General features: G+C 41.3%; 2 protein-coding genes and 4 long non-coding RNA genes across 15 annotated transcripts; 5 read left to right on the top strand and 1 right to left on the bottom strand.

The window, feature by feature from the left end:
• The first annotated feature begins 21,917 nt into the window (after positions 1-21,917).
• On the top strand, positions 21,918-34,065 carry LOC131401635 (uncharacterized). Of its 8 annotated transcripts, XR_009217820.1 has the most exons (10): positions 21,918-22,091; positions 22,773-22,844; positions 23,753-23,848; positions 24,434-24,520; positions 24,801-24,940; positions 26,206-26,309; positions 29,329-29,420; positions 33,457-33,578; positions 33,680-33,746; positions 33,906-34,065. It is a non-coding gene; the product is annotated as an uncharacterized LOC131401635 (long non-coding RNA). The 8 variants fall into 8 exon arrangements; XR_009217813.1 differs by having other exon boundaries at positions 24,434-24,940; XR_009217818.1 differs by having other exon boundaries at positions 24,434-24,934.
• Positions 34,066-36,445: 2,380 nt separating this feature from the next.
• On the top strand, positions 36,446-84,318 carry LOC131401641 (uncharacterized). The gene is made up of 6 exons (XR_009217824.1): positions 36,446-36,460; positions 37,809-38,132; positions 80,091-80,218; positions 80,301-80,410; positions 82,363-82,474; positions 84,216-84,318. It is a non-coding gene; the product is annotated as an uncharacterized LOC131401641 (long non-coding RNA).
• LOC131401637 (adhesion G protein-coupled receptor E1-like) lies at positions 60,703-73,809 on the bottom strand. 2 transcript variants are annotated; one of them, XR_009217821.1, is made up of 4 exons: positions 73,751-73,809; positions 64,088-64,256; positions 63,863-63,967; positions 60,703-60,906 (listed from the first exon to the last, which is right to left on the bottom strand). XR_009217821.1 is itself a non-coding variant. In XM_058536894.1 (3 exons), the coding sequence occupies exons 1-3, from the start codon at positions 64,427-64,429 to the stop codon at positions 60,901-60,903; spliced, it is 453 nt and encodes a 150-aa protein (XP_058392877.1). In that variant the 5' UTR covers positions 64,430-64,531; the 3' UTR covers positions 60,703-60,900. The 2 variants fall into 2 exon arrangements, 1 of the variants encoding a protein (XP_058392877.1); XM_058536894.1 differs by lacking the exon at positions 73,751-73,809 and having other exon boundaries at positions 64,088-64,531.
• Positions 84,319-84,370: 52 nt separating the features above from the next.
• Positions 84,371-87,350, top strand: LOC131401640 (uncharacterized). 2 transcript variants are annotated; one of them, XR_009217823.1, is made up of 4 exons: positions 84,371-84,440; positions 85,214-85,286; positions 85,396-85,446; positions 87,314-87,350. It is a non-coding gene; the product is annotated as an uncharacterized LOC131401640 (long non-coding RNA). The 2 variants fall into 2 exon arrangements; XR_009217822.1 differs by lacking the exon at positions 87,314-87,350 and adding an exon at positions 85,981-86,036.
• A 4,719-nt stretch (positions 87,351-92,069) lies between these two features.
• LOC131401636 (5'-3' exoribonuclease 2-like) lies at positions 92,070-104,040 on the top strand. Its single transcript, XM_058536893.1, has 8 exons — positions 92,070-92,104; positions 93,550-93,681; positions 98,204-98,322; positions 100,619-100,754; positions 102,264-102,371; positions 102,463-102,552; positions 103,448-103,520; positions 103,999-104,040. Exons 1-8 carry the CDS (start codon positions 92,099-92,101, stop codon positions 104,019-104,021), a joined length of 687 nt encoding a protein of 228 aa, XP_058392876.1. The 5' UTR covers positions 92,070-92,098; the 3' UTR covers positions 104,022-104,040.
• Positions 104,041-128,559: 24,519 nt separating this feature from the next.
• On the top strand, positions 128,560-129,197 carry LOC131401642 (uncharacterized). Its single transcript, XR_009217825.1, has 2 exons — positions 128,560-128,682; positions 128,843-129,197. It is a non-coding gene; the product is annotated as an uncharacterized LOC131401642 (long non-coding RNA).
• The last annotated feature ends 14,982 nt before the right edge of the window (positions 129,198-144,179 follow it).

Consider the following 144,179-nt stretch of genomic DNA (forward strand, 5'->3'; position numbering starts at 1 on the left):
ACTGTATTAAATTTTTTCATCTACCAACAGTATCTGACAGTGTCAATAACCCCACATTTCTCTGTTTATGTATAAAGCTTTAGGAATCGCTCAAATCCCATTGATAAGAGACAGGAAGTCTCCTCTGGATTATCCACTGATTGGATTATCCATTCCCTACATAAAAGGGGAATCAGAGGCAGAACTCACTGCATTTTCCAGCAATCCACAGGCTGTCTGCACATCAGGAGTGGGGTCAGCAGGACAACTCTGCAGCCATGGAGGAACCTGCATCAGCCTATTTTACAAGCCAGCCTATTCTGGTGAGTGTGGAATCCATACGGACAGCAAGAGTGTCCATTTGTACATTTGGTCCTTCTGTGAAACCTCTTTAAGTGAGCAGGCAGTAGCTGTTAAAACAAGAAGATACCTTATTGAAAGTTGTTTCCCAGGTGTCAATGTTTGTTAAGTAATGTTCAAGGTATTGTACTTATTTGTATAGAGAGCTTTCTTGGGATAATAGGCCAGACCTTTGTTTTGTTTTGTTTTTACCCAACAACATCACTGGGAAGTGGAAGTAGTATTCGGCTCTGCACTGTTTACATTGTTCCCTTCTCTGGAAAAATTTTTACCCACAATGTGATTGGTCTTTTTTAAAAAATATTCAGTTCTGTGCTCAAATATCACCTCATCAGTTAGTCCTTCCCTAACCTCTTCATCATCAATAATTGTAGGTGGGCCGGGCCCGCGGTGTAGGGGTTAAGTTCGCGCACTCTGCTGCTGGTGGCATGGGTTTGGATCCCGGGCGCGCACCAAGGCCCCACTTGCCAGGCCATGCTGTGGCGGCGTCCCATATAAAGTTGAGGAAGATGGGCACAGATGACGGCACAGGGCTAGTCTTCCTCAGCAAAAAAAAAAAAAAAAAAGAGAGAGAGAGAAGGATTGGCATGGATGTTAGCCCAGGGCTGATCTTCCTCACAAAAAAATAAATTAATAAAATAATTGTAGATAATTTCCTTCCCCTTTATCCCTCCTTACCGTTCTTCCTCCATCTCTCCCTCTGTCTCTCTATCTCTGCGTAGCCCTTACTGTTTATCACAGGATCTAATTATACCTAACACTCTATTAGACATTCATTAGTCTCTTTATTAACTCATTCCTCTCACCAAGATTAAAATAAACAGAGGCAGTCATGTTTTTAAGTTAAATTCTGGATCATGGGTTTTAGTACATAACTTGGCTTATAATAGGTGCTCTATAAATGGGAGGATCAAATAATTTTCCCTCCAAACTGGGACATGTTGGAGAATGAAAGGGATCGTATTAATAATTATGGTAGGACAATAGGAATGAAGTGAGATTTATGACTTCACTTTTAAAAAGGATCTGAAGACAGAAATGAGTGATTGTAAAGGAAAGGTGCACTGATTAGGTTTACATTTCAAATAGATTATTGTGACTAGAGTTTTATAATGGATTACAGAGAGAAAGGATTTGCAATCGTAGTGATAATTTATTGCAGTATATCACAAAAGAGATTATATGCTTGTATAATTGTAGTTGAGGGAATTTGTTTGAAAACTTTAGAAAGTATCTTTTGGAGTTTGAATAATTTCTTTCGATAAATATATTGAGCGTCTTCTAAGGGCAAAGCAATGAGTGAATATGGCAGTGTAACACATTACAGTCCACATTAGTCTTCAGTTCATGGAGTATCCAATTTAGTGAGAAAAACACTATGAGAGAAATAGATGATAATACACATACAATTAAAAAATTTAAAAATTAACACAGAGAAAATGTGACATTAATTTTGATGGCTGGATCAGGAAAGGTCACTCTGTGAAAATGTATTTTGTAGGAATCTGAAAGGTGCTCAGGAATTATTCAAAAGGGGAGAATATTTAGCTGGATTTAGGAGGGTGGATGGATGGTTCATTGATGTACGAGTGTTGGGTGGCAGGGTGTCCAGAATGACGCTCAGGTGTAGACAGGATATTAGCACCAACAAGTGAGATTAGGGGACCCTGAGATATGGGTGATTATTTGGAGTACTGGTTGGATCAACTTGGTACCTGCTCATTGCAAGCTGGTCATCGAGTTATCACTGATGTGGTGAGTGGGCAGATGGGTATTTGGGTCTCAGGGTTCAAGCCAGATCTGTCTGATTCTATGGGCATTTCGAGTTCATTAATGGTATGTGAAGCCAGGGAAATTGATGGGCTGGCCTAGAAGAGGGTGTGGATGTGTAACAAATGTGAGAGCAGGATTGACTTCTAAGAAGCATCAATTGTGTTAAGTCAGATGGTGGAGCCCAGATTAACAGGGAGGAGTAGGAGGAGAGAGGAAGAGTCAGGGGAGGAAAAATGGTTACTTACAGTGGATAGAACTATGTGATGGGAATATGGCGTGTGTGAGCTATTTACGTATGTACAGGAGAATATTTGAGTGAAGATGGGACATGGGTGTGCAAGTGAAGTGAGCATCAAATTGTTGAGAGGAACGTGATTTCATTAGAGATGAGGCACTAAATTACTATGCTCTGGGCACACAAGCATCTAAAAATAGTCCTTTCTGTCCGTGACTCATATCAGTTTGCCGTCCCAGAATCTAGTTCTCAGTGTGTGGTGCCTGTGCCAGCAGCATCAGCATCATGCGGGAACACTTAGAAGTGCAAATTCTTGGCCATCCGCAGGCCTACTTGGGTTGAGGTCCAGCAATCTGTGTTTTAACAATCCTCCAGATGATTGTGATGCACAGGGCAGTTTGAGAGATATTTCTCCAGGATACAGGAGGGTGGAAGATCCAAATGAGGTGCGAAAATTCTCCATGACTGGCAGTCTGCATCCCACATTTTATTCAAATTTCACATTTCATTTTGTTTTCAAAGGGAAAGCACAAAAGAAATATGATTCCCCAGACTGCAGAGAAGAAAAGACAGGTCCATTTAGCCAAGACCAAGTGGAGACATCGGGAAAGGTCTACACTTCCTATAAGACTCACCAGCTGCATTTTCAAGAGGCCAGTTACAAGGATAACTTCCCACCCTGGCAATGAGGTCAGGTACAGTCAACGGGAGCAGACCTTGCAGAAGCCCCAGCAAGTCTGGGCATACAGGAGACTGCAGGGACTCCAGGCCTGCAGCAGTGAAGGAAAACTTTTAAGTACTTTTGATATCACAAATACCTTAAATATAATTGCACCAGGTGGTCCAGGTGAATCCCTGGGCTGTGCTGGTGCTGGGTCTCTAAACCCCAGCCTCAAGCCAACGTCCACACAGTCTTCAGACTGGGCAGAGGCGATCCCAGGAGTGGGTCTCGGTCTCCCCCACCCACTCTACAGACAGCCCGTAACTTATGGAGACATCCGCAGACAGAGTCAGAAAGTGAAAAAAGCAAGGGAGAGACTGGCTGAGGCCCTGAGGGCAGACAGTTTTGCCAGGGAGGTAGAGAGAGCAAGGAGCCAAGAATGATGTTCTGAGACCTGATGGAAAATAGGAGAAGGTCATGCTGAAGAAGCCAAGAAGTGTGGCCCTGGGGAAGTGGTTCCCCATGAACAGCCCCCAGTTTCACTCACCTCGTTTAATGTCACTCTCTCTTCTTGCTCTGGACTGTGATGCTTTGTCATTTTATAATTGTACTTTATTAAACTCTTTTGAGAGACATAAATGTGAAGAGTAGACTGTTGTGTGGGTGAGAGATCGTGTTTCATGTGACAGGAAAGAAGATCTTTACTTGTCCTGGTTTACTGCAATTTCTGCTTACCATGATTTTTATTCACTTCTATATTAAAGGTAATTTGGCCTAAGGGATCATTTAGTGTTTTTAGTTATATTTGTTTAGAATACTTGTACTCAGGAAAAGATGATACCTATTGTAAAGAGCTTATTTTTTAACGTTAAATTAATTTGATTCCATAAAAGTCTTACTTTACTAAGCTTGATTTTATATCTCATTCTAACATAAGTTCTATCCTTTTTTTTCCCAAATGCTAACCCAAATATAAGACATTTTTATATAATTTAAGTAGTCCTTAGACTACCTGTTACAGCCTTATCTGTTACCTAAAATTACCTCGGTGATTTTTTAAAATAGAGTTCACCTTAGATTCCTAACAAGGACAATGCTGTCTGGGAGCATTTAGCGCTGAGAGATTCTTGGCAGCAGGCTTGCTGCCTTCGCCTTGACACTAGGTCCTGAGTCAACGAAGCTTGTCCACCTGCCCACAGAGTCGGGCACGTCGTAATTATTCAACAAATATGTGATGAACAATATTTGGTGGAAAAAAGGGTCAAGTTACAGAAGTGAGATGGTAGGACTCTTACTGGGTCAGGAGGGAAAAGGACTGATGTGGTTTTGGAAGGATCTGGGATTTTCTGGACTTTCTTGAAGAACTTTGATAGAGCAGTCTTAGCAGTCATGGGCAAGGAAGCCTATTTCAGAGGGTCAAAGAGTGACTGAGAAACAGAAGGGCAGAGAGGGAGTGGAGGTGCACAGCTGTGCCTTGTGCCTCCTGACAATGGCCTCTGGATTTAGCACAGTGATGGCTCCCTCCCAGAGCCCACAGCTTGGTGTGGGGCTGACTCCTCACTAGGACTAGGGTGTTCTAATTCCTCAGTGTGAGCTACTCTGCATATTCCAAACCCCCCGATGTCCTGGGACAGGGGGTGTCAAATGGCCCTCTCTGACCCTACAGGATCCAGGCACAGGACCCTTTATGGGACAGGAAGAGGATCCGGGTATACACGGGGTTCTTACCTGCCAGACCTGGAGTTATGGGGAGTGGAGCTGAGTGAGGTCACAGCGTAGGAGCCGCTGACAGGGTCTGAGTCCACCTGGGAGGAGAACAGAGTAAGAGTGGCTGAGGGGGATGGTCAGGACAAGATGTGCCCCCTCATTTGTATGCTGCATCTCTGTGCTTGGTCACAATCTACTACTCCTCAAGTCTCATTACCAAGAGCTGATTTCTTCCCTCATTGCATCTTTTCTTCCCTCGCACATTCTGTTAAATTGCTTTAGGTTAACATCAGTTGGGTTTTTGCTCCCATACCTTTAAATTGTTCCTGACGATTTCATAGATGTAGACCATGATTTCAGTGAGTTACATTGAAAAATGAAGGTGTTCACATGTGATAATTGCAGACCTGAGAAATTTAAATGATGGCATCGGGCGTGGTCCATGATCTTCAGGACATCCATATAAGCCACGTGATAATCAGAATTTTTAAGACAAGGTACTATTAGGTTTTGATGGTTTGAATGAGAACAAAGGGGAGCCCTACAATTGCTTCAGAGTTTATCAACAGCAGAGAATCCTCCCTCACCTCTTCCAGCTCCTGGGGGTTCCTGCTTCCCTGTCTGGTGGCAGCAGATCTCCAATCTCTGCCTACGTCTTTCACGTGATCTTCTTCCCTCCACGTCTCTGGGTCCTCTCCTCTTCTTATAAAGACACCAGTCATTGAATTGAGGGCCCACCCTAAATCCAGGATGAGTTCATCTGCGGATCTTTAATCACATCTGCAAAGACCCTGTTTCCAAATAAGGTCACATTCTAAGGTTCCGGGTGAACTTGAATCTTTGGGAGACGTTATTCAACCGACTACATCACCTACCCTCAAGTTGAGGTTGGGAGCTGGCTCAGGCAGATCTGAATATTAACAGTATTAGAGGAGTTGTTTTCACCAACAATATTGGAGTTGTTTTCCTCAAAAGTACTTGATTCAATGTAATAAACTTAAAAATCATAATTATTTGAAATCGTGATGGTGATTCTTAAATCATATGGAAGAGAAGGTTTACAAAATGAAAGAAGAATTTTTGAGAACCAACCACCAAACAAAATAAACAAGATTGAGAAAAAGGACAAAGTGACATATCAAAACATTTCCCTAGTTCCCTTAAGAAAATCGGCAAATTAACGTACTCACAGAACCAGTCTCTCCACTGAAGCAACCATTCAGTTGAACAAAACTTGACAGAATCAAGTGTTTCAGAAATAGGAAATATAATAAAAAACTTACAGCATCCAGAGGAGTGATTAATGAAGGAAAATGGGGCTGAATTTGGGTAAGAAAGCACTGTGGTGTTTTTGGTTAATGCCTACCCGCTGACATTCTCTGGTACAGCAGAGGTCGTGAGGATGGGAGCCAGAATCCTTGCACGGCTCCCTCATGCCAGCAGACAAATACTAACCTGCTTCTTCAAATAGGGTGATTCTGTGACTGGGTGGTAGTGATCTGTCTTTTGGGTCCCTGAGGGACCAGCACAGACGTTGACAGGTATTTCTCCCTCTCAGGGTGGAGGGACTTTCCAAGTGGTGTCATTGTCTGATGAAAGACTTAAAGATCTATGCTACTGGTAGATGCCTGGGCCAATGGCTGGGGGAGGAGACAGACATAAAAATCTGGAAAGGAGGTATCTGAGGAGGAAGTTTTTTGGGGAATGAAAGGTTAGAAGGGCCACCGCATCTACCAGGGGAGCTGGAGTGCAATGTGCATGCCCAGGATTGGACGTGTGCTCAGACAAGACCTGAGAAGACCTGGGCTTGCATCTCTGGCAGATTTGTGGGCTCCATGCAGGTAGGGGGTGAAGTCTAAGGTAGAGCTACAGGGGACCAGCTGCAAACACTGGAGAAATTTTAATTTTTTCTTTTTTTAAAATGTGTTCTTTTGGATACTTGCATTTAAAGACATCTCTGTCAGTTCACTTGCTGATTGTTAAGATAACTGAAAAGAGATTTCAGTGACCACACACATCAAAAAACATAGTCTTTGTAAAAATAGTTTGAAGAGTCACTAAACAAAAGGATGATTGCAGCTCATAAAAAGCCACAACAGCAAAACCTGGAGAGCGAGGAGAATCTGATTCTCACAACAACAACATTGTAATACGGAAAATGTCCAGTTACCACTACAAAATTACAAATTATATGAAGCTACAGGAAAGTATAGCTGGTTCATATGGAATAGAAGGAAATTGACAGAAGTTTTTCCTGAGGAAGCCCAGGCATCAGACTCATGAGACAAGGACTTTAAAACAACTCTCTTATATATGCTCAAAGGGCTAATGGAAAGTAGGGATAAAGGACCAAGGAAAATAAAGAGAATGATGTCTCAATTCAGAGAGAATATCAGTAAAGAGATAGAAATAGTAAAAAGAACCAAATAGAAATAATTGAGTATTACCCCTGCACTTCTCCCACCTCCAACCTTAAACAACCACGAATTTACTTGCCTGTATTTGACATTCCATGTAAATCGAATCATATAATAAGTGGTCTTCTTTGACTAGATGCTTTCACTTCGCAGGTCTTCAAGGTGCATCCATGGTCTAGCACGTGTCCTTCATATCTTTATGGCTGAAGAACATATAATGTACAGAAACACGGATCACATTGTGTTTATACATTCATCAGATGATGGATATTTGGGTTGCTCTGGTCCAGCTTTTGCTGGTCCCACTCTCACCTTCAGTGGCCCAACATCAATGTCTCCCATCACCCTTCGTATTCACTGCCATCCAGTCAGCTCAGCTCTGCTTAGGCACCAGGTCTTGTCAATGTAAACACTGGTGGAGCCCATAACAAGGGCCCTAAAAGGCAGAGGTTGGGACAGGTAGTGGCCACCTCGCTGAAGACTGCCAAGTCCAACACATGCTTTTTGGCTGCTGCAACTTTAACATAAATAATTAGAGTGGAAATTCCCAAGGTTGCTGACATAAGTGGTCTCCAGGGGTTCCTCTTAAAAAACTTAAAGTAGGGCCTCCTAGTAGAATTTGTCATCCTTCTTGGTTTCTCAGCCACTGAACCCCTATCCTATGTTTGAGGGCTTCCCTCACTTTATGATCCTGGGGGGAGATAACACCAGCTTCCAGATTTAACAGCAGAAAGTGCCAGACACGTCCAATTGTAGCCTCCCCACTGTAGCCAGGGCACAGTTCTGTGGATCAGACGCACCCACGCAGACTCTGACCCAGGAGAGGGACCTACGCTCTGATGACGATGGATTTGGACAGCAGCTAATAGAAGCGGCCTCAGCCAGGCTCCAGCCCATTCCTGTCCTCCCAGAGGCTCCCTGAGCGATCACTCTAACAATCGTGTTGCACACAATCAAGAGCCCTGAATGAGAGCTTGGCATTTGTGTTGGAAGTGGGGAGACGGTCAGGAGGGGCCCACAGTTCGCATTCCAGTCTCCGTCTAGGATGGGGGCCTCTTCCCAGACCCCTGGTCATCCGGCGTGGTCACTGCCCCCCAGCGGCTTCCCCACGGGCTGGGTCCGCGGGCTCAGCGCGGGTCAGAGGCTGCACCCCCGGGGTCAGTCCCTGCAGCGGACACCGGCGCCAGACTCCACGCGGCCAACACGTCCGGAGGATGCAGCCGCGGGGACACGCGCGTCCTCGTCGTGGGCGGAGGACACGCCGCTGTCCGGCCACAGCGCCCCGCGCCGTGGGCAGCGGCGGGGCCGGGGGAGCGGGGAGGAGGGCAGCGGGGACCGCGTCCACGACCCTCCGGGGGGGCGCTCGGGGCGGCTCGTGCGCGTGGAAGGCTCCGGACTTTACATCCAGGGCCCCATGCAGCGCGGTCCCCTTCATCGTCGCCGGCCTCGCCTCCGCTTCCTTCTGAGGCGCCAACCTCCTGTTCTCGCTTCACCGCCCACGACCTGTCAGCCCTTCCCCGCGGCCCGGGGCTCGGCTGTCTCCGCCGCCTCTCGCCGCTTTTCGGCTGGGCTCGGCTCCTCTAACCAGGCGTCGGGCCCTTCCGCCTGGTCTCCGCTGTGTCCTCACATCTTCAGCTCTTTCCGTTTATCTTCGTCTCTCTCCGCCTGGTTTCGGCTCCCTCCGCCTGTCCCCGCCGCTCCTCGGCTCAGTGGTTCGGGTTCGTCTCTCTCCGGCTGGTTTCGGCTTTCTCCGATTTCACTGCCACAGTTCGGCTCTTTCCGTCTCTCCCCGCCAAGTCCCGGGCTTCGCTGGTTGTTCAAGTTCACCCCCTCTTCACTGTGCTGTCGGAGTGTCACTTTCTCTACATCCTAATAGATCAACATATTAAACAAACAGTAAGTGTTCCTAATCTGATAAATAAAAACAAGAATCTTGGTGTTTTACTTATTTTTCCTTTGGTGGGCGAAGTTGAGAATCATCTCTTATACTGAGAGCATTCTCTATTTTCTGTGAACTGTTCTTCGCCATTTGTCCATTTCTCCAACGGATTCTTGGTCTTTTTTGGTTGGTAGGAGTTCCTTAATATTAAAAAACTAGCTTTTTGTGATGAGTTGCCAACATCCTCCTCTTTTCCTTTTTTTGTCTTTGCCTCTAGTTGTTGCTGCCATGCAGATTTTTTGAAAGGAAATCAAAGTGTTAATTTCGGTTCTTGTTTTGTTATAGTTTTAAAAGACCATCTCTTCTCTGAGATTATATATAAAATATTTATCCTTTGGTTTTTTATAGGACTTTCACAGCTTTAATCTGTACCTTTAAATCTATGATAATCCCTATTCCACAGAACAACTGGGGGTTCCAACATGATTTTTTTGTTAACAATTCGTTTTTTCTTTCCTGCCTTAGCACACCACCTGCACCCACTTTATTAGGAAAAATGTTCAGGCAGGGAGATAATTTGAAAGAGTTTTGCAGTGAACAGTCACGTTATGGACAGAATTCTGTCCCCTCAACAGTCATGTGTTGAAGCCCAAATCCCTAGTACCTCTTATTGTAACTTTATTTGGAGTTTGTGACTTAAAAGAAAGTAACTGAGATAAAATAGGGCCATTAGGGTGGACCCTAATCCAATTTGATCAGTGTCCTTATAAGATGAGATTAGGACACACAGACCAAGAGACGCCAGGGGCACGCATGCACAGAGGGATGACAACGTGAAGAGGCAGCTAGACGATGGTAATCTGGAAGCCAGGGAGAGAGGACTCAGGGGAAACCAATCCTGCAGGCACCTTGATCTTGGACTTCCAGCCTCCAGAATTATGAGAAAGTAAATTTCTGCTGTTTAAGCCACCCTGTCTGTGGTACTTTACTACGGCAGCCCTAATGAAGACAGTCCACCACCTAGATTCCATCAGTTACAATTTACTATGTTTACTTTGCCACCTCCATCCATTTATCACCCAAGAATCCATCTCTGTTTAATGCATTTTGAAGTACGTTGCAAACAACAGTAGACTTCACTCCTAAACATGTTAGCATACATAGTCATTAAAGTTCAAAATTTGGCTGAGGCTGGAAGATCTTCCCAGGTGGCTCACTGAATGGTGAGCACTTGGTGCTGGCAAGTTGGTTCCTCTCCGCGTGGACCTCTCCACAGGGCTACTGGAGCATCCTCATGGCATGGTGGATGGCTTCCCCTAGAGAGGGAGCAATCTAAGAGACCAAGGAGGCAGCTTCAGTGTGATTTATGATGTAGCCTCAGATGTCAGACACTGTCATTTCTGCAGCGCTGTATTGACCACTTGGGTTCATGACAATTCACGGCTAATCGAATGTAGGAGGGGGTTGCACAGGGCATAAACACAGGTGGAAGATACCATTGGTGGCTATCTTGGCTGCTAGCCTACACACCCCCCTTTCCTCCAGGCCGCCTCTCCTCATAAGCCCAGAATTCCTTTTCTTCTGCTCCTGCTCACCCCTGAGAACCTGGTTTGATTGGAGCTGTTTGGGGCCTCTGGAATTCATGGCTGTGTTTGGGACAACATGGAAGGTCTCATCTTTCCCTTTACTCTTACTCCTCTCCCCTCTCTATCCTTCTCAGCCTCTCCCCCAGCTCCAGCCTTTCTTGGCTCCTAGTGACTCTTTTAGCAGTAGAGGTCATTCTGAAGGTCAGCAGGATGTGCAACAGATAAGAGGGGTTTGGTGAAGCAGGAAATGTTGGGGGAAAGTTTGCGTCCTGGGCTCCTGTCACCTTCTGTAGAAGGGGAGCTTGGGGGTTGTTGGTGGCTTGTCAGGACAACTGCTATGTTCCTTATTCTGAGACTGGGTCCTCAACATTCCCCAGGGCAGGGGATTTTAGGTTGAACGGGGCTCTATCTATCCACTACAGTTGGGGACAGAGACATCTACACAGCAAGAGGAAGCTGACGAGTTGCCAGCTGGGGCTCAGAATGTTCCTTGTGTTTGGGATTAGGGAGGATTCCCCACAGGGGCAGTCGTCTCCTGTTGGGAGGGACTTGAGGGACTTGCGTTGTGGTCTCCTCTCATTTGTGTTGAGTACTGCTTGCTGATGCTTCTATAGACTCTTATCTTTTGATAATGGGAAGAGAGGGAGTTTTCTGAGGATCTGTTTGACACTTACGCTGGAGAACCTGGCGTGTTGCCTAGTGAAACCCTGGTCATTGCTTTTCTGGGGGGAGACTGGGTTACTCATTGCTGGGGATACTCATATCTAGTCTTAGTAGTCAGGAGGCGAGCTGGGCTTTGTGTTGGGTGAAAATGGTGTGGTATTGGTTGGGGCTCCTTTCTTCTTGGTGTATAGGGGGTTGTAAGTTGGTTTTTGGGGTTTCCAACATCTCTAATCTTGCAGGAATATGGGGGAGCACTTCCTGAAGCTTCCATGATTTGATGGAGCCCTCATTATTTTGGGGATAACTGGGAGGCATGAGACTGAGGTTCCTGTTGTATCTGGTGCTTGGAGACTGGAGGACCACTGCTTGTACGGGGATCCCACCTTTCAAGTGTTGGGGTGACAGGGAGGGGTCACTTCATGGAGGGCCATTGTCTCTAATTCAGGGAGAGGATTGGGTTAATTGCATGAGATTCCATGTATCTTTAGTCAGGGGGCTCTGGAGGGGTCTTTATAGAGCTCCTTTTTTCTAGTGTTGGGGGAGATTGGAAGTCTCACTTTCTGGGTCTGCCCTTGTCTGTATTGTTGGCATAGACTGGGTGGGTCACTGGGCTGGGGCTTCCCATTGTCTAGTGTTGAGGAGCAGCTAAGGGTGTTACTCATGGGACTGCTGTCATTTCTAGAATTAGAAGTGACTAGGGGGTGCTTGCTGGAGTCCCATAATTTCTAGTTTTGGGGGAATGGAGGTCTTGATGCTCAGACCCCAGCATTTGTGTTTGTGGATGACAGTTGTGATCTGAGGTCTGGTTGCCTCTAGTTTTGGAAGGAACTGGTGATGTCTCTCTAGGGCTTCTGTCACATCTGCTGTTGGATGCAGATTGTGAGCACCATTTGCTGGGGCTCCATAATCTCTAGTCTTGCGGGGTGGAGTGAAGATTTCCTTGGAGGTGCTTCCATCATCGCTATTTTTCGGGTATCAGTTCAACATGTTTTTAAAAGCATTATATTTTGAAAATGTTTCAACTTACATAAAAGATGTAAAAGTATACAGGGTTGTTTTATTCAGTCAATATTCATTATATTTACGTACATTTTCTTTCCTGCTGATGATCATTCCTAACAGTATGTGTCTTTGTGTGGAATTCTTTTCCTTCAGCCTGAAAATTCTCTTTAGAGTTTCTTGAATTTCAGTTCTGCTGCTGTTTAATTGTTCTAGCTTGTTTTTTTTAAACCCCATTTGAAAAATATCTTTAATTTGTCTGCATTTTTGAAGAATATTTTTCTTAAGTCAGAGAATTTTAAATTGGCAGCTTTTTCTCCCCTCCCATTCAACCCTTATCTGTCAGATGTCATTCATGTCTTCTGCTTCCAAAGTTTCTTTTGAAAAGTTTCCAGACTTACTATTGCTCTTTTGAAAGAAACATGTCCTTTTTCTTTGGTTGCTGTAAAGATTTCTAGTTTGTCTTTCATTTTCTACAATTGTCCATGTTTCTTTCCTTTTATTCATAGTTGTTTTGAAGTCCTTGTCTGCTAACTCCAGTATCTGGATTGTCTCTGGGTCTGCTTCTACTGATTTATATATACATAATTGAGAGCATTTTCCTGCTGCTCTGCATGTCTATTAAGCTTTTATTGTGTGCTGGATCTTGTGAACAATACCTCGTAGAAGGTCTTAATCATGTTGCCTTCCTCTAAAGATTAGGTTTGTAGTACGAATGGATCACCCTGAGCCTCTGAAGGCTAGGTTTTAGACCCTAAAAGGACATATATATTTCAGTTTTGCACTGACTCCCAAGATGTAGTCCTTACTCTTAGTGTGTGGCACTGACTCTCAGGCTGTGACATTTCTAGGGTCATAATTGAAAGCTAGGACTTGTTTTTCTTTTATCAAGGTCGTTCCACTCCAGATGAATCCAAAAGCCAACCTCCCACTCCTGGCATGTGTGATCTCCGAAATTTCTGCACAATATTCCGTTTTCAGTGGCTTTTCTCTTCTAAGTCTCCTAGATTCATTCCCTGCACGTGCACAAGTTAGGTGTTATTCAAGGACCTGAAGGGGGATTTTTAGTCAGATTTTGGGGGTTTCCTTTTGTGAATCTTTATTTTACACTAGAATATCCTTCAGAGATATTTCATGGTCAGGTTGTATTTCCTCTACCGTAGCCCTGGAATCCAGTAGTCCTCAAGAGAGCCCTGGTTCCTTCCTTTTTCTTTAGAATAGTATCTTAGTAACCAATTTCTGGGTGGTTGATAGGTATTCTCATTATTACTGGTGTGTCGTTCTTCTAGGCCTTCTGAGCTGTCAGGCCTTGGAAAGATATGAATCTATACTGTCCTCTACATACACACATTAACTATCTGTGTCTCTATCTATCTATCTATGTATCTATCTATCTATCCATCCATCCGTGAAAAGCATGAATTGATAATGGTAGCTCTTATTCCAATCCAATGCCTCAGTTGGATTGGAATAAGAGCCAGCCTTCTCTCTTTTCTTGTTTATAACATCTTTCTTTGACTGTGATACACTGGCTCTCATCATCTACAATATGTTTACTTAGTTGTTCATGTCTAGTGTATGCATAAATTAGTTTCAGAATTGCTAACCAATACCCTTCTGAGAAACATTTTTTATGAACTAGGATTTCTGATCAGTTCTTTTGATCCAGGCTTACAGGATCTGGTAAAACATAAGTTTCCAAAGTAATTTTGGTTTCCTTTTCATAACCTTCATTGTGGCTATGTTATTCATTTGCAATACATTTAGATTCATTTGTTATAGCTTGTTTTCCATTTTATGTTCCCTTCACTACCTGGTGGATTGATTTTTTTAACCTACAGTAATATCCACTCTGGGATGTACTGTTCTATGGGTCTTGGCAAATGCATAGAGTTGTGTATCCATCAACACAGTCATGATCTAACATGATACACACATGAACAGTCTTGATAGGACAATTCCATCACTCCCAAATTCCTTTGTGCTGTCCCTTTGTAGTCATCCCCCTCTCTTACTCTTTGCCCCGGAAACCATTGATTTCTTGTCCTTCCCTACAGTTTTGCCTTTCCCCAAATGGCATACAATGGAATCTACAATAAATGGCTTTTCATCTCTGGCTTCTTTCACTTAGGAAAATGAATCTGATTTTAGTGGAGGCATATGTTACACATAGCACAATGCATAGATCTTAGGTGTAGAACTGAATGCATTTTGACAAATGCATACACCTATGTAACCTATACTCCTGTCAAGATATAGAACATTCTCCTCACCCCATAAAGTTCCTCCATGTCCCTTCTCAGTCAATCCTTGCTCCTGCTTCACAATCTGAGGTTAGATGCAACCACTGTTCTGATTACTTTTCCTACCACAGATTATTTTTTGACTGTTCTTGGAGTTCATACAAATAGAATCATACAATATTTACTCTTTTTTGTGTGTGGCTCATTTTGCTCAGTATAATCCTGCCATGGATTTTAATTAATTCACAATAAAAGATGAAATATATAATGTTTCCTATATACTGGGTGTCTCATAAATGTTTTACATATATTAGCTGATTGAATCCTTCATACAAGTCTGTGAAGTAGTCAATCTCATTGTTCTCATTATACAGATGAAGAAACTTTGGCATAAAAAGTTTGTTACTTGCTTGAGGTAACCATCTCTAAAGAAGAGAACTGAGATTAGGCAGAAGACATTGAACTGTGATAAGTTAAAAACGGAGACCACAGTTGATCCCAATGGGAGCACTGGAGCTGAGGTGGCCCTTCTGGGGTCTCTCAAATTGAGGCAAAGGAATTGGGCCTTTGTATCCGCCCCCCTCTCCCCATGAACCGGTGATTGGAAGTGGGCTGCTATTGGGAGTGGTCACAATCTTAGGTGTGGCACTTTCCTTTGGCCCAAGGAAATCCCCAGAGAGGTTGGCAGTATGAGCCCTTAGAAGAATTTCTGCAGCTACAAGAGCGAGTGACTTAGTCCTGAAATAAGAATCTAGAAAATATACCACTGCCTCCATTATGGTCCACCACTTATGCCACTCAGATGCACTTGCTTCTTACAGTCAGTGCACTAGGATTCTGGTTGGTCTTCTTGACCGGGGAAACTTAGAACAGGAAGATCAGTGGGACAAATTACAGACAGCTCTTGACTGCACCTTTTATTCATGCTACAATTGATACTTACAATCCCACTTCTCCTACTGTCCCATTTAGATTCCCCTCACCCTTGACAAGCACTTCTGGTGGTCTGGGTGGCTTACCTGGAGAGAGGATCCAGTTCCTCATCCCTGAGTCATCTGAACACCTGATCACCACACCCTTCACAGGATACAGCTGCTACACTTAATTGTTGGGGAAAGAATATCAAAAGACAGCCCAATGGATTACTTGAAGGCCAAATGTCTTCTTTGCCCTCACTGTATAACAGAAGCCCCTTGTCCTCTGGATGAGTTACTTGTGCCAGAGGCCATAGTGACTTCTTTCATTCTGTTTGCCTCATAAGCAGTAGTAAAGTTCAATGGGACTCTGACTTGGTCTCCTGGTAGAAGTGTCCACCTCTGGGAACCAGGACCTGTTGGTTAATTATTGTTTGCAATTCTTCCCAAGAACCCCATAACCCATCTTACATGAAGAACACCTGCAATGGCAACTATTTTAGACTACACATGGGAGTATCAATGCTTGGATTGCACCTAAGACAGGACAGTAGCTGATGGGATTCCTGGGCAGGGATATGAACTTTCCACCCAGGTGATTGACAAGAGTACATTCTCAGGCAAAAAAGGGCTGCACAGTTCAGAATATCTTCCATTTGCCCCAGTAGATCCACCTTCTCTATCTTGCTTCACCCAGGAAGGTTAGTGAAGATGAACTACGTCAGCGGGCTTTCTTGCCTTATGGCTTTTGGCTGGGTTTGGTCAATGGGGAGCCTAGACATGAAATCAGAAGGATGAAAGAGAGTGACATCTAGTCCTGGCAATTTCTTGCAGGAGAACCTGGGGCTGGATTCTACCCCTGACCTCCTTTCAGCTCCTGGAATGCATTTCCCTCATCTCTTGTTTCTAGAATTCGATAATTTTTCACTATCCTTACCCCTTCAGGCTTAGGGGTTTTGGTAGAGCCCTGCACTTACCATCTCACTGGGTACCAACCACCTTTTGTGGTGTTCTTACATCCTGTCTGCAACTCCGAGAAGCCCCTTTATGAAAACTCTACTTGAATCATCCTAGTCTCAGTGTGTCCTCTGTTTCCTGCTGAGACTCCAACTGATATGCCAACTCATTGATAGCATAAGGAAAAGACCTAATAGTGAACCATAAAACCCAACAACATCAGGACCGACCAAGTCTCTGACCACATCACCTTCTACCCCTCCCTCACTGTCTCCAACTTGATCTACTCCAGTCACACTAGCCTCTGTCTTCCAGACCTTTGCATGAATATATTGCTTTAGTCACACAAATTCGTATGACTCACTATCCCAACTTGTTATGCTATCTGTTCAAGTGCTCCTTAACTAAGAGTTTATCTCTTCCTATTCTATGTAAATTAGCAAGATCTCAATCCCTCTTAACTATCTTAAAATGCTTTCTACATTTTCTATATGACACTTATAATAACATGTTTTCTTGATTTTTCTATAGTCTGTCCTTCCCCTATTAGAACCTAAGTGCTCCAATGGCAAAAGTGGAGTTTCATTCATTGCTACAGACACCAGTGTCTCCAAAAGTGCTTGGCATATAGAATGTACTCAAGGAATATGCTGGTGGTTAAGAGTGTCTACTGTCTGGGCTCAAATTCAGGCTCTACCATTTTCTAGCCAAAGAGCTCAGGCAAGTAACATGCCAGTTTTCTCACATCTGAAGTCGGAATCATACTAATGCACACTTCTTAAGTTTATATTTAATACTCTGTAAGTTAATATTCATAAAGTGTTTAGAAGCGTGCCTGGTCTATCAGAAGAAATGTTTGATCATTTATTAATGTAGTGAAATACTTCGCTATGAAAAAATAAGACCCCTTCATGAAAAGGAACAATTCACAAGAAAAGACCTAATCCTGTATATACTTATTTACATTACACCCAAATATATAACGAAAAAATGACAGAATAACAAATAAGAATCTGTTTCTCTATAACCGTAGTAGAAGACTTCAGTACACCTCTATCACTAGATAAGTTTGAGAAAATAATCTGAATGTAATACTATATTCAAAAACAAAATTAGCTTGAGTTCATGAGAAAGTAGTGTCCTAAGGCTAGAGCAGTCAGCCGGGTCAAATGATGCTGCGTGGTGAAGTAAAAAAAAAAGTAAAAAATGACCACTGGATTGGGCCTCGTAGAAGCTGCTGATGTTCTTGACGAGAACAGATTGAGTGACATACGTGGACAGACCTGATTGAAGTGGGTTGAAAAGAATGGGAATTGAGGAAGAGGAATATTTGAATACTAACAACCCTTGCAAATGTTTGCCTTGAAGATTAGCAGAGAAATGGCAAAAGAGTTGTTGAGAGAGACTTTGGGTTTAGGAGAGACAGACTTTAAATGGAATGTACTGGAACATGTAGTAACTAAGTGCTGGAGTCCTAGCACAGCACATAGGTCTAAGGAAGAGGTTAGGTGTAAATATATGTGAATTTAGACTTCATTTCGTGGGAAACTGATATGAACTGGATAATGGATATCCATTTCCTGAACTGTGCATGAGACCAGTTCTTCAGACATTGGTCAAATAGACCTAAGGGTGAGGTTGGCGATATAGACTGTAAGTACCATTGAGGCTTACCCAAGGCATGATCAATGACCTCATCCTTGGGTATCACAGGAATCATGCTGGGCTGGTTTTGCCGATTGCAATACCAGCCCTTTCTGATGTTGTGTTTTGATGGATGCAACACCACTCAGTCAATTGCAAGAAACAGAATGTTTGCCTGGGAAAGAAAAAATCCAATCTCGGGATGGGGTAGTTCCCAGAGCCTTGCTGACCCCCATCCCTGATGACATCTCTGCCACCTTCAGTGGAAGATGTTGCCCAAACGTATTTTTCACCTTTGTATTTACCAGGGCACAGCGTGCCAGGTGCAGAGCCCCAGGGCAGGGAGGACCCCAGAGCTCCTTACTGAGAGCAGTGAGCAGTTAGGCCTGGACTGGGGGAGTGACAGGAAGAGGACACCGGAAGCAACTCTGACCCACAGTGACATTGAGGGAAGATCTGAGCCAGTATATATTGCTCTTGGAAATGCCCTAGTTCTGATTAATAACAAATTTTCTTTCCATGGTCTTGAATGGCAGAGCACTTTTAGACACGTGTACCATGCACAGGAGTAAAATTTCCCTGCAGAAGGCTGCACTGCAGGTCTCTTTCCATCTCTGCTCCCTCAGTCACCACTGACTAGAGGCCTTGCCTCAAACTGTTGAGTCAGCTGAGATGTTCTTTCTGCTTCTTCTGCCTCTCCTTGGGAAATGTCCACATTCCATGTGCCTGATGAGTTATTCGAGCGGCTTTGATTACATAAGGCCCAGTGTCTACAAGGAAGGTGACTTGGTGGTCAGTGGGATTTCCCCCTTCTATACATTGACCCAGGATTCAGAAATGCAATGGAAATTTCTTTGTGACTCGTCCAAGCAAAGATGTCACATTTTACGTGTAAGTTCCTGTGTGTGTGTGTGAATCCCTCTGACAGTTATGAAAGTTGAATATAAAAGCTGTGTTGAGATTCTCCCGTAAACTATGAATCATCAGCTCCTTTCTTTTCCTTCAATAATTATTTGTGGCTTCCTTTCTTTTTCCCTTCTGGAATATTTTCCTTCCAAACAGAAGACAGAAATAAGCATCTTTTATTTTCCCCTGCCTTGGAATAATCTCCATTAGTGATTATTTTCTGAAAGCCTAAAGGATGCAAATTGTAGGGAAAAAAACACCAAGATCCTACTGCAGTGATCCACAAGCCATCCTGCTCCTGACCCATATTGTGGGAGGGGAGGGAATCTTTGGGCAAACCATACCTTGGCTAGAAGTTAGTACTAAGAGAAAGTCTCATCATAATGTATAGATTATTCAAAAATGAACTATTTATTGAGATGATATTTATTTTTCTTCAAAATGCATTTACTCAGTATCCTTTATGGTCTAAAATAATGTGGTGTATTCTCTGAAAAAGATGTGTTTTTTTCCAGTTTTATTGAGATATTATTGACGTTCACCACTGTATAAATTTAAGGTGTACTGCATAATGGTTTGACTTATATATTTGGTAAAATGATTACCACAATAAATTTAGTTAGCATCTATCATCTCATATAAATATAATAAAACAGAAAAAGCGAAAAAAGAAAAGAATATTTTTTTCCTCTTGATGAGAACTCAGGATTTAGTATCTTAACATTCATATGTATCATACAGCGGTGTTAACTATAGTCGTGTTGTACATTTGATCCCTAGTACTGGATCAAAGATCAAGTGTTTAACATATATATACATATATATATATAAAATGGAATTTTCTAGATCTTTTTATTAATTGCTAGCCTAATGATACTGTGGTCAGAGAATGCATTGTGTATAATTTCAATGTTCAAAGGCTTACTTGATGGCCCAGTGTCTGGTCAAATGTATGTATATTCTTTGGGGTTCATAATATACCAGCGTTATTTACATTTATATGTAAATATCTGTTAAGCTTAAGTCTTCCATAACTTTGCATATTTTTTTTGTCTTTAATTTGACCATTTCTAAGAGGATATGTTAAATCTCCAAATCTGGTTGTTCATATATGTACTTATGCACATGGGTCTATAAATAATAGCTTTTTTTCACTTTGGGGGGATATATATAATGACTGTTAGTACTCGATCTTCTCTTCCTTTCACCACATATGGTCACCACATATGTCACATATGACATATGGTCACCACCTTTGATATTTCACATGCTTTTTGCTTTCAACTTGGATTGTATCAGATATTAACAAGGATACCCATGCTTTCTTTTGGTTCATATTTAAATGGAATATCATTTCTACCTATTTTAACCTCTTCTGTGTTTTGCTTCAAGTATTGGAAAGCATGTAGTTGGGTCCTGTGGTAGGTGAAATGTGCCCCCAAAGGTGACCAATTCCTAATCCTTCGAATCTGTGAATATGTTACCTCACATAGAAAGGAGACTTTGCAAGTGTGAAGAAGTCAAGGATCTTGAGATGAGGAGATAATCCTGAATTATCTGGATGGGTCCAATATAATCACAAAGGTCCTTACAAGTGAAAGAATAAGTCAAGAAAGTCAGAGTCAGAGAAGGAGTTATGACAATGGAAACAGAGATTGAAGTGATATGAGGCTGTTACCTAGGAATGTGAGCAGCCTCTAGAAGCTAGAAAATGCAAGGAAATGGACTCTTCTCTAGAGCCTCCAGAAGGAATGCATTCCTGCTGACACCTGTATTTTAGCCAGTGAGACTCATTTTAGATTTCTCTCCTCCCAAAGTATAAGATAATAAATTTTGTGTTATTTTAGGCCTCTAAATCTGTGGTAGTTTCTCAGAGTAGCAATAGGAAATGAATACAAGTCTTATTTGTAATCCAATCTGAGTGTTTCTGTGTGACTCAGAATTACAGCATCCCAACATTTTGGTTTTTAAAGCTGTATTCACCAATGAAAATAATATTTTAATGTTAGAGCACCAAAAGCCTATGTTCTGCTGTGCAATCTTCTGGAATTGCATGTTGTACCTCGTCAATTAAATTGTTTGAAAATTAACGTTGGACTGAACTTAGATGTGTAAGAGAGGAATCAACCCAAAGATAAGCTGTAAAGCTCACTGCTTATGATGGTTTTCTAATCTGTAAAGAAATAGATGAAAAGCTGCAAGTTTACACTGCTCCTCGGACTCTGAATTGTTTTTACTCTTTTAGAAAAACATAGAGTCATAAATTGCTTCTTCCTCTTTATTTTCTCCCTAAGACTATCTCCTTATTTATTATGGTGCAATTTCCCTGCTTCTGGTAGTATGTGTTTCCTAAGTCTGTGAGGCAGGCAGTTTTAGAAAGGTATATTGCAAAAGTTTTGATGATACCATTCTATATTCGACTTGCCCTTCCTTCAAGTTTTTCTTATGCACTTCCCTGTCCTACCTAGTTTCTTTAATGGATTATAAACTTTTGCTTCATCTCACTATACCTGCACATGCCCATGACCAACCTCATGTTGGTGCCACTGTGTGAAATAGTGTTTGACTTGTAAACAAATATGCAAATGGATTCTTTCCCCTTAAGCATCCTTTGTGCCTCTTCTTTCCACTAATTCATTTTAGGATATTGATCTATCTCTTTTGAGTCCAGAGTTGTAGGGCTTGATCTTCCAAGGCTTTGGGAACATCTTGTGCGTGTGCTCCAGGTTCCAAAGTCATGAAGAGACAGCCATTGCTCTGGAATGAACAATTTGCTTAAGTCAAAATGCCACCCTTTACTCTTTTTTTTCCCCACTTGAGTTATGCCTGAAGTGCATGACTTGATCTTTATTTTTAATACTATGGCCTTGGTACAGGTTGAACTTCAAAAACTATCGTTATGTCCTGGTCTTTGTTTTTGCCATCGAGGAGATCAACAGGAGCCCCCAGCGGCTGCCCAACCTGTCTCTGGGTTTCCATGTCTACACTTCCTTCCACAGTGATGTCAGCACCTTGGTGAGCACCCTGAGGTGGTTATCGGGATGGGGTCAGATGATCCCTAATTACACCTGCCAGGCACAGAACAAGAATGTGGCTGTCACTGCAGGAACCACACCAGCATTCTCTGCCCACATTGGGACACTGTTGGAGCTCTACAAAATACCACAGGTATGAGCATGGTGGAGGGATGGATCTGGAGGGACTGAAGTTTTCCTCCTTGGTGATATTCTGTGGCCACTCATGTGGAAAAGAAGAAAGTGGTTTTGCATGTCTCCCTAATAGGAAAAAACCTACCACAGATAGTTCTTGAAATGGTGGATTCATTATTTTGGCGTGTGAATCTGAGAGAGGGATGAAGTAGCCAGAGGCTAGCATCACTGTCTAAAGCAGACCACAGGAGCTTCTGGAAGTGTGGTTGCCCAAATTCTCTCAAAGGAGTGGAAGCTAGATATTCTGAAATAATCATACCCTAGTTATTTATCGAATAGTTAATAAAATTTTATATGTAAACATGTACTTAAAACCACTTTACACTCTTCAAATGCTTTACAAATAGTCACAAATTTAATCCTAATATAAGACAATGAATAGGTAACGTTATTATGGGAATTTTTAGAGATATAGAAACTAAGATGGATAGAGGTTATTTAACCTTCTCAAGTGCGTTAAGCTAGTCACATTAGAGTCAGGATTTGAACCCAGGCAGTCTGGCTTCAAAGCCAAGCTTCCCCTCAATCACTTCTACCATCAGATAATATTGCTTCATACTCACAGTGTTAGCACCAAGAATGTAAGTTTAGCTAACTGATCATATGAATTTTGTTGAAATTCTGTTGATTTTTCTTCCAGAGAACTCAATATGGAACACTTTTTCTCTTTTGATTCAGACAACCTATGGAGATTTTGATCCTGTACTGAAAGGTAAGGACTAGTTTTCCTCTCTCTATCAGATAGCTCACAAGGACACATCTCTAGTCTTCAGAATGGTCTCATTGTTGACACATTTTGGCTGGACCTGGGTAGGAATCTTAGTATCAGTTGATAAAAAAGGTGAGCAGTTCCTCTGGGAACTTAGAAGAGAGATGACTATGAACGGTGCCTGCCTGTGACTAAGATACCTGTGAGCAAGAGGACGTACACGTCAAAAGATTGGACATGCATAGCCAGAAGCACAGACTCATCAGCCAACGTGTTTATCATTTATGGTGACACAAGTAGATTAATAAATGTGAGCATTGCAGGAAACCATTATTTAACCACTCAGAAGGTGTGGATCACTACACCACAGTGGGATGCTTCTTTTATTCCACGTCACCACTTTTTCGATACCTACCATGGGAGTCTTTCCTTTGCACACCAGAACTTTGAGATATCTGGATTTAAACACTCTCTATGGACAGTTAGCCCCTCTAAATACCAAGAAGACTTTTTCTTTACCAAATGATGCCTTAAACATTTCAACTGCTCATTTGCAGGAACTGAATGTGGAAATTTTTGGAGTGTCCATTCAATGCCTCCCTGGAGTCTCTGCCAAAGGAAACATTAGACACGACTCTGTCTGGATCCAGCTACTACATCTATGATGCTGTGGATGTGGTGGCCTGAGCCCTCCATGAAATACTTTTTATAAAAGCAGAACAGGGGTCCATAATGGATGCAGGCCAGCTCATGTTTTTCCCTTAGCAGGTAAAATTCTCCCTTAAATAGGATTCTCATTATTGTTCTTTTAGGATCCGAGAGTTATTTTATTTGGATATCGAATTGTGATTGTCACATTGTCACAGATCAGCAGTGACTTGTGCATAATGAATTACTGTTCTTTCTTACAGGTTGCAAGTAAACCTCTAATGATTGTAGGGTCTAATTAGCAACAGTGTCAACTCTTTTAACTAGAAATAATTGATTAAAAACTTTCACTGTGAGAGGTAAGTGTTCAAGAGAAAACAATGACAATTCATCCCAGGGAATTAAAAAATTCAGGGATTTCCAAAATCTAGTTCTGGCCCTATCCCTTGATATCTTAAATGCTTCGGGGGAAAGGACAATTTATTTGAACTTCCTGCATTTTTCTAGAAAGGCTACTGATAGCTAAATAAATATTTCCCCATTGAAATTTAAAATGACTTTTGGAAGCAAGGAGTTTGATCCCCTTTTTACAGATCAGAACTCCAATACTATGAAATATATTTTAATTCCCCAAGTCCTTATCAATTCTATTTAGATGAATTTGTACATGAACCTAGACTTTTATAAATCCAAAACCTATGAATAATGTGTCATGAAACTCTTGCTTTCAGGTATGAGGAAGTGAATGTCATGTCAGATCTAAATACACACATTTGTTGTGAATATATATTTGTTCATGTATATATACAACCATATATATAGTTATGTATTATACAAATATCAGTTGTACATTTATATAGAAATTATATCAATTAATGCGTGAAGATTCTGTACTAGGAGCTTTCATCTCTTCTCTCTCATTTAATAAAATATTTTGTTCAAAGGTAGGAAGAAGCAGGCTGTCTTTCTTTGTCTCTTCTTGAGCTCGAGGAAACTCCCTAGCACCCCTAAAGCAAACCTCATTGCTCAAGGTGCAGCTCAGGTTTAGCCCCACAGCACTCCCTGGACGTGGAATCTTCAGGAATGGTTTAAACCTCACCATGTGCTCTCTGAGGGCAGACAAGAATGCCTGCTTCCTTAAGCGTGCAGAATAGTAAACACTCCCCAAATTGAACTTATTCAGAGGATGACTAATATAGAGGGGAAAAAATCTAATTGCTGGGCAACTCAGTATCCCCACCAGTTCGAATCTGGGTTTTCTGCCTTCAATTTCCATGCTCATTTCATTTCCCAATTATGTCTCCCTTTTAGCTCCACCCATTCCTAAGAAACACCCAATTTAAAAAAAGCACTGGAGCTCACGTGTCACTGGATGAGAAAAGAAACTCTGTGTCACAGCATGTAATTCTGAACTATATGATTTTCCTAAAGGTCTTGGACTTCAGGTGAAAGTAAGGGAGTTTGTTCCCCAGGAACCACGTGGTCAAGGTTTCATCATACATGAGGAGCTGATAGACTGGGCCATGGGATTCAAAAAGGTTGCAGACAAGTCAATCTTGGATTAATCATCTACATCACAAGATAGAGAGCATATATGAAAATAATGGTGAAATCATTTAACTCATAACAAAATTCTCATTTGTTGATATAATTTTTCTTACTGTCCAAGAGATATTGAAAGGACACTTGTAATTAAAGAGATATTCCGGAATTTTGAAATGCTTTATACATTACAGCAGGACAGTGAGGCTACCAATTTAATAGGATGAGCTGATAAAAAATTGATTGAATTCCCATTTAAGCTGAAAAAGTGTCAATCTCACGTGCTTGCAAATTTATTGCTCTGCATACATTGTGCCCTGAAGATATAACAGATGCTGATGACCTAGACTTTTGATGATTTAAAGATACAATTCAAATTGTCTTTTGCCATACGCTTTTCTTCCAGAAAACAAATTTTATTCTCTTTAACGAAAATCAAAAGAATTGACATTGAGGGGTTTTTTTAATATTTCAATATTTTATTAATTTTCCTTATATTTCCATCTCTTCATCCCAACTTTATACATTCTTGTAGAAAAATTCACCATCAGAAAAAAAGATTCTTTTGGCTCCCAAGGAACTGCATTCTTCCTCTTCTTCAGATTTCCCTTTAGAACTCAGTCTTGTAAGCCATCCCTCAAGATGCTATATTATATCATTCAAGCCTGTCCCTGTGTCTTTGGTGTATAATCTACCTGACATTAAATACATTACTAAATAAATTCAATAATTACAATTTGTACTAATCAAACAATTCTCATATAAATGCATTGTATGAATTAAAATATTATTTTTTATTAAGGTAAAATCTGCTTATAGTTCAAAAAAGTAATCCTGGAATACCATATTCAGAATCACATTTGTTATTGCCAGATGCCCCATTCCATAAAACAAACAAGTGTCCTAGTCATTGAGATGGAAAATTTTTTAAATCAGTACGTATTTTCGTGTTGGGAACTCTTTTCTGCAGATTGACCTTGATTTTATTTTGCTTTCTCTGGGTGCATCAATCATGTCAAATCTTATAGGTGATCTCTAAGATAAGTTTTGAGGTAATTTAAACAATATTATCAATTATTCAATATTATTAAATAAAAAAATATTATCCAATTATATAGTATTGTTCAGTATCATCAATAATTCTCTTCTTTCAAACTCCCCACTCTGGGTGTAGGACGTTCTGTCAGCCAGGATTCAGGAACATCCCTCAGGAAGAGAGAGCTACCTGCTGCTTTGTCTGTGTATTGTGCCCAGAGAGAGAAATATGTAATCAGACAGGTATGAACTGGCAAAATTACACAATCACTTTCTCTCACCTCTTCTTTGTCTCCAAATAAAATGTAAAAGATCTGAGAGTAACCAATAGCATCACATTTCTTCATTATTTTCTATTATTTCATTCACTCATTCAATACATTCATTTAGGAAATCAATACATCGTTTCCATGTTGGGAGTTACCTTGATCTGGCTTCCTTATACTCACATTGTTAGGTTCTGCTGAAGCAGCTCTTCTCAAGGGAATACAACCCTTAAACCACATGATGTGTTAGGCAAACACTTAGAGATTCCGTAGCACCGTATACTCATCTTGATCACAGAATAACACACATGGAATTACGATGGAAGTAAGCGTGGGTGTCTTTAGCACATGCCTCCTATTCATATCTTTACACCCAAGGTGGCGAGCACTATGCCTTACACATAGTAGGTGTGCAAAAACCAGAACTAAAGATTCAATAAATGAATGGACATATTATATTATTATTACTCTAGTAGAAGACATAAACAATGAACTGAGCATGCAAACTTGATAAGATAAAGGCTCTGCTTTCCAAGAAATCATAGTGAGGTACATGTGAAAAAGAATAGCAGGGCAATTTGAAAAGTGCCAAAATAAAGGTAGTTAGAGGTTAGCAGAGTCAACAAGAGTAGATAGTGTTACTTGGATAAATCAGATAATTCTTCATGGAAAGCTTATGTTTGAGTTGAGCTTTTAAAAATATGGGGGGATTTTTCAGTTAAAGATGAAGAGGGCCTCTTGGCAATAGATGTTTGAGCAACAAAAGTTATGCAAGATTAATAAGTTCTGGAGACCTACCATCCAACATGGGCCGATAGTTCACAATACTGTACTGTAGACTTAAAAATTTACTAGGAGGGTAGATTTATGTTAAGTATTCCTACCTCAAAAGAAAAAAAGTATTTTAAAAAAGGAAGTTAAATAAAAAAATTAAAGAGGACAGGAGGAAACATTTGGGGGTGATGAATAGGTTAGGGACTTGAGTAGTGATGGTTTCACGGGTGTATATTATCTCCGAACACATTAAGTTGTATACATTAAATATGTACAGCTTTTTGTATGTCAGTCATACCTCAATAAAGTTTTTTAAAAATGTTTTCATGTGGCATATTCAGACATTCAGAATATGACTAATATGACTGGAATGAGATGATAAAAGACTGATCATGGATGATGATGGAATAGGTAAATAATGAAAAAAAATCCCATCATATTTAAAGTACAATATTCCAGTCTTACCAAACAAAACAGCAAACAATTCATATATACTTATTACCAAAGTTGTCTCTACATTGCTAAATGTTCTGTCCAGTAAGATAATTCATGAAATAACATATTACAGAAATAATAATGGGCTGGAGGAGAGAGCATGTTTACAAATTATGTTTGTTGTTAGAATGCATCTGGCCATAAATTAAAAAGAAAAAAATCTAAAAGTGTCTTTTAAAAATTATTTATTAGATTCCATAAAAAAGACCAGAGTAATTTACTACGATGATTCTTTGTGCCAGAAAAAATAAAAGCACAATTGTTGCATTATAAAGATGGAGAAGGAAATAGGTTTCATTCCATTTGTTATTTACTTGATGAATGATGTCATAGATATCACTTTTTACAAAAAAATAGTGAAAGAATTAAAAAAAAGGCCATGATAGAATGACTCCAGGTTTAGGGAAAGGAATGAAGAAAAGCTATTCAACATCCAGCTACCTGTACAGTCTAGGGGTGCACGGAAAGCATCGCCTCCAGCCCCGCCCCTGGAGCTGATTTCCTCCCACTGTGAAGTCGGCCAGACTTATTCCAGCCCCACCCCCGCCTCTTCCCGCCCCTGGAACTGGTCTCCGCGGACAACCTCCTGGCCTGGTTCCGCCCGCAGCCTGGTCCCGGCTCATTGCCCCGCCCGCACCCTTGTCCCCCCCACCCCCGGGCCTGGTGTCACTCACACCCTTGTCCCCGCCCACAGCCCGCCCCTAGAACTGGTTCCCGCCCCTAGATTCCGTCCCTGTCCCTGGTGCTGACCCAGCCCGCGTCCCAGCTTCGCACTCACTCTAGACACGGGAGACCTCCCCCGAGGCTGGGGTGCGCGGCCCCGCCCCACCCGCCGCCTCAACCCGGAGCCCCCAAACGTCCGTCCTCCCCGAACGCCCGCCCGAGACCGGAAGCGGAAGCGCGGGCGGCGCCGTGGATGGAGCGGGAGGTCTGCGCGGTGTGTCCAGTCTTCTCGGCGCGGACGGGATTCCCGTGGACCTTCGGCCGAAGGGGCGACGCGCGGTAAGCGGCGGGCGGTCCCGGCTCCGGTCGCGGTCCAGGGAGGGGCCTGGGCCGCGGGCAGCCCCGTCACGGCCCGGCGTCCCTCCGTCCCCCCGGAGCCCCGTGTACCCCGGGCTGTTCATCAGGGCGCCCGAGGCTGCTGTTCCTCCCGGCTCCGGGCGCCGCCGGCCCCTCCTCAGAGTCCCCGTCACCGTCCTCCGTGTGATTTTGTCCCCAGGGGGCTTATCCGCGTCTGGAGGCGGTGTTTGGGTTGTTACAAATGGGGGCGCTCCTGGCATCTAGAGGGGGAGGCAGGGATGCTGCTCAGCGTCCTCCAGGGCCCAGGACGGCCCGACAGAGAATCATCCGGCCCCAGATGTCAATGGTGCGGAGGTTGGGAGACCTGCTCCAGGGCCTGAAAATCTCCCGAGCCCTGAATGAAGTGTGGGAATTGTTTCCCAGTCAGCGAGCCACTTACAGGGGCCATAAATGACAAGCTTGTTTAAAGGGTCCGGAGTCACCAAAGTGAGTTGAGCGAGTCAAGTGCACACAGCATGGAGCTGCTTCTCCCATCTTGGGGAGCAGGTGGCTGGACAGGAATCGGGAAAATCCAGTCTCAGCCAATAGTTACAGTTAAATCAGTAAATACGAAAAAGAAAAGTAAGTGGGGTGGGCTTTCCTTCCATCACCTGTATTACTCCCTGTAAAAGGCCTCAAAAGCAGTCTTTGCTTTTTTTTTCCGTTAGAAAAGAAAAGTGTCTGTGGGGCTCAAGTTTGAGTTGAAACCAGGCTCAGGGTCCACCTGTCCTCGCTGATCCGTGGATTTCTGTGTGACCAGGTGAGTACCCTGTGGACCTGGTACCAACAGGTTCCAGCAGCCTCCGCTGTGCAGAAGACCTGCCAGTGGGCTTTCCTGGGCTCAGGTTGTCAGCACAAGGACTCACTGAGAGTGAGGGTATCATGAGAAAAATTATTTATGTTTGATGGATTATATTCAAGGGAAAGATGGTAAGGTGTGTGAGGCTCTGTGTGTGTAAATAATTCAGAAAATACACTTATTTGCAAAGAAGAACACATTAAACAAATATATGTAAATAAGTGTAAATATGTGTAACAGTAAAGAAATATAGACTTACCTGCATTCCGAATTCTCAAAAGTCAGGATTTCATCTATAAATATAAATATATAAATGTTTTACGTGTATATGTAGTATTACAAGACATCTCATTAAATATTAGCAGGGATGCTCAGCAGCATTCCTCAGGCCTATTCAATTTGACTTCTAAAGACCTATAAATGCTCCACAAAGATTCAAAATCTTACAGACACCTGGAGAAAAATATGATTTGAACTTCTTTATGTTAGTAACAGAAATGTAAAGTTAAATTGACCAGCAGCCGGATTTATTTTCAGCATATTGTTGTTTATGAGATTTCAAATCATTTGGAGGAATATTAAGCAACACCTTTTAGATAGAAGGGTAGGGCACTAGTCTCCAAGAAGATTGTCCTCTCCACCTCACATTCTAAAGGGAATTAACTTTGCTTCTTGAATCCTTTCTGAAATAACAGTCTGGTGATTCACGTTGAAGACAATCTTGTTAAGTAATTTTATATATAATTGTTGGCCTCTCCTAATTGTGTGTGTATGTCTGTGTGCCTTTTTCATTCTAGCATTCCTGGGACGTTCTTGAGGGAATGTGTGCTTGTCATGCAGTAGATATTCTTTGAGTGCACAATTTATGGTGACCCACCATCCTCATTTATTCAGAACAGAGGGGTTTTCCAGGACACAGGACATTTAGCGTTCAAACCAGGATGGTTCCTCATCTGATGAGCCAGGCTCTGGGCCAGATGCGTGGGGACCTGGAGAACCAAACAGACCTTGTCCCACCTCCATGGGATTTATATTCTGTTAGGGAATTTGGATTTTAGACAGTTAATGATGAGAGTGATGTGGGAGTTTGGCACAAGGGGACTAAACCGGAGGGGGCAGGGAAGCCCTCTTGAGAAGGACTGATATTTAGCTTGAGAGCTGGAGTTGGGACTGGATTTAGGTGGTTGGAGGGTTAGACTGGAGTGAGGGTGTGGGAGTGTGTTCAAGAGAGCGTTTCAGGCAGAGGGACCCGCATGAGGACACCCCTGAAGCAGAGAGCCTGGTGTGTCCATGACCTGAAAGAGGGATGGCTGAGCCGAGTCAACACAGGGGGAGGGGTGTGAGCCAGACCAGCGAGGGGAACAGGCTGGACCAGGTCAGGCGTGACTTTGGACTCTGTTCTAAGACCAGTGGGAAGACAGTGGAGAGGTGCGAGCAGATGGGTGATGTGATTGGCGTTTGGTCTAAGCATGTGGGTTAAAATGGACTTCATGGTTAAGAATGTAGACTTAAGAGGCAGATAGGAGGTGTTGGGAAGAAGGTTACGAATAAGGTGATTGTTCCCTAGGCCTGGATGATGGCTGTGGAGTAGGAAAGAAGTAGAAAGAAAAGACCTTGGAGTGTAGAACCGCGAGAAGGTAACGGTACTTTCTTGCCTGGATGTGTCAGATGGCACAGGGCAGTGACTGTGCTCCTTGCTGCTGTCCGTGCAGACCTGCAGGCGCCCCCTCACCCAGGTCTGTGTGTTCACCCCACTTAGCCACTCACAGGCCTCCCTCCACATCTTAAAGGAAGTCAGGCCTTACTTGTGAGGGGGTTGTCTCAGACGGGAGACACCGAGGAGAGCCCCTCCAGGCATCAGAGCAGCCCCTTCAGCCTCTCCCTCAGGCTCCTCCCCCTCCACTCTCTCGCTTTCCACCCTCAGAAGGACCCCTGCTCAATATTCCACGTCCCCATGTTCTTCCTCCCTCAGGCTTGAGAAGGGTGGGCAGCCAGTGGGGTGGACATTGTCTGTACCTTCCACTCTGACCCCCGCAGGTCCTGGGCTGGACAGAGAGCAACTCTACTGGGAGCTGAGCCATGAGAGCCAGGGCGTCCCCCACCTGGGCTCCTTCATCCTGGATGGGGACAGCCTCTACGTCAGTGTTGAGGGGCTGGGCTACAGCCGTGCTCTCTGTCCCTATCATAGTTCTGTGTTGCCTCCATTGCTCTAAAGTGAGCTGTGATCCATCTCTGTCTCCTTCTGGTCGGGGTGCAGTCTTCTGGGGTGATGACTGGGGCCAGCCACCTTCCATCTCATTTCCTCCCCCCTGAACACCCCTCCACTCTTCCCCTCTGCTTTTCCCTAAGCTTTCCCACAAAGGTCCCTACATCCTCCCTCTCCCTTAATCCTTTATGTTCACCCCAACTCTTGCTCAGCTCCTCTCACCTTCTCTCCACAGCTGACACCTATGGACCTGTGGCCCTGACTACTACCAGTCAGTATTCCTGGCCCTCATCTCCTGGATTCCATCCCCATTTGGGGTTGGGGAGCAGTGGTTCTCCTGCACCCACTGTCCTTGGTGAGAGAAGGACCTGGAAGGGCCCTAACTCATCCCTTCTCTCTCTCCCATGTTCTGGTGGAGAGTTCCAGCCAAGGGTGAGAAAGCCTTAGTGACAGACGTGTTCTCCACCACATTCTGACCCCACGTGGTTTTCACTTTAATTCTCCTAAAGCCCCGCCCTTGGTCCTCCTTTTCCAGGTGTCTCATCCATGTGTCCAGTGTTCTGCCCGTCCATGTGTCTCTCCTCCGAGTTCAGTCTCTCTTGTTCACCTATCTCACTCTCTTGGGCTCCTCTCATCCACAGGCTTGCTCATCCCTCTACTCACACAGTCACCCCTCCCCTCACTCATTTATGCTTCACCTGTGAATGGTGGTCCTGGGACAGCCACTGCTGGAGCCCGGGTGAGCCTGGGGGCTCCTCCCACTCTGTCCCTCCCTGAGACAGCCCTCGCCACAGCTCCCGAGCCGGCCACCACGTCCCTGCATACTTGATCATCAACTGTGCCACCAGAAGCCACCACAGGTGTCTGTGGGCCCCTTTTCCTTCCCAAGAGAAGCTCTCCAGCCCCACTCCTCCACCAGCCAGTTGTGATCCAGGAGCTGGGCAGCCACAGTGTGAGATTCTGGTTTTGAGGAAATGGTGCTGATCACAAAGATTATACCAATGATTCAGTCTGAGGCCAGCCCTCAGAGAGCCCCTAGCCTCGTGAAATTAACACACCAATATAACACTGTGTGGGAGGTTTCGGGAAGAGGCACTGGCATAGTTTGCAGAGGAAGAGCTTGCTAGAGAAAGTTGCACCTGAATAGAGTCTTTAAGAATGAGCAGGAGAGACCCAGGCAGGTAGAGGATGAAGAGTTTTTCTGGCAGAGAGGATTCCGTGAGCAAAGGCTTGCGCCAGAAACAACATGCCGAATGGGGAGAATTGAAACGAATTTGGGTTGCGTGAAGCATGAAGTTTAACCCGCGGTACATGGATAAAATGAGACTGAAAGGTCAGCAGGAGCCAGATTGAGTAGAGCCTTGAGTGCCAGGTCAAGAAGGTTGAACTAGACACTGAAGGCCATAGGGAGCCACGGGTGGTACTAGAGCAGTGGTGGTCCTAGTGAGGTATTCATTTCAGAAAGATTCTTCTAGTGGTCAATGTAGAACATCCTTTAGACAGAGCATCCAGTGAGCCTGCTGGGGTGTTGGTCCGGGTGAAGGAAGTTAAGACCTGAGCTGGGACAGGGATGGAGAGGGAGTGTGTGTGAGGACCAGTGTGCAACTGGAATTTGTGTTACTGGGAGGGAGGAGGAGCTGAGCAGATATGCTGGTTCTGACTTGGGTGACCACACGGGTGGGTGGTGGTGCCCCTGGGAGAGAAGACGCCAGATGATAATGAGTGCAGGACTCTGGTGTGGTCTCAGGCCAGCTCTCAGTGATGGCCATCGCTCTCCCTCTCGTCTTGCAGCTTTGGGACACAACCTGAAGACCCTCACAGTCACCTTCCCCATCTCCACCCTCCAGTATTCATCAGACAGGAGCAATGGCTCAGCCACGTTCCACTCCACTGAGAGGGTCCTGCAGAGCCTGGTGAGACCCTGGTCCCAGCAGCTCCTGGTGGGTTAAATCCCACCCAGCCCCTCCCCCAATCCCTGTCCCTCCTGCTCCTCCTCCTCCTCCTTCCTCCCCAGCTGGATCCTTGTTCAAGAAGAGCAGCCTGGGCCTCTTCTCCTTGAGTTGCAGACTGGTCTCCCTCAGGTGAGACCCTCCCCTCAGTATTTGCCCCTAATGACTACTTTTGTTACCACCCCTCTCTCAGTCTCCCCTCTGACCTCCCATTTCCTCCTTCCTGTTCTGGCCCCCACCCCAGAGGTTTCAGGACCTCTCTCTAGATTCCCCATGTACCTCTCTCCCCAGGCCTGTGAAGGATGGGGGAGCCACCTGTGTGGACGCTGTCTGCACCCACCACCGTGACCTCGTGGGCCACCATGCCTCTGTGCTGGGAGCTGAGAGTCTCCACGTGTCTGCTCTTCCTCTCGGTGGCTCCAGGCTCTGCACCCTGGAGTTTATGCATGCAGAGAGAATACCAGCTGCATTACCGCAGCATCAGCTGGAACCACAGCAACCCGAAGCCCACATCCTCGGAGTACACCGCCCTGCTGAGGGTCACCCAGGACCAGGTGGGGTCTCCCCTGTCCCGTCTCTCCTTTCCCTGAAGGCACCCTCATTCCTCTGCCTGACTTACATCTGTTACATGGTTGTTTCAATCCTTCACATTCCCTGCGTGTCTGGGTTCTCTCAGTTTCCAGAGGTGATGTCCTAGCTGCCTTCCCCATTTCTCACGTGGGTAAACTGAAGCTCAGAAAGGGGAGTATTGTGTCTAAGGTCACACAATGAGTTAGGGGCAGAGCCAGGATTTGAAGTCAGGTCTCCCTTGCCCCAAAGTCTGTGATCTTTCACTGGCTCCAGTGGGGCCCCGCATCCCCAGGAGACCTCCATCTCTCCCACTCTCCCTCGCGTTTGTTCTAGGTCACCAAGCTCTACAGAGGCAGCCAGCTGTGAGACATATTCCACTCCTGCCTGGTCACCGACTTGATGTAGGTTGAGGAGATTGGAAGCATTGGCTGAGCTGGTGACTGATGGCTCTGAGCTCCCGTGACACATCCTTGATCTGGAAGTCACTGACATGGTGCCCATTCTCCCCCACATCCCTATCAGCTAATCTTACCATCTCCTTCCATAGGTTTTTCGGGAGTTGAGAAAAGCATTAACATTTGGGGCCACCAACCTCCAGCATCATCCTCCTCCTCCACTTCTGGAGACTTTCAACAAATATCAGCAGTCTAACTGTACTCTCCACTAGTGGAGCCGCTAACCACATGGGGCAATTTAAATTTTTTATACACCTGGTGGGATACGATTCACATATTGTGTGTGTGTGGGGGCTGTATTTTTTAGGTTTTTCTATATACAATATCTTCTCCTCTGCAAAACAAATAGTTTTACCTCTTCTGTTCCAATCTGGGTTTCTTTTATTCCTTTTTCTTGCCTAATTGCCCTCATTAGAAACTCTAGTACCTGTGATTAACATATCAGATGAGGGAAGACATCATGGCCTTGTCCCTGGTCTTAGGGGGAAATTTTCAGTCTTTCAGCATTGAATATGGTGTTAGCTGTGGGTTTTTCATTGAAGCTATTTATAGGTTGGGAAAGTTTTTTCTATTCCTAATTTGTTGAGTATTTTCTTTTTTAGACATGAAGGGCGTTGTATTTTGTGAAATTCTTTTCTATGTATATGGTCGAGATTATGTGGTATTGGCCGTTATTCTATTAATATGGTGTATTACATAATCAGTTTTCAGATATTTCAGATATCTCACTAGAGGTGAGAGATTCAGACGTTCTCAAGTCTTTCCTGGGCGTGCCACACGCCTGAGCCCTTGTGGCCTTCCAGATGCCCACAAATACACTGGAGCTTTTCAAAGCCCCCTGTGGACATCTCATTCCCCCAATTTTTCTTCTAAGTTGTTGGCTCACCTCTTGCCTGCCTCTCCTGGTGTCACTCCCTCAGGCAACTACAATAGAAAACAATTAGCGCTGATTGTTTTTAGCAAGTGCCTTGGGGACAGACTTTCCATCCTGGGCAAGCTCTGACTCAAGTAACGACAAGCCCTGAACATGGGGCGTTTTCGGGGAGCTGCCAGGCAGGTCAGCTAGTTGCAGTTGGGTGGGGATGGGTCTTTTCAGAGCTCCACACCCATTATGGCTGCTGTGCTGCTGGTTGTCTCAGCCACCATGGTGCTGAGACTGACGGTTTTCAAAGTTATGGAGGATGTTGTGAGAGCAGGATGGGAATAGTGCAAGTTATAATGCCACGAAGTTTGCTGCCTGTATCAAGATTCCACCGTGTGTCTTCACTAAACCCTCCTCAGATTCTTACAAGCCTTTGATTAATTTCTAGACTTCTGAAAAGTTGATTTCGACCATTTTTACCAGTGTTCTCATTGTTTGTATGCATTTGCAGAAGTCCTTACTCCAAAGTTTCAAAAATGTTCTCCCTATGGTTATTTATTTATAAATTAATTACTTGAAATGAAATTACATGAAAAATTCGGTTCCTCACTCACATGCACTAGCCACATTTTAAGTGCTCAATAACAACATGGGGCTAATAATGAGTGTATTTGGTAGTGCAGACAAATGTTTACATTATTGCAGAAAGTTCTCTTGAACAGGACCCAGAAGCAGGGAATCTAGAATCAGGGTAGAATTCTAGACACCCTTGTTCATATTTGTGCCCTTCCAGGTCTGTCCCCCACAGTAACCACACTGGAGTGGACTCCCTGTGTACCTTGCCGCTTTGGCACAGAGACTGGACAGAGTTGCCATCTATGAGGAATTCCTGCGGCTGAGCCAGAATGGTACCCAGCTGCAGAACTTGACCCTGGACAGGAAGAGTGTCCTTGGGGATGGTAAGGCTCCCTGGTCATTGGGAAAGGAAGTGAGGCCTTTCTGGGGACTCTGGATGCCTGGAGCTGAGAGAGTATTGAACTTTCTCAGGCTGGCAGGAGGTGGCATAGTCCCCCAGTCTTTACCCACCCTTGAGAGAGAGAAAAGGACACCAGTGTAATGTAGGAGGCCCTCACCTTCTCCTAGACAGTCTGTGACCTCATACTAGTCACCTCCCCTCTCTGGACTTTTGTTTCCTTATCTCTGCACTGAGAGCCACTGGCCGGATGGTCAGTGAGGGCCTCCAGCTGTGTGTGAAGCAGACTTACATGTTTGGGCGTCATGTGGTTTCTGATCCACAGGCTATAGTTTGCCAAGTCCCGCTCTAGATGAGCACCAATGCACTAGAACTTTCTGCAGTGGTGGAATGTTCTATATCTGTGCTGAACAGTGCATAGCCGCATGTGGCTGTTGAGTGCTCGAAGGATGGTATTGGGACTGGTCTTTATTGTTACTGAGTTTTAATGTTACTGAGGTACCAGAATTTTTATTTGATTTAACTAAAATTAATTTTAATTCAAAAAGAGACTTGTTGCTGCTCCATATCAGACAGCACACCTGTAAGAGGTTGTCTGGATAGAGGTACAAGAAGGGGGACATGCACCCTCCCACCAAGCCCACTGGGTGCTGTGTGTCCTACCCTCCTGGAGTTTATGTTGTAGCTGGCAATAACAAGAATAGAGAATTGAAACTTATCAATTAACTGATGTGAACAAACTCATACTTGCAGGCGGAAATCAGAGAAGACTTCCTGCAGGATATTACATTGTAGGTTAATCCTAGAAAATGAATATTAAGCAAATAGATAAAGGAGAAGGGGATGAATGTGTTTCTAGACAGGGAAGAACACTTTTGAGTGGGAATTTACAAATTTAGAGAGATCCCATAGGCTTGCCAACTGTGATGACCCATTCTCCCCCTAGCTATCATAAGAAAGTCCAGCTCAAATTCAGTCCTCTGTGCCCAGAGGTATGAATTTGATTTAATTTATTAAACTTTTGTTCTGTGATAATGGCCTTGGATTTTGTAGGAATGTGTGCTCACGTTTTAGAGATGGAAACTAAAATGGGGTGAAACATGATGATGTCTACTTGACTTTAATATTTCATTGAAAACATGGGATGAATCAAGGTTGGCAAGTGTTAATAATTTATACATTGATAAAATGTTGTTTTAATTGGATGGAATATACATGGTTAAATTAGATGATGGATGTTTATGAGACTGTTCCCTTTATTTTTCTGGGTCTAAAAGTTCTATTAAAAAGAGTGAACCACACTCACATGCACTCTCCATTTGATTCACTTCCAGAATATTCTCCCAACAGAGAGGACACCTTGACTGAGAAGCCTGGTAAACCTGCAGGAAACCCCAGCCCATGGTAGGGGGTGAGTATCTTGATGCTGTGCCTCATCGAAGAGAACCATGCACACAGGGTCTTGGATTATGAGGAAAGTTGGCCAAGCCTTGTCAAGGACGGTTGAGGCACAGTGGGGTCAGCAGGAGCCCTGGGGCAATGACAGGAGGTGGCTCACCCCACCACTTGTCTCCCCAGACCACCCCTTCTGCGCCCTCATCCTCATCTGCTTGGCGGGCCTCCTGGTGCTCATCACAGGCCTGATCTGCTGTCTCCTGGTAAGGCATGACGTGTTGCTTGTCTTCTTACTATTGGGTTGTAAGAGCTCTTTATATATTATAAATACACGTCCTTTTCTAGGGATATGTTTTGCAGATGTTTTCTCCCAGTCTGTGTGTGGCTCGCCTTCTCCTTCACAACATGAGTCATTGGGTAAATGAAAGTGACAGTCATCATGAGATTCCACCACACTTGAGAATGGCTAAAATTAAAAAGACTGATTATAGCAAGTGTTGTTGAAGATGTCAAGTCACTGAAACTCTCATCGAGTGCTGGTGAAAAATAGCTTGAATGCATATTTAATAATTACATACGTCTACACAGCAATTCCTCCCCTAGGAATCCATCCAAGGGAAATAAACCCGTATGTCTATACACAGATTTGTACACACATGTTGATAACAACCTATTTATAGTATACAAAAATGGAAAACAACCCAAATGTCCATCTACTGGTGAACGGATACACAAAGTGTGGTATTTCCCCACAGTGGAATACTATATAACCATAAAAAAGAATGAATTATTTTTTTCTTTTTTAATTATTTTATTGAAATTATAAAGGGTTTTAACATTGTGTAATTTTGGGTGTTCATTATTATTTGTGAATTTCTGTATAGACTGCATGGTGCTCACCAACAGTAGTCTAACTTTCATCCATCACCATGCATATGTGCCCCTTTAACTCTTTCACTCAACCCCCAACCCCCATCCCCTCTGGTAACCACTAATCTGTTCTCTTTATCCCTGTGTATGTTTATCTTCTACATATGAGTGAAATAATGCATATTTGTCTTTGTCTGGCTTATTTCGTTTAACATCTTACCCTCCAGGTCCATCCAGGTTGTTGCAAACAGGACGATCTTGTCTTTTGTTTCTGGCTGAGTAGTATTCCATTGTATATAACACATACCACATCTTCTTTATCCATTCATCTGTAGCAGGGCACTTGGGTTGCTTCCATGTCTTGGCTATTGTGAATAATGCCTCAGTGAACACAGGGCTGCATAAATCTCTTTGAATTGTTGATTTCAATTTCTTTCGATAAATACCCAGTAGTGGGATAGCTGAAAAGTATGGTGTTTCTATTTTTAATTTTTTGAGAAATCTCCAAACTGTTTTCCCTGGTGGCTGCACCAGTTTGCATTCCCACCAGCAGTGTGTGAGGGTGCCCTTTTCTCCTTATCCTCTCCAACATTTGTTATTTTTTGTCTTGGGAATTATAGCCATTCTGACAGGTGTAAAGTGATCTCTCATTGTAGTTTTGATTTGAATATCCCTAATAATTAGTGATGTTATACATCTTTTCATGTGTCTGTTGGCCTTCTGTATATCTTCTTTGGAAAAATGTCTGTTCATATCCTCTGCCCATTTTTAGATTGGATTGTCTGTTTGTTTGTTGTTGGGTTGTATGAGTTGTTTATATATTTTGGAGATTAATCTCTTGTCAGATATGTGATTTGCAAATATTTTCTCCCAGTTGGTGGGTTTTCTTTTCCTTTTTTTTTTTTTTTGTGAGGAAGATCAGCCCTGAGCTAACATCCGTCCTAATCCTCCTCTTTTTTTCTGATGAATACCGGCTCTGAGCTAACATCTATTGCCAATCCCCCTCCTTTTTTTCCCCCAAAGTCCTAGTTGATGGGTGTATGTCGTAATTGCAGATCCTTCTAGTTGCTGTATGTGGGACGCAGCCTCAGCATGGCCGGACAAGCAGTGCATCTATGCGCGTCCAGGATCCGAACCTGGGCCGCCAATAGCGGAGCGCGCACACTTAACCACTAAGCCATGGGGCCGGTCCTGTCTTTTCGTTTTGTCATCGTTTCCTTTGCCTTGCAGAAGCCTTTTAGTCTCATGTAGTCCCATTTGTATATTTTTTCTTTTCTTTCCCTGGCCTGAGTAGACATGGTATTGGGAAGGGTGCTGCTAAGACCGATGTCAAAGACTGTACTGCGTATATTTTCTTCTAGGAGTTTTATGGTTTCAAGTGTTAGATTCAAGTCTTTTATCCATTTCGAGTTAATTTTTGTGTATGGTGGAAGATAACGATCTACTTTCATTCTTTTGCATGTGGCTGTCCAGTTTTCCCAACAGCATTTATTGAAGAGACTTTCCTTTCTTCATTGTATGATCTTGGCTCCTTCGTCAGAGATTAACTGACCACAGATGTGTGGGTTTCTTTCTGGGCTTTCAGTTCTGTTCCATTGATCTATGAGTCTGCTTGTGTGCCAGTACCATGCCATTTTGATTACTATAGCTATGTAATATATTTTCAAGTTAGGATTGTGATGCCTCCAGCTTTGTTCTTTCTTCTCAGGATTGCTTTGGCTGTTCGAGGTCTTTTGTTATTCCATATATATTTTAGGATTCTGTGTTCTATTTCTATGAAGAAGGTCCTTGGGATTCTGATTGGGATTGCATTGAATCTGTAGATTACTTTAGGTAATATGGACATTTTAACTGTGTTTATTCTTCCAATCCATGTGCATGGAATATCTTCCCATTACTTCAGGTCATCATTGATTTCTTTCAATAATGTCTTCTAGTTTTCATTGTATAGGTCTTTAACCTCTTTGGTTAAATTTATCCCTAGACACTTTTTTCTTTTTGTTGCAATTGTAAATGGGATTGTATTCTTGAGTTCTCTTTCTGTTAGTTCATTATTAGAGTATAGAATTGCAACTGATTTGGTAAGTTGATTTTGTACGCTGCAACTTTGCTGTAGTTGTTGATTATTTCTAATAGTTTTCTGATGGATTCTTTAGGGTTTTCTATATTTACAATCATGTCATCTGCAAACAGCAAGAGTTTCATTTCTTCCTTTCCAATTTGGATTCCTTTTCTTTCTTTTTCCGGCCTAATTGCTCTGGCCAAAACATCCAGTACTATGTTGAATGGGAGTGGCGATAATGGGCACATTTGTCTTCTTCCTGTTCTCAGAGGAGTGGCTTTAAGTTTTTCACCATTAAGTATGATGTTGGCTGTGGGTTTGTGATATATGGCCTTTATTGTGTTGAGGTACTTTCCTTCTATACCCATTTTATTGAGAGTTATTATCATAAATGGATGTTGGATCTTGTCAAATCCTTTCTCTGCATCTGTGGAGAGGATCATGTGACTTTTATTCCTCATTTTGTAAATGTGGTGCATCACATTGATTGATTTGCGGATGTTTAACCATCCCGGCATCCCTGGTATAAATTCCACTTGATCATGGTATATGATCCTTTTAATATATTGCTGTGTTCGATTTGCTGATATTTAGTTGAGAATTTGTGCATCTGTGTTCATCAGTGATATTGGCCTGTAATATTCCTTCTTTGTGCTATCCTTATCTGCTTTTGCTGTCAGGGTGATGTTAGCCTCATAGAATGAATTAGGAAGTGTTCCATCTTCTTCAACTGTTTAGAATAGTTTGAGAAGCATGGGTATTAAATCTTGTTTGAATATTTGGTAGAATTCTCCAGAGAAGCCATCTGGTCCTGGACTTTTGTTTTTTGGGAGGTTTTTGATGAGCATTTTGATCTCTTTACTTGTGATTGGTCTGTTCATTTACTCTATTTCTTCTTGATTCAGCTTTGGGAGGTTGTAGGAATCTAAGAATTTATCTATTTCTTTTAGGTTATCCTATTTGGTGGCATGTAAGTTGTTCAGTGTATTCTCTGATTGTCCTTTTGATTTCTGTGATATCTGTTGTAATTTCTCCTCTTTCATTTCTAATTTTTTGTCTTTTAGCCTTCTCTCTTTTTTTCTTAGTGAGTCTGGCTAAGGGTCTGTCAATTTTGTTTCAGTCTTCTCAAAGAACCAGCTCTTTGTTTCATTGATCCTTTCTACTGTTTTTTTAGTCTCTATTTCATTTATTTCTGCTCTAATTTTTATTATTTCCCTCATTCTGCTGACTTTGGGCTTCATTTGTTCTTCATTTTCTGGTTCTATTAGGTGTAGTTTAAGGTTACTTATTTGGCATTTTTCTTGTTTGTTGAGTTGCGTTTGTATTGCTATGAATTTCCTTCTTAGAACTGCATCCCATAAGAGTTGTTTTGTTGTCGTTTCATTGTCATTTGTCTTCAGGTATTTTTTGATTTCTCCTTTGATTTGTTCATTGATCCAATGGTTCTTCAGTCGTGTTGTCTTTAGTCTCCACATATTTGTGACTACCCCATCCCTTTTCTTGTAGTTGATTTCTAGTGTCATAGCATTCTGGTCAGAAAAGAAGCATGATATGATTTCCATCTTAAATTTATTCAGGCTTACCTTGTTTCACAACATATGGTCTATCTTTGAGAATGTTCCATGTGCACTTAAGAAGAATGTGTATTCTGCTGTTTTGGGAGGGTATGCTCTACATATATCGATTAAGTTCATCTGATCATATGTTTCATTTAATTCCACTATTTACTTGTTGCCTTTCTCTGCATGATCTATCCATGGATGTAAGTGGGGTGGTCAGGTCCCCTGCTATTATTGTGTTGCTGTTAATTTTTCCCTTTAGGTCTATTAATAGTTGCTTTATATTCCTTTGTGCTACTGTGTTAGGTGCATATATCTTTATAAGTATTATGTCCTCTTGGTGGAAAGTCCCCTTTATCATTATATACTGCCACTCTTTGTCTCTCATAGTCTTTTTTATCTTGAAGTCTGCTTTGTCTGATATAAGTATGGCAACACCTACTTTCTTTTATTTGCCATTTGCTTGGAGTATTGTCTCTCATCCCTTCATTCTGAGCCTGTTTGTTTTTAGAGCTGAGATGTGTTTCCTGGAGGCAGCATATTGTTGGGTCTTGTTTTCTAATCCACCCCACCACTCTTTGTCTGTTCCTTGGAGAATTCAATCGATTTACATTTAGAGTGATTATTGATACATGAGTGCTTAATCCCACCTAATCTATATTTCCATTATTCCTCTTCCTTTGTGTTTCTGACTACCATTTCATTTTGGGGTTTTTCTGTGGATGTTTCTCTTTTTTTATGATATATGGCTCTGCTCTGATTTTTTGTTTGCTGGTTACTGTGAGGTTTGTATGAAGATTTCATAGATGAGATAGTCCATCTTCTGATAGCCTCTTATCTCCATTAATCTAAGCAGGTTCCATCCCTTTCCTCTTCTCCTTCTGAGTTATTGTTGTCACAAGTTATTCATTTTTGTGTTGTGCGTTTGTGACTAACTTGAAGTGTTTATAGTTACTTTTTTTTTTTTTTTTTTGTGAGGAGATCAGCCCTGAGCTAACATCCGCCAATCCTCCTCTTTTTTTTGCTGAGGAAGACGGCCCTGGGCTAACATCGGTGCCCATCTTCCTCCACTTTATATGGGACGCCGCCACAGCATGGCTTACCAAGCAGTGCGTCGGTGCGCGCCCGGGATCCGAACCAGCGAACCCCGGGCCGCCGCAGCGGAGCGCGCGCACTTAACCGCTTGCGCCACCGGGCCGGCCCCTATAGTTACTTTTGATGCTTTCCTTCCCTTCTTCTTTTAAGTTATAATTAAGTATTTTCTACCCTGTTGTGAAACAGAGCTGTAGCTTTTTGATTTTGTCTGTCTATTTATCTCTTTGCTCGAAGATTTGTAGACATTTGCCTTCTTTTTGTTTCAGGTATGAGGGCGTTCTTGATCATTGCTTGTATGGGAGATCTAGTGGTGATGAACTCCCTCAGCCTTTGTTTATCTGGGAAAACTTTTATTTCTCCATTGTATCATAAGGATCGTTTCACTGGATAGAGTATTCTTGGCTGAAAGTTTTTGTCTTTCAGTATTTTTAATATATCATTCCATTCTTTCCTTGCCTGTAAAGTTTCTGCCAAGAAATATGCTGAAAGCCTGATAGGGGTTCCTTTCTAGGTTATTTTCTTCTGTCTTACTGCCCTTAATATTTTTTCTTTGTCATTGGCTTTTGCCATTTTTACTATTATATGCCTTGGAGAAGGTCTTTTAGCATTGATGTAATTAGGCGTTCTGTTGGCTTCATGTATTTATAACTCCGGTTCTTGCCCAGGTTTGGGAAGTTCTCAGATCTTATTTCTTTGAACAAGCTCTCTGCTCCTTTCTCCCTCTTTTCTCCCTCTGGAACACCTATAATTCTTAGGTTGCTTTTATAATTGAGTCATATATTTCTCCAAGAATTCCTTCATTTTTTAAAAATCTGAGTTCTTTCTCCTCGGCCACTGGAAGCATTTCTATATTTCTATCCTCTAAATCACTAATTCTTTCATCCATAATATCAGCTCTATTTTTTAAAGATTCTAGATTCTTTTTTATCTCATTAATTATGTTCTTCATATCCAGAATTTCTGCTTGTTTTTTTTTTAATAGTTTCAGTCTCTTTGATGAAGTATTCCTTTTCCTCATTAATTTTATTCCTGAGTTCATTGAACTGTCTGAACATTCTTGTAACTTGGTGAGTTTCTTCATGACAGTTATTTTGAATTCTCTGTCATTTAGATTGTAAATTTCTGTGACTTCAAGGTTGGTTTCTGGAGATTTGTCATTTCCTTCTGCTCTGAATTGTTACTGTAGTTTCTTATGGTGTTTGATGAACTAATCTTTTGCCTGAGTATTTGTGGTAGTATCAGGTCGCAGATTCCACCTGCTACTGCTGTGGGGGAAGCATGAGCTGTGTTTCTGATCCCACCCCATATGCTGGACGTTGTGTGGGTACAGTGGGTGTTCCAACCCTGTGGAAAAGCATTCACACTGGGCTCAGAGCTCCCGCCACACGGAGGCAAGTACCCAGTTGTGAGAGCGCAGCACTACTATGGGTGTTTGTGCATCTGGGAAAGCATCTGCATGTGCACGTATATCTGCTGCTGCCTTTTCTCATGCTCATGGCAGCCTCTGTGCTTGGTGGGTGGGGCTTCTTCACGGGTCTGAGCATTGGCCGATCATTGGGACTCCAGTGGCACGGTGGGCTCTCCAGCCATCCAGGAAAGCATTCATGTGCGGGTCCAGGGCTGCCGCCAACCCCTCCCAGTGTTGCACCAAGGCACATTCCTACTTTTGGGGATGCAGCAGTACTATTGGCTCTCACGCCAACCTGGGAAGCGCTCGGGCGTGTGCACAGTGCTGCCAGGGAAGGGTTGGGGATAGGAATGACTTCATAGTACGTGCAATGACAAGCATGAATCTCAAAATAATAATGCTGAGTGAAAGAAGACAGTAAAAAATGAGTAGTATATGATCCCATTTATAAAAATTCTTGGAAAATACAGGAAAATCTATAGGGACATACACCGGAACACTGGTTGCCTGGGAATGAGAATGTGTTTGCAAACGGCAGGGAAGGAGGAATTAAAATGAGCATGAGGAAATTTGGGGAGGATGGGCATTTCTTTTCTTGATTGTGGTGATGGTTCAATAAGTTATAATCAAAATATATCAAATTGTTCACTTTAAATGTATGCAGTTTACTGTATGTTGTTAATACCTCAATTAAGCTAGAACATGCAGGGGAAAGAGAGGGAGAGAGACCCAAAAGAGGGAAAATGGAAGGAAAAGAAGGACTCAGGGTGAAAATTAAGTGGACAAAAGGAAGAGGGAGACACAGGAGGCATCGGGTCTCTGTGGCTTTGGCATCTCCTTCCCCTGGAGTCTCCCATACTGGGCAGCTGACTGGACCATTCTGATGCGCTCTCCTCACCTCACAAGTCACTTGTCTGCCGGCGGAAGAAGGAGGGCAACTATGAGGTCCAGTGTCAATGCCTGGGCTATTACCTGCCTCCTGGCGACCTACGGAAGCTGCGATGACTAGATCTGACTAGATCTGAGGTCCCTTTTTCATAGCTGGGGTCCAGAGAAGCTTGGCTGGAACAGAACGAAACCACATTGGACAGACACAGGCTCCAAGCCTTTCTAGACTTGGGCCCTGAATGGCTCACAGGGGACTAAGCTGAAAGGTTTCAACTTCCTTAAGTCCTGAAAGTGACTGTAACTTCTGTCCTGTGGTGTCACACCAGTTCATCCCTCAGGGACACCAGAATTGGTGAAACCAGCACAGACATTGCCATCATGTAAAATCGAATCCCCACTTCATTGCAAGGTTTCCCTTCTTAGGAAACTTTGCAACATCCCTCCCCTTGACTCTGTGCAGCCATCACACCCCTCTCGGTTCCTCCATATTCCTCCCCCACTGAAGCACTGGCAGTCTCACGTTCCCCTTTTCTGCTTCATTCTCTGAAGCTCAGATTCACCAGGACTTCCAGATCAATCTCCCTCGATGTCTCCTCTCCCCATTCATGGGTCCTCCATGACGGGAAACAGGCCAAGATGAGAGGAGTGGGTGAGACATGACTCTGCAGTCACCTTGGGCCTTGGGAGTTAAAATGACTAGGTGTCTGGAGACCCTGAATCCCAGAGTAACACCAAGGCTCTGGGAATAGAGTATCTGCTCTGGATGTAAAAGTGAATAAAACTCGGGGCGGGGGGAATCTGAGGGAAAAGAAAGAGTCTTTTTTCATCTTTCTCTGTACAGAGTCCAACTAGCCTCACAGCAGAGGCTCCCCAACAAGCAGCCCAGAGCATCCCAGGCATGAGGCAGGCTGTGCTGTTCTGCAGTGGGTCTGTGGGAACAGATTACATTATCTGTACACACTGTGCAGACGACCACAGCTGAAGACACCCAAGGGCTGAGAATTAAAGTCACAGTCATGACACTCTCTCAGACTTCTTGTGTGTGAGCTTCACATTCTCAATCTTAAGCTGTGATTCTCTGAGAATGCACACTCTGAAGATTCTAATGATTAATAATATTAATATATTATTATTATACATTGCATACATCATACATTATACACTGCACATTATAATTATAAATTAATGTATAATTATTATTATACATTAATATATTATGATATATTACATTATTATAATAATATGATAATGATTAATAATAGTTATCATTATTGACTTTAATTTCTGCTAAGCAACATGACTGGCAAGCTCTGCGTGTATTATCTCAGTTACAGTCACCATTTTTAGGGTTTTATTCCCATTTTAAGCTAAAGATATGGAGGCTCAGAAATATTAAGTAACTTGACAAAGAAGGAAAAAAATTACACCAAAGCTAAATTAAACACCTATTCAAACTATGTGTCAAAGAAAGAAAGACGTTATCGGACCTACAAACAGACTCAAAGTTGACCTCCCACAGGCCTGCAGTGAAAGAACCAGTAACGAATGTGCATCAGGAAGAAGAAATGTGAACCCAGGAAAACAAAACAGGAGTCATGAGGAAAGGAAAAAACAGTCTGTCTAATTTAGTATTAGTTTTAAAACAAGACATTAAAAACACATTCGAACCAAAATTCCAGATGATTACCACATGGAAGAATAGAGGAGAGAAGATTTAGCTAAAAAATAACTTATTTTTTAAGGAAGATATAAATACTAAGATACTCTATTATTGTTTAACACATTGCTCTCAGAAACTGATAAATCTGTGGGACAAAAGTAAGTAATGATAAAGAGGATTTGAAGAGTGCAACATACTCAACCAGGCAAATAGACAAATCCCAACACACTGGCTGATTTTGAGACTTGTGATGCTGAAAACGGTCATTCTCCTGACAGCATGATACGGCAATGGGACATCAATTTTCATGAATCAAATTTCCAACGCATACAAATCTAAAAGAAGGGAAAATCCAGTATTTCATTATATGCAACTGTGATTCAACATGCAACAAATACCAGAAAAATAGAGACCCAGAAGTAGGTGTCTTTTTTGAGAAGACAGATATAACAGCTCTTTAGTGAAATATTATGTTGGAATCTATTGGAATATTACACAAAAAGGACAATCCATTTGGCCTAGGTAGGTTTTCTCTGTGACTGTGAGGGCAGACCTCTAAAGAATTCCCTGACTGTGATACCGCTCTGTTGATCTTAAAATACAAATGCATAACACTCAGGAAAGGAAAATGAGAGAACAAAATGAGAAGGAAAGATCTCCTTTCTCTCCTCACCTGAAACCCAATCTCTCACCTCAGAAAGATCACTGTCTGTATCTTCTCTGTCATGCAAAGGAATCAAAGAAAAGAAAACTATTGGTATATATTAAAGTTTCAAGAGCTCAAAGGAAGAAGACATCAGGACCCCTGCAGAGGCATTAATGTAGTGTGAGCTCCATGTCATCTGCCCCGTCTTGTCTTTTCTTCATCGTGTTTGTCGGGACGTCCTTCTTGGCCCCTCACTCTCCCTGCCTCGCTAGCGAGTCTGTCTGCATCAGTGCTACCACCAGTCTCTCTCTTGCCATCTTCACTTTCCCTTCCTGTTTCCTGATATCCTCCTCAGTCACCAGAAGTTGTTTGCAAAGGAGCTGTAGGATGTACAGACCAGCTCCTGGGATCGTCTCTGCTGAATCTGAAGACCAGGCAGGGATGGGCATGGGACTGGAGTTCAGACCACCTGTGAGCACACCTGGCAGGGATGCACCTGTGCAACTAGGTGCAAGATTCAGCAGGGCTTTGGCAAGGTCCAAAGGGCTTAACAGGTTTCCTTTACTCTGCTGGCCTGGAGACCTTGCAGTCTCTTCTGCCAGCAGAGTTGTTGGGGCTGCTCCAAGGTTTCCTCCCATTGATGGCATCTGATGTCATTGCCAGGATAGGATGTGATTCTAGTAACTGGCCTCTTGAATATGTAACTGGACATCCTCAAAGGGATGGAGATGCTCAAACCAGGCTTTGGTTTGTATTGGTTTCCACAGTCATGTCGCTTCCTCTGTGATGATTTGACCATCATACTTCTTTTCCTCTTACCCTATAAAAATAAATTGTGAATGTGAATCAGAGTGATAAAATGAAGCCTGCCTTCCCAGGACAATTATGTCAGATGCCTTGTGCTTCTACCCTCCCACCCTCCCTGTGGGGATTAATCTGACCTGTGTCCTGTGACATCATCAAAGAGATTTGGGTCAAGAACAGAGAGCTCAAGGTCAAAACTCAGGACTACGGCAGGTCATTTCTTCTCCCCCATGTTGTTAGACACTTATGAGTATGACTTTATTCTCTTTTTGTCCTTGTCACTCTCAACAACAAAATCCCTGGTGCTCCCTGTCAGGACACACGGTCCCCAGTCTTTTTCTAAATCCCAAATCGTACCATTCTTCTGTACTATATGATTATTCATTTGATTAACCCATTGACCAGTTGGTGTTCATAGCTCCATTAGAGCTTAAATCAGTAGTGAAATTATCATCCACCCCACTCCTAGTGACTCTTATTTCACAACTGTGAACATTAAATCTCAGTACAGAGAAGGTAGGTCTAAAAAAACTCAACTTATAAATGGAGATTGTACTGTAAGTGGGAAATACACACTGGATTTATGAAACACAGGAAAAAAATGTAAACTCTCTCATTATTAAGTTTTGTATAGACTGCACCCACATTGATGATCTCTTGGTTATAGTGGGTTAAATATACTATTAAAATTAGTTTCACCTGTTTGCTTTCATTTTTTTAAAATGTGGCTACTAGAAAAAAATTAAATTCTATAATATAGAATGCTTAATGTTACTATTGGACAGTGCTGAGGAAGCCATCAGTGAAAATAAAGTCCAGAGAAAGTGGTTAGGGAAATTTTTTCCCTAGAAAAGGAGTCTACACTGGCCCACACTGCAAGATGCAATAAAAACTGTCATACACACACACACACACACACACACACACACACACTGACAGAATGAAACAAACCTCTTCCTAGCGTCCCACCACTTCTCACATGGCATGAGGTTGCACTCCTACTGAGTCCTAAGTGGACTAATCTCAAGAAAGAAGGCAAAAGTCAAGGTAATTTACCAGTTAGGGAGATCTAAAACCAGAGATTAAAGCTCAAGATATGTGGTGAATTTCCTGTCGTGGCTTCTGTTATTAATCCAATACATTAGGGAGACTTTTCCAAGGAGGGTTGTTTTAAAACTCACTTTTTCTTTACTATGTAAAAATAGACAGGCTATGTAAAGAATAATTACTCTAGCCAATCAATGAAAAGGAGATGATAGAACACGAATACCCTTATTATAAGTCACTACTGGATTAGAGAGACAGGGAACAGCTGACATTGGGTTAATTTGGCCTAAATTAGGCTGATTCTGATTTCATGACTGTCATATTGATTGTATTATGCTAGAACCTATGAAACTTCCCAGCCCCCCTACTATTTAACCACCAAGGCCCACCACCCTGACCAGTCCTTGCTGACACATCCCCTGCCTCCATCCCTTCTGACAACACCTGGAGGTTTTTCCCCGAATCCCACTATGTCCTTGTGCTCTTCTACCTGCCTCAGGGCCAGGGAATCATTTTCTCCAAGCCTCAGGCTCTGCGTGTGCCCAGCTCTGGGGATGTCACTTCTCCCTCGAGTGAAGACAAGGATCAGAGCGCAGACCCTGTGAGCTGAAGCACTTCGACAAAGACTGGGGTTGCTGACGGAAAAGAACCTTTAGTGGGCATGGTTACCAGGGTCCAAGAAGCCCCAGTGATTCCTCCAGGGAATATGATGCAGGACAGAGCAGGAATGTCTGCGGGTGGTTCGGCTGGGGAATGCCTGTAGGGTGACATAGGTGACATTGGTAATGCATTTGCCAATGTTGTTCACTCATTTATTCATCGTATGTCATGGAGTGCTTTCTACATACATCCAGGCAACAGTCTCACCCTCTGGGGCTCACAGGCAGTGTCAGAAGAATTTCTAAATTTTATTTCTAATATATAGGTACAGCACTGGCAATACACTAGGTGTTCCAAGCATTTTTCAAACATGAACTCCTTTAATACTCTCCATAAACCTACAAAGTAGGTATGCTGATCATTATTGCCAACTGAGTGATGAAGAAACTGAGGGACCAATCAGGTAAATAACTCGGTCAATACAAATATCTAGGAAGGGATTGAGCTGGAATTTGGATGTGAGGAGTTAGCTCCATAGTCTGTGCTCTTAACCATGACATTTACTCTCTAAAGACTTCACATCATGAAAAAATTTGATCAGTTATCCATTTTCTTGGTGCATTGAGAAGCCACACTATTTTATCTGTGTCTAAAAAATAGAATACCTGCGTAGAAACTACTGCACATACACACTCAAATTACATCTACCAATGTCCCCAGTCCCTGAAAATTAATACAGAGAGCATTTCAGAATGTTTCTTGCCCAAGTTGGGAGGATTCTGAGGAAATCTTAGTGTTACTGTAAGAAGCTGAGGACAGGCTGGGAGTGGGTCTCAGTGGAAAGGTGTCCTCAGGAATCACCATTGAATGACAACATTGATGGGAGAGTCTCAGCAGTGACTGAATTCAGGATCTGGTGGTATTTTAACCTGGTACTTATGTTCTGGCTGTGGGTTTATGGTGATGCAGCACAGGGAGAGGGGATGGTTCACTGTGTTCTTGGGGAAACCAGACCCATGAAAGAGAGGGAATGTTGGTTTCCTTAAACAATGGACTCGTGGTGGGAAAAATTCGGCCTGGAACAGACAGTCGTGTTCCTGGTATAAACAGAAGGAGTTGCCTCTGCTTCAGCCAAAGCAGACAGCCCTTCCTCATGCACTCATTTTATCTCAATGGGAGGAAGGAGGAGGAAAAAAATTCAATGGGGTGTGGCTGCCTCTCAAATTTTAACAAGTTTATAACAATTCACTTTGGGCAACTGGGAAAGAATCTGCTCTCCATCCCTCTCTACCCTGCTCTGTGCACTCTTAGGTTGTCCTGTATGGATTGTATTATCAGTCCACTCTTGTGCTCTTTCTTCCAAATGAGTTTGAATATGGTAGCTGTGGAAGGAGAGAAGAGGGCTAGAGAAGAGAGAGATGAAGAAACTCCCCCTTCCCTGCAGAGACTGCACATTTGGGCAGTGGTTCAATTCTTCTGTCACAGGCTAAGCCCCTTTCCAGGTTCCTGTAACTGCTCCATCCCCTTGGATCAAAGGGTATCTCCTTTAATCCAAGGAATGATAAGCGATCCCTCATATTGCTACTCCCAGGGTGTCCCACCATCCTCTGTTGGTTTCTCTTAGCCCTGCTGTGATGTTGTGATTTATAATAAAAAATATATATTTGGTCTTCATCCTGTTTCTGGCACAAAGATCCTAAGACCCTTGGAATTTCCTGAGCAATAGGAGCCATGGGAGCATCTTTTGTTGTATTTGGTCTCTCCTCCTCAGTTCCTGAGCCATAAAGGTGAAATGGGTGACCTGTTATTCATAACAAGCCCCATTCCAGCATAAGTGGGTTTATGCTAATGAGGTGACTTTTGGAGAGCACCTAAGGGGGGCTGGTTGCCAGTGGAGCCAGCCAAGAGATTAGAGATTTGGAATTTTCAGTCCCACCCCCTGATATCCAGGGAGGGGAGAGGGGATGGAGATTGAGTTCAATCACCAATGGCAAATAATTTAATCAATCCAATCAATCAATGCTTATGCAAGGAAGCCTCTAGAAAAATACAAAAAGGTGGGTTCGGAGAGCTTCCAGGTTGGTGAAGACCTGGAAATTTGGGAAGAGTGGCACACCTGGAGAGGGCATGGAAGCTCCAAGCCCCGTCTCCGTACCTTGCCCTATGCATCTCTTCCATCTGGCTGTTCCTGAGTTACATCCTTTCATAATAAACCAGTAATCTAGTAAGTAAAATGTTTCTCTGAGTTCCATGAGCCACCCTAGCAAATCAATGGGACTTGAGGAGGCGGTCATGGGAACCTCCAATCTATAGCCGGTCAGTCAGAAGCACAAGTGACAATCTAGGCTTTCGACTGGCTTCTGAAGTAGGAGGGGAGGCAGTCTTGTGGGACTGAGCCATTAACCTATGGGATCTGATGCTATCTCTGGGTAGATAGTGTCACAATTGAGATGCATTGTAGAACACACAGATGGTGTCAGAGAATTGCTTGAATGTGTGGGGAAACCCCCCCACCTCATGCTGTGGCATTGGATTCAGAACCTGTTCTACCTGCTCACACTTATATAAATAGTATCTTCATTAAACCCTCTTCATTTAATCCGTTTGACTGGGCAGCCGCTTCTCGACAAGTTGCCAACTAACATACACCCTGGCACTATACGGGCTCTACTCATTCTAACCAGAAGCCAAATCTTTCTTATTCACTGTCACAGAAGAGGAAGCCACATTTCAAGAAAAGAAGGAAACGTCACCCTTTGCCAATATATGAGCTTGAAGCACAAAACACAAAAGCCACTTCCTCCTTTGCCTATCGTTTGAACACAATTATTTCTCAGCAAACTTCCCACGCCTTGAAGCAGTGATATTTGGTTAGGAGGATTGCTGGAAATAAGGTGAAGGTGTTCTGCCCTGCAAAGAACAGGACACAAGTATCAAGTAGAGCCCAGTATTTCTGCCCCATCAGAACGGCAGCCTAGACTTGATGCCAAAGTGGTCCTGGTTAGTGGCTCATACAAACGTTCTTTCTCACCCGGCTCACTGGAAATCAACTGAATCTTGCCCTTAGAATATACTGTCACTTTTGTTTCAAACAAACCTCTCATGCCAAGTGTGCTTGGTACCTGAGAGGCTTTAAAACATGGCCCCACAGGGTGATGGTTGCACAACATTTTGTGTGTTCTAAAAGCCACTGGATATTAATTTAAAATGGCTAAAATGGTGAATTTTATGTTATGTGACTTTTATTAAAAAATAAATAAATTACTGGTCCCATACAGGTTTAAACAGGGAACCTAGTTAATCAGTTTGGGTTTTGGCAAAATCATATCCGTTACCCAGGGATTTTGATGAACATTATTTTTCATAAAATCCAGACAACATTGGCTTTTTTTTTTTTTTTTATTTCTGTGGTGATCATGCAAAATGCTAGTGGGGAGAGCACGACATGATGTAATTCATACAAAAAGTATGGATGTTAATTGTGCAAATGTCCTAACTGAAGCTTTCTAAATTTTCTTTTTATTCTATGTGGAAATAAAATCACAGGATAGGCTGAAGATGTTTAGGAACTGCATGTAATGCTATTGAGAAAATATCAGAATGGACAAGGATAAGAAATTGTAATTGATAAGATTTGGTGAACCACATCTTGGAGCTGTGGTCTTCATTCAAGGGACAGACAGCTCATGGTGACTCACAGGGAAGGAGCTAAGAGAATAAATACTCTGACCTCTCTCTCCTCCATTTTTCTGATATCCTGTTGGTGTTTCCCACTGGCCAAAACCAACTGAAAGGCAGAGGTCAAGAAAGTCCATTGTCATACTCCAAAGGTGTCAGCATTCCAGCATCCAACTGGATGGATTTGGAGGGGTCAGTGGAAGATATCCAGCTCACTTTAATATCTATTTACTTGTTTATTGGGTCTCCCCCCACCATTAGAATGTAAGTTCCATGAAAGGAAAGACGATGTATGTCTTGTTTAGTATCACAGCCCCAGTTTCTAGACAATAGATACTTCACAAATATTCACAGGATGAATAAATGACATCGGGACGATTCCTTAACATCTCGAAGCCTCCTGGGTTTCTCCTCTGTTTGTCACAGGGTGTTTGGGCTGGACAAGAGGTAGAATTTAGATGCTTCTGGCAAACGATTGAGATACACCCTTATAACGCCTCCAAAACACCTACCTGCATGAGTCGATATGCATGGAGGTTTTGAGAAGATTCCACTGGAAGGAAAAGAGAGAGAAGACAGAAGGGTGGAGAATGTCCATGTGTCCAGCAGACCTAAGTGGCTATTTGGTGGCCCCTTAAGTGAAGGGATAGAATGAGAGATGGTGCCATGGTGTTTATGAGTCAGAAGTGATTCCATGCCCAAGGGCAGCTGCTTTCAAGCTCGGGAGACAATGGCAGCCCCAAGCTGGGGAGAGAACCTGCTTCTTCCGGCACAGGTCAGGATGACTCTCGGCACTCTGTGGGCTTGACCTGGCCACAAGCAAATATCGCTGTGCTGAGCTGGGCAGAAACTTGGGGAAGGCATATGAGGGACTTTGACAAGGATGTCAGAGAAGAGGAAGATGGGGAGCAGAGACCAGATGCTACTTCAGCAAAACCCACAAACTCCCAAAGAGGGATTTTTATGAGAAATAGGGAAGAGGAAGGAAGACAGTCTGAGATCCCATGGTCAAAAGCTAGCCAGGCAAATTGAGCCAGCCCATATCTGTAGCACTGGCAGACGCAGCTTGAGAGTTTCAAAATGCACATAAAGTGGATACTTTTATTAAAGCTGGGAATTACCCATGAAGTAGGGTCACAGAAGTGGGACGTAACAAAGATTAAATATCGATAATAAAGCGATGTAATGTTCAGGGAGTAATGGCAAGTACTATTGGGTGTTGTACATTATAGGATTTCAAATAGAAGGTATGCCCCCTCCCAAGATAAGAATTAGGAATGTCACTTTCTGACACTTTTCATATTTTTTAAAGATGGAAGTACTTTATTAGAGGTATATTTGGAAATATAAAAACCATTGCATTCTAGACTCAATAAAGCCAAATGGTAACAGTAAATAATCTTTAAGATCTTTAGTAAGAGGAAGGTTTTACTGGAAGGCCTAAGATGTTTGCAGCATCACTTGAAACAAGTTGTTTTAATGCAGTTCGAAATCTCATTCCAATGAGCTTCAAGCAAGTATCTGAATTATTGATACAACTGACTTTTTCATATTTGGTGGTCACAAGGATGGGGCGAAATAGTCAATATTGTTGGTGGCTCTCCCTAGTCCCCTTTTTGGGCCAGCTGTCCCCTTCTCCAGAAAATTGGCCTCAGCCAAAGGGGAGTTGTTATACATCTTCCCACCACCATGGGGGCAGCACGCAGCCAATAATTAACTGACACAGGGACAAAACAGGCTGCTCCCTGTGCCTCAAAATGGGACCAACGCTGAGGTACAATTCATGCTCCAGAGCTCACAGTGAGGTCAGGCTGCAAGTAGCTTCCAGCTGAGACCACAGCCTTGCTCCACTCCTTCTTCTTCCCGTACTTTCTCTCTTCTCAGAGCACTCCCTCAATAAATCATGGGCACCAAAATCCCTGTCGCAGGCTCTGCTTTTAGGGAAGCTGACCTAAGTTGGTTATTGTCGTTTTAGAAATAGCAGTGTTCGTAACGGAATTAGCACAGACTTATTGTTATTGGAAACTTAAACAAAAGGGTCTTGGGCCGGCCCTGTGGCTTAGTGGTTAAGTGCTCGTGCTCTGCTGCTGGCGGCCAGGGTTCGGATCCCAGGCGCGCACCGCTTTCTCCAGCCATACTGAGGCCACGCCCCACATACAGCAACTAGAAGGATGTGCAGCTATGACATACAACTATCCATTGGTGCTGTGGGGGAAAAATAAATAAATAGATAAAATTAAGGTATATTAAGAAAAAAGGGTCTTTGGGTGACTCTGCAAGAGCATGACATTATCTGTAAAATCAAGGGGTGTCCTTCAGGGGGCAGAATAGAGAACAGTGTCCTGTTGCTGTGTGGTAGATTGACACACTCTTTCCTTGATGCATTCATTAAATAAACATTATTGATCCAATCCGTGAACCTAATCTTCTGTTGGGTCATAAGCGTGCAGAGATAAATGACAAGGAACTCATAGGATAGCGGGGCACAAAAACACATGAGCATCTGATTATAATCCAGCATGCTGAGTATCACAAATAAAAGATTGATAACTTTAGGCACAACAGAACAGAAATGTTAAGGCAGGGAGGCAACTAGATGACTTAGAACTGAGGATGGAAAGATTTTCTATGAGTAGAGCTTAAGTAAACTTCAAATTACTATATTTCTAATGATTTACTTTTGGACAGTTTGTGAAAGTTTGATAGATTTGTGCAGTTACTAATGTTTTTCTTCAACCAGACATTAAGGAAGACATATAAGCTTCCTCTCATTGATAACCTACCACTAATTTTAAAAGCATTTAACTAGAAGAGTGCTTAAAATTTAGCTCAAAGATGTTCATTACGGTATAGTTTATAGTACTAAAAAGTTGGAAATGATGCAAAAACAGGCTAAATACATTAGGACACATGTATACCGTGCAGCTCTCGAGAAAAAACTGAAGTTCTAAGAGGTTCGATGAGTTGAAAAGATGTTCACAATATGACAAGTGGGAAAAATAAAGGTTTTAAAATAACATGGGCATACTTGTTCTGTGTCACCCTGAGGATAACTTTCTGTGTAGCCATGAGATATCTGGCACTATGTTATGGTTTTCTCTTTCCATGTAGGTGGGTGTGACTAATACAGCATTATTAATACTCAAGTGTTTTTAAGCAAGGGGTGCCAAGGATGTTGTCCCACTTCCTGAAAAACCAGTATGAATCTGCCCCCCATAAATCATGACCAGGGCCCGCCCCAGTGGCCTAGTGGTTAAGTTTGGCGTGCTCTGTTTCGGTGGCCTTGGTTTGGTTCCCAGGTGCAGACCTACACCACTCGTCTGTCAGTGGTCATGCTGTGGTGGCAGCTCACATACAAAACAAGGAAGATTGGCAGCAGTTGCTAGCTCAGGGAGAATCTTCCTCAGTAAATCAAAAGATCACGATCAGGGCCAGCACTGGGGGGAGGGGAGGGAAGCACTCGTCTCAGGCACGAAATTTAAGTGTGCATCAAAAAAAATCAAGATAAATACCATGTAAATGCAATTTTTAAAAATATCAAAATCAATGCAAGAAAAATCCATGATAAGCAAAATATCCAAATCCAAGATCTGACAGTGCTATGCTGGGCTCATAATGGAACCTGATACAAAAGGAAAAATGTGAGCCCCTACATATACTTTTTCAATGTACTTTTAATGGTTAATTTTTTTCTAGAAATTGATTTTGAAAAATTATTGATGAGTTTTCTTCCATTAAAATCAAGAAAGTCAAATTTTAATAAATTCTGGTTTGGGGAAAAATAAAATATTTAAATTTAAAATAATATTTTGTGTTCTAATATCCTTGCTTTTCAATTTTTTAATTTTTTTTCAATGATGTTTAATGGTTTAGGAGGGAAAAGTACATTTTAGGTGGTCAATAAATATTTCTTGAATGAATGGATCTGTCTTTTTTTGGACACCATAAATTATTTGGATTATAAGAGGACGGAGTTATTTCACTTTATATTTATGGGATTTGAGAACCATTCAGTTTTTATTCTAAGTGTCTTTTCTGTCTCTAGTGGAGGCATATGAGGCCATGGGGGTAAAGGAACGTACCAAGCATAGCTTGATGTTTATATTAAGAAAGATCCTTATTTTGGAGGTTACAGCTTTCACTTACCTTAGAAACATAGACTTCCTTAACACGATTGTATTTTAAACCAACATGTAACACTGTAATAGAGATAGACAATGCCTTGTGCAAGTCTTCTGTCAGAAAGAACTTTATTCAAGCATTATAGATTTATAGATCTTGATAGCTAAGAGGAAATATAGATGCAAATCCTCCTCTTTGTATATTCCAAAGTGTTGCAATCAAATGCAAAATGTTGACAATCCATTGGCTGCTGTATCAGTTAGCAATTGCCACAAATAACACTTCATAACAAACCACTCCTGAAACTCAGTGCCCTAAAATAATGATACCTGATTGTTGCTCCTGAGTTGATGGGTTGGGTGGGCAGGTCTGCTGATCTTGACTTGGCTCACTGATGTGACTGCAGTCAGCTACAAGTTGGTTAGGTGGCTGATTAAGGACAGCCTCAGCTGATGTAAAGGGATGACTTAACTCTCCTCCATATGTTTCTCACATCCCTCCAGCGGGTTAGACTGGGCACGTTCTTATGGCGGAGGCAGGGGTGCAAGAGTGAGCAAGACAAATCATGCAAAGGGCAAGAAGGGATGCACACCCAATTTTGAAACCTCTGAGTCGTGCTTGCTAACATTCCGTTGGCCAAATAAACTCTCAAGACCAAGCCAGAGTCAGAGAAGGAAGGGTTACAAAGTTACAGGGAAGGGATGTGGAGGCATGGAAACCATTCTTGAAGGCATTGATGCAATTAACCTACCACAATTGGCAATGGGTAAAAATCATGCCTTCAATATCCCTTAGAATTGTCACCTCTATATTGAACCCTCTGGACAAGCCAAACATCGAAGACCAACCTATCATAAATGAACTCTTGTTTGTAAACAGATGTCAGCCCCTCTCCCAAATTGTGGCTGCCACAAATAACAAAGACTGAGCCTCCATCAATCAAGTTTAATGTTGTGATCAAATTGTTCAACACAGCATCATTACCGAGCGAACTGAATCCTAAATGATAAGTTGACTCAAAGTAAATAGCCTTTTCTCTGTATCCCCAAACTAAGAATTCCTAGGGTCAAAGAAAGAGAAGGAGAAGGACTAGTGGCCTGGAAGAGGAGCTCTCTGGTCAAGAGTTCAAAGCCCAGCTCAGCCCGCTGCAGCTGTGTAATGATGGGAAAGTTACTTAACCTCTCTGAGCCTCAGTTTGCTCATCTTCAAAATGGAGAGTAACCATTCATTCACGCTTTCATTCAAAATATTTATGAAAAATCCACTGACTATACTTCCCTGCACTTATGGAGCTCAGAATCTAATTGGAGACACTCAGGAAGAAAAGAAATTATAATACAGAGCTAGAAAGCATGAAGCCTTAGAGGACACGCAGAGGTGACATCTAATCCTACTTGAAGAGATCTAAAGAGTGCTTCCTGGTGGAAGTGACGACTAAGCTGAGACTCAAAGAGAGGGCAAAAATTAGCCCAATTTTGAGGAAAGGTGTCCTAGGAAGAGAGAATGGCAGATGCAAAGTCCTAAAGCCAAGAATATGTTTTCCTTTCTAGTTTTAAAAACAAGCTCTGGCATAAGCATGGAAAACAGAAGAATATTCTAGAGCATTCACTCACGCACAACACAAATCCCCTGGGGATCTCATTAAACCACAGGTTCTGGTTCAGCAGAACTGGAGTGGGGCCTGAGATCCTGTTTATCCAACAAAGGGATGCTGATGCTTCTGGTCCACGGACCACACTTTGAGGAGGCAGGCTGGAGAGTGGCCATGGAAGGGAGGACATGTACATTTTAAATTTTCCTTCTTCTCTCCTTGCCACTCAACACTTTATGGGAGACGAAGAGCAAGGCAGGGTGATGATAACTTTGTGAGCAGTGCGAATCCTAGCCAAGTCACAAAACAGTTCCTGGAAGGAAAGGAGACGTTGGTTCCCGGAAAGTTTCCAGGAAACCAAAATATTTCCCAAGGCTTTGTCATCAAGTCCTTCAACTCTCTGTGAAACGCTGGAATTCTGCTCCATTGACACTCCTGCTTACCAACATAACTCTTTTAAGTGTTTGTGCCAAAGTAGCCTATACGTCAGTGAGCTTTGTTTATCCCCTGGGGCTCTCGTTACAGTTTTACTGGCCATTTCTTTAAAGGCAGGGGGAGTCTTTGTTAAAGGGTAAGCCAGTCGGTCAGAAGACAAGCCATTTCCTGAAGCCGTTTCCATACTCTGTGACAGGTGCTGGAGAGGCAGGCTTGCAGCCACACGCCAAAGAACTTAGGAGAAAACAAAACGGTAGCCAGATGTTCTTGGTCATGCCATTGCACTAGGATCTATTATTTCCTCAAAACTCTGGAAATTCAAAGGGTTGCAGAACATAGAAGGTAAAATCTTAATCTGGAACAGAAAGTCTTGTTTCTCACCAGCGCATGGAACGTGGGAAGAACGCCCCACCCATCAGTGCTCTGAATCACCCAGAGAGTCCTGGGGCTGGTGAGATCTGCAATTCCACATTAAGCCATGAAGAGAAGATTTCAGCGTCAGCTCCTGCCGGCACCTGCTGTCCTCAAATGTTGCTTCATAGCGTATTTGAAAGCAAGAAAGAGCTTTAACCCTGTGAGAGAGAAATCAGAACTGGAATCAGTACCAAGATTAGTACAAACATGATCCCAGGGGTCATATCTATAGGGGCATGGGTCTTATAAATACAGAGAGAGAGAAATATGGCAACACAGACTAGAAGGATAAACCTTAAAATGTTAACAGTGATTATCTCTAGCATGGCAGGCACTGCAGGCAAACTCAAAAGCCATTCTTAACCTCTTCACCACTGATAGCTCTCGTTCTAGAAGCTAGAAAGCCAAATACTTGTTTTGTCAAATTCTTTTGTAACTAGGAGTGGTCATGTGATGCAGTTCTGACCAATTAGATGAAAGGGAAATCTGCTGAGGGGTTTCTGGGAAAAGCTTCTGTTTCCTGTTAAAGGGAGAGGCATGAAAGGAGAGGCTGCTGCTTCTGCCCCATCCCTCTTCTTCCTGCCTTGAACATGGTCGTGATGTCTGGAGCTATGGCACCCACCTTGCAACCATAAAAAACATTTTGATGAAAAGCCAACATGCTGCTAGTGGATTGGAAAACTGGGAAGATCCTAAATCCTTTATAATACCACTGAGCAATAGAACCAATACCAGCAACACCTAACTCTGGGCTTCTATTCTTGCAAAAAAATAATTCCCTATTTAATTAAGCCACTGGATCTTAGTTACTTGAGCTTGGAATATGTCAGTGAAAAAATAAGACATTCTAGTGTGAGATGGAAGACCATAAATAAATAAGGAAGTTATAGCATGTTAGGAAGTGGCAAGCGCTATGAAAAGAAAATCAGGATTAGAGGCAGGAGAAGCATGAATGTCAGGGTAGGAGAAAAGGAGGCAGTACGAAATCGAGTTGCCAGAGGAAATACTATTGATAACAAATGATTGGAACAAAGATTTGAAGGAGGTGAGGGAGTTGGCCATGTGGGTATCAGGACAAGAACATTCAAGGCAGAGTGAGCATCCAGGTCAAGATTCCTAAAGAGCAAGTGAGCTTGACGTGTCTGAAGAATCCTGAGCAGGCCAGCATGGGTGGAGCAGAGGGAAGTGAGATTAACAGAAGATGAGGTCAAGGAGGAAAAGAGGGTCAGATCGTACAGGGCCTTGTGGGCCATCAGGAGGACTTTGGCTTTTACTGAGTAAGGTGGGAGCCATAGAGGGTTGTAGGCAGAGAAGGGATGTGACCTGACTCAGGAGTTCACAGGCGCCCTCTGGCTGCTGCAAGGAGAACAGACCAAAGGTGGGGCAGGGAAAAGGCAAGAGGGGAAGCAGAAAGACCCTTTATGAGGCTATTTCCATAATCCTGGCTACAGACAATAGGACTTGGAACAGAATAGAAGCAACAAAGGAACAGACAGGCGATCAGATTCTGGATACATTCTGAGGAAGGGTCAACAGGATTTGCTGATGGATCAGAGATGGAGGGTAAGAAGAAAGGCAGAGTCAAGGATAACTCCATGGCCTTGTGCTGAGCAATAGAAGGATAGGGAACCCTCCATGGATATGAGAGGTGGGGGATCAGAAGCTCAGATTGGAACATGTTATATTTGTGACATCTGTTAGACATCTCAGTGGGGGCACTTGGTAGGTGGTTGGTTATATGAGTGTAGAATTCAGGAGAAGGAGCTGGACTGCACATTGTTTAATATTTTGGGGTCATTGCTAATAAATGGTGTTTATGGCTGTGAGACTGGATGAGATCTATGGTGTAGAGAAAAATGAGTACTTCCATGGAAAATGATGTATTGTCAGAGCACACATCTCCAGGCTGTCCAATTCTGATCTATGTGGGAGATATTTTACAATTCTGTAAATTTTAAATAACTGACAGAGATGCAAAATAATTCCATGGAAAAAACAGTTTTGCGTCCATTTGCACATTCATTTCAATATTCCTGAAATTATATATATGTATTATAATTCATAGGTATTATAATGCATATATATGTAATACATATATAACATATAGGTATATGAAATTTTATATGTATTTTATAATATTAATAATTATACGTATAATTATATAATATATAATTAAACATTATATTATATATATTATGTATATATAATTATGAATGAGGGAGCCAGGCAGATGTTATAACTGGGTCAAAAGAGAACAGCAAAGAACAGACATATACATGTATTATGTAATATATATTATGTATTATGTATACATTGTATATATTATATGTGTATTATGTATTATGTATACATGATATACATTGGATAAATTGCATATATATTATGCAATATATAATATATATCATGTATACACTGTATGCATATTATATGTATATTATGTATTATGTATACGTTGTATACATTATATGTGTTTTATGTATTATGTATACGTTGTATACATTATGTGTATGATGTATTATGTATACGTTGTATACATTGCATATATTATATATTATATACATATATGTCTGTTCTTTGTGTTCTCTTTTGAGCCAGTTATAACATCTGCCTGGTTCTTTCACTGATTGATGAGTGGAATAAAATCCAAAAATTAATGTATGCTCATTTTATATCTGTATGAGTCACGATTTTATCTTTTTTTTCTTGCTTGAGGAAAATTCACGCTGAGCTAACATCTGTTGCCAGTCTTCCTCTATTTTGTATGTGGGGCACTGCAGCAGCATGGTCACTGACGAGTGGTGTGGGTCTGCAGCTGGGAGCCAAACCTGGGCCACCAAAGCGGAGCACACCAAACTTAACCACTAGGCCATGGGGCCAGCCCCCATGAGTTTATCTTTTTTAGATCACACAGCTCCTAAGAGGCAGAGCTGGGATTTAACCCTAGGCAGCCTGGCTCCTGAACCTCCACTCTTAAACCCCACCCTCCATCAAATGAGCTAATGTACATGGACGCACTTAACTCACAGTAGACACTCAACACATGGTGGTGTTGGGATTGCTAAGAAGCAAGTATTCTGTTTGACCAGAACCTTCATAAAACACACAGTCTCTCACCGTTTTGGAAGTGAAGGCAAAGGATGTCAGTATGACCCCTGATGTCTGGGACTGGGATCCGGGTGTGGTCTTCCTGGTAATCCATCTTCTGTAATCTTCCCGTACCTGGAGATGGAGACACATCACGGGGAGATGAATCACTCCCAGATGCAGGGAAGTATGCTGGCACAGGCATGTCCCCTGGAAGGAGGGGCATCAGGGACAGCGAGGGCAGCAGCTACATACCCGGCGGTTGAGCAGACAGTGAATGAGGAAGATGAAGGCCCCCTGCAGGCTGTTGATGATGGTGAACAGGTAGGCCATGATACCAGCCAAGGGTCCAATCTGGAAAATGCCCAACACCCGGGAGCTCCCCAAGATGAAGAGCTGGGCAAATGCCTTGAATGTCAATAACCTGGAGGAGAAGGTTTGCAGAGGATAAGGTTCTGGGAGGTGGCTGTTGTCCTCATGGGACACACTCCCAGGAATGGTCTGAGGCTGCCACCATGTGACCCACCACCTAGATGGAAATAAACGTGGGGTGGAGCCTCCAAGCCTAGGTGTAGGGAAATCGAATCCTATAGGCATTTAAAAGGCTATTGGCCTACAGATACACATCGGCACAAAGATGTGTGGACACATGTATTTAATGCAATATTTTCATTAGTAATGAAAGGCTAGAAGGACCCATGTGTCCAAGATTTTAGAACACGTTAAATGAACAATGAAGCCATACAATGAAATACCATGAAGCCTTTTTTTTACTGAGGTAAAACTCACATAACATAAAGTTCACCATTTTAACCATTTAAAGTACGATTCAGTGGTATTTAGCACATTCACAGTGTTGTACAAACATCACCACTATCCAGTTCCCAGACACATTTATCACCCCAAAAAGAATCCCCGTACCTATTAAGCAGTCATCCCCCATTTCCTTCTCCCCCAATTAGAAACAACTCAAATGTCCATCAACAGATGACTGGATAAACAAAACGTGGTCCATCCATATAGCAGAATATTACTCAGCCATGAAAAGGAGTGAAGCACTGACACACGCTACAACATGGATGAACCTTGAAAACATGATGCTTAGTGAGAGAAGCCAGTCACAAAAGTCCACATAGCATATGATTCCATTTATATGAAATGTCCAGAATGGGCAAATCCATAGAGACAGAAATCAGATTATACAACTGTTTTTTAAAATGAGATGAGAGTGACAATATACTATAGTGGGTAAGGCTCTGGGTCAGACTGCCTGTGTTTAAATTCTGATCCATTCACTAACTTTGCGGCCTTAGTAGGTTACTTAACATCACTGTGCCTCAGTTTCCTCACTTTGAGATAAGGATGACAACACAATGCCTACCCTATAAGCTTGTTCTACCAATTAATGAGATAGCATTAGACCTAAAGGTGCTTAGAACAATGTCTGGCACAAAATAAACATTTTTGTTAGTTGTTTTTAACCTTAAGTACTGATATGAAATAAGCTACCTATTATGTGGAAAAAACCAAGCGCAGAATGATATGTACAGTGTCCTGTCATTTATGTAATAGAAGATGGATGTGTAAGTATAGAATATTCTGGAAGGAAGCTCAATTCAGGTGATAATGGTTGCTTGAGGTGGGAGAGATCTGGGGACCTGAGGAGTCAGGGAAGAGAGAAGGAATTAGTTTTCAGGTGTTTCCTTTTTTAATGCTTAATTATTCTTGCCATGGCATACATTAACTTTATTCTAACTTTTTGCACTAATTTTTAAAAAGTAATTTTTAGAAAAAAATATTTAAGATGGATGAAGGATTGGACTCTGACGGGAAAACAAACAAGGGACCATCATTAGGTTACTGACAATAAAACCTAGACAATGTCTGGTTTGGGTGGGTTCTTAAAATGAACATTAGTTGAATGGTGAAATTAAGAAACACAGATGCTCTATAAGAATACGAAAAAGTCCCACCTCTGTATGATAGAATAATATATATGAAGGTAAAATAACGAGATAGTGTATTTCATCTATTAAATCAGCAAAACAACAAAAATGATAAACCCTAATGCTGGCAAGGCTGGAGGTAAACAAGCACTCTTGTGAATGGAAATAACTTTTCTGGAAAACGATTTGCAATATACACTAAAAGTGTTACAATCCAACCTACCCTTTGAGTCAGGCAATTTCATGCCTAGTGTTATGATTAAATAACCACAGATGTGGAAGAAAATTTACCTACAAGGATGTTCAAGACAATACTGTTTATAATAGCAAAAAAAAAAGTCAGAAATAACTTAAATGTCCATAAATGAGGGATGATTTAAGTAAACTGTGCTGGCTCCTTACGCTGAACAGTTATAGAAAAAAAGGATAGTTGACAAATTTCTAATCAAACAAGAAAAATTTTATGACGTGTTATTAGAAGAGTATTATTTAATTTTCAAATATTTGGGGGATTTTCCAGACTTTTTTCTGTTATTGATTTCTAATTTAGTTCCCCTGTCAGAGAACATGCTTTGCATAATTTGAATCTTTTAAAAGCTTATCTGATTTGTTGTATGTCCCAGGATATGGTCTTGGTAAATGTTTCATTTTGACTTTAAAAAGATATATGTGCTGCTGTTATTGGGTGGAGTGTTCTATAAATGTTATCACGTTTGTTGATAGGATATGAAAGACTTGAACAACATTTACTGATTTTCTGTCTCCTTGTTCTGTCAATTATTGGTAGGGGTGTGGAAGTCTCCTATTATAATTTTTTGGATTTGTCTGTTTCTTCTTTTAGTTCCATTGTTTTTTGCTCCTTGCATTTTGAAGCTCTTTTATTAGGTACATAAATGCTTAGGATTGTTATGTCTTCTTGATGAATGGACTCCTTTATCATTATAAAGTGGTCCTCTTTATCCCTGGTAATATTCTTTGCTCTGAAGTCTACTTTGTCCCATATTAATGTAGCCAGATCTTTTGACTAGTGCTAGCATGCTCTATTTCCATCCTTTTACTTTTAGCCTGTTTGTGTCTTTACATTTAAAGTGTTTGTTTTTGTAGGCAACATACACTTGGGTCTTGCTTTTTTATAGTTTGATGATCTCTGCCCTTTTTTTTTATTGTGGCAAAATATACGCAACATAAAAATTGCCATTTTAACCATTATAAGGTTTAGAATTCAGTGACATTAAGTACATTTACAATATTGTGAAACCATTGTGACTCATTTCTGTAACTTTTTCATCATCCTAAACAGAAACTCTATACCCATTACACAATAATTCCCCCTTCTGCCTTCTCCCCTACCTTCTGTCTTATGAATTTGCCTATTCTAGGTACCTAAGATGAGTGGAATCATATAGTATTTGGCATTTTGTGTCTGGCTTATTTCACTTAGCATGTTTTCTAGTTTCATCCATGTTTAGCATATATCAGAGTTTCATTCATCTTTAAGGTTGACTAATATCCCATTGTATGTGTTTATCACATTTTGTTTGGACACTTGGGTTATTTTTACCTTTTGACTATTGTGAATAATGCTGCTGCGATCATTGGTGGACCAGTATCTGTATGCCACATCAATGGTTTGGGTGTATACCTGTGAGTGATTCCTGCTTTCATTTCTTTGGGTATATACCTATGAGTGGAATTGCTACATCATATGGTAATTCCATGTTTACCTTTTTGAGGAACTGCCACACTGTTTTCACAATCTCTGCCTTGTAATTGGGGCATTTAGAACATTTACGTTGAATGTGATTATTGATATGGTTAGATTTAAATCTGTCATCTTACTGTTTGTTTTCTGTCTCATCTGTTTTTTGTTTCCGTTCTCCATTTCTTCTTCTTTTGGTTTAAGTATTTTTTATGATCTCGTTTTATCTCTTTTTTTAGCCTTTTAACTATTAATTCATTCAACCATCAATTTCTTCACTTTGTGTCCTTGGCTCATGCAGTCCTCCATTCGTTAGCTTTCTGATCTTGGGAAAATGACTTAAACTCTCCTAAACTCGAAAGAACTGGAGCTTCTTGCATTACACCACACTGCTCCCTACCATCTCTATCCTCTGGTCATTTCTGTATGAGAGCTGAAATAAGGCAGAGTGTCACCTTGTTTGACCTCAACTGGAACGTGTGTGTTGATAGACTGAAATTTTTCACTGCTCTGCTCATGTTTGCAAATGACCATGAGAATGCTGCAAATACTGATTTGGGATTCCAAAAAACTTTTAGTGAGTAGGTGAATTCACAAATATGGAACTTGTAAATAATGAAGATCAGCTATATATGTACCACATAGGGTGGTTGTGTGGGTTAAATCAATTAATACAAGTTAAGTTCTTCAAACAGTGCCTTAACACAGACTCATTTGATGTTTCAGAAATTTATTTGGTAAGTTTGTTTTTAGTAGTTTGTATGTCCAGGTATAAGTGAGGATATTTTTATGTCTAATTTTTGGTGACATTGCATAGTGTAGAATTGTGCTCTTTTCATGTGGTGAAATCCAGGTTTCCTACCCTGCTTTTTTCCTGTCACTCGTCTACTTCATTTAGTCCTTTTTTTTTTTGCAAACATGCAGGCATGGCTTTAAGGGCAGGAAGGATTAATGATGAACAAAAGCGATGTTGCTCCCTGACCCTACATTCTGCTTTCTTCACTATGATGGTTTTTTTTTGGAGCTGGCTGCTACATTTTTTAGGCAGCTTTATTGAGATATGATTCACATACCATACAATTCACCCATTTAAAGTTTATAATTCAGTGGGTTTTTTTAATATAGTCACAGATGTGTGTAACCATCACCACAGTAAATTTTAGAATATTTTCATCACCTCAAAAAGAAGCCTGAACCCTTCAGCTACCATCCCTTTATCCCCTGACCCTGTTTACCCCATCCCTAAGCAACCACTAAGCTACTTTTTTGTCTCTATAGATTTCCCTATTCTGACTTTCCTATGAATAGAATCATATAGTATATGGTTTTTTTTTTTGGCTGGCTTCTTTCACTTAGCATTATATTTTCAAGGTACATTTATGTTGTAGCATATGTCAGTATCTCATTCTTCTTTATGACCAAATAATGTTTCATTGTGTGGATATACCACTTTTGTTTATCTGTTTGTGTGTCAGTGGACATTTGGGTTGTTTCCACCTTTTGACTATTATGAGTGATGCTGTTACATTCATGTACAAGTTTCTGTGTGGACATGTTTCCATTTGTTGGATATATACCTAGGAGTAGAATTGCTGGGTTACATGGTAGCTCTATGTTTAATTATTTGAGAAACTGCCAGACTATTTTCCAAAGTGGCTGCAACATTTTACATTCCTGTAGCAGTGTTTGAGGGTTCCAGTTTCTCCACATTCTCACTAACACTTGTTATCTAACTTGTTAATTTTAGCCATTGTAGTGGGTATGAAGTGGTATCTTATTGTGGTTTTGATTTGCGTTTCCCTTATGACTAATGATACTGAGCATCTTTTCATGTGCTTATTGGCCATTTGTATATCTTCTTTGGAGAAATATCTGTTCAGATTCTTTGCCTATTTTTAAATTGGGTTGTCTTTTTATTACTGAATTGTAAGAAGTTTTTTTGGGGGGAGGAGGTGGGGAAGATCAGCCCTGAGCTAACTTCTGTTGCCAATCCTTCTCTTCTTGCTGAGGAAGATTGGCCCTGGGCTAACATCCGTGCCCGTCTTCCTCTACTTTATATGGACGCAGCCACAGCATGACTTGAGACGCGGTACTTTGGTCTGTGCCTGGGATCAGAACCCATGAACCCTGGGCCGCCAAAGTGGAGCGCGCGAACTTAGCCACTACACCACTGGGCTGGCCCCAAGAGCTTTTTAATATATGTTCCGAATACAAGGTCCTTATTAGATATATGATTTCCAGATATTATTTCCCATTCTAGATTGTCTTTCCACTTTCTTGATAGTGTCTTTTGAAGCATAAAAGTTCTTAATTGTGATGATGAAGTTTAACTTATTTATTCATTTATTTAGTTGCTTCTGCTTTTGGTGTCAGATCTAAGAGTCCATTGCCAAATACAAGGTCATGAAGATTTATGCCTGTGTGTTCTTATAAGTGTTTTATAGTTTTAGCTCTTCAATTGAAGTGTATGATCCATTTTGAGTAAACTTTTGCTTATGGGATAAGGTTAGGGTCTAACTTCATTCTTTTGCATGTAGCTATTCAATTGTCACAGCACCATTGGCACCCTTGTGAAAAATCAGTTGACCATAGGTGTATAGGTTTATTTCTGGTCTTTCAGTTCTGTTCCATTGATCTGTATGTTTGTCCTTGTACCAGTACCACACTGTCTTGACAACTGTTGCTTTGTAGTAACTTTTGCAGTTGGGAAGTATGAGTCTTACACTATTTATTCTTCTTTTTCAGAATTGTTTTGTTAGTTGTAGCTTGTTGCCTTAGAATTCCGTATGAATTTAGAATCAACTTCAGAGTATAAGTTTTGCATTTATTTGGTTAATTTATTCCTGGTTTTGGATACTATTGTGAATGGAATTGTTTTCTTAATTTTACTTTTGGGTTTTTCAATGCAAATGTATAGAAATTCAGTTGGGTTTTGTATATTGATCTTGTATCCTGCAACCTTGCTGAACTCATTTATTACTTCTAATAGTTTTTTGGTAGACTCCTTAGGATTTTCTATATACAGGATCACTTTATGCAAATAGAGATAGTTTTACCTCCTCCTTTCCGATATAGATGCCTTTTATTTCTTTTTCTTGCCTAATTGCCCTGGTTAGAACCTCCGCTACAATTTAGAATAGAAATGGCAAGAGTGGAAATCTTTGTCTTGTTCCTAATCTTAAAGGGAAACCATCCAGTATGTCACCATTAAGTATGATGTTAACTGGAGATTTTTTGTAGATGCCCTTTATATTGAGGAACTTCCCTTCTGTTCCTAGATTATTGAGTTTTTTTTTAAATCATGAAAGCGTGTTGGATTTTGTCAAATGCTTTTTCCTACATCTGCTGAGATGGTCTTATGATTTTTTGTTTTTCATTCTATTTGTCTGATGTATTACATTAATTATTTTTGGATGTTAAACCAACTTTGCATCCCTAGGATAAATCCCACTTGGTCATGGTGTATAATTCTTTTTATATATTGCTAGATTCAGTTTGCTAGTATTTTGTTGAGGACTTTTACATCCATGTTCGTAAGAGATATTAGTCTGTAGTTTTGGTTTCTTTCTTCTTTTTTTTTTTTTGGTGAGGAAGATTAGCCCTGAGCTAACATCCGTTGCCAATCTTCCTCTCCTTGCCGAGGAAGATTGGCCCTGGGGTAACATCCGTGCCCATCTTCCTCTATTTATTTTTTTTCATATGGGACACCGCCATAGCATGGCTTGACAAGCGGTACATCAGTCCATACCCGGGATCCAAACGTGTGAACCCTGGGCCGCCACAGTGGAGCGTGCAAACTTAATCTCTACGCCACCAGGCTGGCCCCTGTAGTTTTGCTTTCTTGTGACATCTTTGTCTGATTTTGGTATCGGGGTAATATTAGTCCCATAAAATGTGTTGGAAAGTGTTTCTTCCTCTTTTTTTTTTTTTTTTTTTTGGAAGAATTGGTGTTAATTCTTCCTTGAGTGTTTGGTAGATTTCAGCGGTGAAACCATTTAGGCCTGGGCTTTTCTTTGTGCATAGTTTGTGGATTACTAATTCAATCTCTTCACTTATTATAGGTTTATTCAGATTATCTTGAGTCATTTTTGTAGTTTGTGTTTTTCTAGTCATTTGTGTATTTCATCTAAGTTATCTAATTTGTGTACTATTATTCATAGTATTTGTTTATAATCCTTTTTGTTTCTGTAAGGTTGGTAATCTTGTCCTCTCTTTTTTTTTTTCTTCCAGTTTTGTCTTTTTTTTTATTGATGTTTTAATAGTTTTTAACATTGTGAAATTTTGGGTTGTACGTTTTTGTTTGTCCATCACCATATATATGTCTCCCTTCACCCCTTGTGCCCACCCCCCACCCCCATTGCCCCTGGTAACCACAATACAGTTTTCTCTGTCCATGTGTTGGTTTATATTCCACATATGAGTGAGATCATACAGTGTTTGTCTTTCTCTTTCTGGCTTCCTTCATTTAACATAATACCCTCCAGGCCCATCCATGTTGTTGCAAATGGGACGATTTTGTCTTTTTTATGGCTGAGTAGTATTCCATTGTATATATATACCACCTTTTCTTGATCCAGTCATCAGTCGAGGGACACTTAGGTTGCTTCCACTTCTTGGCTATGGTGAATAATGCTGCAATGAACATAGGGGTGCATAAGGCCCTTTGGATTGTTGATTTCAGGTTCGTTGGATAGATTCCCAGTAGTGGGATAGCTGGATCATAGGGCATCTCTATTTTTAATTCTTTGAGGAATCTCCATACCGTTTTCCATAGAGGCTGCACCAGTTGGCATTCCCACCAGCTGTGTATGAGGGTTCCTGTTTCTCCACATCCTCTCCAGTGTTTGTTGTTTTTTGGCTTGGTGATTATAGCCATCCTAACGGGCGTGAGGTGATATCTTAGTGTTGTTTTCTCTCTTTTGTTTTTGATTCAAGTAATTTGAATCTTCTCTCTTTTTCTTGGTCAGACTGGACAGAGGTTTGTCAATTGTGTTGATCTCTTCAAAGAACCAGCGTTTTCTGATTTCCCTTTAGATTTCTTCTTTGACTCATTGGTTATTCATGAATGTGTTGTTTAATTCCCACATATTTATGAATTTGCCAAATTTATTCCTACTATTGATTTCTAATTTTATTTTATTATGGTTGGAGAACATACTTTGTATTATTTTTATGCTTTTAAATTTATTGGGGTTTGTTCTATAGCCCAACATTTGATCTGTTCTGGAGTATGTTCCCTATGTACTTGAGAATGTATCTTCTGTTGTTGGATGGAGTGCTCTGTAGAAGTCTGTTAGATCTGGTTGGTTTGTAGTGTTGTTCAAGTCGTCTATTTCCGTGTTGATCTTCTGTCTAATTGTTCTATACATTATTGAAAGTGGGGTATTGAAGTCTCCAACTATTGTTGAATTGTCTGTTTTCATTTCTATTAAAAGGTTCATGTATTTCAATGCTCCATTAATAGATGCATATATGTTTTTAATTGTTATGTCTTGAACTATTGACCATTTCATCATTATAAAATGTCACTCTCTCTAGTATTCTTGTTTTAAAGTCTATTTTGTCTGATGTTAGTGCAGCCACTCCAGCTTTCTTGTGGTTGCTGTTTGCATGATATTCTTCCCCATCCATTTACTTTCAGTGTTTTTGTCTCTGTGACTCTCGTGTGTCTCCTGTAGACAACATATAGTTGGATCGTGTTTTTTTTAAATCCCATCTAACAATCTTTCCCTTTTGATTGTTCAATCTATTCATATTTAATGTTACTGATATAGTTGGATTTACATCTGCCATTTTAGTTTTTGTTTTCTATATGTATTTTCTAATGTAGCATTTTAATTTCATTAGTGATCTGTTTTTTAGTTTTTTTTTTTTTTGGAATTTTTTTAAGTCATTGCTCTGGGGTTTACTATACACGTCTCATCAGCTTTAGATCTGTACTAGCTGAGTTTGGGTAATATGCAGAACCTGTACTGCTATGCAGCTTGATTCCCATTTTCCCTTTTTTTTGGTATTGTTGTTATATGTATTATATCTGTTAATGTTACAAACTCAACATTGCATTGTTATAATTATCATTTTACCATCTGCAGTCATTTCCTTAGCTCATTGCAACTTTGCTTCCATCCACCTCCTTTTGGGCTGTTATAGGACATATATTACACTTATATTAAATTGTGCATTTGAAGCCATGATACGTTGTGTGATATTATTTTATACAATTGGTTTTTAAATCAGTTAAGAATAGAAAGGATAAAAAATATGTATAATTACCTTTACTGGGGTCACTTGTTTTCAGCCTGAAGAACTTTCTTTAGTATTTCTTGTAAATCAGGTCTACTAGCAATGAATTCTCTCTCAATTTTTGTTTATCTGGCAAAGTCTTTATTTTTTCTTCATTTTTGAACAGTACCTTTCCTGAATATAGAATTCTTAGTTAACAGTTTTTTCCTTCAGCACTTTCTATGTGCTATCCCACTGCCTTCTGGCCTCCTTTGTTTCTCCTGGAAGCCAGCTGTCAGTCTTATTGGGTTTCCTTGTAAGTGACTCATCATTTTTCCTCTTGATTCTTTTAAACATTTTTCTCCTTGTCTTTTACCTCCAGCATTTTTTACTCTGATGTGTCTGTTTGTGGGTCTCTTTGTGTTTATCTTACTTGGAGTTCTTAGAGCTTCCTGCATGTGTAAGTTATTGTTTTTTAATAAATTTGGTAAGTGTGGGGTTATTATTTCCTTGAATATTTTTTCTGCTCCTTTCTCTCCTCTCTTTTCAGTACTCCAGTTCTGTGTATGTTCGTGCATTTAATTGGTCCCGTATTTCTATCAGGCTCTGTTTATTTTTCTTCATTCTTATTTCTCTCTGCTCTTCACCTTGCATAAATTCTATTAATGTATCTAAGTTTGCTAATTCTTTCGCCAATTCAAATGTACTTTCAAGCCCCTCTAGTTGAATTTTTGATTTCAGTTATTGTAGTTTTCAACTCCAGAATTTCCACTTGTTTCTTTTTTGTAATTTTTATCTTTGTTGATATTCTCTATTTGATATAAATTGTCATCATAACTTCTTTTACTTCTTTAACGTACATCTCTTTAGTTCTATGAACATACTTATAATAGCTGCTTTAAACTCTGTTCTGTTAAATCTAACATCTGGATGCTCTCACAGGCAGTTTCTGTTGCCTGCCTTTTACCCAGTGTGTGGGTCATACTTTTCTGTTTTTCTACATGCCTGGTAGTTTTTTGCTGTAAATAAGACATTTTAGATAACATATTGTAGCAACTCTGGGTATTGGCCCCCCACCCCCAGACTCTTTCAGGGCTTGTTACTGTTATTTGTTTATATACCAGCTGGATTATTTTAGTGAGATGTATTTCTTCCTCACTGTGTTAGATCTCTGATATTGCTTCTCTGGGTGGTGCAGTTTGGGGCATGCCCAGAGCCACCCTAGGATGACAGGTACAGGTAGGACTCTCTCCCACTCTTGCCCTCATTACACCCAGCAGTTAACCTCCACTAATTGTGGCCCATTGCTGTGTTGTTCTCAGCAGTGCCCTGGGGCATGAATTCCTCTACAGACTAATCCAGTCAAATAGTGGCTCCTGCCGGGGATTAGTTTCTGAGGTTAATGTTTGGTACTTGTCCGAACCCCAAGAGGGCTCTTCCCAGCTGTCTCATTCCCTGGTTCTCTCCTACAAACTAGCTGGCCTATAGTCTGGGCTGTATCTTCATTAGATCCAGGATTCTCTTCCCACTTGCTTTTCACCACAACTTGCACTGTTCTTGGGAGTGTCTTTAGGTTGAAACTTTTCCATGCTCTGTTGTATTGTCAATGCTGAATTTTCTTAGGTTTTTGTGACTAGATTGCTGTCTTCCTCTAGGACTGTTTCCAAGGGCTTTAAATGGTGTTATTTTAAAAAAAATTCACTAGTTTCCCCGAGAAGCAGGTGAGCAGAGCTACTCACACTGTCATGCTGGAAGTCGATCTCTCCAGTGTTATCTTGTGTCTTAGAGAGCGAGGATCAATTTCACACGTTTTACATGTTTTGTGTCCTCTGTAGCACTGGCTGTAGTCCTTGATGCACGTTATAAATGTTCAATAAATTCATGTTGAATCTAGTGAAATTATAATCAGTCAGTCTAACATACTGGTTAAGATCCCAGCTCTGATTCATACTGCTGGGTCCCTTGGCAGTAGTGTGACTTTGGAGAAGCCACTTAACCCCTCTCAGCATTTGTGTTCTCATTTATAAGTGGGCTACTCTGTACCTCACAGGGTTCTTGTGAGGAGAGAGGGGAATAATCCATGAGTAGAATCCCTTAGAACAGTGCCTATCACATTTTAAGTGCTTTGTAAATGTGAGTGATAATTAATAGTCCTTGTTGACTAACACGGTATAAAAATGAGGACCTAAGATACATACTACTTGAAAAAATACTAATCTCTAAAAATGTTAAAATTTTCTATTTGGCAACTGTATCGGAATTTATGGCCTGAATTTTTAACCAAAATACTGCAATTTGAAATTTTCCTTAGCCTTTTGACCATTTCTCCCCAAAATATCACCCATGTTCTGCAGTTCTTGAGTTCCAAGCTGCTTTAAGGGAAATCTAAAACCAAATGCTGTAGTTTGGCATCTGACTTCCAGTAGTGAGAACTCAGTGTTACAGTGGAACCTCAGGCGTGATTCAGGATTTTCTAATGCTGCTGTTAAATACTGTGCAGGCTCACACAAAAATGCGTACGCTTAGCTGTCACTGACAGGAGTGGCTTCAGCTTTACGTTTGAGGAGCCGGAAGCCTTATTATAAGATTGGAAGAGTAAGGTGGTGGGAAACTCATTTTGGGGGTTTATTTCAAAACCTGTGGAGTGTATTTTTATACAGACTCACTATTTGCATGTTTGTACCATCTTTAATTCTTTAAGTATCTTCTTTTTTTTTTAAACAGTTTTATTTATTTATTTTTTTGTGAGGAAGGTCAGCCCTGAGCTGACATCCGTGCTAATCCTCCTGTTTTTGCTGAGGAAGACCGGCTCTGAGCTAACATCTATTGCCAATCCTCCTCCTTTTTTTTTTTTTCCCCAAAGCCCCAGTAGATAGTTGTATGTCATAGTTGTACATCCTTCTAGTTGCTGTATGTGGGACGTGGCCTCAGCGTGGCCGGAGAAGCGGTGCGTTGGTGCTCGCCCGGGATCCGAACCCGGGCCGCCGGTAGTGGAGCGCGCGCACTTAACCGCTGAGCCATGGGGCCGGCCCTTAAATATCTTCTTTATCTTGATTCCTTGGCATCTTTGTGTACAAATAGGATAATTTCCCAACTGCCTATTAGGGATAAATAGATCCCTCCCTTTTTCCGTGAAGTGGAGGAGAAGTGGGATTGCTGCTTGGCGGAACTGCTGGACGGCCAGCCCTCTGGGCAGATGTGCGCCCTGTTGCTCTGGGGAACTGCTAGAGAGCCAGCGTACTGCGCTGCTTTTCCTGCTCAAGCGCCCGTGTTTTCTGGGAATCCTGTCTCCAGTTGCCTGCTGCACGTGGGGCCTGAGGGGGTGAGAGGAGAGTGCAGGGGTTGACCCACCTGGCTCTTCCTGCTGCTGGTGGTGATGGATCATCCAGAGACTATCCCTTGAGCCCCCTGTCTGGGCCTGGAGCCTTCTTGTGTTCTCCCACTGCTCGGCTGCCGAACTCCTCTCTGCCTGTTTTAGGCTGTGTGCTCCATCTTGTCAGATCTAGTTTTCCACATTTCAGGCATCCCTCATGGTTTCTCAGCCGCAGAGGGTTCTTCTGGTATTCCAGTACAGTTATGCAGTTGTGATTATTTGTTTGTTTTTAGTCTTTCATGTGGTCTTGGAGTAAAAAGGGAAGGCTGCAGTGTGTGCTCAGTTTATCATCTGGTAAATCCAAGAGATAGTGAAAAGTTCTTTGAAATGAATTGTTTTTAGGGTTCAGAGTGGCTCTCCTTTTAGCTGCCCTTTGATTGAGGATCTCTTTAATGCAGCAGGAGACACGTTGGCTTGTGTTTGGCAAGGCTCTTGAGGAGTGAGTTCCTTTGGTGAGCATCAAAATCTTCTCTTGAAGAAAGAAACTCTAAGTTTACGTAATTAATGTGTTGACTATATCTACAGTAACTCCTGAGAGGAAAGTATGTTCAGTTTTCTTATTGGGAATGCCTGGAGCTCTTTTCTCAAAGTTAGGACCTCCCCATGCACCCTTCCCCGTGCTATACTTTCTAGGGAGTGGAAGTAGAAATTCTCATGTAGCTATACGCAACATCCGTTGAAGAGCTACAGTATGCCTAGTGGTGTGCTAGGCGCTAGGGCCGAGGTTAGCAAGCCAGTGTACAGTTTTTGTAAATAAAGTTTTACTGAAACACAGCCATACCCATTCATGTCTGTATTCTTTATGGTTGCTTTCACTCTACAAAGGCAGATATGAGTTGTTGCAACTAAGGTCATATGGCCAACAAGTCTAAAATACTAACTATGTGGCTTCCTGGGGAGCATAAATAAAGTGGGTGTGGATTCTCCTGAGTCTGGTGTCTATTTGGTGCAGGAGAGAGGAAAATGTGGACTTTGGAGTGTAGAGGTTAGTTGGATAGGCAGAGAGCCTCCTGCCTTCATAGAATTTGTTTTGTTATGTTTGGGGGTCATCAGATTATCTTTTTCAATAGACCCCCCAAAAATTGACCTCCTGTTTTCCTTACCAGTTATCCCATTCACTGCTTCTGATTGAACCCCTCTTTCCTGATTCATAGCACGGAGTATGGAACACTGTCTGATAGCTTCTTCCCTATTCTGCCCTTAAATCTCTTTTGATATCCTTTTTTCCCAATTGTAAATCCAAACTGAAGCTCAATCTCATTCCTTTCCCTCTCTCTCAAAGATAACCACTGTCCTGAAATTGGTGTTTATCATTCCTTTGCTTTTCTAATTTTGCTTTCATTGCATATGTATTCATCCCTGAACAATACCTAATATTGTTTTATCTGTTTGATAACTTTGAATAAGTGGTATACTGTATGTATTCTTCTGCAGCTTGCTTTTTTGTCTTAGCAATATATTTGTGACCATCCAGCTCTATTTCTTTGAATCTCACTTCTATTTGATATTCTACTATATGGACATATCACAGTTTATTAATGCATTCTTTGGGCTCTTTTTTTTCCTAATTAAGTTGACCGTTTATTTATCTATTTTTAATAGCTTTATTGAGATATAATTTATATACCATAAAGTTCACCCATTTAAAGCGTACAATTCAGTGGTTTTTAGTATATATACAGAGTTGTACAACAATCACTATTATCTAATTTTAGGACATTTACATCACTCCCAAAAGAAATGTTGTACCCACTTGTGGTTACTTCCTATCTCCCTTCCACTTCCTCTACCCTCAGATTAAAGCTAATCTATTTCTGTCTCTATTGGTTTGTTTATTCTGGATCATATAAATGGAATCTTTTGTGGTCTTTCATGACTGGCTTTCACTTAGAATGTTTTTGAGGTTCATCCATGATATAGCATGTACATAGTGGGCTTTTAAATTGTTCACAGTTTTTTGCTGTTACAAATGATGCTTTGCATGTGTTGGGGAACTATTATTTTTTAAGTGACTTTTACTATTAGTAACAGTAAAAACCTATCTCATATTCTTATCATCTGCTGAAGCTCTGGGAGAAAAAGACAAAGGTAATGTTTATCACAGAAGTATAATTGAGTGCCTCCAGGAGTGAGTAAGGCACAGTCCTTACCTTTTGAAGAGTGCACAGTGTAGCTGGGTTAGAATGACAAATTAATTATAAAACCATGGAAGTGCTACAAGTGAATAAGCAAAATTGTGTGGAAATGCAGAAGGAAGAGCAATTAATTTCTTAGGAGATGAGTACAAAGCGTTATAAAATGAACGACATTTGATCTGAGTCTGACCCTGGAAAATTACTAAGATTTCAGGAAGTGGGTGTTGATAGAGAGGAAGCAGTGTGCAAAGACATTGAGAGATGAGAGCGTTTTCCAGGAACTTAGACGAGATGGGGTGGACCTGAACAATATCGTGGTGGGACAGGAGACTAGGATGGGTCCAGGCTCATTGGTTTACACCCGCTATGGGAATCACTGGGAGAATCAGGCAAGATTAAGATGCAGCCACATTTGTATTTTAGGAAAAAAAACTCTGGCAGCATAGAGGGTAGGCTGGAGACAGGAGAGTCTAGAGGTGGGCAGTCCATACGAAGACTGTTCCAGTCTTGTAGGTGAGAGCTGATGCCCTGATGTGGTTAGTGTTTTTCATGTTAAATTGACAGGACTTATTGGAATGGGTGGTAAGGGAAAAGAATTCTAAGATGACTCCCCTGGTCTCTCGCTTGGACAACTGAATGATTTGGAAATTTGATAACTATCCCCCACATAGAGAAGATTAACTTGTGTTGGAAACTGTCTACTTTCTACAAATGAAATATCTACTTCAGTTTGCTTTAAGGAATAAGATAACTTATAATTTAAAGATTGCTTAAAGTGTTTTATTTCCAATTCAGAAATGAAACACAGGTACTTACTGAGCCTAGGTTATATCAGTTTCAGACTTGAACAATCAAACTACTATTAATTCTCATTTCCTCATAGCCAAAAGAATGCAATGGTGTCAAGATTCCTGTTGATGCCAGTAAACCTAATCCAAATGACGTGGAGTTTGGTAATCTGTATTTGGATATGAATGGAATCATCCATCCCCGTACTCATCCTGAAGACAAGTATGTAACCTGTTTTTGTCACTGACATCACCAGTTACAGAGGAGTACTATATTATATTACATTGTGTGCTTATCATTATAGACCAGCACCAAAAAACGAAGATAAAATGATGGTTGCAATTTTTGAATACATTGACAGACTTCAATATAGTAAGACCAAGACGACTTCTCTACATGGCAATAGATGGAGTGGTAAGTGCTAAAATAATTAACTTAGAGTCCTCCGTTTTTGTTTTTGCTGTGTTCCCAGTGTCTAGAATGAAAGTCAGCTAAATAAAGAAAAATGTTGAGTGTGGTAAATTTGAGAAAGCAAGCCTCATCCTTCAGTCATGCATTCAAACACTTTTTATGCCTGTTTTGTACCAAGTACTGTGAAATGCTGGGGATGTTGGTGACTGCCCTTGCTTTTGAAGGGCTTACCAGTAAAGGGACAGAGACTTAGATAAATGAGTGAGGTTAGTTATTTATGGACTTTATAGGCACTAGATAACACATGCAGCATGTTGAGGGAAGAAGGTGTCAGTGCTACTAAGAGAGTTGGAAGATAGAGAGGAGGTGACTTTTGTCCCATTTCTTGAAGGATAAAGAATAATTGGAGATTGGTGGGCAGTAGAAGGGGATGGGTGGGACAGATATGGGGAGGGAGGACCTTATGGGCTTCTCAAATGTGGCAGGTAAACACACTCTCCATGCCTATGATCACACTGACATATTTCGGCAACTGTAGGAGTTTTAGATTGGAAAGGGAAGTAGAGTGATGACTTGAAGAAGGCCTCACCTGCCACACTCAGGAGTTTGGATTTTATCCTATAGGCAGTGATTAGTCATCACAGGACCTTCAGAGGGGAATAACTTACTGACCTATGGTAATAATATCAAGTAGCTTAGGTTATAATTGATTAGCAAACTATATACCAGGGTTCAAGGAAAATTAAGGTAAATCATAAGCCTAAATTTATTTAGCCATATGCAAATAGATTCTCTTTTTCTTTTAGATTTTGCAATTGTAGTAGCTAATGGAATGATTTTGAAAATCCAGAAAACTTTGGGTCCAAGAAGATTAACTTTTCTGTGAGGTTCTCTTTACTCAAAGAAAAATCTTAGCTACCTGATAACTTGTTAAGTTGTAGTTAAAGTGGAGTAAAGAATAAAGGGAACAGGAATATGTCTTATTTGGAGCATATTCCAATTCACATTAGCTAAGTTTCTTGAAGAAAATTTTTAACTTTACTGCAGTATGCCCTTACTGCTAGATCAAGTATAAAATATGTACATATTTGTGTGCGTTGTGTACGTGCTCATGTCTGTAACATTTTTTTTGTTACAATATAAATGTAGATCATAGAACTTGATGCTTGAAAGAATTAGATTAGGTGGTCTCATTTTACAGAAAAGGGAACTGTTTAAAAGAGAATATAAAAGAACTTATTTTTTGTAGACAGGATACTTCAGAGTCCCTTCCAACCCCAAAACTCAGTTCAGTAACTTCAGAACCTTACAGTCCAGTTCACTTCATTCAGGTTTATCCAGTGATTTAAATTTCACTTGGTTAGAGTGATTTAAAAGTACTTTTGGTAAAAACCTTGTTCCCTGTCTCCTGCTGTGCTTGTAGAGACAGAGTGGTGATTATGAAGCTTATTGTGGGAAGTACAAAATGGAAGTGCCTTGGGGTCCTACAGATCAAGTAGTTTTCTTTTGCTTTTATAGGGCATTGTGCATCTCATTTGGAGACCGTCCTTCCTCTTAGGCAAGGACAGAAGGAAGCTCTTCCTGATCCTGGTTCTGTAGTCATTGTCTGCTGGCTGAGTCTTTGAGTCAAGTGAGCTTTCTTCTTGGGTGCTTTGAAGCACCATAACCCAGTGGAATTGGCATTAGGTCGTGGGGCCTGCATTGTTAAGTGCTGTGGCTTCATAGGATGTTTGTCCATTTGATATGTCACTCACTGAGCTCAGCTTTTAGGTTCTTGGTCCAAATTTAAGTCCTCAGGATCTCCTGTCTGTCGTGAAAGGATTATTAGACATATTACTTACCTTTTCCATTTTAGTGTACTAGTTTTATAAAAACAACTGATTCAAAATAATGTGCAGATTTAGTTGCAAATATTCTGAATAATATTATGTGAATATGAAATACATGTTTTTCAGGCACCACGTGCTAAAATGAACCAGCAGCGTTCGAGGAGGTTCAGAGCATCAAAGGAAGGAATGGAAGCAGCAGTAGAGAAGCAGCGAGTCAGGGAAGAAATACTGGCAAAAGGTAAAGAAAATGAATCTTGAAGGTGGACTTTTTATAAGATGTATGCAGAAGGGGGAGGGGCGGCAACTTTTTCTTACAAATAGATAAGGTTTTAATTTACTTAGGATCCCAGAATATGCAAGGAAAATTTATGTTCACTGTTGAGGAAAAGTTGTTAATGGAATTCTTCACTATTTGTTTCCAAATTCTGTAGTAAAAGAGAAACTTGGGAATACAAGGAGGCAGTTCTGGTAGGGAGAGCAGATTGTCAGTCCCTCTCAGGACAAGTGCAGCTCTTCTGCTAACTTTTATGTATCTGTAAAATAGAAATATTTTAAGTGCTTCTTACTTCTTTTTTTCTAATGGGGGCTATTAGAAAGCTACCATTCTGTAAACATTTTCCTCAAATCAGTCTTGGTAGCTTGCCTATTGCTTCCTCTTAGAACTCAGAGGTCTACATGAGGAGGCCTGGGATGATGTGACCCATATTCCAGGCTTTCACCAAGTCACACACATTGTCAGTCTAGATTGATGTAGCAGGAACCGAGGCAGTGAGGTACCCAGGGTTCTCTCAGTTTTGAGGAGGGGAGGGGTGGGATGTGGCCATTTTTGCAATTCTTCAAAGCCTTGAAATTCCTGATGGGCACATAGGTAGGAGTTGGCTAAAGCTCAGAGAGGAGAAAGGTCAAGAGGTCTTCATGCCCACTCTGACTGGTTCTTTCCCAGGACACCTGTGTGTGAGGTGGGGTGTGGTTGTAGCAGAGTGATTTGTTTGGTGTTTTGTTACATAGGGCAATATGACAGACCAGGAAAGCCACAATTTATTGGCTCAGGATATTACACTGGGAAGTTGAAAAAAGATACCATAGTGTAGTCAGGTCAAACCTGCAATTATGATACATTCTATGTTATTTTAATTTGCTAGAAGTATGCGAGTATATAGTTACTTTTAGCTGTAGGTTATACTAATACTCTAAAACCTGTTTGTATCTATAACAGATTGTCTTTGATTTTAAAGATGTCTTCTTTCTTGAACATGTTATGAAATATGTTTGTGTCTTGAGAAAAAGCTAATCAGTGATACAGAGGGAAAAATAGGATTTTTGTATCCCTCTAGCTGATATTTTTATTTCTTATCATTTATTTCTTATCATAAGCTGTGATAAATTCAGCATTTTAATTTGTTTTTCTTGTTTTTTTATAATTTTTATTTATTTATTTTTTCCCCCCAAAGCCCCAGTAGATAGTTGTATGTCATAGATGCACATCCTTCTGGTTGCTGTACGTGGGACGCAGCCTCAGCATGGCCGGAGAAGCGGTGCCTCGGTGCGCGCCCGGGATCCGAACCCGGGCCGCCAGTAGCGGAGCGCGCGCACTTAACCGCTAAGCCACGAGGCTGGCCCTAATTTTGTTTTTCTAAGGCACCTTTATTTTAAGAACTGGTATCAAATTAGAATCCCTAACCCGTGTGTGTATTCTGCTGCAGAGGGCCTTAGGAAGAACATCATAATTTTTATATTTTTATATAACAGTATAGTATCTTTTGTGTACTATATATTGTTTGACACTTATGTTAAAGCTTTATTTAAATTTGAGGAGAGGAATCTTATTTTCTTCCCAGAAAGGGGAACATTGTTCCTCAAGTGACAATACTTCTCATTTTTTTGTATTTGAACTTACTGTGTTTGTTGTTTGGGCTTAATATTGAGTAGTTTACCTCACTTTTTATGGGGATAACAAAACATTGCCTCTTTTTCTCTAGGTGGCTTTCTTCCTCCAGAAGAAATAAAAGAAAGATTTGACAGCAACTGTATTACACCAGTAAGTAGTCTCAGACTTTGCTGGCTATTGCTAACTCTTAAATGATAGCTTAATTTATTTCCTTCTATCAACTTAGGGAACCAGGTTCATGGACAATCTTGCTGAATGCCTTCGCTATTACATAGCTGATCGTTTAAATAATGATCCTGGGTGGAAAAATTTGACAGTAAGTTTCACATTTTGGTACTTCAAAAAGATGAAGGTGATATTTGAGTCTATACTTTGATATGACTGATGCTATTTTTTTCTTTTTTCCCCCCTGTGAAATCCTAGTTGACTGTCAGAGGAAAGGAGAAGCTGCCAGGGTTATTAGAAATGGGGTGTCTTGCATGATCCAGTTTTAGACAGTCGAATTTTCTCTCCATGCCAATTTTTTGTCCTCTTACCGTCACTATGAAGCCATAAAACGGTACTCATGATTTTAAAAATATCTATTTATGTATGAAAGTAATTTTTAAATGAACATTTCTATTTGAAATCAAAATATAGCAAAGTTAAAGTCGTGGGTCTGCCTTTAAAGAATCACGGTGTTCTCCTAAGTATTTAAGTAAAATTTAAACAAACTCTTGTGTGATTTTAGGGTCATAAGCTTATTTCCCTGTTATTAGGTATGGGAAATTGTGTTTACTGCGTGTCTTTTATTGATTGCTCCCAGGGTTTGTGTGCTTCAGTGCTGTGTCCTTAGGTAGCAGTGAGAATGGTAGAGACTTGTGACTGGTCGGTTTTGCTAATGGCTAAGTTTAACCCAGACATTTGATTTTCTATTCCATGCAGTAAGTAAATAGTTTTGGTGTTTAATACACACACACCTTATTAAGAAAAATTTCCAATTAATAACATCTTAATAGAATTATCCCAGTTTATTTTAAGATACTCAGTTCTGTTGATTTTTGTCCTAGAAAATTGGAGAGGAGCTGAAAGTGTTAAAAACTTTTATAGGTTATTTTATCTGATGCTAGTGCTCCTGGTGAAGGAGAACATAAAATTATGGATTACATTAGAAGACAAAGAGGTAAAAATCACTTATGAATATCTGATTGACAAGCCATTATATAGAAAATGGTAAAATGTGATATTCCTCTGGTATAAATATAATAAATATATGTTTCCTCCTCCTTTAGCTCAGCCTAACCATGACCCAAACACTCATCATTGCTTATGTGGAGCAGATGGTAAGTTTCTTCTTTGGAATTTGAGTCTCTTGGATTAAACCATAGCAAGTTGATGAGTTGGTGTATAGTAATGAATTATTCATGATTGCCTGGAAATTCTAAAGTGCCTTGCTGATTTTATGTTTGAGAGGAAATTAGTACTGAGTTATTTAATCTGTGATTAATGTTTACCTATCTTTAATTTTTTTTTTTACATTTTTCTACCTTTTAATATGGCTGCACATACCTTTAAAATGGACGAGTGTTGACTCCTGAGTGGTAGTCTACACTCTAGGCCCATGTATCTGGGGTACATCTTGTTGACTGAGAACTACTAGGAAGTTTTAGGCATTTTGGCTTTGCTGCCTCTGTTTTTGTGCTCCTTTGGGCTTTTCTTTGTGTTGGTGTCTTGTGTTATGGTAATGTCTTATGTCTTTGGTTATGGTAAGGATCTTCTGAAAGTGCTCACGGTTCAGTGTTTTGTCATTGTTGATTGATAGGTGATCTCATTATGCTCGGCCTTGCTGCACATGAACCCAACTTGACATTTATTAGAGAAGAATTCAAACCAAACAAACCCAAGCCATGTGCTCTTTGTAATCAGTTTGAACATGAAGTTAAGGACTGTGAAGGTTTGCCAAGAGAAAAGAAGGGAAAGGTAAGAAATTTGAGATGGTAGTTGCCTCATTTTTTTAAAAATTTTATTTTATTTTTTTTGTGATAAAATATATATAATACAAAATATACCATTTTAACTATTTTTAAGTGTATAATTGAACAGCATTAAATATATTCAGGTTGCTTCATTTTTAAAATAAAGAGAAGACTATTTTTGATTAGATCTTTTACCTACTTTCTCTGTTCCCTCTCATAGAAATGTGTCTTTGAAAACTCTTTAAAGACACATTCCAAAGCATGCGTGTGCTCATTCTTTCTACTCTCCACTTTTTCTAACATAGCTTGTAAGTATACGAGGCTTAAGTCTCATAGGTAATAATGTCCATGGCACATGATTTGTTTGTACAAGTAATGTTTCAAATGGTTATTCTTAAAAGGAACTACAAATCAAATATATTAAACTTGTTGATACTTTAAACTTCTTGATACTTTTAAGTTGCTTCTAGTTTCTGCATATTTTGGGTTCACTTGATTATATCCAGTCTCTAAAGAGGTTTCTATCTGTTTTAAGAATATGGTACCTCTTTAAAAGACATAGTGAGTGAAAAGAGCAGGTAAGAAGTATACTGTATGCTCACAGAGAAGGGTCTAGAGGCATACACATCAAAATACTGGTTGGCTATCCGTCAGAGATTGGCAAACTCCAGCCCTCTAGATTTGGCCTATGAGCTAAGAATGGTTTTTACTTTTTTTTTTATTTTTTATTTTTAAAGGAAGATTAGCCGTGAGCTAACATCTGTGCCAGTCTTCCTCTATGTTGTATGTGGGTTGCCGCCACAGCACGGCTGACTAGTGGTGTAGGTCTACGCCTAGGATCCGAACCTGCGAACCCTGGCCGCTAAAGCGGAGCATGCCAAACTTAAGCACTATGCAGGGGGCCGGCCCTGGTTTTTATATTTTTAAAAGGTTGTAAAATGAAATAAAACATGAAAGAATATGCAACTGAGACACTGTGTGTCCCGCACAGGCTAAAATATATATATTTACTATCTGGCCCTTTGCAAAAAACATTTGCTGATCCCTGGTCTAGGTATGATTGGGATTATGGGTAATTTTTATTTTTAAAATGGTTTGGTGAGTTCTTTTTTTATTTAGTACTTGTAATATTAAAATGGATCTTGCTTTAAAAAAAGCTATAATGTTCGTTGGGCTGGAAAAAAATTACAGGGTTTAGAGTAGACTTGTTTAATCTTTACTCCTTTTGTTGCAGCACGATGAACTTGCAGATAGTCTTCCTTGTGCAGAAGGGGAGTTTATCTTCCTTCGTCTTGATGTTCTTCCTGAGGTATGTAGCAATAATCACTGAAATCAGCCCTCTAAAGCAGAGTGCCGTTTCATAGCTTTAATGGCAGCATTCCTTTTTGGTTGTAGTATTTGGAAAGAGAGCTCACCATGGCCAGCCTACCGTTCACATTTGATGTCGAGAGGAGCATTGATGACTGGGTCTTCATGTGCTTCTTTGTGGGAAATGACTTCCTTCCTCACCTGCTGTCGTTAGAGATTCGGTATGTGTTTTTGTGTGGGTTTTTAAACTACTGTTGTAGCCTTCTTGCTTACAGTGCGTACTGGTCCTAATACATAATGTTTGTTTCCTGGTGGCAGGGAAGGTGCAATTGACCGTTTGGTTAACATATACAAAAATGTGGTTCACAAAACTGGGGTGAGTTCATTCTTGAATAATTTCAAAACAGAAGTATTTGCTTTTATAAGAAGATTATTTTACATGTATTTTATCACTTACAGGGATACCTTACTGAAAGTGGTTATGTCAATCTGCAAAGAGTACAGATGATCATGTTAGCAGTTGGTGAAGTTGAGGATAGCATTTTTAAAAAGAGAAAGGATGATGAGGTAAAGTGTTTCTATTGCAGTAGCTAAATTGCTCCTGTCTCTAATAGGCTATGATGATCCTGTGATTGTACTTTTAACCTCTTTGAGTGCGTTGTTATATTATTATAGTGTGTCAAATGCCAATGTAATCATGAGTGGCCAGTGCTTTGATTATTTTATAAAGGCTGTGATGCTTGCTGTGTGGAACTGTGTATTGCACACTGTGTGAATTGCACTGTAATTTTTTTCTCTCTTCATAATCCTGATTAAGATAAAAATCCACACACGTGTCTGATCAACGGGATGTGAAATGAGGGTTCCAAGACTGGAAGAATGCTGGGAATGAACTAGTGGATGCCATGTTTTATAGGAAATGTTTATGCTGTGGAAGTCAGGTGAAGACCTAGGCACTCTGTACTCTGGTAGTGGAGTGTAGGGGCCTCTGGGTTAGATAGCATCAGTCTGGGCAGAGGGTTGCAGCTCTGAGTAAGCAATTAAACATAAAAGAAAGAAATAAAATAATAAAGCACTTGGAAATTGATGATATATGCTAGAGTGAGTGCTTAGGTGAGAAGTCGAGTCTGGCTTGGGCAGTTGGGAGTGTGGTTGGGCCGTTCATGAGACAGCAAGCAGTAGGGGTAGAGCAGGTTGGGGTGAGGACAAGGTAGAAATTGAGTTTCATTTTGGAGATACTGAGTTTGAGGGGTCACAGGACACCTGAGAGGAGAAAAGTCCGTGAAGCAGTTAGATGGATGTGTGTAAAGCTCAGGGCAGAAGTCTTTTGGAAGGAGATTTGAGAACATTAGCAGAATACTTCACGTCATGAGTGTGAAGTTGAAATCCCTAGAGCATTGTATGGAGTTCAAGTGCCTCCAACAGAAACCTTAAGAAGCATGGATGTTAAGGAGAAAGGGGAGTCAGTTCTAGAGAGGTGGGAGGAAATCCCTGAAGAGATGAGAAGCCACTGGTGCTGCCGAGGGGTCAGAGTGAGATAGGCCCCTAGTCCATGGCCAGGGGCTCAGAGGTCCTGAAGAGTTAGTGGGGTGGAGGGGCAGTAGCCTGGAGGCAGAGTAGGTTGCAGGGTGGTTGTGAAAGAGTGGCAAGGGAGGCAAGCAGTGGGTAAAATGAGCAGACAGTAGCTTTTTAGAAAGAGAGTGAAGGAAATCCTTTTAGAAACTGATTTTATAAAAAGTCATATGGCTATTTTGAGCAAATAGCAACATAATATTGCTACATTGCTTCATTATCTCCTAACAGATTAAAACATGTCATTGCATCTGACAAGATTTTATATTTTCTTCAGCTTTGTATGCTATAGCTAGTGATCTCTTTTTTAGAACCTTGGGTACCATTTTATGTAACAGTGTGAGTAGACTGTAAGTGTTCTTTTTAAAGCCTTTGGTACTTGGCAGTCTTCTGTGACGGCAAGAATTTTTCACATGTAAAATTTAAATAGCATAACTGACTTTGTCTAGGATATCAAATGTCTATCAGGACAGCCATTTTTAACTAAGCCTTCAACAATTATGGTGGCTCCACCTGACCTGCTGCCATTTATGCTTAAGAAAAAACTACCCATACGGTGTAGTACTTGGTGTAAAAGCCTCACGTTAGAACAGTCCTTTTATGTGGTTTTAGGTTACTCTGTACTATTAAGTATTGGTGATATTTGCCATTAGAGTGGGATGTATGGGATTTGATAGATACCAGAGTGCTTCAGATTTGAGTAATAAAGTTTCCAGCTGGCCTGGCAGAGAGGGCATTTTAAAGCTTTGGATCATTTTTGGTATCCCTGACATGATATGATGTTTGTCAGCATGGTTGGACATCGGGGAAATTTATGAACCCTCAGAAATTCAATATAATAGTATCTAGGTGTGTGTATTTTCCCAGGAAGTGTGTCTCCAGCTTTTGACAGACTTCCAAAGGAGTTCATAGCACACAAAAATTAAAGATCAGTAAAGTCCAACCAGGTGTACCTATTTTGCTTATGTGTAACTACCACCCTTAGAAATAGGTATTTAACTGACCAGCAGAATACATGGTAAAAGAGGAATATATCAATATTTATTATTAAAATTGAGCAGTTAGGTCAGAAATATGATGCTTTTTATTTTATGAGCTTTGATGTTTGCCTTTTGTCTTGCAAATCTTCTTCATTTATTCAGCATATATTTATTAAGTGTTTACCGTGTGCCAAATAGTATTCTGTGTTACTGATAGAACAAAAAACAAAAGAAAAAAGCAGACAAAAATTCCTGACCTCATGGAGCTGATATTCTTCCGCGGGAGATGGACACTAAACACAAAAACTAAGTAAAGTGTGTAATGTGTTAGAGAGTGATAAGTGCTGTGAAGAAAAAAGCAGATGAGGAAATATCTGGGAAGGTGGACGTGAGGACATTGCAGTTCTAGAAAAGATGACTAGAGAAGGCCTCACTGACAGATGACTTTGAAGGATATGAGGGAGTAATCATGCAGGTGTTTGCCGGAAGAGCATTTCAGACAGAAGGAATAGCCAGTGCAAAGGCTCTAGGGCAGGAGCTTACCCAGGATGTTGAGGGAACAGCAAGGAGCCAGTGTGGCAGGCACAGAGGAAGCAAAGGGAAAGTAGTAGGGGTAGGAGAGGAGGTCAGAAAGATGGTGGAGGGCCAGATCTGGTAGGACCCTATAGGTCATTATAAGAACTTGAGCTTTCACTGTGCATCAGTGGAGGGTTTTGAGTATAAAAGTGACAAGATCTGACACATATTATAAAAGGATCACTCTAGCTGCCCTGTTGAGACTAACTGTATGGAGGCAAAGATAGAAACAGTGAGCCCAATTAGACTCTTTTGCGATAATCCAAGGGAGCCAACATGGTGGCAGTGGAGATTGATAAGAGGTAATTGGATTCTGAACATGTTTTGAAGGTAAAACTAGTGGATTTGGCTGGTGAATTAAATGCTAGGGGTGAGAGAAGGAAAGCTATTAAGAATGACTCCAAAGCATTTTGTCTGAGCAATTGAAAAATGGTCTGAGCTACTGTGATAAAGAAGACTGGGAGGCACAAAGCTAGGGGTGGGGATGCCATTTGGGGCATGTTAAGTTTGTACACCCAAGTGGAGATGTTGAGTGGGGAGAGGTCCTGACTGGGGAGTTATCAGCACGTAGATGGTGTTTAAAGCCGTGAGACTGGATGATTACTCCCATGAGAGTGAGAGGTCCAAGTACTGGGTGAAGAGGAACGCCAATATTAAGGTGTTGGGAAGTTGAGGAGTGAAGGCATTCAGCAAGAGTGAAAGAGGAGAACCGGGTGAGTGTAGTGTCCTGGAAGCCAAGTGAAGAGCACGGATCAAGAAGGAAGAGTCACGGTCAGATACGGACTGAAAACTGTGTAATGGATCTCACAGTCTGTGGGTCATTGGTGACCTAGATAAGTTTAAAGATGGGGCAAAAGCTTGATTAAAGAAATTGGTGGTGTTGCTGTCTTAGGAGGTTTTAAGGTCGTCAGCCACCATGTATCCAGCATTCAGCCCCTCTCCTGGCACAAAGCACAAATTTCAGATCTCAATAGGGTGTTATATTGCAGGTGGCAGTACTGACTTGGAAGTGATGGAAGTGCAGCTGCTGGTAGAATGACAGTCAGTACAGCACCTGCTGGCCCCTGTTTTAGTCCACAGCAGCGGCCCTGGCCACCGTAGCTGTCATTTCAGTGCCTTGATGCTCACAGAAACTTGGGCGTGGGAGGAATGCTTTCTGGGGTAAAGGAGGCCTTTGAGTGGCCCAAAGTAAGTGGGGAGTTACTTATTTGTGTCTTCTCCGTATTGGTGGGCTACTTGCTCCAGGGTAAAACAGAGGGTCTTTGTTATGACTCTTGCATTCTTTCCTGAAATGATATCAAAAACTATCTGAAAAAAATTAAGAGGAAAAATTAAATTGTATCTAAACTCAATTTAGAATGCTCTCTGTCTATCTAAAGTTCTGATAAGCAGCACTTTGAACATATAATCCATTGCCTAGTTTAATTAGTTACGTTTCTGGGGTCTTCCTTTAAAACTTTGTCTCCCAAATCATTCCTGGTAATGTTTAACTCTTACATTTTTGTGTAATTATTTGACAGAATATGTGGATTTTATACTTTTAGGATAGTTTTAGAAGACGACAGAAAGAAAAGAGAAAGAGAATGAAGGTGAGTTTTAATTAATTTCATCAGATTGGCAATAACATACATTTACAATTTGGGAGGAAGATAGCTTTTTATTCCTTATCCAGTAGTTTGTTAGGGACGTAATGTCTACCCAGCTGCCTCTTACCTGGAGAAAGAATGCTGGTGTCAGTTTTAAAGAAGTCCTTTCTAAGCTCTAGAGTCTGAGGGGATACACTTGATGGGCCAGAGGGGCCGGGTAGCACTTAGCTATTTGAATTTTTTCCGGTAATTGGGTATTGTTTTTGTAATAAAAATAGTTAGCTCTTTGTATCTTCTTGAAAGTTACTACACTCTGTCTATATCCTTGTCAGGTTACTCTTCCTAGAACACAACACTGGAAACTTTGTTGTTTCTCTGCTCAGAAATTACCAGTGACTCCTTAGTTCCCGCAGAATCCAGTTCTGTCTTAGTCTGGCGTGCAGAGCATACTATGATCTGGTCAAGTTCTCACCCTGCTTTTCCCCAGTTGTCTTCTAAATATAGCAAGTCCCTCCTGACTCCGAGCATTGCCTTTGTTTGGTCCCTCTAAGTGGGTTTCTGACTTCACGGCTCCCTCCCATCTTACATTTTCCACGAGGCCTCCCTATTGCTTCTGCTTGTAATCCGGGTTGAGCAGTCCTTCCTTTTAACTCGAGTGCTTCTCGCTTGTGATATTTGTTTTCTTAGTTAATTGCATAACACTTTATAGTCACTTAACTTCTTAAGTTTTTGTTTTTCTTGTCTTCCTTACTGGATTTTAAACAAATGGAGTTTGGGGACTACCTTTTATTATTATATTTTATTAGAATCGAGCAATTTCAGGAACTTGTAAGGGAGAAAAGTGGAGTTGTTTATTGTTGCAGGTGGGTTCAGAACCACTCAGATAGGGAAGGGCGTGTTTGATGTCTACCTTATATATTATTATTTTCCTTCAGTCAGTGTCTGTTTAAAAAATATCTTTTATCAGTCAGCCATGACTGTCACCTACTGTAGCTATAATTATAGCTCTAACTAATTGGAAACAAAGAGTTAAATTCCATCAAGGTGAAGGGTAAATAGAAGTTGTATTTCCTAAGTATAAATCAAACTCTTGGCTTATTTTTTTACCTTAATAGTTATCTTTATTTGCCTAAAATTGTGTCTTGAATGCGTTTTGAAATTGTAAGTGAACATAAGGGAATAACCTAATGAGCTTTGAATAGCGTCTATGTATCAGAAAAGTGTATTATACGTACTTTTATAGCAGAGTTATTAAATATTACAGACTGTTCTTTACAGGGTAAGTTACCATCAAATCAAACTGTAGACAACCCTGTAATGTTAACGGAAATTCATTTCATCTTTAAAGAGCTTACAGCAGGGACTCTTTTCCATTGCCTTCATTTCTTCCTGTCATCTAACTGTGTTGTGATTTAATTTTAATTTCTACATTCATCCATTTATGTTAGAAAGATCAACCAGCTTTCACTCCTGGTGCAATATTAACCCCTCATGCCTTGGGTTCAAGAAATTCACCAGGTTCTCAAGTAGCCAGTAATCCGAGACAAGCAGCCTATGAAATGAGGATGCAGAATAATTCTGTAAGTAACTTATTTTTATGTAGCATTGAAGAGTGGTGACTTTCAGATGCCTCTTACAGTTGTGTGTGAATTTTACCACTTAGCCTGGAGTTGTTTTGTTTTATAGTTTTTCTCAATTTCTTTTGCCTTGAGATATTTTTAACTCTGTTAAATCCTTATTAATATGAAAATATCTAAATGATGTGAAAGAAAAGAACATACATGTAAATGTGGATAGCTAAGTGGCTGCAGTGTTTCTCTAATGCAGTCGGGCCACAGTGCTTTCTGCTTCCCCAAAGGTACTGGGTGGTGATGGTGCTAGAAGCATGACAGGACATCCAAATGTCTCATAGCTAGAGCAAGAGAAGAGGGTGGTTTTGCTGCCGTATTTCCCCTTTCCTCCCAGGGATCAATTATGGGCATTTTGCAGAAGAGTATTCCTCAGTTTGTCAAATACAGGTACTCCTCACTGCCTAAACTCTCACTCTCCAACTCAGACGTGGAATATATCTGAATACATATTTTAAGGTAGCTCTCATTATCCAAATTTTTTTTAGAGCTCTTTCTTTGTTGCTGGGAAAGATTTGCCCTGAGCTAACACCTGTTGCCAGTCTTCCTCTTTTTTTCCCCCTCCTCAAAGCCCTAGTACGTAGTTGTATATTCTTGTTATAAGTCCTTCTAGTTCTATGTGAGCCGCCACCTCAGCATGGCTACTGTCAGACAAGTGGTGTGGTTCTGCGTCCAGGAACCGAACCTGGGCTGCCAAAGCGGAGCATGCCAAACTTTTTTGTGAGGGAGATCAGCCCTGAGCTAACATCTGTGCTAATCCTCCTCTTTTTGCTGAGGAAGACTGGCTCTGAGCTAACATCTATTGCCAATCCTCCTCCTTTTTTTTTTCCCCCAAATCCCCGGTAGATAGTTGTATGTCATAGTTGCACATCCTTCTAGTGGCTGCATGTGGGACGCGGCTTCAGCACGGCCGGACAAGCGGTGCATCAGTGCGCGCCTGGGATCCGAACCCGGGCCGCTAGTAGCGGAGCGCACGCACTTAACTGCTAAGCCACGGGGCCAGCCCTGAGCACACCGACCTTTAACCACTAGGCCATCAGGGCTGGCTCGGTTGCTCCCTATTTATAAACTCAGGAACTGAATGGATTTGCCTCATGGTATTCCTCTTTATTTGAACGTTGTAATCCAGACTGCAGAAGCAAATCGTCTCAGCCAGCAAGGCTATGCTCTGTTCAGTAGCTTCCTGTAATGGCAGCAGACCATGAGCTCAGAGCACCCGGCAGGGCAGCAGCAGGGGTAAGGGAACAGACCGTGAACTAATGTACACAGACAAAAGGTAATCAAAGCTATTGCTTGTTTCAGGCTAGTAGGCACGAGAGAAAGAGAGAGCGTTGTAGAGGGAGGAAAGATCTTATATAAGGTACAGTATCCTATGTAAACTTTTGCTATGATATATCCAAGGAAATTACATAAGTTGGGATATTTAAATTTCATTATTCTAATAGTTATCCTATTGATGCTCAAATCCTTTATCACAAGGCAACCCTATATGTGAAATTTTTGCCATATCATGAGACTGGTTGAATTTATATTCTCATAAATTCACACTTAGAAGTTTTAGGACCTTAGATTTGGAATTTGGAAACAGATTTTGCATCTTCTGAGAGAAGCAGCTGGGGTTTCTGTTGTGTTTTTGGTTCTGTTTTTCCTTTCTTGTCTTATTCCTTACACTATTAACAGAGTGGGATATGGAGAGTCAGCGAAAGGTTTTGCAATGAGATGCTTGTGTAGAATGGAAAAAGCTGATGTCCGTCATTTAAGATTATAGTGACTACCGTCCTCACAGAATGAACTGAGAGTGACTAGTATTGCTAACACCACGTTGATGATAAAATGCTTTTTTCTTAATCTCAGGGAGGCAGGTAGGTTTAAACTTTGCCAGCTATGATTGCTTTGAGAAAGATTCCAATATTCAGGCTCCACAGGATTAGACTATATTGATTAATAATGTCTGCCATGGGAATAGGAATGGGGAGATTGGTGATTAGGTTGCTTATTTGATCCTGTCTTAATTCTCCTTGACACAGTTATTTCTACTGGAATCTTTGCATAGAGGAGTTTTCATCTAGAATGTGTTGAATTTAAGGAAATCATGAAGCCAAATGACCAGTTTATTTAAAGGAAGCCTTTACAGTTATGGATTTTTGCTGTGTTATTTTTTCTGAGCTGTTTGGGTGTGCTGGGCTCCAGTACTTGCCTGGTATCTACTGATGGTCAACATGGTTAATGTTTTATTAGATAGCTTCTGTTTCCTCATAAATATGTTTTTAAATTTTGCATTCTGAAGTGTAGTTTCATTATATTTGCGACCATTCTCAGTTTAATCAACTTTGATTGCAAAAACAGCTTTTTAAAAAGAAATTTGAATGAATTGGTATGACTCTGGTATGTTTAGGAAAGAATATTTCTGAATACTTTTGTTAGTAGAGATACAGCAGAAAAGAGCAGCAGATATTTAGCATTAAAGAGCAAACAACTTCTTTTCTTCTTTTTTTCCCTCGAAGGTATATTCTTTTTGCTGTCTAAAGATAATTTATATCTTGTTTGTGAATTTGGGAAAGATTGCTTTGTTTACAACTTCTCTGTGCTTAGATGATTGATAGGAATATCAGTCTCCTAATTTAATCCAAATGGATTAGTGTTGTTTAAAAACTAATAGGGATGACTTCCTGAATGGTTAACCGCCATGCACCAGGCAGGCAGCTTTGATGGTTTACATATATTGTTTCATTTACTCCTTGCTATAACCTGTAAAGAGATAGAACATTATCATCCCTGTTTGAAGTTGAGGCTGACAGAGGTTAAATAAATTGCCCAAGGCCATACAGCTGGTAAAGATTGGACTTGGTATTTCAGACTCAGATGTGTCTGACTGAAAATACCCACCTCATTTTCCAAGTACAACAGTGCCTTCCTGGATTTATTTTTATTCTTTGTGGGGTTTTTTTGGTGAGGAAGATTGGCCCTAAGCTATCATCTGTTGCCAATCTTCCTCTTTTTGCTTGAGGAAGATTTGCCCTAAGCTAACATCTGTGCCCATCTTCCTCTATTTTGTATATAGGTGGCTGCCAACGAGTGTTTTAGGTCTGTGCCCGGGAACTGAACCCGTGCTACTGAAGCAGAGGGCCCCAAACTTAACCACTAGGCCACAGGGCTGGCCCCTGTTTTCTTTTTTTTTTTTTGATAGTATTAGCCATACAGTATCATGAATAAAATTGATATTATACATTTATTAAAGGAAAGTGTTGTGAGCTCTATGTGAAATATAGTTTTGCTTTGTTGTAACTTTTCTTGGCCTTTGGTGTGAACTACCTTCATGCTGAGGTTTTAGTTACAGTATCATTAAAATAGGCTCCTGAGTTCTCGATTTAAAAATAATTTACTTGAAATATCTAATATACTGTGAATAACAGAAGAAAAACTTTACCATGAAAACATTTTCTGCCACTTAGGTTTTTGGTCATTTAACATTAAAGTTGCAGAACATTTTAATTTTTGTGTGTGTGTGTGTGTGTGTGAGAAAGATTGGCTCTGAGCTAACGTCTGTTGTCAGTCTTTCTCTTTTTGCTGAGGAAGTTTGGCCCTAAGCTAACATCCATGCCATCCTCCTCTATTTTGTATGTAGGATGCCACCACAGCATGACTTGCTGAGTGATGTGTAGGTGTGTGCCCGGGATCTGAACCTGTGAACCCCGGGCCGCTGAAGCGGAGTGTGTGAACTTAACCACTATGCCACCAAGCTGCCCCTAATTTTTTAGTTAAATATTAAAATACTTTAGGGTGCTACTATGTTCATTGTGTTAGGTACAAAGGGAAGATAATGGTAAATTTAAAGTGGTATCCCAGTCTTTGAAATAATAATAAAAGCTGCATTTTTCTAAGATGATTAGTAGATTTTATTTGTACAATGAATTTTAAAACAACATGTATAAAATAGTTTAACAGATATCTGGCGGAGTCTCATTAAACTGTTGCTTTCTAGAATGGTTGTACTAGGTTGAACCACTTACATCTAACTTTATTCTCACCAGCATTGAGTATTTTATGTATTAATTTATATACATATATATATATTTTTCCCCTTGCAGCTTTGTTAGTTAATTGGTGGAAAGTGATCACAAATTCATAACACGAGGGAACCACCAAAGAAAATAAATATTCAAGTCCTATAATTAAAAAAAAAAAAATCTATGAAATTAAGTTTTTCTTATTTCTTCTGAAGCAGTTTTTACCCTAATGTTCAAATTCTTTTGAGTTTAAGCGTAGGAGGCTTGGTACTATATTATTCTTTTTTGGAGAGGTGGAGTAGGCCAAGATCAGTCTTTATACTTTCTAAATATATTTACCATATCTATTTAATAGCTTTAAAGAAAATGTATTACTGTGAAGCATGGTGGTAACAGTAGTTGGATGTAAGTTCTTATGTGAAATGAATAATTAAATCCTTCCTCTGTAATGTCATAATTGTCTACAGAGTCCTTCAGTATCTCCTAATACGAGTTTCACTTCTGATGGCTCCCCGTCTCCGATAGGAGGAATTAAGCGAAAAGCAGAAGACAGTGACAGTGAACCTGAACCAGAGGATAACGTCAGGTGAAGCCATTTTTTGGTAGCACTTTGTTAGCAAATTGCTGAAATAGACGCCGTCTAATGAATGCTATTTAGCTTAGAGCAGCAGTGCCTTCAGATGCTTGCCTGTGATCTTTTTATCCACCAGTAATTAATGTGGAGGGTTAGGGTAGTCAGTAAATTCCAGTGAGATGTGTAAGCTATAGCTGTTAAACCTAAGTATCTAGATTAGTATGCATGCTGGTTTTCGTCCTCCGAGCCGCTTTTCCCTCTGAGACGAGGCACTAGATTGGCTAGACATGAGGTGTTTAGCTCTATGTGATCTGAATGTTACTGTTATGAGATTAAATTTTCAAGCTGCTTAACCCAGAAAGTTCAGTTACATTTGGTTACTTGATATAGTTTGTTTTAATCATCTCAATTGAAAAGTTTCTTCTTTAAAATGAAATATGCAAAAGGCTTTTGGTTAAGAGATAAATATATTTTTAAAAACCATGAACTTGCATATGCACAACTATATTTCATGACAGAGAAGTTTCCCATTAGCTATATACTTAAAATTTATAATAGGAAAATTGGATTCTTTAATTTATACAGAAGTTTGAGATCATTATATAATAAGATTAACAGCTTCTTGTGTGATTAAATCTGGATTTGAACCCTGGGCTCAAGTGCAAAGGGCCAACAACCTCAATAATTGTAACTCGTTTAGAATTTTGCAAAATGATTTATTTCAAAGTTAAACAGTAGTGGTTCACAGCTCATGCTTCTTTTATAGGTTGTGGATGATGTGTTTGTATTTATGATTAGAAACTTCAGAAGTGTGATGTCTGGTTCTGTATTTTCCCAACATCTTTTGATGTCAGATTCAGAGATCTGTGGTGACTTGTGATTGAGCGTTTACCTGATCTGAGTTTTTATCCTCTGCTTCTGCAACTCTTGGAGTATATTTTTTGTTTTACCATGTAGCCATCATGGTCAATATCAGCTTAATAGTTAACTTGATTTTTTTAGTACTTTATTGTTTAATTTTGGTGCTGAAGATAATCAAAGTAGAATTGCTTCTATCAAGAATGCTTGGAGTTCTTAGCATTTATTTCATTAATAGTTTCTGTAAAATAGTGATATTCAACATTATGGATAGAAGATATTTCTCCTAATTGATGTTCTGTAAATCTTTTGCGTGGGGGCAAAGTTAAAACTGGTAGTGTAGGGGCTGGCACGGTGGCACAGCAGTTAAGTGTGCGCACTCCGCTTCGGCGGCCTGGAGTTCGCAGGTTCAACTGCTTGTCAACCCATGCTGTGGCGGCATCCCCTATAAAGTAAAGGAAGATGGGCATGGATGTTAGCCTAGGGCCAATCTTCCACAGCAAAAAGGGGGAGGATTGGCATTGGATGTTAGCTCAGGGCTGATCGTCCTCAAAAAAAAAGTAAATAAAAAAAATTGATATGGTGTATTCTGAAACATGACTGCAGTTAATTAGTAAGATCTGGCACATGGTAGAAAAGAGCCCTTAATGGAGAATCATCCTGATGTTCTTGATCGTTCTTGATTTTTTTTTTAGTATTCTTTGGCATCTTTAAATCTTTGAGATTGAGTAATGAGTACTTAAAAAAATAAAAAAATATACTTTGAGTGAAAATGTGGTTTTTCACATTGTATTTTCAGTGATTAATGAAAATTTAGTGAATTGATGACCTCCTTCTAAGTTTAGGAGAACGTGTGTGTGTGTGTGTGTGTGTCCGTGTCCTTCACTTATGCCAACAACGCTTTGCTGAATGAGGGAGAAGGCCCAAGGATAGGGAGAGTAGGTATATACATAATTTCTGCCTGGCTTCTAGATTATTCTTTTTTAAAAAAGTAATTTAGTTGACTTTCTTTGTGTAATTTAGATATACTTTAACAAACTGAGGAACTTGAACTATATAAAATATCTTCAGTATTTGCATCTTAAAATGTAGTTTTAGAATTGTTCTACAATCAAAAAAAACATGTAAAACAGTATGAAAATCTGAGCAAACAAGTGTTGTGTATCTACTTTAATAAATGGTTATTCTCTTTTTTTTTTTACTGTAGTTTTGTAATGATCTTTCTAGAATCAGTGTTTGAGTTTTTAACGTTTAACTATCTTTAAGTTGATAATAAATCCTGTGAAAGTGGACTTTTTAGAAATAATTAAATGAAGCTATGTTAATATTACTGTTTAACTCATTTACATTTTACCTGGATATTAAGTATAAATTGATTTGGATGATAAATTGGTGGCTAGTTACTGAAAGTGTATGAATTCAACATGAACTGGCTTTGCCTGATTTTTAGGCTTTGGGAAGCTGGTTGGAAGCAGCGGTACTACAAGAACAAATTTGATGTTGATGCAGCTGATGACAAATTCCGTCGTAAAGTTGTACAGTCTTACGTTGAAGGGCTCTGCTGGGTTCTTCGATATTATTACCAGGTACAAAATGAATATTTTCCTCTAAATGTCTAGTTAATCATTTTAAGAAAATAGTTATTTCTATAATAGTGTGTTGTTGAGCTATATTCTGAAATTGAACCCAGACTCATATTTTCAAGCTTCCTATAAAGAAATTCATTACTTTAAATAAGATTTGTTTGTAAAGCCTTTGAAGCTCCTTAGGTGTTAATATATAAACGAAGCTAATTTTTGTTATGCTAAAGAATTTCAGCATTAAATAGTGTGGTTGAGAGTACTTGGTCTTTAAAATTATTAAAGTTTATTGTTTTGTTTAATTGGAATAAAAAATAACAGAGTAACTAATACGCAGTTGCTAAATGACTGAACAAAGGACAAAAGACTGGAAAATAACTGGTAAGAATTTGAAAGGAATTTGAATGATCCCATTTCCTCCATATAGAGTAGTGGTGTTACATGAAGTGCATTCTCATTGGAGTAATCTGTATCTGACTTAAAGCTTTTGATAAATGAGATGTCAGATTGGTGAGAGATTAGGCGGACATATAGGGGATTGTAGCACTGATAATACCTGGTTTCATGCTTGGGGAGTGAAGCAAATTTGATGTGACTTGGGAATAGGTGAAGTTTGTTGGAAAGTAGAAAGTAATTTAATACACTAAGTATCAATTGTAAAATATTCTCATTTCGTGTTTTACTCTGACCCTCAACATTTTTCTCCCCAAAGCTCCCAGTACCTAGTTGTATATCCTAGTTGTAAATCCTTCTGGTTCTTCTGTGTGGGACACCGCCTCAGCATGGCTTGATGAGCGATGAGTAGGTCCGAGCCCAGGATTCAAACCGGTGAACCCTGGGCCGCTGAAGTGGAACGTGTGAACTTGACTGCTGTGCCACTGAGCCGGCTCTGACCCTCGGGATTTTAATTCACTAGGCGCAGAGTCAAAACTCATTTCAGGAAGGCTTCTCTTTTCTTTGAGTATAACTTACTGTTTTTTCTTTTTGATTGGTTTACTTAAATATTTTTAAAGTAAAGAGAAAGTTGTCACGTGAAAATATAATAGGGAATTGTAAAATGAAACTTTTGGCTCTTTTACTCTCAGTCACTCTTTTAGTGATGTCCCTTACCCACCTGTACACTCAGTGAGTGTCAGCTGCAGTTGTTCTTCATTTTATGGGATGATAGCAGCTCTTGAGTTGGAAAGAAATGTCACCAAACACATTTTAAGGATAAAAATCTTCACCAAATTGTTTGTTAGTATAAAGTTTGGTATTAACTACTGATCGTTAAAGATGCTTTGCAGTATTTTTTAAATCAAGGAGCCGTTGATACGAAGTAAAAGTTTAGATTTAATCCAAACATCTTTTTGGACTCATGGAAAACAATTAATATATGGAATGTATACCAAAAGTCATATGTTTTATCAGTAGAATATTATAGGTTGATAGTTTAATTTTTTTGTCTTTACCGTGTCCATCAGTAACATAGATTTGTTTTTGTTGTTGTTGTTTGTTTGTTTTTACTGATTTTAGGGCTGTGCTTCCTGGAAGTGGTATTATCCATTTCATTATGCACCATTTGCTTCAGACTTTGAAGGTATTGCAGACATGCCTTCTGATTTTGAGAAGGGTACTAAACCGGTAAGCTTGAGTATTTAGAGCCATAACATTTGTAGAATTTTGGCTTAGCTAAAAATTGTGTCTTATCTTAAACTTTTTTTCTTTCTTGCAGTTTAAACCAGTGGAACAACTTATGGGAGTTTTTCCAGCTGCAAGTGGTAACTTCCTACCTCCATCATGGCAGAAGCTCATGAGTGATCCTGTGAGTGTCTTAGTTTTTGAGTGTGTTGATAACTGGATTTTTTTTTTTTTAAAGATTTTATTTATTTATTTTTTCCCCCCAAAGCCCCAGTAGATGGTTGTATGTCATAGCTGCACATCCTTCCAGTTGCTGTATGTGGGACGCGGCCCCAGCATAGCCGGAGAGGTGGTGCGCGCCCGGGATGCGAACCCGGGCTGCCAGCAGCGGAGCGCATGCACTTAACCGCTAAGCCACGGGGCCGGCCCAATAACTGGATTTTTGTCATACATTTTGCTAGCACTAGTCACAATTGCTTTTGCATCTTATAGTTACAATAGTGAAGTCCAGAAACAAAGTAAAAGTATTTGGATTCTTCTGTATATTTTTTACTACTTTTTTTTCCCTGCTTTCCTTGGCCATCAGTACCCTACCCAGTAAATAAAATTGATATGTGTTTGGGAGAAATTCTTATAATAGTCATTTTGTTCTCAGCATACCTGTAAGTCATTATTTTTCTTGGTTCTAGCCATGTGTGGTGGGTACCAGAGCATGAAGGCTGGTTTACCTGCAGTCACCACTGCGTGTGTTTTGTGTCCTAGCTAGAAAGAGTGACACCCAGCTGAGAAGTAGGAATTATTAGAGTTAATAAACTGTTCACTGTCTTGGGCCCACAGTCGTCAGTTCTAAAATTCTTTTATAATAAGGCCTTTTTATTTTCATCTTTTAAAATAAAATTGTTAATTTTGTTTTTACTAGGCCCAGAATTAGTGACCTGATATCTTAATAACATTTTTTAAAAGGAATGAAACTTCATTTTCTTATCAGGCCTGATAACTTGAATGAAAGTTGTATCAAATTCTTTATAACAGAAATATGTGACTTTTGTTTTGAATCTTTGCTTTTCTCCCTGATACAGGATTCTAGTATAATTGACTTCTACCCTGAAGATTTTGCTATTGATTTAAATGGGAAGAAATATGCCTGGCAAGGTAAAATTGAGACATTATTCCTTTTTGTTAAAATAATTTTCTTCTTTTGGTAAACTGTAAGCAGACATGATTTATGGGATGAAAGAATTTCTGTAAAAGATAAGTATTTTAAAGATTATATGTGAAATTTTGATATTTTTTATCTAACCTGGTATTAGCAATGATTAACAGTAATTTTAATAGTAGCATTTTGATAAACAGTAAATTGAGTTGAAATAGATTAATGATTATATCTTTTGTCTCCTTTGTGATTAATTAATGGGATGTGGGACATGCTCCTTCCATCAGTAGCTCATTGACACCTTGTGAGGTTGTTGAGAGCTGTAGAAACATGAAGTGTCCATGTGGAGATTCACTTATACTCCATGGAAACTTTTGAAACAAGTATTAGAAATTTAGTTTAAATACTTGGCATTAATCATTACTTAAAGTTTATTTATTATTTACATATCTATTTTCTCATTCCTTCTGTTCACAGATTTTGTAAGAATGACAATATAAAATTAGTACTAAATTTAAGGTACTGTTGATCACTCACCAAATGTGTGATGATGACTGAATGTAAAACACAGTGGAGAAGTCTCTCACACAGTGAGCCAACGATTATTTCACACCTAAGCCCCTTTCAGCAAATTATTTTAACCTTTTCTTCCACCATATATTTTTCTAGGATAATCAGCAGTTTGGTAAAATCATGTTTTCACTCTTTTTCCTTTATTATTCTCTGTGATGCAGATGACCAGTAAAATGACTCAAAGAGAATTGTGGCGCAAAGGGGGATAAATAATAATTTATAAATTGAAAATCATTATTTTATGAGATTTTAGGGTTGACTTTTGGTTATGTAGTAACAGAAATTTCATATTGCTTTAATGGAATGATAATGAGAATTGCAGCCTATTGATCGGGGTTGTGTAAGTGTTGTGGTCTGTGGTCATATTTTGTTATATGTCAGTGGATTGGGGCCTTAGGTTGTTTTTGAACGTGTTTTGTGGAGGATGTTTTGATTAAACTGGAAGGAGAAGAGACATAGGAGAATGGGAGGCAGTAAAGTAATAGTATAAATACATAAATAAGTAAATATATTTATGTAAGTGTTTGTTAAATAAATCCTCGCCTAGATTTTTTAAATAAATGAGTAAATGTATAAGCGTGCAGCTGACTTGCTGAGTGTGTCAGTGTGGTGTGAATCATCCAGAGGAAAAGGAAGGCGTGCACAACAGTTACAGTGTCTCCACGTCCTTGCCGAGATTTGTTATTTTCTGATTTCTGATAGTAGCCATCCTAATGGGTGTGCAGTGGTGATCACTGTGTTTTTGCTTTCCGTTTTCCTAATGATTCGTGGTGTTGAACCTTTTTTTCATGTGCTTATTGGCTATTTCTGTCTCTCCTTTGGAGAAATATCTGTTCAAGTCCCTTGCCCATTTTTGAATTGGGTTTTTGTTGTATTGTAGGAATACTTTATATATTCTGGACACTAATCTCTTATCAGATATATGATTTGCATGTATTTTCTCCCATTGTGTGGGTTGTCTTTTCGCTTTGTTGATAGTGTCCTTTGATGCACAAAAGTTTTTAATTTTGATGAAGTGTAATTTTTGTTGGGCTGTTTGGTGGTGGTTGCCTGTGCTTTTGATGTCATATCCAAGAAATCATTGCCAAATCCAATGTCATGAAGCTTCCTCCCTGTTTTCTTCTAAGAGTTTTCTAGTTTTAGCTTACATTTAGGTCTTTGAGCCATCTTGAGTTCATTTTTGTATATGGTATAAAGTAAGGGTCTAATTTCATTCTTTTGTGTGTGGATGTCCATTTTCCCAGCACCATTTGTTGAAAAGATTGCCCTTACCCCATGGAATGGTCTTGGCACCCTTGTTGAAAGTCATTTGACCATGTATGTGAGGGTTTATTTTTGGGCTCTCTATTCACTTGGTCAATATGTCTGTTCTTGTGCCAGTCAGTACCGAACTGTTTTAATGACTGTATCTTTGTAGTAAGTTTTGAAATCAGGAGGTGGGAGTCCTCCAACTTTATTTTTATTTTTTAAGATTGTTTTGGCTATTTGGGGTCTCTTGAGATTCCAGATGAATTTTAGGATGGGTTTAAACTCAGACCTTTAATATTTCTATATTTTTATATGTTATATAAATATTTTTATTTATTAGACTGTAGCAAGAACACATCTTTCTTGAGGTAAAATTTAGTACTATTAGGAGATAGTCATTTCTGCATATGTCTTTAAAACTTATCGGAAGTCATGCTTTTTAATTCTTTTATGAAACTCACTTAGTAAAACTCTATTACCAGATAAGACTAACTTTCTGCCTCCTTTATTCCGATTAAGATACTGCCTAAGAACTAAAATAATGTATAGTTTTTTATGGTCTCTGACTAAAATGTGTTAACGCTGTGTAGAAATTCTTCTACATTTCCTTTTTCTTTTCTGTTTTTTGTTTGTTTGTTTGTTTATTGTGGTAACATTGGTTTATAACATTGTATAAATTTCAGGTGTACCTCATTATACTTCTATTTCTGCATGGATTCCATCATGTTCACATGTTCACCACCCAAATACTAATTACAATCCATCACCACAGACATGTGCCTAATTATCCCTTTCGCCCTCCTCCCTGTGCCTTTCCCCTCTGGTAACCACCAATCCAATCCCTGTCTCTATGTGTTTGTTTGTTGTTGTTATTGTCTACTACTTAATGAGTGAGATCATACGGTATTTGACCTTCTGCCTCTGACTTATTTCACTTTGCATAATACCCTCAATGTCCATCCATGCTGTCATAAATGGCTGGATTTCTTCATTTCTTATGGCTGAGTAGTATTCCAGTGTGTATATATACAACATCTTCTTTATCCATTCGTCCCTTGATGGGAACTTAGGTTGCTTCCAAGTCTTAGCTATTGTGAATAACGTTGCAATGAACACAGGGGTGCATGTATCTTTATGCATTGGTGTTTTCACGTTCTTTGGATAAACCCAGCAGTGGAATAGCTGGATCATATGGTAGTTCTATCCTTAATTTTTTGAGGAATCTCCATACTGTTTTCCATAGTGGGTGCACCAGTTTGCACTCCCACCAGCAGTGTATGACAGTTCCCTTCTCGCTACATCTTCTCCAACACTCGTTGTTTCCTGTCTTGTTGATTATAGCCATTCTGACAGGTGTGAGGTGATATCTCATTGTAGTTTTGATTTGCATTTCCCTGATAGTTAAAGATGTTGAACATCTTTTCAGGTGCCTGTTAGCCATCTGTATATCTTCTTTGGAGAAATGTCTGCTCAGGTCTTTTGCCAATTTTTTAAGTGGGTTTTTAGTTTTTTTGTTGTTGAGATGCATGAGTTCTTTATATATTTTGGAGTTTAACCCCTTATCAGATGGATGGTTTGCTAATATCTTCTCCCAATAGTTAGATTGTCTTTTTGTTTTGTTGGTGGTTCACTTTGCAGTGCAAAAGATTTTTAGTTTGATGTAGTCCCTTTTCCCAGTACCCTCCAAAGTGAAAACCTCATTTTTGTTCTCTATCCTGCCTCTTAATCTTGCTTGGGTCCCCCTGTCTGTTTTTAGTCGTGGTTCTTCTCTTGGGCACCTTCTTAAATGCATTTAGATATTATCAAGTCTCTTTCATTTTACTAAAACCAAATACCTCGCTGGTCTCAAGTTCTGCTCCAGGTTCATCCCCGTCTCCTCCTCCCTCTTCAAGAGTGCTGCCTTCTCCTTTTCCTCTTCCCTCCACAACCCATTCGGTCCTCAGCCCTCCCCCAGCACCACCTGGCTTCTGCCTGACTACTGCTCTTCCACAGCTTCCACCAGATCCACCAATGGCCACTTTTGGGTTTGACCATAGAAACTGTTCACGCTTTATTGTCTTGAGCCATTGCAACATTAGACACTGAAAACTCTTCCCTCCCTGGCTATGCTAGCTCTATCTTTTTTTTTTTTTGCTTTGTTTTGCCTGTCCTTCAGAATTTCATCCTCAATACCCTTCTCATTCTGCATCATTATTCTCAAGAGCTTTAATCTTCTCCCTGGTTTCCATTACCTCCAGTTGGTGTGCTAATTATTTCCAGGTGTATTCTTGCCTGAGCACTAGATCCATAGAGGGAATTGTCCTCTAACCACTTCAATTTGGATCTGCCAAGGATATCTCAACATGTCTCAAAGAAATCTGATCTAATGAGCTCCTTACACTGTATTCTGTGAACAGGACAATCATCCATCCATTCCGTTGGCCAAACCTGCATTCTGGGTGTCACTTGATAACTTCCCCAACCTCATCCTCCACATCCCAGCAGTGAGTAAGTGCTGTAGATTCTGCATCTTCTCTCACACTCAAATCCATTCAATTTCCTTCTTAGTTGCCACCACCTTAGAGCAGTTTTCAGCCTTGAACGTTTCTCTACATTCTGTTTATTCAGGTTTAAAGGCTAAGATACCACACAACACCCAGAACACCTGGAAGGTGGTATTGCCTCCTCCTCAATCCCAGCATATATTCCGTGTTAGTGGCTCTCAGAGTATGGTCCCTGGACCATCAGCATCAATATGACCTGGGAGCTTGTTATAAATATAGGTTCTCAGACTCTATGCCAGACCTACTGGATCATAAAACCTAGGTGTAAGGCTCATTTTTTCAAAAGCCTTCTGGATGAGTCTGACACATGGGAAAGTGTGAGAATCCTTCTTCCAGGTAAACTGAGCTACCTAAGGTTACCCAAATAGGTTGAGACCCAGCTCACATCCAGGCCTTCATCAGGTCTCTCTGGAATACTTTTTCCTTCCACTCACTAACTTCTTCCACTAACTAAAGGACACAGCTTAGACATAAGTTCCTTCAGGGAGTCTTTCTTAATTTTGACAGTGGTAGGTGTCTCACCTATGGGGTCCTGAATCCCTGTGTGTTTGCTCCTGCTGTGAAAACAAGTTCTTTAGGTTTTAATTGGATGAGGACAGGAACTGTGTATCCTTAGTGCCTAGGAAAGTTCTAGGTCCAGAGTTGGCCCTAAATAAATATTTGTTAAAGTCAATGAATGCAGCCAATTAAATTAAATTATGTAAATCACACAACTTGACCTATACAAAATGCTTTGCAAATGGCAGCAACAAATGAAACATTTTTGAATTTTGCCATCAGGGTATTTCTTGTCACATCACATCTCCATATACCTCTTTTCTCCTCATTGGCAAGCTCTCCATAAAGAAGAATGAGCTATGGTTAGTTTTTCTACCTTGGGATTGGTTTGTTTGGTGCCCATGAGGAAGAGCAGGTGGGCCAGGAAGAGGCAGAGTGAGACCTGCAGGTGGAGGGAGGTGCGGGTGTTCTGGATAGATCTGCACAGGAGAAAGATGAGGGCCGCCATGAGGAGACACAGCAGAGAGACACTCAGCCCCACATAGGTGATCACAGTCATCACAGGGGCTTACTGAATCCAGCAAAAGAAAAGAGATATCAACTCATTTTGGACCTTCATATTCTTTAATAAATTTACAATTATTGTAAATAGGGTAAAATTGCTTAATTTATTATACAGTCTTGATCTGGAGTACCATTCAGCACTTAAAAAATTATGTTTTCAGACCACTTATGGATATTAGAAAGTGTCCATGAAAATTTACAAAGCTGTATATATACTACATGGATCAGGGTCTCTCAGTCTCAGCGCTGTTGACGTTCTGGGCGGGATGATTCTCTGTCGTGGAGGGCTGTCCTCTGCATTGTAGGATATTTAGCAAAACCCTCTGACCCACTAGATGCCAGGAGCACTCTCCCTCACCAAGTGGTGACAACAAAAAATGTTTCCTGCCATTGCCAAATGTCCTCGAGAGGGCAAAGTTGCTCCCAGTTGAGAACCACTGATATGGAGTATGGTCACACATTTAAAAAAGAATACACGCATAAAATTACAGGATTTATTTTTTAAATCAATTTTCATTATCTCTGGATTGTAGAGATCTTTCTTGTTCTTTGCAATTTTCTATATTTCCCATTTTAAAACCAGCAAGCATACATTGTCTTAATTAAATAAAATAAATATATATTTAAATCCTTCACTGAATATAAATTTGGAATAAGATTTATTTTATAAAAAATGTAATTATCAGACTCTAATTGCTTAGTAATACACTTACGACCGTGCTTTCATCACTCTGGATGCCATAAGTACTGCAAAACTGGAGAGGCGACTGCAGGAACATACCGTTTGTGTCACATACAAAAGATGACATGACAGCCTTCATTGAACTAGGCCATTTTGTGCCAGTAGACACATAGAGGCCTTTCAATTTCATTTTTCGTCTGAAAAGAGAATAATAACCTTGTTATATTGTATTTTACAATCACTTCAGTCAGTATATGTAAATATATATATCAATATATGTAAATCTATTAGAGTTAACAATTTATGTATATTTGAGGGTAAAACACAGGTATAATTGCTGCTCCCTATTGTTGATTGAATAATCCCTCCCACATTTGCTCCCTCCCTCATATCTCTACTCCTCGACTATAATTGTGTCCTATGAGCCCCAATCTTATCTTTGTATGAATAACTTGAACAGGTCTAGCCCAAGGGATGGAAAATTATGACCCGTGGCAGATGTGAACCGCTGACTGTTTTCATGTGCCTCTGAGCTAAGAATTCGTGTTACTGTTTCAAATAGTTGAAAAAATAAAAGAACAATATTTCATGACACTTGAAAATCGAACAAAATTCAAATTGCGGCGTCCATAAGCGAAGTCTTGCTGGAACACGCCTATTCGTTATGTAGCTGATGTTGCACTACAGTGGCAGCATTGAGTCATTTTGTCAGACCATACGGTTAGCAGAGGTGAAAATAATTAGCGTCTAGTCCTTTACTAGAAGAGTTAGCTGGCCCTGGTTTGAGCCCACCAGCCGTGACTGACCAGCTTTAGACCAATGGGAGAGCTTTGCGTCCACAGTGGGGAGAAGAACTATTGTTTGTTGAAAACCTGCTGAGTGCATCAACTATGTTATATCATTAAGTTACCACAGCAACCCTGATGAGAAAACTAAATCTCAGAACATCAAAAACTTGCCTAGGGGCCAACCCCCTGGCATACTGGTTAAGTTTGGCCAGCTCCACTTTGGCGGCCCAGGTTTGCAGGTGTGGTTCCTGGGTGCAGACCTCCACCACTTGTCAGCCATGCTGTGGCAGTGACCAAAGATTGGCACAGTTGTTAGTTCAGGGTTAATCTTCCTCAACCAAAAAAGAGAGGAGGATTCGCAACAGATGTTAGCTCAGGGCAAATCTTCCTCAGCAAAAAAAAAACAAACACCTCACCTCAAGGTCAGGCTGCTGGAAGAGTCGGAAATGGACCTACTGTTTCTCATCAAAGCAGTTTTCACTGGACTCTTTCTTTTTGGCATAAAATATCTATGATGCCCTCTCTGGACCCAGCAGCTCTTACAATAATAAACAGGTAGCAGCCATACTTAGTGGGATATACTGACACGTGAGATGCCCTTGTATTTGTTTCATAAAACATGTTCTTGGGTCAGCCCTGGTGGATCGTGGTTAAGTTCGCGTGCTCCACTCCGGTGGCCCGGGGTTTGCAGGTTTGGGTGCCGGGTGCAGAGCTACACACCACTCCTCAAGCCATGCTGTGATGGCATCCTGTATACAAAGTGGAGGAAGACTGGCACGGACATTAGCTCAGGGACAATCTTCCTCAAGCAAAAAGAGGAAGATTGGCAACAGATGTTAGCTTAGGGCCAATCTTCCTCAAAAAAAAGAGAGAGAGAGAGACATGTTCTTAAAATCTGAAGTCCAGTGCCAATATTTAAAATTTATTCTAGGATATGAGAGACTTGAAGAAAATATTGAGTCAGTTGTTCTAAAAATATCAGGAAATTCTTCAAATGGAAAAACTATCTTTTATAGGCAATAAAAGACTAATTTGAACAACTTCCTTTTTCATTTGTAATTACAAATATTGTTGCAGGTTGTAATTCTCTTCCTATTTATTACCTACTCTGGGGCCGGCCCTGTGGCATAGCGGTTAAGTGCGTGTGCTCCGGTGCTGGCGGCCTGGGTTCGGATCCGGGCGTGCACCGATGCACCGCTTGACAGGCCATGCTGTTGCAGTGTCCCACATAAAATGGAGGAAGATTGACACGGATATTAGCCCAGGGCCAGTCTTCCTCAGCAAAAAGAGGAGGATTGGTGTAGATGTTAGCTCAGGGCTGATCTTCCTCAACAACAACAAAAAAAAAAACAGAAGGTAGCTCTGTTTTTGTAGTTAGAATATCTTTTGGAAGTGGCATCAGACCAGGTGCATGGCTTACTCAGTTACTAGTCTTCAAGAATCTCACCACACTCATGTTCATCATGATCCAACAAGCCCATCATAGGGTTGGTTGGAGTGGATACCAGAAAATTCCAAGAGCTAAAAGTTTCCTGTCTTGTGCCCACCTGTATATGTTGAAAAATGAAGTTAGCAGGAGCATCCAGGAACCCATTCTTCATGTATCCTGTTGTGCCACTCACTACCTTGGAGTTCAGATAGAGTTTGCCCAGCTCCTCATCAATATTTAGGTGTTCCTTAGAGATAAATCTGTCATCCATGATGAATCCAAAGCAATAATAGGAAATAAAGGCCACTGCTCCTGTGTGGAATGAAGCAGACAGATTAACGAGGTCTCTAAGGAGACCAGTTTAGAAAAAAAGCAGAGCCAGAATTATGCAGTCATTAGAGAATTTATTAGATAAGACTATTAGCAATCAGGGGCTGAATCCAGATGGACAAAAACAAAGTTAGATCATCAGATCAAAAATGTATGAAATATCAAGCAGGGACACCAACAAGATGATGGGCTAGGAAGTTCCAGCCAGTGTCCCTTCACAGAAAACTGATGTAAGGAACCAACCACGCATGCAAAACCTTTCTCAGAGCTCTTGATTCCAGATGAGAGATTACAGCACCCGACTGGAGCACAGAAACAGGAAAAGATGCACTGAAGAAGGTAGGAAGGATAGTTCCATTCTACCTGGGTCACCCATTGCCCAAGCCCCTGCACCAAAAAGCTGAGAGAGATCCCCTCCACACCAGAGCTCTTCTTGAGGAAAAGAGAGTCAAATGAGCATCCAACTTCTCTGTTGACCTAGGCTCCAGGCCTGCCCCAGTGAACCCCAATGCCAGGCTGGCCCCTGCAGACCTGGTTTACAGGCCTGCACCAGTGGTCCCCAGCACAAGGCTAGCCGTGTGAACATAGGCTTCAGACCTGCCTCAGTGCCAGGCCAGCCTCTGGGGACCCGAGGAGGTGAAAGACCTGTACATGAAAACTATAAAACATTGCTGGAAAAAGTGAAGAATTACAAATCAATGGAAAGATATCCCATGTTCATGGCTTAGAAGAATCAAATTGTTAAAACGTACGTACTACCCAAAGCAGTCTACAGATTCAATTTAATCTCTATCAAAATTCTAATGGTATTTTTCATGGAAACAGAAAAAACAACCCTAAAATTCTTATGGAACTGTAAAAGACCACAAATAACCTAAGTAATCTTGAGAAAGAAAAACAAAGATGGAGGCAACACACTTCTTGATTTCAAAGTATACTGCAAAGCTGTAGTAATCAAAACAGTATGGTACTGGCCTAAAAACAGAAACATAGGCGAATGGAACAGAATAGGGAGCCCAGAAATAAACCCACAGATATATGGTCAACTAATCTTTGACAATGGCACCAAGGACACACACGGGGAAAGGATAGTATCTTCAATAAATGGTGCTGGGAAAACTAGAAATCCACATGCAAAAAAATGAAATTGGACCCTCATCTTAAACCATACAGTAAAATCAATTCAAAATAGTTTAAAACTTAAACATAAGACCAGAAGCCATAAAGTTCCCAGAAAAAAAATAGGGAAAAGCTCCTTGACGTTGGTCTCAGCAATGATTTTTTTGGATTTAACGCCTAAGCACAGGCAGCAGAAGCAAAAATGAACAAGTGGGACCATATCAAACTAAAAAGCTCTGTGTGGCAAAGGAAACCATCAACAAAAGGCAACCTACTGTATAGGAGAAAATATTTACAAACCATTTATCTAGGGGTTAATATCCAAAATATATAAGAGACTCCTACAACTCAATATAAAAAAAAAACCCAATCACTCAATTAAAAAATGGGCAAAGGACCTGAACAAACAATTCTCAAAAGAAGACATGCAAATAGTAAAGAGGTACATGAAAAGGTGCTCATCATCGCTAATAATCAGGGAAATGCAATTTAAAACCACAATGAGGTATTACTTCACACCTCTTAGGATGGCTATTATTTAAAAAAAGAAAATGGAACCCTAAGGGTAAGAACTGTTGGTGAGGATGTGGAGAAAAGGGAACCGTTGTGCACTGTTGGTGGGGAATATAAATTGATATGGCATTAAGACAACAGTATGTAGGTTCCCTAAAAAATGAAAAGTAGAACTACCATATGATCCAGCAATACTACTCCTGGGTATACATCCAAAAGAAACAAAATCAGGATCTCAAGAGATATGTGTACTCCCAGGGTCATTGAGGCATTATTCACAATAACCTAGAGAAGTGTAAAGTGTGTCCTGGTTGAGACAGAAGATTCCATTGCCTAATAGCAGAATAAAGAGTACTGCAGTGGAATCATGATGCAAAGGTGCAGAGTACTAGGGAAGGAGATTCAGATCTGCAAATGGGAGCTAGTCTGGAGCCCATGTTGAAAGGAACCCCATTCCAGAGAGCTCCTCCCAGGATGAGAGGATCCTGTTCCAGTAGCTCAGAGGCTGAGGGGAGGGTTCTAAGATGCCAACTGGGGGAGTGGCCTTGGGGCATCATGGGTTGCCTGCAGGTCTCTTGCGGGATCAGTGCCAAAGATGCTCCATGAGAGAAGCAGCCAGTGTCTGGGCATCAGAAATACCTGGAGGCCCAATTCTAGGTGACAGCAGCTGCAGCCACCTGAGATGACAGCCTTTTCTTTGCGCTGGAGAGGTCATAACGGCAACTGGCTTGTGGCAAAGAGGGTGGAAACAGCATTGGATCCAGAGCAGGAGGATCTGAGAATGAGTCCCAAATTTTCCTCTTTAGTAGCGTATCACATAGTGATTAAATCTCAACCTCCTTGAATCCGTTCCATCACTTATAAAATGCAGTACCTTCCTTGCTCACTCTACAGGACTGTCATGAGGACCAAATTGGATAGAGTTGGTGAAAGCTTTTGAACCATGTGCTTCACCTTGGAAATAAGGTACAATGGTCTACTCCTAGTTCTAAAATGCTTTTGTCTTGTGGTCAAGGAGTTGTTATTCGTGTACTTATCTTACATTCATATGTAATCAGATTACAAACTCCTTGAGCCCAGTAACTTTTGCAATCGGCTTTGTTTTACTGGTATTTTCCTTCATTTAAAAATATACGTTCCTGAGGTTTTATCACAAATGGTCAGGCAGATTGCACGCTGAACACCCAAATACCCACCACCCAGACTCTACAGTTGCTAACATTCTTCTGTATGGCTTTCATCACTTATTTATGCAGACATCCATCCATCAATCACTGCATGATGGGTCAGTTTATCTTTTATGGTATTTCCTTCTCCTCTCCCTCCTTAACCACATCCTTGATTCTGATCTTATTGAACGGTTTCTTTGGCGGCCCTACCTGAAAGTAAGATTTCCATCCTCTGGGAAATAAAGTCCTTTTACACTGATTATAATGTCTGCCATGTAAGGGTACTATTTCATGTACTCACATCTTATTTCTCCATATCGGTGCTTCTGAACCAGGTGTTATTTGTGCCCCTCAGGGAAAACTGGGTACTATCTGGTGATATTTTGGTTTGTCATGATGTCGGGGTGGGGAGAAAGTTCGTTCTGGCATCTAGATACCATTTTGCTGCCAATTGTTTTATAATGCAAAGGCAGCCCCCACAACAAAGAATGCTTCAGCCCCAATATCAATATCGCCAAAGGCAAGAAACCATGCACTAGATAAGTTATAAGTCCCCCCAGGATAGCAGCTGAGGGTCCCCATTGAAATATGAACTGGGAAAATACCCAGAAAGAATGTTAGATATGTGGTTAGACTGAGAGTGACCAGTGACAATCCTTCCACCCATGATTTCATTATTCTAGGACATAAGTAACACTCTGTGGATGATCCAGGAATCCTGGCCTGTGTAGGTTCTGAAAGATTATTATTTTAATTGCGGTCCATGAATTTTTTTTTGCAAAGACAACCCATTTTGAAATACATACATTCAAGCAGATGCCTTGTGAGGAAGCGTGACTGGTGTGGGCTTACCCATAAACTGTCTCTCTACCCTCTGTCTGCCCTCTGTGGTTTGTTTCTGAGCCACACTGTATGCTGCCGATTGAACGCTCTGAAGATGCAGAGTTACCACCACAGCCATTTCTTCTTTCTTTCAGGTAGTTCCATGGGCAGTAATGTTGGTGAGGAGATCAAAAGAATTAGCTATTCCCTGCCATAAAATATAGATAATGTCACTAAGGAAATGGAAAGAGATGTCTGAAACTGCTCATTCTGTGCCCAGATCTTTCTCTAAAGCATTTGGAACTAAACAAACACCTTCCTTGGGGATGCTTGTCTTCCTACATATCAAGATGATAGGTGCATTGCAACTGAATGCTTGGGAAATCAATGCAATACTTCAAACCTGGTAGGAAGTAACTCTGTTCTGCTGTTGTCAGATCACTTCTTGAAAAACTAGGGATGAATGCTGCTCTGCCTTCCTGTCCCACATTCTATCTTTTCTGTCATTATTTTTCCTGTATGTGTTGCTTTTCCTGTTCACATTCTCTTTCTTCTGTCCTTTATTCTCTTACTGTAAAGATCCATTGTTAACCAATTGAGTAAAACAACAACTATATCAAAAATATAGTAAAATGAATAGAGTTAATCAATATGGTAAAAGAATCTGGTGAAATATCAGTGACTTCATGTATTGGGGCAGCAAAGGACACCTGTTTTCACCTGTTTACCTAATGAATTAGGCAAAATACATATAAGCCTGTGGGATTCTAGGTTGAGGAGCTTTTAAGGGAAGGGGGGTGGAAGGAGAGAGAAGCATACCATCCTCAGTACACTCAGAGACCTCTTTTGGAAACAGTTTTAATTATGAAAAATTCTCTGAACCTCATGTCTTATTAGTGATCTGGTTAATTATTCTGTATGTGCTCCCCTTTTCTTCGAAAATGAACTAGGATTCCAGTGATGTGGCCTGCTGTCCAGAGGATTGAGAGGAAATCCCAGGAGCCATTTGTAATAGTTCTCAACCACCTTGTGCATTAGAATCATCTGGCAAGTTAGATAATACAGACAATAGAGCTCTACCCTCACAGATTCTGATTCAACCAAGACTCAGTATAAGTACATTTTTTACAGCCCTCCAAGTCTTTCTAATGTTTGGTCAAGTTTGAGAATCACCAAGCATGAAAAGATATTAAAATATTAGAAAGGATTTCAAACCTTTAAAGACAGTGTTGCATTCCCATTTCCACACCTATGTGAGAGCCTCCTAAGTCAGAGCAAACCCATCTACTGTTATTCCAATAATTTGTGGAATTCACCTAGAAAAACACACATAAGAAAGGTGATTTGGACATTTTCTTTATACCACAGAGATCTGGGCTTCATAGAAATATGTGTATTTAACTTGGGCAGACAACACTTTGAGTGGCTGAGAGTTCATGTGACCATGACATTGACTTAAAGCTAATTATGCATTTATAGAGAGTTAGTACAATTTTCCCATAGTCTTCTCAGGACAAGTCTATATGTAAAAAAAAAAAAAAATCAGTCATAAGAGATTTAGTATCTGAATTGACCACTTGAGTGATATTTTGTGACATTCAACATACTTAGTATTAAAGAAAGGCATGTTCAACTGAGATTCAGAAAAACATGAAATTTTAATGACTTGACCTATGAGTTATTAAAACATATAAAGCTGCATTAACTAAAAATTTTGTTCCTGATAGGGAAATAAGCAAATAGGTGAAATGAAGAGAGCAGAGAGTGTAAGAACTAAATCCATGTGTGTGTGGGATGCCCAGCTCCAGGGGTGCAATAAGGCTAATGGTCACTTCTCTATCTGATTCACAAAACAATTGCAGAAGAGTACACAGAATTCCTATACATGCCTCACCACGTTTTACTTATCATATTGCATTTTGAAAAGTCGTATTTTAAATTAGCGGGTATCTAATGAATAAATAAGGATGGTACATTTGGGTTCGTGTTTGGAAAAAATATCTACCACACAACATATTCAAAAATGTTGCAAGAGACTTAAGTATATTCTGTCTCCCCTTTTCATGCCCAGTCCACAAGTTGATGATGGTGTGAAACTCACCTGGACTTCACAGTCTCTGGAAAATTTATTTTTGCCAAGTTGAGAACAATTAGGGGTCATTTCTAAGAATAAAAAGAAAAACAAAGGTTGGAGAGAGTTCCTTCTTCAAGGTCAGGAACTAGTTGACCTTACAAGACGAAAAAAATTCTCCCCGTTTTTCTTCTCAGATTCCTGTAGCATCAAGTATCTAAAAGTGAGACAGGATCAAATTTTCTAAAAAAAGAAAAGTTTGGAGACTCAGGGAGACAGAGTAGCAATACCTCCCTTGTTGCTTTGGGCTAAATATCATTTAAAACAGCCCAAGTCTCCTTTAGTAATAGCATTTCTCATTAAAAAGATGTCCTTTAGATGACTGCATTCCATTTGAATTAGTTGCTTGCCCCTGATGAAATTTTAAAGCAGGAACTTTACATTTCTCATGTTCCTTAATTTTGATGATGAAGTTTAACTCATTTATTCATTTATTTAGTTGCTTCTGCTTTTGGTGTCAGATCTGAGTCCATTGCCAAATACAAGGTCATGAAGATTTATGCCTGTGTGTTCTTCTAAGTGTTTTATAGTTTTAGCTCTTCAATTGAAGTGTATGATCCATTTTGAGTAAACTTTTGCTTATGGGATAAGGTTAGGGTCTAACTTCATTCTTTTGCATATAGCTATTCAATTGTCACAGCACCATTGGCACCCTTGTGAAAAATCAGTTGACCGTAGGTGTATAGGTTTATTTCTGGTCTTTCAGTTCTGTTCCATTGATCTGTATGTTTGTCCTTGTACCAGTACCACACTGTCTTGACAACTGTTGCTTTGTAGTAACTTTTGCAATTGGGAAGTATGAGTCTTACACTATTTATTTTTCTTTTTCAGAATTGTTTTGTTAGTTGTAGCTTGTTGCCTTAGAATTCCGTATGAATTTAGAATCAACTTCAGAGCATGAGTTTTGGATTTCTTTGGTTAATTTATTCCTGGTTTTGGATACTATTGTGAATGGAATTGTTTTCTTAATTTTACTTTTGGGTTTTTCAATGCAAATGTATAGAAATTAAATTGGGTTTTGTATATTGATCTTGTATCCTGCAACCTTGCTGAACTCATTTATTACTTCTGATAGTTTTTTGGTAGATTCCTTAGGGTTTTCTATATACAGGATCACTTCATGCAAATAGAGATAGTTTTACCTCCTCCTTTCCGATATAGATGCCTTTTATTTCTTTTTCTTGCCTAATTGCCCTGGTTAGAACCTCCGCTACAATTTAGAGTAGAAATGGCAAGAGTGGAAATCTTTGTCTTGTTCCTAATCTTAAAGGGAAACCATCCAGTATGTCACCATTAAGTATGATGTTAACTGGAGATTTTTTGTAGATGCCCTTTATATTGAGGAACTTTCCTTCTGTTCCTAGTTTATTGAGTTTTTTTTCAAATCGTGAAAGCGTGTTGGATTTTGTCAAATGCTTTTTCCTACATCTGCTGAGATGGTCTTGTGATTTTTTGTTTTTCATTCTATTTGTATGATGTATTACATTAATTATTTTTGGATGTTAAACCAACTTTGCATCCCTAGGATAAATCCCACTTGGTCATGGTGTATAATTCTCTTTATATATTGCTAGATTCAGTTTGCTAGTATTTTGTTGAGGACTTTTACATCCATGTTGGTAAGAGATATTAGTCTGTAGTTTGGTTTTTTTTTTTTTTTTTTGGTGAGGAAGATTAGCCCTGAGCTAACATCTGTTGCCAGTCTTCCTCTTCTTGCGGAGGACGATTGGCCCTGGGGTAACATCCGTGCCCATCTTCCTCTATTTATTTTTTTTTAATATGGGACACCGCCATAGCATGGCTTGACAAGCGGTACATCAGTCCATACCCGGGATCCAAACCTGTGAACTCTGGGCCGCCACAGTGGAGCGTGCAAACTTAATCTCTACGCCACCAGGCTGGCCCCTGTAGTTTTGCTTTCTTGTGACATCTTTGTCTGATTTTGGTATCGGGGTAATATTAGCCCCATAAAATGTGGTGGAAAGTGTTTCTTCCTCTTTTTTTTTTTTTGAAGAATTGGTATTAATTCTTTCTTGAGTGTTTGGTAGATTTCAGCGGTGAAACCATTTAGGCGTGGGCTTTTCTTTGTGCATAGTTTGTGGATTACTGATTCAATCTCTTCACTTATTATAGGCTTATTCAGATTATCTTGAGTCATTTTTGTAGTTTGTGTTTTTCTAGTAATTTGTGTATTTCATCTAAGTTATCTAATTTGTGTACTATTATTCATAGTATTTGTTTATAATCCTTTTTGTTTCTGTAAGGTTGGTAATCTTGTCCTGTCTTTTTTTTTTTTCCTTCAGTTTTGTCTTTTTTTTATTGATGTTTTAATAGTTTTTAACATTGTGAAATTTTTGGTTGTACATGTTTGTCCATCACCATATATATGTCTCCCTTCAACCCTTGTGCCCACCCCCCACCCCCATTGCCCCTGGTAACCACAATACAGTTTTCTCTGTCCATGTGTTGGTTTATATTCCACATATGAGTGAGATCATACAGTGTTTGTCTTTCTCTTTCTGGCTTCCTTCATTTAACATAATACCCTCCAGGCCCATCCATGTTGTTGCAAATGGGACGATTTTGTCTTTTTTTATGGCTGAGTAGTATTCCATTGTATATATATACCACATTTTCTTGATCCAGTCATCAGTCGAGGGACACTTAGGTTGCTTCCACTTCTTGGCTATGGTGAATAATGCTGCAGTGAACATAGGGGTGCATAAGGCCCTTGGGATTGTTGAGTTCAGGTTCGTTGGATAGATTCCCAGTAGTGGGATAGCTGGATCATAGGGCATCTCTATTTTTAATTCTTTGAGGAATCTCCATACCGTTCTCCATAGAGGCTGCACCAGTTTGCATTCCCACCAGCTGTGTATGAGGGTTCCTGTTTCTCCACATCCTCTCCAGTGTTTGTTGTTTTTTGGCTTGGTGATTATAGCCATTCTAACGGGCGTGAGGTGATATCTTAGTGTTGTTTTCTCTCTTTTGTTTTTGATTCAAGTAATTTGAATCTTCTCTCTTTTTCTTGGTCAGACTAGACAGAGGTTTGTCAATTGTGTTGATCTCTTCAAAGAACCAGCGTTTTCTGATTTCCCTTTAGATTTCTTCTTCGACTCATTGGTTATTCATGAATGTGTTGTGTAATTCCCACATATTGATGAATTTGCCAAATTTATTCCTACTATTGATTTCTAATTTTATTTTATTATGGTTGGAGAACATACTTGGTATTATTTTTATGCTTTTAAATTTATTGGGGTTTGTTCTATAGCCCAACATTTGATCTGTTCTGGAGAATGTTCCCTATGTACTTGAGAATGTATCTTCTGTTGTTGGATGGAGTGCTCTGTAGAAGTCTGTTAGATCTGGTTGGTTTGTAGTGTTATTCAAGTCGTCTATTTCCGTGTTGATCTTCTGTCTAATTGTTCTATACATTATTGAAAGTGGGGTATTGAAGTCTTCAACTATTGTTGAATTGTCTGTTTTCATTTCTATTAAAAGTTTCATGTATTTCAATGCTCCATTAATAGATGCATATGTTTTTAATTGTTATGTCTTGAACTATTGACCATTTCATCATTATAAAATGTCACTATCTCTAGTACTGATCTGCTCCCTATCAGTAGTTCTGCTTCTTCCTGAATCTCACAGGGATGGGATCACACACTATGTAACAACTTTTTGAGCTTTACCTTCTTTACTTAGCAGATTGTATTTGATATTCATCCATTTCGTCTCACATATAAAATGCTTATTCCTTTTCATTACTGAATAATATTCCATTGGATGGATGTGCCACCTATTTACTAGCTCAAGAACATTTATATCTACAGTTTGTCTGTTTGGGTTGTTTCCAGTTTTTGGAAATTGTGAATAAGTCTGCTATAAACATCAACATACAGATTTTTGTGTGAACGTAACATTTTGATTCTCTTTGACATATATCCAAGAATAAGATTACTGGATCAGAAAGATTACATGGTCAACATTTCTTTAACTTTACAAGCAACTCTCAAAATGTTTTCCATTATGGCTGAAACATTCTACTTTCCCAGCAGGAGTGTACGAGCATTCTGGTTGCTCTGCATCCTTGCCAGTACTTGATATTGTTGCTAATTTTTTAAGCCATTCTGAAAGGTGTACACCTGTATCTCTTTGTGGTTTTAATTTGAATTTCTCTGATGACTGATGATGTTGAGCATTTTTTCCTGTACTTTCATTCCATTTGTGTATCATTTTTGCTAAGTGCCTCTTCAAATCTTTTGCCAGTTTTTTACGAGGTTGTTTGTTCTGTTATTCAGATTGAAGAGTTCTTCATATACACCGAATAAAAAGCCTTCACAGATGTGTGTTGCAGAAATGGTTTCTCCAAGTTTTTGACTTGTTTTCCTTCTCTCAACAGTGTCTTTTGAAGAGAAGAAGTTCTTAGTTTTGATAAAGTTTAACTAAACAAAATTTGTTATGGGTGTGCTTTTGGTTTCATACCTGAGAAATCTTTGCCTAATCCAAGGTCATGAATATTTTCTCCTAGAAGATTTATAGTTTTAGATTTTACACTTACTGCTTTGATTCACTTTGAGTTAATTTTTGTATGTGGTGTGAGACATGGGTCCAAGGATTTTGGGGTTTTGTTTTGTTTTGAGTTATATATTATGGTGGATATTTTTGCATATGAATATTCAATTTTTCCAGTGCCTCTTTTTTAAAATACCATTCTTTCTCCATTAAGTTATTTTAGCAACTTTGTCAAATATCAATTGCTCATACGTGTGTGGTTCTGTTTCTGGATTCTCTCTTCTGTTCCACTGATCTGTGTGTTTATTCGTTCACCAGCACACTATTGATTATCGTAATGTTATAATATGTCTGGAAAGCAGGTAGTTTAAGGCCTTCAACTTTGTTCTTCTTTTTCAAAATTGTTTTGGCTATTCTAATTACTTTGCCTACTCAAATAAATTGTAGAATCAACTTCATAGTTTCTACCAAAAATATGCTGGAATTGTAATTGGTATAGATCAACTTAAGGAAAATTAGTATTTAAAATACTGAGTCTTCCAATCCACGAACACTGTATATTTCTGCTGGGGTCTGAATGCTTATGTCCTCCCAAAATTCACATGTTGAAATCCTAACCCCTAAGGTTGAGAGTGTTAGAAGGTGGGGCCTCTGGGAGGTGCTTGTGTCATGTGGGTCGAGCCCTCATGAACAAGATTAGTGCCTTTATAACAAAAGAGGCTCCAGAGAGAGCCCTTGTCCCCTCCACCGTGTGAGGACACAGCAAGAAGGCACCAGCTATGAACCAGGAAGCGGGCTGTCACCAGAATGTGACCATGCTGGCGCCTTGATCTTGGACTCTCAGCCTCCAGAACTGTGGGAAATAAATGTCTGTTGTTTATAAGCTATCCAGTCTGTGGGTTTTTTTATAGCAGCCCAAATAGACTAAGACCGTTTCCCTGCTTATTGAAGTTTTCTTTTACTTCTTCCATCAGTGTTTTGTAGTTTTCAGCAGAGAGATTCTACAGGCATATTATAGGATTTATTCCTAAATATGTTATGATTTTTGTTGCTATTGTAAGTTACACTTTAAAAATGTCAATTTCTGGGGGCCAGCCTGTTGGCGCAGTTGTTAAGTTCTCATACTTCACTTCCACGGCCCTGGGTTCTCGGGTTCAGATCCTGGGCGTGGATCTACACACTGCTCATCAAGCCATGCTGTGGCAGCATCCCATACAAAGTAGAAGAAGATTGGCACAGGTGTGAGCTCAGGGACCATCTTCCTCAAGCAAAAGAAAAAACATGTCGATTTCCAATCATTTATTGCCACTGTATAGAAATACAAATGAGTTTTGTATGTTGACTTTGTATCCTATGACCTTGTTACACTCATTTATGAATTCCAGTAGCCTTTTTTTTTTGTTATATTCTTAAGGATTTTTTATGTAGACAGTCATGTCATCTGTGAAAAAAGACAGTTTTACTCCTTCCTTTCCAATCTGTATGCCTTTTATTTGATTTTCTTGCTATTTCACACCAACTAAGAATCCAGTGTGGTGTTGACTGGGGACAATGAGAGCGGATGTCTCTGCCTTGATCCTGACTTACAGGGGAAGCCTTTAGTCTCACTGTCTGTGATGACTGCAGGTTCTCAGGGACGCCTTGTATCAAGTTAGAGAAGTTCCCTCTACTTCTACTTTCCTGGACTTTTATAAATGGATGTAGAATTTCTTCAAATGCATTTTCTGCATGTCACATGATTTTCTTCTTTACTCCGGTGATGTGGTGGATTACATTGTTTTATTTTTTGTCCTCTTGGCTATTTTTTTTTTTCAGTCATTTCTCCAGGGTTCACAATCTCCATCTCTAACTTTTCCTGTTCCACTTACAATGAACATTTTAGTACTTCAGGTAAAATATGGAAATAGTGCAGCCATATTGGGCCACCCCGCCCATCCTTTATGCTGTAGTAACTGTATGTACTGCATCTACATATCTTATGAACCTCAGAAGAAAATATTATCATTTTTTAAAGACTTTATTTTTTTAGAGCAGTTTTTGTTTCCCAACAAAATTGAGTGTTTGGTACATATATGCCCTGCTCCCATATGCACAGCCCCCCACTATCAGCTTTGCCCATCGGATGGTGTATTTGTTACAGATGACGAACCTGCACTGACATGTCATCATCACCCAAAGTCCACAGTTTACACCAGGTTCATTCTCGCTGTTGTGCATTCTGTGAGTTTGGACAGATGTCTGATGACATGTATCCACCATTACTGTGTCATACAGAATAGTTTCACTGCCCTAAAATCCCTCTATGCTCACCTATTCATCCTTCTGCCCTCCCCATAATATTACAGTTTTTACTGTAAGTTGTGTGTATTATACAAAAGTTAGAAGGAGAAAGCAGAAAAAAATGAGTAGCCTTTGACATTTACCTAGATATTTACCATTTCTGAAGCTACTTATTCCATTCTGAGGATCTGAGATTCCTTTTCTGGTATAATTTCCCTTCTCCTAAAGAATTTCCTTTAGCATCTTCTGTTGTAGAGATTTGCTGGCAATAATTTCTCTTAGTTTCTCTAAATCTGAAAATGCTGTCTTTCAACAGTGATTTTCGAAGGATATTTTTGCTGGATATACGATTCTGCATTGACAGGTCTTTTTTTCTCTCTCTCTCAACACTTTAAATCTCTTTTCTCATTCTCTTCTGGTCCCCATAGTTTCTGATGAGAAGTCAGCTATTAATCAAATCATTATTCTCCTCTGTGTGAAGTGTCATTTTTCTCTGTTGCTTCCAACATTTGCTTTTCGGCCTTGGTATCCAGCTGCTTGATCTGATGTGTCTCTATGTGGGACTGTCTTCATTCTGCTTGGTGTTAGTTGAGCATCATATTTGCAAATGTCTATCTTCCATCACTTGGATAATTCCAGCCACTATTTCTTCAAGTATTTTTGTCTGCACATTCTCTCTCTCCATTCCTTCTTTGAAGCCGACCACATGTATATTAAAGTTTGATCTTACCTAAAAGTGACTGAGGCTCTGTTATTTTTCCACCCTTTTTTCTATTTTCCATGTTAATTTCTATTGCTCTACTTAAATTCCATGTAAAGAATTTGTTATTTCTAATATTGTATTTTTCAATTCTAAAATTTTCTTTTTTAAATTTTTCTGCTGAGATTTCCTACTCTTTCATTTGCTACAAGCATGTTTGTTTACCTTCATGGAGGATAGTTATGACAATCACTTTAAAATCTTTGTTTAATACTTATGCTTTCAGCCAAGATGAAATAACAGGGAACTAATTTACCCTTCTTCCCACAACAACTGAAAATTTTGGGGAACATATATGAAACAGTAGTTTTCACACAGTGGGTCTCAGGCAGCAGAGTTCAGTGACCCCTGAGAGACCTGGAACTGACAAGGTGGGCCCTGTGATGGCCCTGCTGCCTGGAGAGAGAATTCCAGGCTCTAGCACAGGGAAGGAGAACCCAGGTGGACCCCTGAGCTCTCCCTGAGTTGAAGAGATGGCACTGGGCGTCCTGGGAGGCTGAGGTGACTAGAGCACATACAGAAGACCACCCAAGAAGTGAGAACTGCAGCAAGAGAGAACTTCACAGATTCTCCGTGGGCCCACTGCATCTTCCACTGAGTAATGACCAGTGCACCCATGTGAGGAAACTACCCAACACTACAGAATCAAACACCAAAAAATTAGAGGAAATAATTCTTGGAGCTCACACAGACAGGAATGGTTTGGGTTCAACCAGTCCACACATGGCTTAGGAAAGCCCCATAACTGGCAGGAGATTGTGTCTAGTATTCAGAGTGGCCTCAGTTCTGGAACACAGTCAGCCCTGGACTAAAGGTGACTCAGATCCCACCTGACAAAGCTTAGAATCAGCCTGAATGTTTCCAGTTGTTTCAAAGTAACACAACTCTGTCCTAGGAAACAGCTCAAGAATATTTTTAGGAGTACAAACTATCCAGGTTCCAACAAGGAAAAATACACAATGTCTACCAACCAACCAAAAATTACCTGGTATGCAAAAAAGCAGAAAAACACATCGTGTAATGAGGAGACAAATCACTCAATTGATACTGACCACAAATAGCACAGAGGACGTAATTCATAGACAAAGATGGGATGTTATTACTGTCATCATATTCCACATGTTCAAGAAGTTAGAGACAAGACTGACAATGTAGGGGGTCGGGGGTGGGTGAAATAGGTGAGGGGATAAGAGGTACAAACTTCCAGTCATAAAATGAATAAGTCATGGGGATGGGATTACATCGTGGGGAACAAAGTCAACAATATTGTCATAACTTTGTATGGTGACAGATGGAACTAGATTTATCATGGTGATCACTTTATAATGTATATAAATGTCAAATCACTATGCGGTGCACCTGAAACTATCATAATATTGTATGTCAATACTTCAGTAAAAAAAAGAAAAGGCTGATGATGTTAAGTAGAAATATGGAAGATAGGAAAAAGACCCAAAAACTTTTAGAGATGAAATGTCTGTAATTAAACATCTGTAATGAAAACTTACTAGATGAGATTAAGAGCAAATCCGTCAAAAGATTAATGAACTTGAAGACATACCATAGAAACCATTCAAAATAAAATACAGAGAGAAAATAGACCAAAGAAAATGAACAGAAAGTTAACTGCAGGACAACTTCAAATGGCCTCAAATATATGTAATCAGAGTCCCAGAAAGAGAAAGAGAAGAAAACAGAAAAAACAATTTGAGGAAATAATGACTGAAAATTTTCCATATTTTATTAAAAAAAAAACTATAAACCCACATATCCAAGATACTTAATGAACCCCAAGTCTAAGACGTATGAAGAAGACACATCATAATTAAATTGCTTAAATAGGGTGATAACAAGATAATCATGAAATCAGACAGGAGATAGAAAGACCTGCTGAGTGCAGAGGAACAAAGGTTAGAATGAAGGCAGATCTCTCACTGGAACTCAGGCCAGAGCAGAGTGAAGCAAGGTCTTCAGAGTAGTGAGAAAAAAAGCTGCTAATTTATGATTCTATGCCTGGCAGCAAAGGGTACAAATAAGATAGAATATCAACTTTCTCAGACACACAAGAGCTGAGATAATTCACGGTCACCAGCGGATCAGCGCTGAGAGATGCTGAAGGAAAATGACACAATATGGAAACCTTATGTGAAGAAAGGGATAGAGAGCACTTTCTGTGGGGTATGTAACATGTCGAATAAAACGTGTGACAACATGGACACGGAGGCTGCAGTGGGGGTGGGAGAGTACTGTTGTGAGGTTGTTCAGGCGTCATGAAGTGGTCTGATATTATTTGAAGATAAACTGTGAAAAGTTAAAGATGTGTACTGTAAACCCTAAGGCATGCACACTCACGCACACACACAGCAAAACTCATCCAGAATAAGCCAAAAAAGATGATTAAATGGAATCATAAAAAATACTTAAATTATCCAAAAAAAAGCAGTCTAAGAGGAAAAAGCAAACAAAAAACAGATTGGTCAACTAAGAAACAAATCGCAAGATAGATTCAAATCTAACTATTATCAGCAGTAACATTAGATGACAGTGGTCTAAAAACCCCATTTAAAAGGCATAATTTGTCAGATTGAATAGGAAAGCAAACTCAACTACATGCTGCCTACCCCAAACCCACTTTAAATATAAAAACACAAATAAATTAAAAATAAAGAGATTGGAAAAACATGCCATGCTAACACTAGTTGAAAGAAAGCTGGAGAAGCTATACTAATACTAGATAGAGCAGATTTCAGGCACAGTGAATATGACCGGGAATAAAGGAGGTCGTTGTGAAATACAAAAGGGTCCATTATCAAGAAGACATAATACAGACTGTTTATGCACCTAATAACCGAGCTTTATGGCACGTGAAGAAAAATCCTTATCTGCCAGTTCCAACACCTGGGTCATCTTGGGATCTATCTCAGTTGATCCTCTTTTCTCTTAATAATGTGTCCCATTTACTTGATTTTTGGATGTTGGGTGATTTTGCACTGTGTCCTGGACATTATGAATGTGGTGTGGTGGAAATTCTGGATTCTGCTATTTTCCACCAATGACTGTCTCTTGGTTCAGCAGGTAGTGATCTCAGCTGGTCTTGAACCGCAAACTGGCTCCTGGCTGCAGCTCCAGCCTCAGTTCAGATCTTCTGTTGTTAGCGAGTGGCTTGCGCATGCGTGGTTCAGTCCGTCAGAAAGGTGAGGGCAGAGTCTGAAGTTTCCCCTGCACATTTCTTCCCCTCCTGCAATCCCCCTCCCTCTTCAGTGACCATGTCCGGGACTAGGTGCCTGGAGAAACTCAAAGGTGGGTTTGGAAGCAATTAACTGTTATTCCAAGCTGTTTCTTTTCCTTTTGTAGGTTAAGGAGATGTAACCACCAGCCATCCTGAAACTGACCAAATGAGGCACTCAAGGGAGATGTAACCACCAGCCATCCTGAAACTGACCAAGCCTCACCACAAGAGCTATGCCCATGACCTTTGCTTTATTTTTGATGCAAAGATCTCTCCAGTAGGAGCTTAGGCCTCATTATGTGGAAGCATGTTCTCCAACTGAGCCTGTGCAAGTGAATACCCCCACCTCTCCCTTTTGAATATTATTCCCCAACTGAAATAAAAGTTCCTGCTTCCCTTAGTTCTGGGACGCCATGACTTTGGAAATGATTCCTCACGGCCTCCTATTTGCTGCAAATACAGTTTACTTTGTGAGACAACTTCCATTGGTATAGTCTTATTTAACTCACCAGGAGGCCAGCCCACTTGGTTCGGTAATAAGCCCACTTGGTTTGGTAACAACCACAGCCCCCCAGTTTCATTTTTCTTGTTCTTGGGCTGTGAAGACTGTGGTTTTCCCAGAGCCACTGCCTCCCATGCCCTGCTCTGACTGCACATGGCCCCAGACTGGAAGCCACAGGAATTCACTTCAAACTACTCCCCCGGAATCTGTCTGCTGCTGTTCACTCCCCAGTGCCGTCAAGCGGCTCCTGGTTGCGTTATGTACAGATTTTCTAGTTGTTCTCTGTGGGGGAGGCAGTGTGGCGTGATCTTACAAAATCATTACAGGAAGCAGAACCAGTAATTACCCGTCCACTTTTAGAACTGCCTTGTGCACGAACCTCACATCCTTTGAGTCACATTTGGAAAAAGTGTACTTTTCATCTGTTTCAAAGGTCGAGATAGCTTCACTGCAGGGGACTTGAATAAGATTACCTTCTTCCAGAGGACATGAGTGCAGCGTAGTGAACGGAACCCCTGAATAGCCACGGGTGCACTAGACGAGGGTTGGGGCCGGCTACCACAGGAGGGAGGAGGAGAGGACAGCTGGAGCCTATTCTGTTTTCAGAGTCCCTGTCTCAGCACAGCTGTCTGCTCCTGCCCAGAAGCCACCTCCCCTCCTTCTTTCTATGTCCTTAGGGAAAAATAAAGCCAACCTCCTTTTCTCCCCCCTCATCCCCACCAACCTGCCAGTCGTTCAGTGTCAGCCTGACACCATGCCCACCAGTCATTCAGTGTCAGCCTGACACATGCCCACTGGTCAGAGTGGGCCCAGGATCCAAGGACACACCACTGAGCAGTCTGGTCTCTGCCTCACAGCTCAGCAGAGATAGTCATGCTAACAGACGCCAGGTGAGAGGCAGATGGGTGAGGGTCAGGACAGAGGAGGTTACACCTGAGGGAAGTTGGGGGGCCCCCTTGTGCCACGGAAGGAGGGTGGTCCTCACTCTGCAGGCAGCAGGAGCTGGGGCACCGAGGAGTGTTGTGCTAGGAGCGTTGTGATCCGACTGCGTTTCACTCAGCATTAACAAGCTCCCATCCAGCCTCCGCCCCTGGCACGCCCAGTGCGTCTCCAGAGAGGGGCAGACAGGAGCCAGAAGGATCCCGGCGGCAGTATTTCCCCACCAAGTGCAGGGGAAAGGGCTGTGGTCCCGGGTTTGGAGCTGAGAGGAGGTGGAGAGCTCCAGCACGGGAGGGCGGGGTGAGCAGGGAACTGACGGGGAGCCCAGCCAGGGGCATTGCCAGGACAGGAAAGCGGGTGCAGGTCGGTCCTGGGGGCTCAGTGTTCAGGTGATGGTCTAAGGGCTGGAGCTCTCCCCTGCACACTCATTTCCTGTGGATGGGGCGGCAGGGCCCCAGAACCCGGACACACTGTTGTTAAGACAGTAAATCTTGTAACAGCAGCCACCGTGCATCGAGCACATGCTCCTGCCGTGCTTCACCTGCACCACCTCCCCTTCTGACCACCTCCCGGAAGTGACCTGTAGACCCCATGGGGGTGTCTGATGGTCCTGGTGAGCTGACAGGGTGACGCGGTGGGAGGAAATGAGGGGGATGCTTCTGGCTCTGCTGGCCACGCCACAGCCGGGACTCAGGGCCAGGACACGAGCTTCGTGGGGGTGCTTGCCCCCCATACAGACGCGACGCTGTGACTGGAGCCGCTCAAGAACTTGGTCCGGCCGTGTGGCTCCTGAGTGGGGAGCAGCCAGGCTGGCCACACGCGGGCGCTCCTGGAACATGCGTGCGGAGCCTCTGCTCCAACTGTCTGCATCCTGGTCCCCTCAGGAGCAGCTATGGGACCCAAGCGCTCTCTTCTTCTTGACGGTTGACTGCACTTGTCTGAAGCTGGCGGACACAGTCAAGGCGGTGGGAAACGCTGGGCATCGTGAGGGGGACTGGGCCCACCCTCAGAATGAGCACGTGTGTGTGTTGTGTGCCACTGCTGGCTTAGGCATGCTTATAAGTGACATACATGTGCGCACATGCACACACACACACACGCACGCACACTCACAGCTCCCTTTCACCGGAAGTGTTCCCGAGGGAACGCCAGCCCATCCCTGGCCTGTGTCCAGGTCTCTGTCACACCCCTGCAGCTGGAAGGCCTGAGCTGAGACAAGGAGAGAGAAGAGGACACCAGGAGAGGAGAAACTGCCTGTTCCAGGAGGTGTGAAGGAGAACAGCGCCCCGTCTCTGAGGCAGAAGCTGGGGCCTTCTCGGGTCCCCTGAGGGCTTGGCCAAGTCACTTTCTACAGAGGATTTGGGGTCCCCACAGCCTGTCCAGGGCCCCTTCCCTGGCTCTACTGAGAAACTACAGACCACTCTGGACAGCACCCACGCGGGCCACGGTGAGACCTGTCTGCGGGGCAGCGGCCTGGAGCAGGCCCTGTTCAGAGGGGCCGGGAGATGTCACCAGGCTGTTAGGGGGGTGGTCTGGGAGGCTCAGAGCAGGATGTCAGAGGCGGTCCATGCCGTGCTGACCGTGTGACTCACGGGATGCTGGAAAAAAACGGAACTAACCAGAATGCTGAAGCAGCTCTCTCCTGGCCTGAACAGACTCCTCTGTGCTTCTCCCGCCCAGAGGAAGAGGCCAGGAGTGTCCCCATAGCTTCATTCACCTGCTGGCCAGGACTCAGGGAAGAAGCCAGGCCTGCTGGTGCCCTGGGCACTGGGTTCCGTACAGGACACTGACTCACACCTGACAGACAGATGCAGCCCCACCCCATGGCCCTCTGCCCCCTGCCCCCTCACCCCTGACCCCTCTGCACCCCTGACCCCTGACCCCTCTGCACCCCTGACCCCTCTGCACCCCTGACCCCCGACCCCTGCTCCCCTTGGGCCGGGCTCCAGCAGCACCACAGCAGCTGATGCCTGGCTAGAGTTTCAAGCTGTGGCTTTGACTCATCGCATCTCTGCTCCTTGACTCATCGCCCTGTGACCCGCTCGGAAACCACCCTCTGGTCCTGGGTTGGCTCTCATCCCCGCCTTCTCCCTGGAGTCTCACCCTAAGAGCCCAGATGTCTCTGCCCATCTTTCCTTTAAACATTTTTTGAGCAGAGCAGGGCTGATCTTAAAAACATAAATCATGTCTGTTTTGGCCAAATGCAGTGATTTCTCCCAGATTGAGAAATAAATCTGTTTATTAAAAATAATTCTGTTGCAACGAAGCAGGACTGGGGCAGATCTGAGCCGTGATCAGCGTGAGCCGCAGAGAGCAGAACGTACAGCCTTCGCCCCTAAAGGTCAGGCCCAGATTATGGGGCTGAGAAAACACAAAAGATAAGAATGGACGAGGAGAATGGGATTTGGACAAGGATGTTCCTGCAGATGCCTGTGGAGACAGGAGGGAGGAGGGAGGACCAGGGCCTGGGACAGATGCCCTTCCAGGTCCCGTTGGAGAACCGCCAATCCTGCAAGGCCGGCCTGCGTCAGGGCCACACCGGACACCAGGGGCCCCAGGGATGCTCTCGCTGTGGTGACTTGACAGCAGGAACATCAGAGGGAGGTACAAACTTCATGAGCACTGTCCAGGGATCCTCACTCCAGGCCAGACCCCAGGCTCTGCCTGTAGGTACCACCCGGGGCCACGTCCACAGGGGCTGCCACAGTCCTGTCACCAGAACGACAGTGCGGAGGGTGATGATAGCATCTGTTGTTCATTAAACATGACGCCGCCTTTCTGCAAAGCCGTCAGCCCTCCTGGGGCCCAGCTAAGAAATGGCCTATAAAACCCTGACTCATGACCTCAAAGCACATTTGCCAACATAAACAGCCTTCTTGGCAACTGTGTCCAGGGTTTATCCGTGTGCAGTAATTTCACACCCCTGACCTTTAACACGTCCACGGTCTGACACCTCCCCCCAGAAGCTCTCCCCATCAGCAGCACTGAAGCGTCCAGAACATGCTCGACAGTCGTGGGAGCCCAGGGCCCTGTCCCTCTGGGTGACAAGTGGCAGCCCTCTGCCCTTTGCCAGTGGACATGTCGGCACACACGGGCCACTGCCTTCGTGGTGGTCTCCAAGCTGCCAGGGAGGAGGAGCTCAGCCCTGTCCCCTTTCTGTTTGTTTCCATGGTAACCTTGAGACTCGGGGGCAGGCCTCCTCCCTGGCCAGAGCTGTCAGGCCCTCCTCTGCCCACGTCACCCTGGGCAGAGCGTGGGGTGTGCAGAGGACAGACAGTTGCAGGTGGGGACCCTGTGCAGGGCTCACCTGGAGCTCACCTGGGGCTTCACCTGAAGGTCAAGAGGCCACAGGGATGGTGATGACTGAGCTTGAACTCCACCCCAGATGGTCTCATTCCCAGGCCAGTTGTCTTCCCAGAGAACCCAAGGCTTCCTGAGTAACTGTCAGACCAGGAAGGGTGGTCCTACACCTCAGGCACCACTGTGAACCAGAAGGTGGTGGAGCCTAGTGGCCTGGTGCCTCATAAAGACCCAGGGAAGTGCTTTCTTCCCTCTCCCTCCTCCCACGTCCCTCCTCCCTCCTTCCCTGCCTCCCAGAGGCACTAGGCCTAGACTGGGAACAAGCCCCCACCTCACTGAGCCCCCAGTTTGGATGAGGGACGCCCTCGGAGACGTCCCTTGAGTGAAGCTCTGTGACCTGGCTGCCATTGGAACGCCCACCCGTTCTGGGAGTTGGCTCTACCTCCGCCCTGGGGCCTGGAGGACTTTTCCAGAGCTTGACTAGAAGCTCCCAGGCCCCTGAGCACACTTTGCTCTCCAGCTCGCAAGAATCTCCCCCAGATTCCCGGGCCCTGTCCCAGCCAGGCCCCTCGCGCCTGCCAGGCCTGGGAGCCAGGCCATCGGCTCCTCTCGGGTGACAGTCAGCAATCCTGGGACGCTCCGGGTTCCAACGCGGAGAAACAGGTGCGTGCGTTTGGGGAGAAGAGACTCCGGTTCCTGCCAGGTGAAGTGACCGACGACGGAGGGAGGCTCCTCCCGGTCACAGAATCGGCCATCACAGGTCCCTCCACTCTTTACATTTCTGGAGGCCACCTGGGAAGTGACGGGTCACCAGGGACTGGTAACATGATGGACAGCAAGTAATTAGGGGTGGATTCTCCCTGTTTGCAGCGTCTGGGGCCGCTGTGTGCACAGCAGATCAGGTGAGGAGGAAAAGGGGTGCTCAGGGCTGTGGGGAATGGGTGGGCATGGAGATTGGACCTCTGCCCACCCTGCCCCATGGGCCCCCACCCGCCCGAGCCCAGCGGTCTCTCTGCACCTTCACTCCCTCCCAGCCAGGGCCCCTGGATGAAGGAGAGATGGCTCTGCAGCCATAAGTCCCGCACCCCGAAATCCAGACCCAGCGCCAGGCCCTGCAGTCTGTCGGCCTGTTGAGGGCGTGACTCTGGGAAGGAGGGAGCGGGGTGCACGGGCCTGCAGCTTCATCAGGGGGCAGAGAAACAGCGGTGAGCACAGTGGGAGCTGCCCGCCAGGTGAAGGCCCACGGCTGCGGGAGTCGGCCCTGCACAGAGCCAGCGAGCCAGACCCGCAGCAGCAGCACGTGTAACCCGGGCCACGTGGACTCCTCTGACTGAGGGTGTGGCCTGTGGGCTCCATGCTGGGTCAGGTGTCCCTGCCACTGGGGGACATTTTAGGGCACAGTGTGCATGACCTTGGGGATCGAGGTGAATTCCAGTAGGTGAGGAGAGGCCACCTGTCTGCTCCTATTTTATACCCGTGTTTTCAGTAACTCCATCAGGTCGGTCTGGGCCACTTTAAGGAAGCCCCTGTCCCACTCCTGCCCCAAGTGGCCAGTCTGTAAGAAGAGCTGGGCAGGCCTGGAAGACACAGCACAGAGCCGCAGCAGAGGCAAGGGCAGCTCGGGGCCCGGGGGCGTCAGCAAGCCGAGCCAGAGGTGGCTGTCGCTGGACATGGCAAACTACACCAACTGTTATGGTCAAACCGACTGTTGGGGGACAGTTACCTAAAGTTCCACGTTTCTCTTCGTGGTGATGAAAATGCCCCGAGACTGACCGTGGTGATGGCTGCACTTATCTCCGAATAAGCCAAAACCATCAAAGGGCACCCTTTCAATGGTGAATGTGTAGTGTGTGAATTACAACTCAACAAAGCTGTTTAAAATGAATGAATGAACAAATAAATAAATACAATGAAAACGGAAAAAGAAAAGGATCTGTGAGCTCCTCTAGTGTTGGGTGTTGGAGATTTCCAGAGGTTCCGGGTCCCCTCTCTGAGGCCGAGCACCTCACCTCAGCCAGCAGGACCTCAGTTTACTCGTGTGTAATTAAGAGATTATCACACACACACGCACCCTGCCATGGGGCCGTTTGGAAGGTGAAGGCGATAATAGTCTTCAGCACAGCCTGACACACAGAGGACATTAAAAGCCATTGCTGCATTCATTATCTGAGTGTTAATATATTACTGAGAGGGGTCCTGAACCATTGCCATAGCGAGTCTCTGCAGAGGTCAGAGGCTCCTCAAGGCCAGGGAGCTGCCCGAAGGGGATGGGACCGAGGGCGCAGATGTCCTGCAGGAGGGTCAGGTGGGGCAGCTAATGGGGCAGGTGGATGGCCTCACCCAAAAGCCACCCGCCCAGCAGTGGGGACTCACTTGGAGGCTCCGCTCCCACCCTGCTCCCTCCAGGTGGAGAAAGTGAGGTCAGCCCGGCAGAGCCCTGCCCCCTCCAAACAAGCTGAAGGAGGTGGGAAGGCCACTGAAGACTCTCTCTGAGTCACCTGGCGATTTCCCAACCCTGAGTCATGCCATCCCTACTGGGACTAAGCACTGGTATGATTTGATTTAAGTTGCATGAGAAGTTGATGATTGTATCTAAAGTACCATTGTTGCTACTAATATTATTACTACTACACTTACAACTCTGATGATGATACTAGTAGTATAGTAACAAAAATATTTATTAAGTATTTATGTGCCAAGCACTTAGCATAGTGGTATCTCACATATCTAAATAGGCATTTTTACAATATCATCATTTACTTTCTCATTATTGATATTACACAATAATAGTCACGAACAGTCAAACCATGGTATAAGCAAAAGGTTAGAAACAAGCATTTGATTTACAAAAAGGAAGGTTTCCCATTCCTTTGGAGCCTCCTTAACCCTTGAAGGAAGACAAATGCATCCTCTTGTGGGCGTCACCAGCACTGCTTCGACTGGCTGACACACTTAGCTGTGTGACTTTGGGATATTAATAAATGTCTTTCAGCCTGTTTCCGTACAGTAGAATGGAGACAATATTGCTTACCTTGTAGGAATGTTAGGGTGAAATGAGAAAATATACATCAAGTGCCTGAGACATTTTAGGCATTTAAAGTGAGCAACTTGAATTTTACTCATATATAGCAATGATTGTCAATTGGGTTGGAGGAGAGGACATGTTCTCCTATAGAAGCCTATCAGAATTTCTTTTATTTTTTTATTTTTTATTTTTTTGGTGAGGAAGACTGGCCATGAGCTAACATCCTTTGCCAACCTTCCTCTATTTTTTTTGCTTGAGGAAAATTGGCCCTGAGCTAAATCTGTGCCCATCTTCCTCTATTTTGTATGTGTAATGCTGCCACAGCATGGCTTGATGAGTGGTGTGTAGGTCTGTGCCCGGGATCCGAACCTGCAAACCCCGGGCCACTGCAGCAGAGTATGCAAACCGCTACACCACTAGTCATCAGAATTTCTGAGTGAGGCCTTTTTAAAATCATATATGATCTCCCCCAAATGGACATTCTTTTCTCCTCTTTTTCTTTCCTCCCCCTCTCAACTCCAGAACTATGGCTATGTCAAACAACTTTTCCTGATGAAAGACTTTTATGTTGGGATAGAGTGGAAGAAAGCTTGAGAACTTTTGATAAAAGTAGTAGTTTCCAACTTCCCTGTATCAGATCACTTGGGGATCTTGATCGAAGCAGATTCCCTGGCTGAACTACCTAACAGAAGTTCTCAAACTCTAGTATGCATGCACACAAAGTGCAACTTCCTTTGGATTGCTGACAGTGAAAGGGAGCAGGGAGGGGGAGAGAGGAGAGAGATGAGTTTTGTGTTTAAGAATGAAGAATCCAGTTGACTTTCTGCAAATTGTTAAGGGTCGCATTCTGCTTTACTATGTCTCCTTGTAACTAACTACCTGTATTTATGCATTGTGAAAGATGGGTCTGTGAAGAAAACATCACAGGGACTGATGCCCTGTTAAGGGAAATGCTCCTGACTAATAATGCCAAAAACCACTCTCCTAAACAACTCCAAGAAGGTATAGTAGATTGATACTCCTTCTTCCCCTTTAGTAGTGCAAAGAGATGTTAGGCTCATTGAAATCTTAAAATCATGCAGAACTTCCCTAGGGATATAATAAGGTTTTGGTGAATATAATTTTAATCATTCTCTTTGAGTTTAAGGAGCTTTAACCATTTCTTTCTGATATGCTTGTATCTGTCTCCTCCTAGGTCCGACGTTATATCACTAAACAGGTTGTGTGAAAGGTCGATAGAAAGAGGTCAGAAATAAGTGCCGTGGAATAGAGCAACGTACTTGTGGTTACTGGATAGTGTTCTAGATCACCACTGTCAAATAGAAATAAGACGCAAGCCACACATATAATTTTAACATATAATTTTAAAATTTCTACAGCCACATTAAAGTAAAAAGAAAGGCAAAATTAATTTTAATAACTATTTTATTTAACCCAATATATCTAATATATTATTCCATCAGATGCTCGATATCAAAAACGATTAATGAGATATTTTACTGTTGTTCCATATTAAGTTTTAGGAATCCAGTGTATATTTTATACTTACTGCACATCTCATTTTGGACTAGCTACAGTTCAAGTGCTCAACAGCCAGGTGTGGTTAGTGTCTGTTCTATTGAACAGCACAGGATTGATATTATTGAATAACAGCAATCTGCTGGGTGCTTATAACCTATAAAGGGGGCCACCCTTATAGGTCTCAACAAATTCCAATCTTTCAAATGAATGGGACTACCAAAGGCAATACTTAGGTATATTTTCATATTTCAATCAATTTTTAAAATCAGTCTGAATCACCAAGGAAATGACCCTTGTCTTTGGGTCACTAAGGTGATTTCTTAAATGAGATATGTTTTGTTCTTTGTGAAATAACTACACCTAAATGAATTTTTCTTAAGGTCCTTATTTTAAGTATGGCCAAAACTATGGCTAGGATTGCAAGTTTTACGTTTAGAGCAACATTGTTTTCTTGATTTGTTTGGCCTGTAGTCTGAGAGAGCAATGTTACTTCTTATTTGGTAAGCTGTATAGAATTTAGATTATGACTGCTAAGTTTCCCCTTTAGCATTTTCAGCTGTCCCAGTAAGACATATGGAAACGATAGAGATTCTAGAACGCTTGACTCCACTCTCTGCCAGTGAACTTATACCATATGCAGAAGTATTAACATCCAATATGAATCAGCTATTGAATTCAGGGGTTCTGTGGAGAATGCTTCAGTCAATAAACTATGGATGGTTCTTAAAACTGTGATGCCTAGAAGGTAATTTCAGTGTATTGTTACACGTAATAGATAAGTGTATAGCAGTGATTATATACAATAACCTAAACTTAATGGGTGAAAAAAACTGTTGAGTGTTTAACAATATAAAACCCCTCTGAACACTACTAATTAAAGAGTCATTATAACTTTAAGAAAAAGCATAAATTTGATCTTAAGAAACAGAGAGAAACTATCAAGTATTTCCAACTTGAGAAACTTTTTTAAAAGTGAGTTCTCCTCTATAGGCATCTGTCATTTGTGGCTAATTGTGATTTAGATCACTATTGTGTCTTGCATCATTGTGGTGGCTCCACATTTTGCTGCACATTAAAATCACCTGGAGAGCTGTTAAAACTCTTGATCCCCAATTGGAACCCATGCCAATTAAATCAGAATGTCTGCGGATGGGAGTCAGGCATTAGTATTTTTTTTTTAAGATTCCCCAGTTGATTCCATTATGCAGCAATGTTTAGAGAACACTTGACTAATTATTTCTTCTTTAGTCAAATGGGTCTCTGCTGGTCCATAGATTGCATCAGAAACACCTGGTCAGCTCTGAAAAACAGGATACTGGGCTGGCTTTCCCTGAGATATCAGATGCTTAATGTTCAATTAAGTAATTTCGATGCGAAAAAGAAAAGCATACACTTGAAAAATACTGTAAGAATTTTCATATTTTTAAACAAGGCAGTTTTGTAGGCTTCTAAGATTAAATACAGCGGCTCCTGTTTTGTTTTGTTTTAAACTGAGGCTTTGGAATATTTTATGTGAGTAGGAAACCTCTAGGAGTTCAGAAAAGGTTGAAATAAATGGTTTCTAACTAAATGCAGCGCACATTCTTGGATCCGTTTTCAAAGACTGCTCAAAACCTGCTGTGTTTAAATAATAACATGCTGTTTTTCATCACATTCATTGATGATGTAAACAAAATGTGTAACTATATTAGTAAATGTTAATATTCATGTATTTTAAGTTAAGGTTACAAAATTTGTCACAATGTAATTTTTTTATTCAGGTGAAAACAGATGTGTGCAGCTATTTTGAATATTGGTTTATAAACATTCCTATTCTTTATCAAATGAACTTGTAGTTTTTTGTGTTTTCTTTCACTACTGTTCACCTGAAAGGAACAGTTCAAGGGACTGGAATCCAGGACTGTCTGGCTCCAGAGCCTACGTGTATCCATTTCTGTTAACGCCCCACACGTCAAATGGCCATACAAGGCTAGAGTGGGTTGAGAGCCTTAGGAATTGAGCGGAGGAAAATCGTAGTCCTTTCCCTGGAGCAGTTACTTAAACGATTTGATATTTAAAAAAATTGTAAAAGCAGAATAAAAATTTGAAGATTTTTTAAGTATTGATAAATTATCCTTCATTCCACTGTTTTAACAGCAAGTTACATTTTTTATACTTTCCCTCTATCTTTGCTTATGCATATATATTTTCACATAATGGAATTCATAATACCCAGTAGGGAGTCTGCTTTCTTTCATTTAACTTCATAGGAAATTTTTTTTGCAAGTTGTTTAGTTTTGATAATTATTTTACTGGCTTCATAATGATCAAACTGATATATGATAACCGTATAGGGTGCTATTACTAGACCGGGAGGTTGATGACTTTTTTCAGGATTACAGTAGGCACTGTTATCAACTGAGGTATTTTTACTTTTTCTTTCTTTTGGATTACTCTTTTAGGATAAATTTTTGAGCCTGAGATTACTAAATTAAAAGGTAGAATTTATCTTTAGCACTGTACATTCTGCAATTTGGGAAGATGCAGTAAAACTGAAAGGGAGGCAAACAAATCCACTCTCCTCCCGCTGCTCCCCCTGCAGCAAACCTCTCCCCAAACTAGTTGCTCAAACTTGAGAAACTGTCTCAGGTTTTGCTTTTTTGAGACACCGGGACTGGAGCCAAGCTTAAGTTACTCACAAATTGACAAAATCACAATTTGGAGAGATCATGATTAACTCCCTACCTTCGAGGAAGCTGAAGTGTACTTCGTGGCAAAGAATAACAACCGGGTGTTAGGAGGGACAGAGGCGGATGAGCCTTGATGGAGCAGAAGCGGCCGGGGCGGGAGCGCTCTAGAGCGTTGCTCTGGTTGAACTCGGTACCCGGGGAAGCCTCGAACATCCTGAGGTTCTGCGGCCAGTCGTCAACCAGCCTTGTCGCCTGGCCGGGCTCGGGCGTCTGGCAGTTCCCGCCTCCGTCTGTGCCACACCCAGGCCGCCGTGAAGGTCGGAAGCGTGAGCTGAGCGGCACTGCCGGGCGCTCTGGGAAGAACCCGGCGAGGCTTCAAAGGGTTTCCTTTTGCTTGGTCTACAGACCTGAAGAATGAGACTGCGAGTTTCCAAGGAAACGGATGCACCGGTTAAGTCGCCGGTTTCAAAATCTCAAAACGGAGAAGACTTTTCCTTTAAACCCTGCGGTCTGCGAGCGTCCTTCGCTCTTCAGGCGTTCACCTCCGGGCCGCCAAATCCTTTGCGTGGGTTTTTATTGTGGAGGCTTCCCTCGGGGGCCAGGGTTCGCGCCCCCTCACCTCGCGCCGGGATTGGTTGCTTGGTTTCTGCTCTGGCGGGTGATTGGGTGCTGGGAGTCGAGGGGGCGGGAGGCGGGAATCCGTCCGGGAGAGCGCGGGCGCGCGGCCTGGAGAGAGCGGAGGAGGGAGCGGGTGAGGCGCCGGAGTCCGCGCTCGGCCCGGGAGTGGCAGCCCGGTGAGGAGGCGAGAGGGTTGGGGCCTCTCCTCTCTGCCAGGCTCCGCCGCGTGTGCTCGCGGATACCGTTTCCTTTTCTCCTGGGACTCGGAGCCCAGGCAGCGCTGCCTCGGTTTTCCTCAGAACAGGCCAGCCTGTCTCTCGTGAGGCGGCGCGCAGCCTGCCCGAAGGGAGCCTTCTGCTCTCGCCTGGCCGCCGTGCGGGCCGTCGGGGTGCCCGCGTCCCCGGGCCTCGGGGGTCTGAGCACGTGGAGGCCGGAGGGAGCCTGTCCCGACCCCCGGGGAGAGGGCCCGGGCCCCCTCGGTCCCCGCTGACTCGTGGCGGCGGGGGCGACGGCGGGAGGCGGATCGGGGCTCGTCCTTTATCCCCTGGGGTATTGCAGCGACTGCGGGCGGGGTGGATTTCTAGGCTGTATCTGAGGAACCAGCCAGCGTTGCGTTATTGGCTGCGGTGAAGGGGTTAGAGGCCACCAAATCTCTTCTCAAGAGTCGCACAGATAGAATCACAGAATATTAGAACTGGGAAATACCTCAGAATAGTGGTTCTTAGCTTGTTTTGGAACACACAGGCTAGGGGTCAGGGTATAATTGGCTTCATAAGCTGTTGAGTTGCTCTTTTAGCCATCCCTCCATCCCCAGGTCGAATTTGCCGTTTTTTTTCACTATTGCAAGGAAGTCCTCAGTTGCTAACAGTGCATATCAGTCTCCCCTCTATTTTCAGTTATTTTATTAGGATATAGTTCTGGGAATGAGAAATCCACGGACATTCTCTTCAGAGAAACGCAGTCATGTACCAAGACTTCTGCACGCAATAGCAAGAGAGCACAGTCTCTGACTTCCGTCTCTGGATCCTAGATTAAGCATAGGTGGTTTAGAAGAGGTGGGGATTAAAGTAGATCACCTCCTCTGTGTCAAGTACTGGAGTTTAGGCACGTTCTATCCATTACCTTACTTAATTCTTATCTCAATGCCTGGCTAATTTTCGTCAAAACTCTATCAGGTAGATCATCTTATCTCCATTGCACAGATGAAGAAACTGACTGAGGTTCAGTGATTCACACAGTGGGACTCACACTTAGGCTTGCTTTACTCCAAAGCTCATCTTCTTTTCATTATACCCTTCTGACCTTTAAATCAGAAATATCAAGCACCTACTGTGTGCCAAGGCATTTTCTCCCTTACAACAGTTTTTCAATTAGGGATTATTACAGATAAGGATCTTAGTCTAGAGAAGTGAAGACATGATCAAGGAAACACAGCTGAGTTGTGGGAACCTGATCTAGAACTCGTACTTCTACCTCCTGGTCCACAGTTTTGGCACAGTAGGGATACAAATCCGGATTTGTCAGATTCCGAGACATGTTCTCAACCACTGTGATGGTTAAGACTAGGAAATTCTTTTACTTGCATTTGTTTTGTTTATACATTTAGGAATCCCCTTTTTCTTTCTAGAATTCTGTCCTAGTCTAGTTGGGTATCTGGTTTTCTTTGAATGGCATTGTTTCAGTCTTGATTTTCGTTTCTGCTGCAGTTAGAAATCTAAGTAAACAGGAAAGCAGGACTCTTCAATATGGTCTGAATGTGCAGTTGGTGGGGTGAAGATGAACTTTCCTTGTCAAGTTTGTCCATCATAGCTTGCTATAATGAATTCTGCAAGTATTTTTCAGCAGTTAAGTCTTTATTAAGATAAAGATGCTGATAATTCATAACATGTACTGAATCTGTGACTACATTCATTTTCTCAGATAGTAAATGGATTGAAAATATTTGCTGGGTTCATGGAAGAACATGTAAGCTTTCGAAAAATAATCCTGATCGCTATAAACTGTACATGGTTAGGAGGCAAAGGAGAATATTCTGAAAACTATTCTCAGCTCATTTGGAACTTCTATTTACTTTACGGAATTACTACTTTCTACAAAGTATTTACTGTCTTTTACACAGAATACTATATTTCTCACCATATTTTTTGAGATGTTTCAATCATATAGAAAATTAATAGACAAATGGGTAAGCCAACTTTCCAGAGTTGTTCCATCTTAATATTTTGCCATATTTACTTTATACCTTGTTTGCAAGTAACGTCACTAGTATGCTGAATTTATTCTTTTTCTTTCCTAGACATGTTGTTATACTTTTGTCACATATGTATGTATCTGTAAACAATATAGAGCATTACTCTACCTGTTTTTAAACTTTGTACAATGATATGATACTGTACCTATATTTGTTCAGAAGTTTTTTTAGTTGCTTAGCATTATTTTTAAGTAGCCTTATTGATTGTTAATCTATTTTAATTGCTATATAGTATTCCATTGTATGAATGTACCAGAATTTTTTTATCCAGTTTCCTTCTGACAGACATTTAAGTTGTTTACATTCTTTTGCAATTCTAAACAATGCTGCTATGAACTTTCTTATGCATGTTTCCTTATGTTCCTGTGGGAAAGGTTTTGGATATATACATAGGACTGGACTTCCTGGTGTTGGGTATCTTCAACTTTGCTAGAAATTGTTAATTTCTGTCCAAAGTGGTTGTAGTGATTTACACTCTCTCTAGCAGTATCCTCCATTAAGTTGTCTTCAAAGGTATTAGTGTACTCTAGTTTTACAGAAATGATGGTGCTTGCATCCTTAAGGCACAAATTGCTTTGTTCATTTCTTTTATGCCTATATGCTTTTAAGTCCAACATAATTTTAGGGAGAAAGATAA

Source organism: Diceros bicornis, assembly GCF_020826845.1.
Source record: "Diceros bicornis minor isolate mBicDic1 chromosome 12 unlocalized genomic scaffold, mDicBic1.mat.cur SUPER_12_unloc_2, whole genome shotgun sequence".
NCBI lineage: Eukaryota > Metazoa > Chordata > Mammalia > Perissodactyla > Rhinocerotidae > Diceros > Diceros bicornis.

What these genes read in the sequence shown, in the direction of transcription:
- LOC131401636 (XM_058536893.1), top strand. An exon ending in TGAGGATGCAGAATAATTCT is followed by an intron (nt 93,682 to 98,203) that starts GTAAGTAACTTA and finishes AATTGTCTACAG; the next exon opens with AGTCCTTCAGTATCTCCTAA. An exon ending in TTCTTCGATATTATTACCAG is followed by an intron (nt 100,755 to 102,263) that starts GTACAAAATGAA and finishes TACTGATTTTAG; the next exon opens with GGCTGTGCTTCCTGGAAGTG.
- LOC131401637 (XM_058536894.1), bottom strand. Translation starts at nt 64,429, where the DNA reads ATGCCTATAGGATTCGATTTCCCTACACCTAGGCTTGGAGGCTCCACC. An exon ending in ACTGTCTGCTCAACCGCCGG is followed by an intron (nt 63,968 to 64,087) that starts GTATGTAGCTGC and finishes CTCCATCTCCAG; the next exon opens with GTACGGGAAGATTACAGAAG.